Source organism: Mastacembelus armatus, chromosome 10 (genome assembly GCF_900324485.2).
Source record: "Mastacembelus armatus chromosome 10, fMasArm1.2, whole genome shotgun sequence".
NCBI classification, from domain to species: domain Eukaryota; kingdom Metazoa; phylum Chordata; class Actinopteri; order Synbranchiformes; family Mastacembelidae; genus Mastacembelus; species Mastacembelus armatus.
The window spans coordinates 15,595,004-15,725,900 of NC_046642.1; the positions used below are offsets into that span (position 1 = coordinate 15,595,004).

The 130,897-nt window shown below is 39.1% G+C and overlaps 1 protein-coding gene across 1 annotated transcript; it reads left to right on the top strand.

Annotated features, from left to right (window-relative positions):
* Positions 1-45,085: 45,085 nt before the first annotated feature.
* LOC113144465 (glutamate receptor 3) lies at positions 45,086-120,060 on the top strand. The gene is made up of 16 exons (XM_026330539.1): positions 45,086-45,299; positions 45,749-45,907; positions 67,493-67,732; positions 83,929-84,116; positions 94,695-94,748; positions 96,226-96,387; positions 97,219-97,386; positions 97,765-97,869; positions 99,813-99,917; positions 101,730-101,936; positions 104,073-104,446; positions 104,968-105,166; positions 112,744-112,991; positions 113,761-113,875; positions 118,055-118,302; positions 119,204-120,060. The coding sequence occupies exons 1-15, from the start codon at positions 45,221-45,223 to the stop codon at positions 118,298-118,300; spliced, it is 2,649 nt and encodes an 882-aa protein (XP_026186324.1). The 5' UTR covers positions 45,086-45,220; the 3' UTR covers positions 118,301-118,302; positions 119,204-120,060.
* The last annotated feature ends 10,837 nt before the right edge of the window (positions 120,061-130,897 follow it).

Genomic DNA, 130,897 nt, shown 5'->3' on the forward strand with positions numbered 1-130,897 from the left:
ACAGATGTGTGCTACATATATTTATGTTCTGTGTTACTGGGATTTTCACAAGCTGCACATCTCCAGGCAGGGATGAAGTTAAATCCCTGGTTCTTTCAAACACAGAGAATCAGTTGAAGATGTTGTTAGAAAAGATAATAGATGTGATCTACATCCAATGAGACCAGACGGTGAATATATATAACCTTTCAGAGTCCCCGAGTTCAAAGGTGCAATGACTGAGAAGAAGAGGCAACAGCTGATATTACACATCACAGATTTAGAATAAATTACAAAAGCTAAATCACATTTCAAAGTTTGATGCTTATGCCCTGGGTGAAGGAGGTGGTTGTTGTGATGTAGAAGCCAAGTCTTTCAAAGAGAATCCTTCATTCACCAAACTTCAATTTCTTCAAATAAACCCTCTTAGCCAATGTCCAGAGAGAGACTTTCATCTGCTGCCTTCGTGTTTTTGATTATTGTATTGCACTTCTTTCAACACCTACCCATTTCCACACACATACACTCTTTCAGCGAGATTGTAGCCTGTTGATTCACAAGATACGATGCAATTTCCGGCACCATGCCTCAACGTGTTTCTAAGATACAGCTGAAAAAACCCACCTAACCAGTTCCGCAACTTCATGAGTAGTGCCAAAATGACTCTGTGCCCTGGCATGTTAGTCCGACCTGGCATGTTCCTACAACTGTATAATAACTGCAATAATCAAAAAAGTCAAACCATTTTAAATTATCCTAAAATGTACAGTGTATAGATCACACAGTAACCTTCGATTTATTCTGATTTGTAAAACATTTTCATTTCAGTAAGTTATGAAAACAAGTAATTCAAATCCACAAAGGCTCCTGCAAGAGGAGCTGATAAATATGCTTTACTTTAATGTCTGCTAATCCTAAAACATATAACTGGCCACTTTTTCTTGGTTTATTTTTGTAAAAGAAGACTGATACCACTGGGCGGCACACAAGGGCTTGTAGCTGAACACCCCCCCACCCCCACCCACCCCCCGCACGCACGCACGCACACACACACACACACACAAACACTGCCAGTCCACCCACCCTATGGCTCAATATTCATTCTTACAAGAACACTGCGGCTCTTAGTGCCCAACCAGCCAGGCCGGGGTGGGGGTGCACTGCAGCACAGGAGGCTCACGTCAACCCATAGTGTCTCAGATTTCCCTGTATTATCTTAGAAGGATGGTGATTTTGTTTCTTTGACACTTGATAGTGAATGAAACTCTAAGACACCGAGCATATTAAACACTATTGTAATTTGGCAGCTAACTTAAACCCACATAATAAATGTTACTTGTGTTACAACATACATATTTCTTCCCCACCTGTGGTATCACTCACATGCTCAATGACGCATGTTGCTGTGCTTGTTTGTGGTCGTCTAGATTTACGCATGTCTGTCTGTCTCTGCTGTCAAAACAAAATCATATTGCCTCACCTTCCAGACATAAAGTTGCCCATGCAGTTTGCAACGGAAAGAGGTCTTCCAACTTGGAGGTTAATCTGGGATTTGTGCGGCTGTATGAATCAGCATTAAGCCCCTGACATTGACATAATAGTGAGGTTGCGTTCTCAGACACAGTTTAACACAGTAATGGAGATTTCATTGCTGATGTCCATGGCGCTTGTCTGGAGGAGGCCAGATTGCTGCAGTATTCAGTCTGCTGTCCTCATCAGTCCTGCTATCAGCTGAGCTGACCCCCATCTGATATCATCCCCAGACCCACCGAGACCAGGAGAGGAGCGGAGCTTATTTCTCTTTAAAAGTAAAAATAGAAATTTATATAGGAGCCATTTTAGGTTTTGACATGAATACCGTATTTTCTCATAAAGACATTTATAAATAGTGTAGAGATAAAAATTACAATTATAGCAAAGAAATTGCAAAGTGATTTACTTAGCAATAAATGGTGCCCAAACAGACATCCCATCATTGTGCCCCAGTACATACACGTTGTTCTTTCTTTTTTTTAATTTACCATCACTACTGCTCCTATGATAAGACAATCATGTAGCAAGAGAAATATGAGTTTGATCAGTGTAAATCATATCACAATATACACAGTTCTAGGTATTAGGAAGAAAGTCCACTTAAAATGATGAACTGATGTGACTGAAGGTCCTTCTGTTTTGGGAGACCTCAAATTCAGAATTAATGCTGAGGTGGTTCAGCAGGGTGGCGCTATGTGGGAGGTGCAGTGATTTTCATTTCCAGAATCAAGTCAACCAGCACGTTACAGAGATCGTGAACTTCTGGACAATTATCCTGCTGATGACAAGAAGAGTCCAATCATGGCTTGGTAATGGTGTTTCATTTTCATACTCTGTGAAAAGCTTCAAAATAAAAGCCATAATCACTCTCATATAATTACAACCCAGTACCTCGTTTTCCTAGATGGTCATCTGAATTTGCCAGAGAGGTTAAACTGGACATTGCACCTCTTATTATTTTTGTCATGACTATGCAATCATTTGGGAAAGGACCGTGCATATATTACATACTGTATATATTTTAATAAAAACACTAAAGGATTAACAGATTTTAATTGAATAACATCTAGAAAGACTGAAGTTACTGTATATACTGTCAGAAAACTCTGATTGAAGCTACTGAAAATATGCTCATCTGAAGTGTGTGTGTGTGTGCGTGTGTGTGTGTTTGTGTATGTGTGTGTATAGGGACTTTCTCTATTAAGCACTTTCTCGATTAAGGAAATTTTATGCCATTTTATTAAGTATAAATGTGTACTTAAAGGATAAATTATTACTGGCAATGTTTTATGTTAAATTTCTAAATTACAATTCCTTCTCTCTAAAACACAGGATATGTAAATGCTTTAAAGTGTTTTGGGTAGTAAGCCAGGAGCTAGCATTTCTACAATTCAGATTATTATGACATAAATAGTTCATTTGCTGATCATTTTGTGATGCAGTTATGTACCAAGTTAGCTAAGAAAAATAGTTATCACTGATAGTGCTGTATTTTAACTGTGTAGCCAAAATGGACCTGTTGCTACAGATTCATTTGTATGCTGCACACTGTGGATTTATCTGCTTTGGCACCAACTGTTGCTTTCAGTATATTTGTACACTTTTATAGTAATTGTGATGTATACTTTGTTTTAGTTACACGTTGGCATTTTACTTTTCAATTTGTAAACATACGGACAGCTGTGGTAAATGGATCATACATGCAATTTTCAAACATGCATGTACAAAGCCCACGCATGAATTGAATTTGTATATAAGGTGCCACAATTCAGGGACTGGAATGAACAAAACAATTAAATAATGTGATTGGAAAAAAGAAAAAAGAAAAAAAAAAAAAAAAACACCCACCACTGACTATATAGTGTTTCCTTTCAGTTTTATAATAAATAAGTCATCTAAAACCAACCATAAAAATTTAACTACATTATTCCGTTGACATTTGTTGAAGCTGCCAGATTACCTTGACTAAGTGTTACCATGAAAGGTCAGCCAGTATGAATTAATCATATTTTGTAAATAAAACTAAAAAGTAATTTAAAAAAGTCATTTTGTAGACCGGTGGACGTCAGCTATAAACTTTGTAAGTTCTGATAGCCAATGCCCCTAGCATTAATTAGTTCACAACACTGGGCATGAACATTACACCAATTATCTTTCTTCAAGCATCCACTGGGAGGAAATGCTACCCATGGCAGGTTCTCTACAGGGGCTGCTCTGGCAGCTGCACATCTAATTACACCTATGGGGAGAATCAGAATGGTCCAATTTATGCTCATACTGGGCAATTAACAGCCACAGCAATGACTGAGCATTTGGCTTTATTAAAAAATACTCAATATACTGTCATGCTTAAAAAGGTATTCTGTGGTGACTTACATTTCCTTTAGGAAGATTTCTGTGGACACATGTGACTGATGGATATGAGGCATAACCTCCTCACAAACAATAAAGTATATTTACATAAATGTTTGTACAAGACACTCCATTTTATGCAGAGCTCAGATACTGGAAGACTCATAAGAGATATATATATATATATATATATATATATATATATATATATATAAATAAACAAAATATTATATACATACTTGATTCTGGGTGAATGGGTGGGGAAGTATCTGTAGACTGCCTTCTTTGGGTCTCTCCACAAATCTTTCATGGTGTTTTAAGCAAGGTATTAATTGCACCACTCAAGAAGAGTCAAAAACTGGTCCTGGAGCCACTCCATTGTTGTCTTGGCTGTTTGTTTAAGGTCATAGTTAGTGAAAGGTCATGTGCAGCAGGTTATTTTCCCTGCAGTTACAGTAAGTCCCCGTATGGTATGGTGCTGCTGCCACCATGCTCCTCTGCAGAGATGGTATTAGCCAGGTGATGAGCAGTGCCTGATGTTCAGCAGACGTGCTTGGAATTCTGCCCATAGAGTTCAATTTTGATCACATCAGAACAGAGAATCTATTCCTCATACTTTCAGAGTCCTTTAAATGCTGTTTGGCAAACTCCAAGCAGGCTGTCATCTGGCTTTTGCTCAAAGTGGCTTTTGTCCAGCCACTCTACCATAAAGGCCTGATTCAAGGAGAGCTGCTGAGTTGGTCATCCTTCCGGTGGTCTTTCCCTCTCTGCAGAGAACTTCTAAATATCTCTTAGAGTGACCGCTGGGTTCTTGATCACCTCCCTGACCAATGTGTACGCATTTCAACCTATACAATCAATTCAATTTATCACACTGATCAGGTTTTTGTCTCAGTAACATTTGAAGCAAATGGGACACAGCTGCTCTCATAAAGATTTTAGTTTTGATTGTAATAAAATTTCTCATTAATAAATACAATAAAGCATGCAAAAAGTGAAGGGGTCTGAATACCTTCTGAAACTATATTGTATGAAAGAGAGCCTGCACAAACAAAGACGCATACTCATGCATATATTGCCACTCAACAATACTGACTCTAAGGTGACTTATTTTTAAATTACATATTCGGTCAGACAACTTGGAAAATGAGAAACAGTATTTCACATATCCAAACACTACAAGATGTGAGTTAAAATGTGAGCAGCAGATTAGACCTATACACTGCTTTGAATATTCTGCAGTTCAAAGTAATCACAGATTAAATTTTCAAAAGGTCAGCTGGAATAACACAGCCTGCGGCAAACCTGAGACACACCGTTTCAGGAGGGTCACACCGTTTCAGGAGGGTCTATGTTCAATAATGTATGAATGCATGCCGTTTCATTAAAATATATCCCAGGTCAGAGACGTCTTTGATGAATATCCCATTATTGGGAAAAACCTTTTATTAAAATAAATAAATAAATAAAATGTCAGTGTTTTGACTTTCTTTTTGTTTCCTTTGGCAGAATTCAGAGGGAAAATAATGCAGTGTCCATTTTTCAGACAGGCAGCATTGAGACTGATCGTGACCTACAGTCTATCCACTCCCAGTAAAATGGGATGGTACTCTGGAGCTGTTTCAGCATTACTTATTGTTATTCTGTCGTCGCTCTGTGCACTTTCATGCAAGATTGGAACAGTCACTAATTCCTGATAAAGCTTATACAGCTGTCTCTTTTTGATGTAACAGATGACAGTCTTACTACAACTACTGCAAGACAGCATGACCGTGGCTGAAGGTGTTGATACACTACCCCCTACTCATAAGCTAATCCAACATGAAACATTTTACTTCAAACCATACATCTGAAAATGGTATGTCGTACGAGCAAAATACTAGGATCCTTAGCCTTATGTTTTCTAGCATATTTTCTCTATGCAATTGCTGATTAATGTGCTTTTGTAGCTCCAAGTGAGACTGCTACTCCTAAGAGCAAACGGATCCAATTCTCTCAGGTTTGAGGAGTGCCTTCTCCAAACTGCAGGTTTCAGCTGTTTCTATAGATGTTCCATTAGATTACGGTCAGGACTCACAGCAGTCCACTTCAGCTTGGTTCAGTGTTTTTGTCTCATCCAGTCTGGTGTGATTTTAAATGTTTTGGGTCATAATCCTATAGAGTAAGGCATGACCTGTGAGTGTGACAGAGCTCTTTGATACTGGGAAGTATATTTTACTCAAAATACTTTGCATTAAAAGCTTTTCTTCTGTAAAAACCCCACAGCGGAGGTGGCCTACTAAAAAGTGTTTCACCGGTGCAAAGGAAAATTTTCAAGAAGCATTGTGGCTTATCAGAATGCATTTTAGCAAACTTTAAGCGTGATTTTTTATATTTCACTTTCAAAAGTAAGCTCCTGAGTCTCCATCCATAGAGCACGCTTTTATTCAGAAAGCATTTAGTGCAAATAGCCATGCAAATGTACGTTGATTTTGGAGTTCAACGTATATCTGTTTTGCAGTTTATCTTGTTTTCTTTGAACATTCTTCTGTTCACTCTGGGGTCAAGTTTCCTCTTGTGGCTTCATCCAGAGAGGTTGACTTCGGTCCCATGGCCCTTAAACATATACCTGTCAGAACTCCCAAGAGTCTCCGGTATTTCAGACTTGTATTTTTTTTTGTCACTCTGCCCCCCTTCCATTTTCTTATTTCTTCCAGGAAACTCCCATAATTTGTATGGCCCAAACCTCATTATATGAATATTAATACAGTATTACAAGGTTGTCCATTTGACAGATCTTGTATGAACACATATGAATTTCAACCAATTTGTGATCTCAACTTGGAAACTTGCAACCCAGTTAAACTGTTGAAATCTGAGGAGGTAGTAGACAGGGGAAGACACGGTGGGAAAAATTACTCAAAAAAATGCACATTTGCACAATTGTGAACATCAAGCTGCTTGGAGATGGTCTTGTAGCCTGTAGCTGTAGCCTTCAGATGTTTTTTCTGCTTGCTTTATATATACAGGTATCCATGAGAAAGGGGCTCATAGTTCAACATGTTTTACCAGAGTTTGAGCCGTGTCTGAATATAGAAATAATCTCTATGGATTTTAAGTGCTTAAGCATAAAGTAGTGTTTATGAAGGTATATTGCTTACCTTCTAGAGTGCAATGTGATCTGCTCCTGAGTATATTTATGTTTACCATTTCTTCAAGAAAATATTTTTGCTTTAGATCGAATGGTATGTCACTTTACCCCTATGAATAAGCCTCATTTTTATTTAGCCTTTCAGCTGCCATGCTTGGATGAATGGAAAGAAAAGCCTGTGGGAACTCCAGGAATACAAATGAGACTGAAAATTCTTTGACACATGCCTTGTCAGAAATGATAAGTTTTAATATTTTACCATTCCACCTTTCTTCCAAGATTCAGATTACTGACAGGCCACTTCATATTTCCAGATTTTCAGTGAGAGCAAGGATATGGGCCTCACCTATCGCAGATGACCACAGGTGATATCCTTTTGATAGAGAGGGTCATGGTCTCGCCAGTTTCCCCCTGCCACTTGGCAGTCTGCTTTTTACAGGAGCATACTGTCACTTTTCTACATTCTGTCTCATGCGCATGACAGCTGGCACTGAGGCCTCTGGCCTTTACCTGTTTGTTTTTAAAGCAGTTGCCACAGTTAAATGAACTTTAAACTGTGAACAAACAGAGGATTTTAACAGAAAGTGTACAGTACCGTAGGTGTTATCATAAATTGAAACATGCTGATATACTTCATATTTTTGTATAAATATTGTCAATTATAGAATGTTATCACATTTAACATATCAGAATTAATCCCAAGTTCATCTGGGTTATTTCAGTTGGTCAACAATAAATTGAAAATGCAAACTATACAATACCTGATTGCTTAGTGCTGATTTCCAGAGGATTTAATGGAGAATTAAGACATGTTAGGAAATGTCCAACATCCGTTACCATTACTAACTTTGGGGTTTGTGTGAGAGCCTGTGTGTAAATACAAGAAGGAAATAATAAGCTCCCTAGTCTTGATAATTGCAGTCAATTTAGCTGTGAGTAGATGTGAGGGTGAATGGAGCTGGTGTTATCTACATGGGACCAGCCTGTGATACTAACGCAGAGTCCCAGGGTCCTGGGAGACTAATAACACAGTAGGATTACTGAGCGCTCACTCTGCTTGCACCAAGGACATTTGCCAATAACAACTTTATCTGCCTCCTCCATGCGCCTAGGGTTCTGGCATTTGTAACTGCTGGAAATTAAGAATCGCTTTGTTTTGTCTCCAAGCTGGGGATTGCTGACTGTGGCTATAATCAGAATAAAAAAAAAAAAAAAAAAAAAAAAAAGATTCTTTCAAAAAGCGTTTTGATAAAACCTGAGAACAATTTCATGATGTCACTGTCATTTTGCCATGTCCTTATCAGTCGATTAATCAGGGAGAGTTGTCAGTTGAAGGGGACCATTGATGGTTTCCAAGAACCCTTTTCTGTGTTTTATGATGACTGCAGTCCTCATCCGTCACAAGGATGTCACCTGCTCAACTTATTCATGGGGGCTGACAAAGGCTTAAAGAGTTTGGCTAGCACAGGACAGCATTCTCATCCTTGTAACCTTTCAACATTTCTTAAGAATCTCTCAACATAAAGTAAGGTATGCCAACTTTAGTCTTCGCTATTTTCAGTTATATTTATCAATTAGTCAAGAAAATAACTGACAGGTAAATCAGTAATGGAAACAGCTGTAAGTTGCATCCATAAACAATTCAGCACCCTGATGATTATTTCCATATACTCACCCCGGGTGAAATTTTCTGTGAAATACACAATCGTGTCAATTACTTGCACTTGTGTGCTTTTCACCTTCTGCTCCTCATCCCTGTTGCATTTTGGTGCCTAACAACTAGTGCTATTGCCGCCACCCTATGCATGAGGTTAAAAATTTAATTAAAAAAAATAAAAAAATAAAAAAATACAGTCTCCCCCACCCCTTTAATTTGTGCCACACTGCATGTTTAGAAAAATACTGTCCCCTCGCCAGATGTTCCTGACATTGCTGCACCATAGGGAACACCTGACATTAACACAGAGCTCTTCAGGGCTGTGTTTAATATGTATAGGAGCCCTTTTCTCTTTTAGCAGACAGACCCCTCATTGGTGTGCCTCACCATCTCACTAGCTGGGAGAGAGGAATTCAAACAGTGACCCCCATCCAGCAGCTAGTATGCACATGCCTGAGGTGGTGAAGTAAAGCGCAGACAGAAATGTTTTGAAATGCTGTCAGTTAGGTTTAAATTTGTTGTAACACACTCGTCTCTTACATGTCAATTGTTGGAGTAGAGTTCAAACCATGTACTCAGCCTTGTTCCTCCCAGGCTAAGCTAAGTTTACAATTTAATTGGTGCCTAGAGCTCATCTTCTCCAGCTAAGACATATCAAAGGGGATCCCAATGGACAAGTCTCAGATTTTTCTTTTTTTTTTTTGTGGTTTCCATAGAAACGACAGGCCATACAGGTACTATTGCATCCCATTTTTTTTCTGGGAACTAAACAGTCTTATTCTAATCTACAGTCCAACTTAAACATTTACCTGCTTGTAATACAAAACCATGCAAATCAGGCTGGCCTAAGTTGTTTTTGGTAGCTTTATTTGGTTTGTCTCACTGAATGCATCCAAATGAGCTAAGGTGTGCTACTATGTAACCTCTAAATAGTCAAATTGCTTTAGACACCACCTGTGCACCTGTGATAACAGTGGTAATACATTGTTTCTATACATTTGTCTTTAAGGTTACAATAATTAGAATACAATTCAATTACAGCATGATCTTCAAAGTTTTCCCAAAAGGCCCCATGCCATATAAATAAAGTGCTGCAGGTTGACAGAGTAATGCATAAGCCATTGTTTGTTCTACATTGATAAAAAAGAAAAAAAAAAAAAGAGCTTTTTGTCATGTGTGATGTGACAGTAGTGTGCAGAGATTTCATAGGAAGGGCATATATTATACTACAAACCAATTCCAGCAATGCATCAACAGGTAGAATGCAACAATTAAAAGAAGGCATTTATACACTACATGATGATATGAAGGTACTAAAGAGAAGTACACACCAGATTCAGAGATGCCCCATCTCCTCATTCCCATGAAAGCTGCATACACTGAAACGAATGGATCAGATTCTGCAAAGTATCACTTTGCAGGGTTTGTGATGCTCAGAAAACTACATCCTGCATTTTACAGCACCCCTATTTCCAATACTTTTTATGCTAGTGCATGTCATGAAGAACACAAGGTGTTTCGTTAGTGTGGGGCCACTATATCAAAGCTGCTTCACAGCCCAGCTGCGTTCCTGAGGGTTTGGTTTGTACCTGTTTCAAAATGAAACCTGTCACATGATGACAGTGTGGTCTACTTATAGGCCCAGAATGTATTCATCTTTCCATCCTGCTAAGACATCAGCAATTAAAGCAGACAGCATGTGGGTTTAGAATAGCATAAGTATCATTATTAAAGGAATGGAGATGGATTTTAGACAGGAAGAAGCTGCTGTAAAGTGAACAGCATTGTACAGATTTGTTACATAAACATAAAAAGGGCTGTATGAAAGAGGCATTGTATGATGGCATGCGATGAAAAAACACGGAGATGTGAGTCTCAACTGACCTGCCCAGTCTCAGAAGTGATGGGGAAGGGGGGCTGAATACTGCAGCTCGGTGGCTATTTCAGTGCTTGTTCCCATCGGGGATAGGTCTTAGCTACATGCCACAGGACATTATTTCATGCATCACTGAGCTGCCTTGTAACTAATGCACTCAGTTCTTGATTTTTTTTTTTTTTTTTTTTTTTTTTTGTGGCTTCTGCAGAGCAATATTTTTATAAAATATTATGATGTCGCTCAATCCATGCAACCTCAACGTATCCAAGTATAAACCTGTTTGCAAATTAAATACACTGACCTCAAACTTACACGAGTCTTTTTTTTTTTTTAAATCGAAACCCAATACAAGTTAGAAGCACACTAGTAGACAGTGAGATAGTTTGTACCTGCTGTACAATGAGGAAACAAAGTTGTTGTGAATTAACATGTCATTTTTTTTTTTTAAACAGTAAATGCCATTATAACTCTGAAACACAATGGGCTACCAGGAACAATGGTTTCAGCACATCAGCTACACACAAAACTATCCCGAGACCTATAATTTGTGCTTGTAATTGTATGCTGTCTTGTCCGGTCCCAATTACTCCATACAAGCCTGCCTATACCGTGATGCTGATCTATTTTTATTGTACATAATAATTACTAGTGTTACAAATTGTAGATATATAGTTATTTATTCTGTGAACTGTGTTCATTATGGTATTGTCACAATGTTCTTTATCTTGACCATACTCATTAGCTCCATCCTGATCCACAAAGACAGATTCAGTGTGTTGCAACCTTTTAATATGGTAGCAAAAAATAAACTGGAAATCCCAGTATGAGATCATAAGACGAATATACCACGCTAAATAATCATGAAGGGTTTAGTGGTTACAGTTTCCTACACTTAGGACCTATAATTGTGAGCTAAAATTGTACATAAACAATTTTACCCTAGATACACAAAATCCATCATAATGTCCTAATAATATTTTATACATACAGTAAGTGTAAATGAATTGGGAAACAAACTGATAGCTTGATTTTTGTATTACACTTAATAACATTATTTGAGCTGAATAAATAAATGAAAATCCACCTGCATTTAGACTGATAACTTGTCTAATTTGAGGGAGACCATAATGTACTTTAACGTTCTACTAAAAGTTTACAAATGAAATAAATAATAAATGAGTAGGTGTGTTTCAAAGACTTGCTCACACAGATGCATACACAAACATTCATCCATCACAAAAGAGATGGCAAATAACAGAAAACAAATACTGGCAACCCATTATGTTCTATTGTGATACAACTCTTGCTCTGACTATAGAAGATAGTTTCCTTCATATGTTAATCATTGGGCCAACATAATTAGCTGCTGGTCCAGTGTAACACCCCGTGTCAAATGAAGAGTGGGATTCTCCAGTTGAGAGTGACTGCACTTGAAAGTCTGGAAGATTACCACACATAAGCATAGCCTCAGACAAAATTTCCCGCTTGGCAAACTTGATATTTGCTATGCAATTGCCCTGAAGGTTTTGAAGATTTAACACTAAAAGTTGTGATTGTTGACTGTGTGAAACCCGACTAACATAGAGTACTGTAGGCTTACTTGAATTTATACTGAACATTCACTTCGTTGCTGTATGCCTTTCCACATTGATGAAGTTTTTAATCCTGATGCCTTTGGTTGCGTTGCCCCTTAAGAGTGGACACATCAGCAGATAATGTCATTAACATAAAATTTAACTGTACCCATTTATGTCAACATAATTATCTTAACCACAGACATTTGTCTCGTGAGACTTCAAATCTCTTGGGGCTTTGTTTGTTAAATTAATTGTTAATTGTTACGCCTGACAGCCAAACAGCTATAACCACTCGCAGTGTCTCCCTGTATTGATTTTTGAATATTGTTTTGAACACGACAGATTGTGCCTGTGACTGCGAAAACCAAACTGTCTCTTGAGTCATCTGGGAAACATTTACCAAATTCTGATTGTTTCAGCCTTGGTTCTTTCTGCACAACACATGCATTACTCTCTGGGGAAATCAAAGAGGGGTAGACAGGAATGATTAGTTGTACTTATTCAATAACTCTCTTTTGGTTGACCAGGATTAAGGATTAACGCAAACGTCTGTGATGTGATCCATAAGTTGCATTCACAGTCAGTTGACTGTAAGTAGCGCAGAACTTCGTGACCTGGGTATAAATGGATGGCTGGCATAAATATTGATAAAAGGGGCAGACATCCACAGGCTGACAGAGTTTAAAGGCAGGACAGGCCAGACCAAGAGAAGCGGACAGCTACGTGGATGAATATACAAGTGCTCCACGTACACACTACACCCAAGTCCGACGAGATAAAAAGCACTTAAATTAGTGCAGGAAATATTGATTGCCATGCTTTTCTTTATATACCCATTGTAAAACAGAACACATAGCGCACCAAGCAGATGCACAGGATATGGGTTGGGTATCTGTGCCATCTAAATTTCTAACTTGTCATTGATGCAAAGCTTGTATCCGACCGGTTTTCCCCAGATTCATTACAGGCAGAACATAATTTACTGCTCAGTTTTCTGTTAGTCTGGTTTTCAGGGGTGTCATTTTTATTCTGATTATTATAAAACTGTATGACTTACATTTATATTTCTATATTTAACTTGTATGATTTTTCCCTGTGATTAATACAATTATTAAGCTTTGTCATTTATGCTGACACATATGATATTTCCACACACTCATCGCTATTGTGTACATCAAACAATGGTAAATGTGCATATGGACAAGAAAGTGATCCTTCATGACTATTCATCTGTGAGGTAGGTTGATCTGTGTTGCTCATGTAGCCTATATTATCAGATAACTGTATCACAATTATGTCTTTTATGTTGTATCCAGAAATAAAAGTGCAAAATATGCATCAATTATGTGGAGCAAGAAAAGCATTTTAAAGGGAAACTTTGCAGATTTTTGGATTTATTCTCGTAGTTCTGTTTCCCTATATTTCGGTGTATCACTGCCGATAGCTGCAAAACGCCTCCTAATTACTGTACATCACTTGGAGTTTTGCAATCTGCTTAAGCCACAAGTTTTATTTTCTCTTCTTTTACAGACCTACTTCCAAGGATGGTCATAGGGAATCACCAAAACAATCCCTTTGTCATATTGGAACACAAGTGTCTGTCAGAGGTTAGTTACAACAACTACAGCTGAAAAAGATGTTGTGCATGCTGTGTGGCTCAGTTAGCTGCACCTGCTACTACATGTCTCAAGGTGTTTCCCAGTTCTCTTATTTTATTGTTCCTACGTCCACAGTCAATAACAGCAATAACTGAAGATACACAACTGTATCCTTCACAGAAATAAGTGTGCGATCGGACACGTCACGGAGAAAGCGACATCTCATGTCAGTTAAAGTCCTCAAGAAACAAGAGAAGGAAACATGGATGCAATTAGTGCAATTGAGATTCACCCTCCCCCTTACCTCACCCTCGTGTCATGTCTGTAAGGCAGAAGCAAACTCAGATGAAAATGATTTACTGTAACAACCTTCATTGGGCCCAGCTTCTGCTAGTACAAAAAAATCAAATAGCAACATATTTGGAAGAAAACTAGCTTCCTAGTATAGGAAGAGGATACAGCCACGACAGCTTGTGACAGCTGCATCTGAGAGTCACCCTGCAGCCAGGGTGTCTCACTCTGTAGCAACTGCTTTAGTCTGGTGGGATGTCTCTGAAACAGACACACACTGATGGAGATGTAATTGAACGTGCCACACTGCAACAAAGTTAAGCGGAGTATGTTTATTTATTTATTTTTAGGATGAAGTTAATGACTCCACTGACCACAACAGCGAGTTTTGGGCTTAGTATGAACATTTGAAATTGTATGGATGTATAAAAGAAAAATATTTAACCCAATGGGGCTAAATGGACAGATAGAGACACTGTAAGTGTAATAAATATAGAAGTTAAAATGGTTTAGACTAAAAAGATACTGTACTATAGTCAGTCAGGCTCTGTACTGTAATGCTCTGTTTTGCAAAAAGGAAGTATAGATATGTATAGATGTGTGTACATACTTGAAGTATGTAAAAGAAAAAAAACATGTACAGTAATTTTATGCAAAGTTAAAGATTCCTCCTGGAAAATTATGGAGGCATAAAAAAAAATACTCTGCTTTGATGGTTCCTTTAAAACTAGTTTAAAAGTAAAAAAGTCGTAAAATTACACCTACTCCTTCTCCCTCACTGAAAATTCAGACTCTATGAATATGTTAATATGTCTCCCACTTTACTGAAAAATCCAATCTCAGTGTGTGTGCACTGGAGGTTTCAAGTTTTCACATCACACTTGCTCACACAAGTTGCACACAGGACCACGACTGGCTTCCAAATTAGCTGTGATGTCACAAAATGGTATGTACACACCTAAAGCTCAGATTAAAGGTGAGCACAGTTCAACTTTTCCCCTTCAGCAGAGGAATTTTAAAATATCCAGTATCCAAGTAGCAGTAAGCAAAACACAGTTTAAAAATTCTATCTTCTGACAGTGACGGTGATGAACTAGTATAAAACTTTGTCAAATAAAGTTTCAATTACATCTGTGAACCATGAAACATGACTTTATTCTTAGCTTTTGAGTCCAGAGCAGGAAAGGGGAGAATTCTGATGCTATAAGCTGCATCCAAATGAAGGAATTCAAATTTAAATCACTGGTTCTTTCTTTGCTTATGTTTGCTCTCTCCGTATAACCTTTCCTGCCTCACTATAATAATGACCTGCTCTTATCATCCATCCATCCTTCATATCATTTATTTGTGAGCTCCTCTCTAGTTCTCTCTGTGCTTCCTTCACTCCTCTGCATTTGCTTCCTATTCACTTCTGCTGACTTATTGAGTGAAGTCATTCAAAGCCTGGGGATCTCTGGAAATCCAAACAGATTAGAGCATAAGAAGGACCTCAGAGATCCCAACTGTTTTTATGTTCTCTGAGGTGATAAATGTCAGCCTTGGTTTTAGCCACCACAGTGATATACTTTACAGTGGAGCATTTCATCAAACCTCTTTCATCCACTGAGATTCATTTGTCATTGTGACCGTATTTGAGATATTTATCACGGCTACTATGGGTTTTCAAAACGGATTACACATGACACAGGATTTCCTACAGAAAATGTTAACAAGTGCTATTATTTCCCTCGACTACAGTAACGGGTGTACAGGTGAGGATGGATGCCGAATGAGGGGCCACAGTGATGGGCTATGCTAAGGAGCTGCGTGGTGTAATGCTTTACCATTGCTCAGTGTCTGTATGAATGAGAGAGCATGCCATTAGCACCACAGGCTGTTCCATCCTGGTGTCTCCAATAATGGGCCAATCAATGTGAACACAGGATTCAGGGCTCACAGGAGCACAAAAGCAAGAAATTGTAAGCATTAATGATGTCTCTCCAAGGCTCTCTGACAATAAGTGAGTTGTGTATTTTCACACTGTATGCATGCTGTTATTTAAAATCTGTATCCATTAAATTAGAGCGTTTGGTAGTTTTGCTAGAAAAAAAAAATCTGCATTGCAGCACTCATATTTTTTGAAAAACAGTACTGTCTTCTATTGAAAGTAGCAAACATAAGCTGAAATCTAAAAAAGATGGGTCCATGCACTCCTTTCCCATTAGGAAGAGAAAGGGTTTTGGAGGACAGGCGTTCGAAACTCTCTACATTCAAGAACAGATTCCAATTATAGATCTGGGCTGCGCTCGTCTCAATCTGCTTTCCTTCAGATCATACTCTGGAGTGCATGCATTTTCTCCCTCAGCAAAACAAACACAAAACACATTCACATTCTAAACTGCTTGCGGTGAGGACAGCAGCAGTCGGTGAGAGCAACAGAAAAGGACTATTTAAAATCATGTCAGTATGTTCCAGATAGTTTTACCCACAGCTCCGCAGCATTAGAATTGAGAAGCCCACTGTGAAGATGCAGCTTCAGAGTGAATAAGTGTGTGAAACTACTAACTGTTTGCTCAGACATATGAATTCTGTGATTTAAGAAAGGCTTATTTTAAGAGCAGGATGTTTTGGCCTTTGATGTTGATAACATGCTTATAATGCATTAAATATTGCAGTAAATATAGATATTGTGCCTGAATGATTTATTCTCATGCAGCTCTTGTCTAGAAAATAAAAGAATGAGCAGAAAAACTATAATTATTTTGCTGATTTCTGTCATTGTATCTTTCCTGTAGAAAAGCCACAGGCCATCCTTGTTATACAGCACCGCTACTGTATATTGGTGCAGCGGGAGCTTATTTAATTTGAAATATAGGCTAGTGTATGCTGTTGAGATCTCTCTGGTGCAGTGAAGAAGCTGGTTTTGTCCTGTTTGGAACATCTCTATCCTATGCCTTTTTAACCGAGCAGTCGGTTCAATCAGTCAACTCTTTCCATTGGGAGCATGAACAGTGAACAAAAAGTATCATTGTGGATTTATCAACCACAGACCACACAGGAATAAAGATTCTACTGTAAAGTCACATGCACCATATACAGCATCGATTCATTATTTCCATTGTTGAGCTGTTCATCAAATAAAATGTTGATCATTTCTGGAAAAAAAAAAAAAAAACTAGTTAAAAATGACCAATGACCAAAATCAAAGAAATGGTAGGTAATCCTTACATTTCTGTGAGATCGGAAGCAGAAAATACTCTGCAGTTTAGCTTTTTAAATGAATTTCAGGATTGTTGTTTTCTGTCAGTCAATGAATCTATGAGTTCACCATGCTAAGCCATAAGCAGGGTTTGAGTTTATTGAACTATGAGCACCAACCAAAGCAACAGACAGTCAAACAGAACTTGAGACCAACCACAGCCACAACTTTGGTAACACACAGTCTCGCCCCTGTTTAAAGCACCACTGCTTTGTTACAGCCATCCACAGCACAGACAGCGACATTCAGGACAAGTCACACAAAGCAAACAGAAACATGACACACAGCAGAGTGGTATAAAAAATTAAGACTTACACTTAAGATGAGTGTTGCTGAGCTGAACCGTCTCAGGAAACACGAGGTGAGCTGCACGTAATTGGGCCTTTCCCTTCCGACGTGCACGTTCAGTGTCAACACGCGTCCGTCTGATATGCAACACCGTCCTCGACGATATAACTTATTTCTGTCTAGTCCCAACGTTGTGCACAACTGAGAGCTTTTTGCCTTTATATAAACGGGCTGCTTGTAAAATAGATTTGGTTGGAGCTGTGGGGGCCAGGCAGGTGCAGAGAAGAGTGGCTGACCTCGCTAAGAGACATTTCTGTCTCTGAACGTCAGGGACTTAATTTTCTCCATTTGTTGCACTCGACTGGCCAATAAACACTTTTCCTTATAAGCTGCGCCACATAAACTCCCTGCTATTGTAGAAATTTGGTCACAACAATTTTGAAGTCAATTTAATGCCTAATATTTACTTTTTTTTTTTCTTCTTTGGTTTAGTTTAGCAGCTCGGTGACTCCACTTCCTGTCATTAAATTAATACCTGAGAAAACATGGTCCCCCAATCAGAAGTTCCGCTATGGCTTCACCCATCCCCACCGTATTTTGTCCATTGTTTTAGTGTTTTATCATATTATAGAAATTGTGTTTGGATGTATTTATGTATGGATATTATACTTTATATTATACTTTTTATAATGTATGTATTATGTCTTAATGTACTTTAATTAATTTACATGCTTCTTTATATATTTTCAGTGTAATTGGTTGCCTAATTACCTTTGGGTCAGCATTTTCTGGGTGAGTGTCGTTTGAGAGCAGAAATGAGATTAGAACGCGCGTGCACACGATTGTACGCGCGCACACACACATCCATGGATCCATTATCTATACCCGCTTATTCCTCTATACGCGCAGCTTAACAGGGATCTGCTGGAGCCTATCCCAGCTCTCTTTGGGTGAAAGGCAGGGCTACACCCTGGAGAGGTCACCAGTCCATCACAGGGCCACATCAGAGACACTGAGTGGAAAAATGAAAGCTTTAACTTCAACATATCAGTAGTGGTTTTGCTGAGACCATACACCTGGGATCACTAAACACATTCAGAGGCAGCGGGGTGACCTTACCACAGGAGGCATTACTTGATTATAAAGGTCTTAATAACTTTACTTAGCTTCAATTAAACCTCAGGTTTATCCTTAAGGTAACAGACACTACTGATTCACTTAGTACTGCTTTTTTTTTTAATTATGGTAAATTGTCAGACAAACAATATTAAAAAAATGCAGCCCTTTATTTCAAGGGCTTAATAGAAGATCAAATGAACTTCACAGTGTGTCTCTGAATTAATAGGCATTACATTGTGGCTCTCCCCAGTGATGCCAGCAGCTCAGTGCTACTGCAACAGCTCTGCTATGGCTAATCATTCTCTCCTAGTGGCAACAGCCTTATGGCTTCGGGCATGCATTGGTAATTCATGGCAGGAAAATGACTAGATAAGACCACACACATAGTGTATACATATGGTATAATGTGCTAGTAGCAAAGATGCTTGTATTTGGCAAAGCATGGAATGAAGCCTCCTTTAAAACAACACAAATGCAGTTAATTTTCTCACAAAAATATTCTCTTTTGTTCTTGAACTGGTCATCAGATTGAAAGTCCTAGCACTTTTAATCTGGTCAGTGATTCAACGCCTTTTAAGGTACGAAGGGAAACAAACACATTTTCATTATTATGCAGAAATGAAACTGCTGTGATATACAGTGGTGTGATGTACAAAAAATAAATAAATAAAAAACTCTAAAGTGTGCAAGGAAAATGCTCATAACTCAAAATGTTGCTACCAGTAGTACAGAAAGAAGAGCAGCAGTGGATGGTGTGGAATAGGTGTGTCCATCCTGAGAATCTTCATTGATCACATTTTTTCACCGGTAGTGTTTACAACACAAAAGATATAAGGAAATTACTGTAATATTTTTTCACTTGCAAGACATACAGTATAGGCACTGTTGCACACCCAGTGAGCACAATTTCAGACAGCAGGCTACAAATTTCAGATGTATGGACCCGCAGTGGTGGAAGCAAGTTACAAAGTTGACATTACTTGTAATAAAAAAGGGGGAAAAAATGAAAACAACAGAGAACTGCAACAATAATGGTGAAGAGGAGGAAAACTCTGGGATGAAAACAGAAAGGCTGTGATTCAGACTGATGCTAGTTCGCACTGCTGCTGCCCCAAATAAAGGATTCGGCTGACCTGTGAAGCCAGCTAGAATAAAACTATTGTACTGCACCCCTGTGAGCCTTGTTATCCAAGTTGGGATGTATTAAGTGAAATGAGCCAACTCAGCCAAGTCTTTATGATGCCCATTAAGGTGGTGTGTGCTTCTGCACAGAGGAACGCAATGAACAAACACCTGGTTTATGGCAAGACATCCCTCTGTTATTGTGTGTTAATGTTTATTGTGTTAATGAGAAGCGCAACAAATACTTTAGCTCAATGATCAATGCTTTGCTAAATTGGCATCACTGAGTGTATTAGTATAATTCAGGGTTAATTGAGGTAGCAGACAGATTTAGATGGATGAGACAGCATTTTTTTTTTTAGGTCGGATCAGAGAAAGTCACCTACATATGGTGTATGAACGTGTTGCATGATCAAACTGAGCATTGATGCATACTGCTGAAGCTTTGCCTATAAAGAATGCATCTGTTAAATTAAGATACCATATGTGTTTTGCACAAGTGTCTTAATTTTCTGATTGTTTTGGAATAAATGTCATATATGATCATTTCAATAAAAATCCCTTCAATAGAAGGGAGGCGTGTTGGCTCACAGGTCTTTGTGGTCTGTGGCAGCGTCATTGCCCTCTGAGAAATGGGCACCGCAGAGATATGCAAAAGTAATTAGTGACTTTAGAAATGTACTATGTGCATGTTCTTTGCATATGTACTTATCTTATCCATATTCTGTGAAGGAAGACTAGTCACAATTCTACAAAGGCACAGCACTGAATAATTCCAATTTGTTGGTATCATAGGGTTTCACACCGTGGACAGACATTATCAGAGCTATATAGAATATATGGCAAAGTAGTTGAGTGTGCTAAGTATGGTCACAATTCAGATCTCACTAATTTGGCTTTGGAGCAAGGTATATTTTATTTAGACCTTTCTTTTTAGCTGTTTCTATTTCTGTTACAGCAGTCTTTTTGGTGTCAATTATACCTTTATTAAAACCACCTTAAAGGTCAAGGCTGACAACTATTGAAAGAACATGGTGTTCAGACTTTTGTGTCTGTTTAGTCTGTCTGTGACTAAATGACTCACACTGATGCAGACGGAGGAGCAGAGCCTATAGAGAGCCAACAAGATATCAGGATTGGAGACAATAAAGCCTCTTTTATTTATGTCTAAGTACTGAATGCAATGAAACTAATCATATAATAAAACACAACAATCACCTACAGTTATGCTGTTGTTATTTGGGGCAGGAATCTCACTACATCTCACTCCTACTATTGTAACTACAGTAGAAGACATTGATGTGTGCCAGCTGAAAAGCATTGTTTGCTGCTCCAGTCCCTCATCTCTAATTATAAAATGCCAAACTTAATCCTGTCTGGTTCTCTTTCTTGTATGTTGGCAGCTAGACTATTCATGCTTCATAGCACATCCCCCTCTCAAGCTATTTCCCCAATAGCCTAAACTAATATTGACTGGAATTGGAAATTCAAAGCTGCTGTAAACATTCAAATGTCTGACAAGCCCACTTTCAATTTCACAGATATAGGCCTGGGAGTTATTATGGCAAAACAAACTGCAATCTTGCTGTGCATTAAAGAGAAAAAGACAATACTGTTTTGCTTTCTTTGCAAGGTCTTCCAATTTTGTACACCAAAGAGACAATATTTTATGGCGAGAGCTATATCAAACTATCTTGTTGATTTGTGTTTTCTCAATAACACACAATTTTACAGGTTAATGCAGTGCCTCTGCAGGGAGTTTGTTGAAAATGATTGTAATAATTGGCATTTAACAAGCCAGTGTTTACCTTTAAGGCTTATCTCAGATAGGGTCAAACCCATACCTCACTTGAATGATTCTGCCCCTTCTGTACTTGCAGGCCTTGGAGGGGTCAAAAAACCATGTCAATGTGTCTCTCAGTTTAATTCTATTAAGCACAGGTTCAAGCTCCAAATTAAAATGCAAATTACCTCCATAATAAAAGCGAGGGAGAGTACAGGCAGAGATAAGGTACATCCTTCCCTTTTATTGCCAGCGCTTAGGAAGTACAAACCGCTCTTTAATGTAAAACTTAATTTAATTCTGAAGAACAAAGTGTCTCAAAACACTGTCTCACAACAGGTTCTGTCTAACCTGTGTCATGTAAGAAACAAAAAGGAATGATGGCTTCAAAACAGGTCGTGTGTCCGCTCTCATTTTCTAGCTGGAGATAGTTTATGAATTACATGGAAAGTCTCTTAAGAAATTATATGTCCAACTGCTTCTCTAGTTTAAACAACTGTGTTTCAGTCAACAGGATTTATGTAAAATTTAAAACAAAATATAACTTATTATAAGACCTGAGTCCACTCAGGGTAACCTAGGGAAACCTTCAGAATGACCAGAATAAAACATCTCTATTGGAGCAGCTTTGCTTTGCAGCTTTCTGACATGCCAGTGCCAGTAGGTGCAATGGTACTAATATTAAAATGGCTTAGTCACAAACCAAAATCTGTGTGTCTGTAGGTGGATATAGTTACTGTATTTATGACTGCATTTTATGTTCAATTTTCAGTGTGAGTAGTCTCCTTCACTGTGTTTTGCCTCCTTGGTTCCCTGCAGCTTTCTCAGTGAGAGCACTGTACCTTTTGGGCACATGTTACCAAGTATATGAGGTGAATGTCAGCATCTAGGCGATAACAGCTTGATGTCTCGCTGGTCTGTTATCACTGTGCAATGCTCCAGAGCAGCACAGCTGCAGGAGCAGAAGTCTTATCAATCCTAGAGTTAAGGTGAGAGAGCAGCAGAAGGATGAGACTCAAAAAGCAACTAGCATGAGCCCTTCAGGCTCCCCCCACTGATACCTTCTGACTCCCTGCACGCAGATAGTCCGACTAATATTCTGAAGGACTGACCTTTGCATTCCTATAAGGAAAAATAGAGGGAAAAAAATGTCACACAAGGTACTACACTACAAGGTAAACAAACTGCATACCTCAGTTATAAGTCACTTCAAAAGAAATAATTAAAAAAACAGCACAACATGTCCAGCATAAGCACAGAGGACCAGAGACATGCATCTGTGTCTTCAGTATTAGTAGGTTATCTTGAAGCATCTATTATCTTGCACCAAAAAAAAAAAAACATGACAACACTGCTTTTTGTTCAGTTACAGCGACTTGTTAAAAAATTCAGTAAAGGTGCACTGAATTCAATAGAGACATTTAAAGTGAATATATTTCGTTTCATAAATGAAGAGCTGGTAAATGCCCCCAGGCTATGCTTCACCTTTTTGTGTGGATACATTACTTCAGCTGAGGAGTAAACAAAACATAATAGATAACTCTTGTATTTTGAAGTGTTTTGGCCTACAGTATATCAAGGCCAGTGTACTCTTGCAATTGTTGAACATCACAAGTTATGTGGATGACAGTAAACCAAGCAATTATTTCTATATTTAGTTGCCACTGCGATGCCTCTTACTTTGCAGTTAAGGATGGGGTAATAGACACTATAGCAAGGTCCCTGAAAATACCAAATATCTTAGTTTCCTCACTGTCAAATGATCTTTTTCTCAGAAAGAGGATGATTCAGCAAGTGGAATCATTGATTTGGTGATGACAGAAATGACAGAAATTTGCCTATCATCGCAGATTTTGCATACAGTTTATAAAGCAAGTATCTTGATTTGTAAAGTACAGCATTTAAGTAAAAAATGCCTACTGGAGTGTTAGAAATATTAGGTCTCCACAGCTAATGAAAATAGTTCAATTCAGATTTTAAGTCCTAGGACTGAAACATTTTTCAGAAACAGCCACACTTCTGCCACCCAGTAGGCACATTTCAGTAAATGTGATAACTCAAGAATGATGGATAGTAGATGCTTTGTATACCACAAGTACAACATACAGAGTAGATGATCTGATTATGTTTTGGAGAACCTTGTTGCATACATTTGCATATTAAAGCGGGAACAAGATTTTTCCAGAAATTGCTGTAACTCAAGACTTCAGGCAAACAAATTCAAACTGATACCAGATATCTGGTATACAAAAACAAGCCATGTCATAGACATGCATATAAAAAGTTAAACTAATTAATGAGCTAATTGGCTGAATTAAGAGAAATCTGACTATTTACTCAAGAACAATACACAGTGGAAGTTTCATAATTATAGCTACCTATGAGTAGATGATCTGGTTAGATTCTGGTCACTTTGCTGCATAAATCTGCACATTAATGGGGTATAATTGATTCTTCTGTTAAGGAAATCTTGATTGGAAATAAGGCAATTTATGTGGAGTTAATCTAAGTGGTTAGACTATTTAATAACTGTGCCTTTCCTAAAATTAGCCTGATACCACTTATACTATGTTGTATATAACATGGCCAAATTCTAAAATACTGATTTTGTCCTTTAGATTTATTGTGTTCATTTTTAAAACAATTACGATTATGGTATAAACAGGTAATTTTTTTTCAATAAAATGAGTTTAAAATTTTAATTTTTTGTTTTAAATGCCAAGGTAGGAAAATCGTTTTCAATGACAACATTTTTTCCTTAATCTTTTAAACTTATTCCATTCTGGTTATGTTAAGAATGAAAATGTATAAAACAGACTGATCTAAATTACATACATCTAAGATTTTGTGAATGAAACTCAGCTCTGCTGTGGTGTTAACCTTAGCGCTGCATGACCTTCTGTTCATATTCTAACATTCATTAAGAAAGGCTAGGGGAAGTGCTTGCTCAGAGGGCTCTGGTATTACATAAGTGACTGTGCAGACATTGAGGGCGAGCCAAAAATTAATCGACACGATTAATTACAAGAGCCATATGGTCAGCAGCATCTCAGTGCCATTTCCAGTTAGACTGCTTGGGAGGTGCTGGGAGGCCTGCTGACATTTCCGGAATCTCTCTCTCACACACGCAGATATGCACAGTCACACAGGAACACACACATGCACTGTATAAGTCACATCCACTATATTTTCAAATGCATCACCAACATTACTGTATCCCAGTGTTGCTAATTTTCTGTAAGTATTCACCAGTCATTCATCATTCAGCCACTAAAGTGTGTGACACTGATGCAATGCTCTATTTTAGACATTGCTGAGTATCCAGGAAGAGACAAGTCATTAGATGCCGGATTTCATAAGAGGTCATGGGTTTTTTAATTCTCCTGTATCTAGCCACAGTGTTTGAGTATGTATAGGAAAAATGAAAATTGAAGTTAATAACATCAGAGAAGATTCAAGAGCTTACTTAATCAAAATGACAGGTGATCTTATGCTGTTAAAAATGAGAAAGCCGAGCATGGCACTGACAGACTCTTCAGAAATTAGATGGATATTGTTCTACCTGCCAAGGGCTGTATGAGTCACGGCAGACACGGGTTACATGGTGAGTATACTGTTGACACACAGGCGGTATTAATCATGCATACATTCCCATAGGGACTATATGACGTTTTCAGCTGAACTCTGTGTCTTCCTGCTGATAAACACTTTGCTTGGCCAGAGGTACAACATGTAGGAAGCTCAGAATAATCATAGAAGCTGTGCAGCTGTTCAAGTAGCACCATGCATGCATTTGCAAATACTTTTAAATGTGCTGTACTGTTGCAGGGTGGCACGGTAGGGCAGTGGTTAGTACTGTCACTTCACAGGGCCTTTCTGTGTGGAGTTTACATTATGTTTCTGTGTCTGCATGTTTTTCTCCAGGTAGTCCGGCTGCCTCCCTTCACAACACATGCAGGTTACCTTGATTGTGGACTTTAAATTTCCTGTAGATGTTACCGTACTCCACCTGTCACCTACTACTGTGGGACCGCACGCACCCCATTGTTTATTACTATGTATAATGTGTGTATTGATTCCTTAACAGAATCACATACATTTTTGATCAACACCAAAGAAAGATAATTTTTTTGACAAGAAAGAAAAACATACTTGTCATAATGATGATGATGATGATGGTGATGATTTAAACAAAATAATCTTCAGCATTTTTGACTTAGGCTCCAAACTCATAATGATACTAATATATTAACTCACTCTGTTAGTATTGTTAATGTTGTTGGTATTTATTTATTGATTATAAGTATATATTATTTATTTGTGTAAGACATTCCACCAAGCTCCCAATCAATGTGATGACATCTTTATTTCCAGTGTCAACACTGAATCTATATTTGTGTTTAACTCTGTGTTCTGTGATTTAAGTATTAATATGATATTGGATGAGTATTAAGTAAAAGATTTTTATTGATTAAATAATGTTCTTGATCATATTTTATAAATTGATTTATCACATTGCATTCAGTATCTTGGAACTCACAGTGTGTATTGGATTCATTATTGACTGTGGTTAGCTGATGTTAATGTAGTTTTATAAATGAAGCTTATTTGTTTTGGGGTTTTTTTTTTACAATGTCACTGCTGTATAAAGAGGTGACAGAGGCTGAAAGAAAGCACAGAGGGGGGAAGGAAAAGCTGGCATCAAATCAGCAGACACAGAGTGAAATATAAAATTCACCAAATTCAGAAACATACTGTATATACTGCATGATGTACCATTTTATAGATGTTGAGAATAAAATAATAAGAAGACACAGATGGTAAACTGAATAGGGAAAATAACTATTTTTTTTCCACACCGGTCATGAGAGGTCACTGGATGCTTTTTGATGAGATGAGGTGAAAATGGGGCAGCATGGTGGATAAGTGGTTAGCACTGTTGCCTCACAGCAAGGAGGTTCCTGGTTGGAAACCCATCAGGGGCCTGTCTGTGTGGAGTCTGCATGTTCTCCCTGTACTTGTGTGGGTTTTCTCCAGGTACTCTGGTTTCCTCCCACAGTCCAAAGACATGTATGTCAGGTTGATTGGTGACTCTAAATTGCCCATAGGAGTGAGTGTGAGTGTGTGTGGTTGTTTGTCTCTATGTGGCCCTGTGATGGACTGGTGGCCTGTCCAGGGTGTACCCCTGCCTTTCACCCAAAGAGAGCTGGGATAGGCTCCAGCAGATCCCTGTGACCCTGGTTAAGGAATAAGCAGGTATAGATGATGGATGGATGGATGAGGTGAAAATGATGTAAACCATATTCTGCAGCCTTCACAGTAACCAGATCTCAAACACCTTTTGGAGACTGGTTTTGGAGCAACATGTTAGACACTGCTCTCCACCAGCATCATCAAAAAAGTCAACACAAATCTGAGGTAGCATTTCAGTGTGTGTTGTATTGTGTTTATGTTTGAAGTAAGCAAGCAGTCAGTCACGTTTTCAGCCTGAGTTCAGTGATTTAAAATAAGGAACAATTGAACTTTCACTTTTTTATCAGTGTGTGTCTTTCTCACAATAGTGTTGAGATGAATGATTAATGTATTTCTTACTGCATGTACAAGCCAGCATTACACAAGCACAGTATACTTCTACAAAGTATAAGTACATACTGTGTACACAGTCCTACAGCTTGCAGTGTTAAGTAGAAATTGAAAGAATATCTAACTAAATCAATTCTCAGAGGAACTTGTGGTTTATTACCAAGTCAATTAAAAAAGTCACACAAAAAATTAATTAATAATCAGTTTTGAAATAAAAGAAGAAAAGGCAGTGAAGATAATCTGGTACTTTGGCAATCTCATTATAGCGCTGGTGTACAGTGCATCACTGATGTTGCACCGACGTGCACCACTTTAGTAACTACTGTATTTCCTGTTTCAGTCTAACTAGCTGTGGAAATAGTCAAACCAGATGAGGACTTGTCAGACCAGATCCAAATATGCCTGATTTTCCATGCTGTGATTGACAACAGCGCCTAATGCTCTAGGATATTTTGTCCTCCTAGCATTTCAGGAAGATAGGATTGAATGACGGCTTTTCTCTCTCTTCAACAGCATTTCACTTATTAATCACATTGAGAGTATGAACCGTGAAATGAAAGCCATCCTGCTAAACTACTCTGGCCTTGACTAAATAAATGGTCCTCCAAGGGAAATAACTTTTCACAGGATTGGTTTGGTGGCAATATTTCCAGACTATGCAAAATACCTCAAATATGCTGTAAATCAAATGCCGACATGAACCTAGTAGAGAATTAAAAAAGCTGCTCCTTTCCCATGGCTTACGCAAAAGTTTAGATTGGAGATCATTTTCAAAATAAACAAAAATCACCAAAATGAGCAGCAACTACTAACACACTTTTCATGTTGGAGATGGTTTCACCAATTATCAAATTTCTTCTTCTGGTCAAAATGAATTATTATTTTTTAAAAAAATGTATATTTCTTTTTACTTCTTACATGCTTACATTATACTCCTAAAATGTTTTTGACAAAATCTTGGTTTGTGTGTTGCAGCCAGAATTAAAAAAAAAACAGTCTGTTTTACATTCTGGTTTCTTTTACTTTTTAGGTTGGCACTTGAACAAATATGGATCAGTTTGTTTGGTGACTGCAAGAAAGTTAAGGGCCACCATTTTCATCTATTTTTTCTTTGTATTGTGAAAATTTGACAAATAATTTAATTTTTTTTTAAGACTACTTTAAGTGGGACTAAATGGTATTTCATAATTTACATCTATCCCAGCCTGGTTTCACTGGCTATTAGTCTATTAACAGGCAATGGCAATTGTTGTATTCATAATGCATTAAAGATAAAGTGCCCTGAGACAATTTATATGGAAATGATACATCAGATGTTATGTCTATGTCAACAACGCTGTACAACACAAATCTGTGCTTTATTACTGTTATGTAACTTTAAATAAGATTTTCATAAATGCATTGCAGTGCGTCTTTATTTTTGAAAAAAGTTTTGAGTTTTTGCAAATGTAAATATTGATTGAAATGAAGTATTAAAAAATAAAACTACAAATAGCATATTAGTAAATTTAACTATTTATTTATTTATTAAACTAATAAATTAGTTTTTCCATAATTCACAAAGTACATTCTTAAAGGCAGTCAGTCACTTCAGACTACTAAAAGGCAACTACAACTACTTTGAGTTGAGTTTATTTCAAGTTACAGTGTATGATGGTCACTACAAAATAACATCAAATAGAAGATGACATATATGCACAATGTGGGAATTATAATGTACTATTGATAGATAGATAGATAGATAGATAGATAGATAGATAGATAGATAGATAGATAGATAGATAGATAGATAGATAGATAGATAGATAGATAGATAGATAGATAGATAGATAGATAGACAGATAGATACTCTATTCATTCATTCAACTATGGATATCATGGTTACTTAAGACCATTGAATTTAGACTGCAAACCAGATCTAAATTTGAAGTCAAACACATAACAACTCCAAACACCCACAATTCCCTCAGAACTTATATTTTCCATAGCAATGTAAATACAGTCAGACCTAATACTAAGCTGTGCTTGGCATCAGCTTTGCTATACAATATGAAAATGAGTCAGTTGCATCTTTTGATTCATTTAAATGAGCTCAATGAACTGTGCAAAATGTTAATTTTCTTCATGGGGGCTTTTGTGTTCCACATCCCTAAGGAAATGGCAAGAATACATTCCAGAAGTTGGACCAGCTCAAACTTGGTTCAAATTCAAAAATGATGTCACTCTCTGGGCACAGTGAAAAAAGTCATTATTTTGGGTGAGATGTGCTTTGCTGATCTTACATGGAGCTTTGGGTCCAGAGTTAAGGTGTTGACTCTACTAATTAAACACATGCTGATACTCAGGGTCAGCAGAAACAAAATATGATGTCACTTAGTGCAGGCTGTAATATTAAACAAAGGCAGATCCTTTAGTTATTAAACAAAGGCAGATCCTTTAGTTAATACACTGAAAATGAATACTCCCTTTTGTGTTGGATTATTTGAAGTTAACACACATGTTTAAAAATAGTCCTAACAATATCATCATGTATATCACCATATGTCATGCATGCAGGCTGATGTACAGGTATGTGCACGTATGTTTATCTTACTACATATGCAACATGGTACATAGTTTCACTAAGATAATTTTCTGACACAAGAATGTCTTTCACTTTATCTCAGTCTGTTTGAAATCACAGCACCCTGTCAAAGCTATTATGTGCTTTTAAACAAATACAGTCACACCCTGCATACCCTGCATAAATTCTTTTCATAAGAACGGTAACCCTTAATAATTGTCATTGTTAGTTATTACTAACAATAATTTACTGTGTGTTAGAGTACATCACTGCATTATAAAACTAGGCTAATTTGCTTAAATACAGAAAAATATAAATAACTTCACTTAATTTATGATGAGTCTGAAAAGTCTCATACAGACACCAAATAAATCAGGGGAAAATAGAGGTAAAGCCCTACCATCTTACAGCCTAACCTCTAAAGACAACTCTAAAATTGGCCATAACCAAAGAGTATTTTTCTCCAAATCATCTAAAACCGAAGCATCAGTGCACACCAGTACTTTGATCACACCAAAACAGCTGGAAATACCTGTATGCCACATTACATTTTTGAGGGCGGTTATTCTCCGTTAATGGAAAAAAAGACAAATGACCTTTCCCATCTGTGAGAATATTAATGGAAATTTATACCTTTAGGTAACTTTGAGTCCAGCAGTCTTGATGAATGTGTGTCAGAAAGCTATTCAGGAAAGTGTTATAAAGGTCTCAGGTTTGTGCGCTTGCAGACTCCTGTCGCTGAACATGAGCGTGTGTTCATGTGGTGTGGTCGGTGACAAGGCAATGCATTGATGAGGGAAACAGCAGGGGCCACACATTCTACGTCCCATCTCCATGGTGCAACATATTAAACTCTCATTTACTGACAAAAGACATTCAGTCCTGCTGTTAGTCACACTATTGCTAGAACAAGTAGTGGCAGAATGAGAGATGGTCTCTGTTTGTCTTAATCGCTGTTCAAAATATTTGTTTCCTCCTTTAAGCTTTAGTTTCTTGAAACCTGAAAATTAAATGTAGATAGACACAAATCACACAGGTCTTACTGAAACACTTGCAATAACCAGCAGGAATATACAATATGCTGCAGAGCACTGTGATTGTTGGTTTATTTTTTTTTTTACATATCCATCCAGGATATGTAAATTTGTTGCACACATTTTGGTTCCTGTATTGATAGAGCTGCTATTTTCCATTTCAAATGGGAATTAGGGAGGGAATCCTTTTAGCGGAGCAGACTAAATTTCTACAGTACAGCAAGTGGTTTAAAAGCTGTGGACAGGGATAAAAAAGTGACTTTTTAATGGGTGGATTTTGACATGGAAACACCCTAATCTGCTGTTATAAACAAGTATTCAAGACAGCTTTGTCAAAGGAAGCAATGCCATTTTATGCTGCTGCCACCATAATTGGTATTGTCCCAAATGCATTTTCACAATATGCAATCTTTTTAATAGGAGATGGGGGGTGGGAGAGGTTGTTTTAGCAAAGGTGCAGCAGAGGTGAGACCATTGAGCAAGGCACCGAACCCCCGACTGCACCACGGGCGCTGCAGCAATGGTTGCCCACTGCTCCCGGGTGTGTGTTCACTGCTGTGTGTGTGTGTGCACTTTGGGTGGGTAATGCAATTTCCCCATTGTGGGACTAATAAGGGTAAATAACTTTTTAATTGGGAAACAAGAATCATAAATACTTTTGTCTTTACCACTCTAGCTTCATATTTAATAAACAGTATATGCTGAGTTGGTGGAAGACATTTTTTCTTTCTACTTTAATTAAGACTGCTGTAGCTTTGTTACAGCCAGGTCCATGAGGTCCTTTCCTGTACATCGTATATTACAGGGTAATTTACAGGATATATAGACAGTACTTCATATATAAAGGCTGAGGACCGTTTTAACACAATAAGGAAGCACTTTTTTTTATAGATTGGGTTTGGACATATGGACTTTTAGATTACAATTGCAGCATAAATGTGGCCATTTTTCAAAGAGACACAAAAAAATAAAACAAAAGAGACTATAGCAATAAAACTTTGGACTGATTACACTATACAGACCACAGGGGAGAAAGACCTTGGTTTACCTTGTCCTAATGCAGGCTGATGGCTGCAAGGTCTCTAATTCTGCAGAGTAGTGAAACAACCAACAGTTTAAGAAAGCCTTGACTCAACTGAGAGCAATGTTTTCTTCAAGAAGCCCAAACACTTTGAAGCAACCTTTCAGAAACAAATGTTTCTGCAAGATAAACAAGCACAATAGTCAAGTTCAACAATAACAGGCACCAGTTTCCTCACTATGCCAATTCACTACTTCTGCCTAATCAGGAAGCAAGCTTTAAGGCACGATAATAGAAAAAAAAGAATCAAAATGGTAGAAATCCAGACATACAAGGACAATGCTGCCAGAAAGAGAAGACAATTTGAACACAAATTTCTCAGCTAATGATAATGTAAAAGTTTGCCCTCAGGTCCTTCAAATATAACAAATCACTGAAAAAACAAAAAAGTCTGGTGTAAACAAACTGCCCTTTTCTCAGTATGTCACACTATGCTTCCATAACATAGCATATTATAGAAGGACGAGTAGTAGGAATAGTAACAAAAGACGATTGCAAAAAAATAAGTGTGATTTCAACATTTCCTTGACTCAAAGCCCAGTGTGATCTGTATTCCAGACTCCAGTGTTTCTGTGCTATTGCCTTGTCTTTACTCACTCACCTTCTTCACAGCAGCTTTGGGTGACAAACCCAAACAGAGCATAACACACGGAGGAGTGTTACAGGAAAAGAGATCAGTGCCCAGGGAATGAAAGCTGTTTGCTTCAGACACGCTCATGTCAATGAACTGTCTCTTAAAGGCACCAGGGGCCCGACTGGACACAGTTTCAACTGTGTGAAATCTCAGGGTGAAGCCAGGTCTTATGGCTGATGTGTTACATGTCGATCATGATTTCAAAGATTCCATCAAAACCATACACATGGATCTTATTCAGATTTCCTGTAAAGCAAACAAACATAGTTTAACTTTAAATTGTTGTGATTAAACCTAACCAAAGCTTAAAACTGATTTATTTTTCAACAGTTCTGGGGACAAAAATGACACATTTTGTCATTTATTTAGAAGACTTGTTTCAAACAATTCAACTTCATGGCCTTTGTTTCCATTATGCTGTGCTATTTCATATGAATATTTCATAGTAATCAACAGTTTTCTAGGTCATGTGTATATAGTTGTCATAGAGGAGAAAACTACTGTGTTTTTGAGACATTCTGATTATATTTTAACACGTCTGTTACTGTTGTGCAGTTTCCTGACTCATTCTCCCAGTGTTTGCAAGTTATAGCATATAGATAGAAATAAATTCTATTTCATCATGACAACATTGTCTCTTTTTAGGACAAAGCCCATAGCTTATTTTGCAGGCAACCATTTATTTTTTCTCCTCTCTCTGACAGAAATGTTTAGCATCGTGCCTAAAGATTGAATGGTCTTAAATCTGGTCATTTGGAGCCATATAACATTTCACTGCACAGCTGTGGGTAACTTGCACCAGTTTATATTAAGTGGAATAGCAAAGGTGTTGTTATTGGGGCTCATGTAGAAATAAATCATTTTATAGTGCACTGGTGTTTAGACTGCCTTCAGAGCTCAGTGAAATCACATTACCAATTATTATAGCTGCCTGACAAGGTACCACATGTGGGTAAAGCCTTTATTATAATCCAGGTTCATTTTAAAGACAAAACAATCTGGAGCAACAACTAGAGGCAGGGCCAACCGTTTATACAATTTATATTACTTATTAGTTTTGTAAAAGCAGGAACCAAATCAATGACAGAAACATTTAAACAACAAATATAAAAATATTTGTGATTATACTGGTGTTGGCTGGATTTAGTTTGGCACTGCCCTGATGCAGCTCGTCACCCACTGACTGCTCTGATGTTGCTTTTTGTGTAAAATAGGTTAATTAAAACAAACTCTAACATTTATTTTTGCTTCCTCTGTGTTATAAGTTTAGGATTTAAATAATCATAAGCTTGTGACTTCAAATAGTGCCTCAGTGATGCACAATGCATACAACATTTACTTTGTTATTGTGTATGGTTGACTGATGGATATAGCAGTTTTATTGTCAGCAGTGGTGAGAAGACTTTAAAAACTCTGTGACTGGGAGGAAATTGCCAGAACACTATATTCAGCTCTTCCTGTTTCAGATAGTGGCAAGCTGTGTATTTATAGCAGACATTAAAAAAGCTTAGTCAGGACTCAACAGCAAAAACAGACTAAAATATCCTCATGTTTAAGAGTTGTACAAGCTTGAAATGAATAGAAGGCTAGATACAAGACTTTATGTAGGGTGTACCTGATAACCATACTACAAAGAAAAGTCCTCAGAGACATAAGCCATTGTTTACATTGTTGACTGGTGTGGTGGACGATATGTGTGGTCAGACTGTCATGATGTTGAGATGGGCCTGCTACTGTGGGTCAGTAAGTTGAATGAAGGATTTAGAGTCCTTAGGTGTACTTTCTGAGCCTGTGATGGCGACACGGCGAGAGAACATCCAGCTTGCTGAGAAAATCCTTGTTGAACTTTTTCAGAAAAGTTACTAAAACACAAACATGAATGTCTTTACAGAGTACTGCTACCTGTCACTCAGTCTTCAGCCTTTCCAGTGTCTCTTGACAGCATCAGAAGGCTAGCTGAGCAAGAACTGTTTGCTTTCAATATCTGGACATTTTCTGCAGACAGGTGCCCACTCTGAAGTTTCAACAGCAGACTCAGTGGTGCTCTGGGCAAGTGCATGGGCAGGTTATGTAATTCCTTAATACTGTACAACAAGACAGATGAAGTCTCTCAGTGATGACTGTATACACTTTTAGATAAATGCTCCCTGATAACTAATAAACCTAGATACACAAGACATAACAAAAAGATTAAAAGAAGCAAGATACCAAAAGTATTAGTGTAGTGTGTCGGAGCACTGGTAAAAGCATTTGAGTCTTTGTTTCTACCAACAGTGTTCCAGTGTTTTGTTTGTAGCATCTCTGCCAACAGCAGTTTTCCCTTGAAACACACCCGTGCACTCACACAAACAACCACACATGCTCCAAATACTCAACCACCAGCAGTCTGCAAGATGACAAATGAGTGCTGTCACTTGGCTAAACACCAACTTGCACTTTTATTACAGTTATGTACTATAGTTCACTGTTTTGCTTTTTTCTATTTTGCTTTTTACGTGTGAAAGGCTCAAAATGACATACACTGAAAACAGATTTTTCTTTCTCATAAAATAACCCAACCTTCCGCAGAATCCTCATACACCAAACAAGAAAGATATAAATAAAAAATTGCCCTTAGCTACATGATGAATGGGTTTATTTTAAATAGTACTAGGAGCATGTTTTCCTGGTATATAAATGTAAACACTACAATAATAGAATGCATTTGACTTCGCAGGGAAGTGGTAGAATATACCTGTAAGTCTGTGTCCTTCATGCCACTCTGTTGTTTTATGCCTATCTGAGAGCCATTTGGGCAGTCATTGGGAGAGTAGGTGTCACTTTGCATTAGTCCACCGGTCTTGTCTGTCCATGCCATTCTGTCTGATAGGACACAGTCCTATATTATAGCTTGCTGAGTCAAACCTTAAATCACACAGACTGCACCGAGCATTATTGCCCCTACTCTGATCCTAATCACACTAATGCATTCTTTTATGCAAAGTGTAGGACATGCTGTCTGTGAAAATATCAAGACTGTGTTCAAACATGAGGATCCTTGTAAATCACTATATCTGCAGGTGGGCAGTGCTACTTGTGTTGACTAGCAGCACTCATAATTTATCTTAAATCAAGCAAAAAAAAAAAAAAAAGCACAGGTTGCCAAAGGTCTGGCTCTCTTCCCAACTGACCAAGAGAAATGCAACACGAAACTATACTGATCTAATGTAATAATCCTGCTTGTGGGGCAGTTGGAGGGGGCGAGTGGCCATAATTAACTGGGATTGTGTGTGTGTGTGTGTGTAGAGGACACAGGGGTGTATTGTTATATATGATGGGTTTTTCATTTTGCCAAGAACTAATGTCTAATATCTGAGGAATCAGCCAAACACACCTCTTGAATCTGTCACTTCACTGCATTGTGGGGGTGTTTTATCAGTTATGTGATTATTATGTAAGAATGAATTGCTCCAATTACTGCAGAGTTGTTGAAATTATATACAGTATCTTGGGGACAGAAACATGTTATTAGTACAGCTTTTTTAAAGACCATCTAGGTGAAATCAAGATCAGATAATTGTTGTACCCTTCAAACTTTCCTTTTATGTGCAGTTCATATAGATGAATCATAATGGTGGCAGACTTAGTCACTTTTTAAGTTTAAGTTATAGTTATGCTCTGTCATTCATACTTTTCCTGGGATGTTTTCGGCTATGTAATATAATGACTTTTTGCAAGGATTTCAGTGTCAAATTTTCTTGCTTGTATGCGCAGAAAAACATTTTGGAGAGGGTGGAATATGAAGCTACTACACATGGAGTGTCATTTTTCCTATTGCTCCATGTTCACTACTTCAACATGTATAGAAATCCAAAGCTGGACAGGCCTGCTGTGCCTAGTTATGGTAAATAAGCAATGATATGGCTGATCATGGACCTTTACATTCTAGTTATGATCAATTGCTGAGTGACATACTATGATTAGCATACACAAGATCAGTGTCATGGAATTGGATTTTTAATGAGTTTGATAGATACACATTTGGCTGATACTGCCTCTACTACAGAATCAACAATCTAATATGCTGTTTCTATACTGTGAAGTTCTGACTTACATCTCCACTGTGATTAGCAGATATTTTTTCTCTTTGAGAAGAAATTATTTAATTAGCTTGCCCTTTCCAGGGATCTTAACCTTTTAAAATGTCAGGTGGAGAGGTTTTAAAATAAGTGTGTCATATTCTGTGAAAATTCCTCTTTTTGTGGGGAGGGGCTCATCATGACCTATAGAATGGCAGCAAAAATGACAATCTGACACTGATATATTTTACAGCTCAGAGCAATTTGTTAGCGTTCACATATGTCCCTGAAAAACCATCTTAAGTCAGAACTCCTGCTGATCTAGACTGACCTGCCTGTGATCTTGGATAACAACCACCTGTCCAGACTATTTAAGATACTTGGGAAATTTGGCATATTAGGTTTGAGTTCAATACGGTGCTTTGTTTCTATATAACATCAAGCAAAAATTGTGGTTTGCTAGATGGTCAGTGAAGGATAAAGTATAACTATTCCTCTTTGTGACAGGGCCATTTATTTGCTCTGAGGCAGATCAATCCAGCTCTATCTTTTTGGAATTTCCTCTGCCTTTGCTGTCGCCACTCTAGCTGTCTATAGTAATCATCAGCTTTCATGTCAAATAAATGAGCTGTTTTATTGCCAGTGTTGTCACAGCTCCACCAGAAATGGAAATGATTATGGGTTATTTTGCAAGGAACATACATACATGTAGAGTAAACATGGCTGAGTGATAGAGGCTTCTATCCGGGTGAATTAGATCACATGGATGACACACCTAGAAGAAAAATAGGAAATATGTAAAAAATTAATGACGCTAAAAGGAATATGGTGTGTAGGAAAAGTGATGTGAGAAATGTGATAAACTGCAGCATGTCAAAGAAATGTCACAAGCACTGGATGTTATAAATAAAACAGTGTAAGTCCCAAAAATTCTTATTTTAGCATGAGCACATTAAATATTCTGAATTTGCTTCAGAGATTTTGAATAACAGCTCAATACTGCACATACATCTTTGAAAACACACAAACATGACTTGACATGACAGTTCTGTGTTTATCACTTGAATAGTAAGAGGGAGAAGTGCTGTCTTCACAGAGGTATACTATGTTGTAGGCATACAGTATAGCATGTCCACTTCTTCTGGCATCAGTAAATAATGCCCTCCTGTGTATTGCAGCCCAACTTAATACATAATTCAGACAATGGATGCAGCAAGGCAACTCTTTTGTCATTGACAGTACTTGGGAAAACTGCATAATCCTACCAGACTCTATTGTTACTGTCTTTCGCTTGGTTTGTCGTAACACTGTTTGTTTTGTGTTATCATCAGCTGAATCACTCACCTCTGTTACCCACTGTTGATTTATCTTTATATCCAATCTTAATACAAAGAATGAATTACTGCTAGAGTCAAACATTACCTAAAGTGCACATTATGAATCTTTTTCTATGGTAATTCTAGTATGTGCTGCATTTGATTTGGTTGTTACTATTTTTTTTCCCCACAGTTTATCTTGTATGAGTCACCATTGATGGAAATCTCTCAGAGATGCTCAGGCTCGGCTCCAGTACTGTACAGTCACATAGGCTTGCAAAGATTATTCTGGAGGCCTTGTGTTTTGCAGGTGGTGTTTAGAGGCTGGTGGTTGTGGTCCTGGCAATAGGTGTCTGTCAAATTAAACTGAAAACACTCTAAGCACCACTGCCACCCACTAAATGCAGGGACAGCACACTACATGAGAATATTCAAATATGTCAAAACTGTGAAAATTCAAACAAGACTTTGTTTTTCCAGAGGTAATTTGTATTTAAAAAGGGTCTTTTCTCATTCATGTGCAGAGAAACTGCCTGGCCTAAGCCTTGTTAAGGACACATCAGCATCATCCATGCTGGCTTCTGTTCAGTCAGGCAAAAAAGAAAAAGTGGCTTCATTTCAACTTGCATTGCTAAACTATTCTGTTGAGAGCATTGCATTAGCTTGATTACAGTTTTATCTGTCAAATGAATGCGTAGAAATAGCTGACATAACATTATGTTGCAAATCCAATTTTGTATTGATTGACAGCATGAGATTCACGAAGCCCAGGGTATGGCTTCTTGCACTATTAGAGCATATTGCAGTGTTATTTGCATTGGCGGGTGGAGGGGGGGCGAGGGACATTTGCCGGGAGTAATTAGTTAAGCTCCTCTGACTTTGGAAATTTAATTGCAGGTACAGAAGAACCGGCTAACAATGGGATAACTGAAGCGTTGCAGTTTGTGAGGGACTAACAAACAGCAGGAGCTTCTCTCCTGACAAACAAGCCTGGAACACACACAGACACCAGCACAGACACTCACCAGTGCACACACATACAAGCACACACATACAAGCACACACACACATGCACACACATTTTAAAAAAAAGCATACATCAGCTCCTGACCTCATCGCTCTTTGATTCATTAATGACATGCAATATAAATGGTTCCAACAGCTGAATGTTTTATTATAAATGCATAGAAACAGAGTGCATTATTAAGAAGTATGGCAGAGACTATCCAAGGCATGTTTATCATTTATCATGGGCTGTTGGTTTAGTGTGCTGCTCCTATACATTCATGCATCCCTGTATGTTGGAATTCAAAGCACAAGGGAGTACCATTGTGTTAATAGCATGTACTAAATATGCCAGAAAACCTGCATGTCTGTTATACAATGATGAATATTTCCTTGCTTTCACTATGTGCCTGTAGTCATCATTATTTGCCACAATTTTTGAACGTACAGTTAGCAGTGCTGATCATGTTTCCTGTTCAGCCTACACAAACCTTATGTAACAGAGGTGTTAAACTGTGATATTTACTCACAGAGAATATGTGAGACTGATTTCTCTTTAAGTTAACAGATTTATCTCACACTCATGAGAGCTGGTTCAGTCACAGAAACATGACATTGTAATTTAGTGGACATTGATAATTATTTAAAAGGATCCCTGACTATTAATTGTATTTTTCCTCATCTTTCTCTTTATCTGTAGCAACCAGGTTGTTTTCCTCTCAATTAGGCACACAGGCAATGAGCAACACCCATCTCCTGTTACAGGAATATGGCAACAGAGGCCATGGGGGGGAAGGGAAAATACCAGTCTGTTGTTGTTACTACTGCTACAGTTGAGGAATTATTTAGAGCATTTTCCTGTTACTTTATTCTCTCCAGCATAACATGCCTTTGGTATTAAAACTGTGTCACCTTTGGAAATCTAAAATGTCTGGGTCACTGAAACCTAACATGAGTCAGAGCTTCAATGTGCTGGTTGATGTGTTTTACCACTTTGCTACGCAGAGAACATTAAGCCCCAAAAAAAAAAAAAAAAAAGTCAGGAATATAATAAAGGCTTTATATTTGTAGACAAGTGAGGTCTGGCATTTTCCATTAGTTGCTGATATTAATTAATAGGTACTAGCAATTAGAGTTGCATAAGAATATGCATTTTCTTTTGTTATTGTTCAATCTATTGATTTTATTTGATATTTTTGTTAACATTAAATATTTATGTTTTTATTAAGCTCTTGATCTATAAAATGTCATGGCTAACAAAAAATCACCAAAATGCCTAAGATCTTCTCTGACAAACATTGATTTGTTTGTCCAACTAATGAATTTGAATTTTATGTAAAGAAGAGAAAGTTAAAAGTCCCCCAAATTTGAGGATCTTTTAAGAGGCTAAAACCAGTGATTTTAGATGCTAAAATTAACAATATGTGAAGATCATTTTTTGATTAAAAAAAATTGCATTTTAAAGCATTTTGTTGTAGCGGTATTGGGAGGAGGGAAGGTGGGAGGGGGTGCTCTAATGTGCACACGACCTCCTCCACATAGCTCAAAACTCATATGGTGAAGATGTCTTCCTGCCACGCTGCACTGACTGCTGCGGTCGCATGGTTCTGACTGTGCAATGCCCGAGGCAGGAGAGTGAAGTGTGTCAGCCTGTGCAGCTGATAACACTGCCTCTGTCACACTCGGGCCAAAGAGTGTTTGCTGGGACACAGCATGCAGTGGCATTCAAATAGTGAAACTAGGGTAGGCACCTTTTTCTCATCCCTTGAATTGTGTCACATCATTTATCTTATGCCACACGATGTGTTTTCATTTTTCTCATGGGGAGTTCACAGCGATTCTTCCCAAACATCTTTTCCATCAGAATGTTCTGCTACTTGACATACATTGAGTTTTATCCCAGTGGAGGCTTTATTTTTTATACTTTGTTAACCAAATGTTATTTCCTCATTGTAAAGTGTTTACACAAAATGTTTTATTCAGTTAGATTTTTTTTTTTTTTACATCTGTGTGACACTCTTCCACAATGGCAAGTGCTTCTCTATCTCCTTAGGCCATTGCTTTCGAGCAGTCTCTTTCATGGGACGTGGCACTGTCTGAATATAGAAGAGCTCCTTGGGAGCAGAGTCTCTTATCAGCCTCCAACATCTGGCCAAGACTGATGGGCTCTTGCCATAGCTCTTCAAATATCATTGAATTTGAGCTGCATAATGCTTGTTTAACCGCATCCTTCCTACAATGCTGATTCACCCCCATTTATTATGTGTCTTTCATCAGAGGAACCCATTTCTATGATTACTGAATTCAGTTCCTCAGCATGGTAGGACCAATGTGAGTCAGTGTGCTAAATGACAGGAAAAAGAGGGATTGAAAGGTGAGTCAACTCATATGCAAGCACAGGGACTGAAACATTATGTGACCAGTTATGATCACAAATTGCAAGTCAGAAAAATATTTTTTGCAAACTTTGACGTGAGAAGCAATTTTCAGTGATAGGAACACAGTTTCTGCAGAAAATTAGACTTGCTAAATTTGAATTATAATTGCTAATTTAAAACTTATGGCCTTGATGCATAGTAACTCATTATATTTAGAGCTCTAGGGTAATACACACCAGCTTTAAGAATTTATCCAAACACCTGGTTTGGAATCTGCAAGCCAATGAATGGCAAGACATACATGGAGGGGTGAACAGATGTGCCATACTGAGCCATTGTGGGATGAGCAGGATGGACCAACCACCTATGTTCATGTGTTTTCTCTTGATCACAGAAATATTCATTTTTAAAATAATGAGCAGAAATCTTTTCTTATATAAGGAACTTTTTGATCAGTTGCAGGTGCAGTCAGCTATACTAGTGTTTATTTGTATTCTTTATCAGTTACTCCTTTGTCCAGCCCACTACCCCACCCCCTCTCATTTTCTCCCATTCATAAAAGCCAAATCCTCATGTACACAGAACCCACTGTGCTAGCTCCCACTATTCACCTGGGGAGGGAGTAGACAGCCATGTGCTTCCTCCGATACACATGGAGTTAGCAGCTGCTTCTTTTCACCTGACAGTGAATAGCTTCACTTGGAAGGTGTAGCACACACATAAGCTCAAAGAATCTCCTGCAGATGCTAACCCAGCTCCACACAGACATCCTGACCAACCAGCAGGAGTTACCTACTGGAGCTACAAGGAGCTCAGCCAACTGGGCTTTATACAGCTGGAAACACTGGAGCCATGGATTAAACCTGAGCACAGCAGTGGTGGGCGAGCGTTTTAACTTTGTGCCACTTGTCGCCTACTAATGTTATATTTACGCAATATCAAGGACTCACGACACTGTGTTGTAAAGTGCTCTCAATATTTTATTTTATTTATTTATTTATTTTACTTCTGCTGTGACTTCTGATATTTTCTTCTTCACTGGATACAGATGCTATTTATGTGTCTTGCACAAAGATTAATGGGTAAATTGAGGTCCCAAGATTAATCTGAGAGGGTCACACAATGATTCAAGAAATTAAAAAACAAAAACAAAGAAAAGAAAAACAGGTGCACAAAATTATGTTTTACATTCAACACAGGAACTCAAATGGCAAAATGATCCCACCCACCTGGTGGCTATAGGTGATGATATACAGTGAATGAAGTGATCATTTAATGATCAAGTGATCACATTTGGTTTATTTCAGGAATATTTTGTTACATCACAAAAGAAAACAAAATGAAAAGTAAAAATAATTGCATCCTTGGTCCCTACATTCCCATGAAGCCAGATATATCCAATTTTAAATGCATGTTATAAAATCTAAATTATTTGTTCATATATTCATAAAAAGGGAAAGATGAAGATTTCAGCTTCTTGGTTAGGAGAAGGCTAGGAGCAAATGAATAATTCTTGCTGGTGAGGCTTGCACTCCTCGAGCTATAGCATGTGAATCATCATCATAAGATAAAAGGCAACATCTTTTCATCTATTTTTTAGTCTTTCCATTTTGTCTGCTCGAGTAACACTCCTGTAAGTGTTTTCGAATCTGAGAGGGCATATCATATAATTATTTGTTTTAGATAGAGATCATATCTGAGATTTTTTACACTTATGACAAAACTGCACAGGGTGTGCCCAGACAATAACACAGCATGACAAAACTGTCCTAATTGCAAATAATACAGCACAATTATCACCATTTAATATCAATTATATCAAGGACTATTTGAGCTCCCCTTGTAGCGAATAATGTTTTTCCTTTATGAGTTTTGTTTGAAATGATGCATGATTAGCTCACCTCACACAGAGACCCAGCATGCATTGCAAATGACCAATTAAATATCTCCTTTGGTATTCTTTTAATTAATTGTTTTATGCAAAATTTTTAGCAAACTAACATCACAGGCATCTCTTACATCCACTAAAATAACAATAAAGACCTAAAATTTCAGATATGATATAAATAAGAGTATGTGGTAATGGCTGCCCAGACTAGTCAGCAGGTCATAGTTTGACCTTGGTCATTATGACTTTATCCACTAAGGTCACTCGACCGACATCTTACCCCTTTGACACAAAGGCTGAGGAGACCGGTGATACCATTCCACTCATCCCCAGAGACCCAATGGGTTGTTGGGACAGATGTCACCACTGACGCCACTAGGAAAGGAAATCTCGTCCTCTGATGACTGGGTCATCCCTCGCCATTACTTCACCGACAGGAAAGAATAACAGCAAAATTCAAACTCATGATCCCAGCTGACATTGCATAGGTGAGGATTATAAACATGAAAAATGATCCTATTTATCATCATAAAACTTAGTATAGAAAGTAATTTTGAGCATTAAGCCTGAGTCTATTCACCCAGACACAAATACAGGCATATTGAGCTCTGTATTCCTATATTGCCTATTTGTTCATGAAGCTTGATCAGCTGCATCATAGCAGCGGAGCCTCAACCACTGGCTATTATACCACTCATAGTCATATTCCACTAAGATTAGGTTTCAGAATATTCCTGCTTGTCATCTAATGCTAAAACATTTAAAACGTGACACACAGTCTCTCCTATGTCAAAGGCAACTGGGTGCACAGCAGTATCAATAGGCAAAGCCTTAGCCGTTTGCAATGCAGTTAAAAACTCAATTTTTAAAGCGATTTGCTTAGGGTGATAAATGGGCCAGTAATCCCTTAATTGTCCTCTCTTAGGCCGAATCACAAGAATGATAGATGTTTCATTAGAGACAGAGTCTAACTTAAAGTAAATAAAAAGAAATGCAGATTATACTGAGATATATTAGTCGGTTTATTAGCTACTATCACCAAGCCTCCAAAGAGAGCTAAATGTGTTTTATATGTTGACAATTTCCAGAGAGGTAAATAGAAAATACAATGAGCCAATGCTTTGTTCATTCGCTCTCAGGCTTTTATGATCATTTCAGGACCACAGACAGTTCTGCTGGCTCTCTTTCCATCCGCCCTCTTCTGCGCGTGTGTGTGGCCTTGTTTTTCTATACTTGTGGGGACACAAAGCCGAAAGCTTTGTGGACTCTCCTGTCTCTTGGGGGCCGGCTCTTCCCCATAAAGTAAATTATTTAAATATTTCATCTTAGGATAAAGACTTAATTTAAAACTAGAATTAGGATTAGGTTAGGTTAAGACTTTAAAAAAATAAATGTAAGTCAACGTATCCTCCCCTCCCCCCACCAAGTGATAAATGTAAGAATGTGCTTGCGTACGTGTTTATGGCATTATGAGCTTTAACTTTAATCATATGGATTTGTTTAAGACTTAAAAATGCGTTATTTTATTAATTAATGTCAACATTTTCCCCGTTAATGACACAGACACTCGTAAACAAACTTTTCAGACATGGAAAATAACCGCAGTTGACATGTTCGCCTCTTATTGTGGGAGCGCAGCCCCTGAGCTTATCCTTGAGATGCGCAGCACCCTCAGCTGGACGCGGTCAGGCTGCTCGGAATCACTGGACACCTGAGACTGCAGTATTTCTACTGGTTCGGCCAACAGTAGGCTAACACTGACAAGTGCGGCGTTTATCCCAAGCTGTCGTAATCTAGCAGGCTGAGGCTTTTTAATTTAACGTCAGATCAAGTTTGACCAACATTGGCCCGCGCCAAGACGGGTCCAATCGGAGTTCAGATCAGCCCCCTCTCTTCACCACACCGAGCCACCCCTCCTCTCTCTCCCTCTCTCTCTTTCTCTCTCTCTCCCTCTCTCTCTCTCTCTTAGTTGCAAAAAATGCTCTGCAGCTGGGCTGCACCTCAATAAACCTAATTGGTGCACTGTGAGCGACCATCATCTATCCAGTGGATTTCCATCGCGCCCGGCTTTCATCCAGAACATATGAATCTGCTTAGACAGATCCTTTTAAGGAGTTGAAAAGATAGGTCGGAGAAAATGGCACAACGCGTGGTTTTGTTTCTACTGTGGCTCCTTGACAGATCATTCGCAGGATTTCCTAATCAGATTAATATCGGTAAGTGTTCTGTTGTGTTAAAAGGTCGCAGATTGTGCTTTGTTTGGCCACTTCAAATGCAAGATTGCAATTGTGTTTCGGTGTGATGTGTAGGCTACGGAGCTCTGCGCAGTCACTAACTTGATTTTAAATATGCCGCAAGCTCAAAGCCGCTGATTCTTGGAAACTAGATTAAAGCTAGAGCTGGTGTCACTGTAATCACTGACTGAAGATAAGTGGGGTGTTTAATTAGGAAAACGGGAGGTGGTCAAGCTCGGTCTGAAGAGTTACAGACCGGCGCACTGGTCAAAAATGCATGATATTCCTCAAAAATAACGATTAACCACTTTTATCTCGTCATGGGACGAGCAGAGTTTCCCTTCACTGTGTATGAACTGTAGTCGAAAGCTGACACCAGTCTAGATGCGAGTGTGAAAGCGCTCTCTGGTCTTGGGTTTCATCTTTTCCAGGGGGACTGTTCATGCGTTCCACGGTGCAGGAGCACAGCGCGTTCAGGTTCGCTGTCCAACTCTACAACACCAACCAAAACACCACTGAAAAGCCTTTCCACCTCAACTACAATGTCGACAACCTGGAGTCGTCCAACAGCTTTTCAGTCACCCATGCGTGTAAGTGTGCTTCTATTTTAGTCATGTTCAAATCCTCACCACTTATGTCCACGCAGAAAGAGCAGAAACATTGATGTCAATCTCACACACATCTTATGAGGCAGTGGGATGTTGTTCATCTCCCTTCACTTTGGTTCATTACGTCACAATTGGATAGAGGCACTAAAACGCATTTTTTTCTAATGTTACAGAGCCCTACCTGCACTTTATCATACACAGTGTTAAAAAATATATAAATCCTATGTCACATTTCTATTGATGACAGATAATAACATTTTTACAGACAGCAGTTAGAAACCACACTTCTGGTGCCACGATTACAGATTTTTTGTGTTTCAGATGTCACGTTTTACAAATACACAAATTCCACATTATATTTACATTGTAGGTTCCTTTGGTATCATGCTATATAGTGTGCATGTCAGCCTTGACAAGAAAATGGAGCCAGTCAGAATATGTTTGTACTGGAGGAGTTCCTATACTGTATGGCATGAAATTGGATGGAAGCAGAGGATTTTAAACCCATGTGGTAAATAGTTTCAAATTTCATCACATAAATGACTTACAATTCGGAAGAAGATAGGATAAAACTTAATATGATACGGTATCTTGATTTTATTCCATGCTTACAGTGGTAATGTTGATCCCATGGTGCAGCTGGTGCACAGAGCCACTTTGATTTGTGACCATGCCAACAAATAGCTTTCTTTCACTATACCAGTGCTCCCTTTGGCTGCAGTCTCTTGAAATTAGCAGAAAAAGTGTGGACAAAAGGAGAAAGAAATACAGTGCCATTCTGTAATATTCTTCACTGTCATTTTAAACGATGGGTTCAGTTTGCTGAATGGTTGACTTCGGAGACACACAGCATTGCTATGTGACTGGTGTGGTTCAGTCAGTCTAGCCCCTGTGTGGCACAGTCATAATGGCCCCTCTGACTCTCCATGTGCCAGAGCGTCTCCGCCTGGTCTGTCCTCTGACTCCTCCTGTGTTACAGAGCATCTCCCCCAGCATTGCAGAGTCAGCTCATTAGCACCCAGCCCTCATAGCATCTCACCATGCTGTCATTGGGTGAAAGGGGAAAAAAATCCATAGCTCCCCAACAAACACCAGCAAATGAGTTGAGCTCAGACCTGCAGAGGAGGTGGGTCTGAGCAGTGAGGGAGATGAAACAGAGTGTCATATCAGAGGCAGCAGAGCTGCAGGTGCCCTAACGAAGGCATCCATAAGAAACAATAAACAAATGAGAATGAATAAATAATAGATAGTGCTGTGCAATTTCACGCATGTTGAAGAGGAAGGGAAGCATAGGACAAAAAAAGCTTGATATCAGAATCTAACTAAATTCACGGCCAGACAGAGCTTTAGCAAGAGGAAAGGGTTCCTGTGGGAGCCGTGGCCCCATTTCTTGCTGCCACGTCTTAGCATCTCCATCAAGAGCACTGTCTCATGACTGCCTTTAACCTCAGATACAAGAAAACTTTAATGATGCGAAGGAGCAAGTGTAACAATGTGCAGTTTAAATATACAGTAAATTGGAGGGTGATTGTCAAATGTCATAATGTTTGATGAGGACTCACTTTTGCTACGAAGCTTATTCATCATTTTCTCAGCTTGAAATTTCTGCTCTTGTCCTGATGTCTATCCTGCTACATTTTTTAGAAAGAGGTTTTATGCTTGACACATTCAAAGTCCTGTACTTAAATGCAAAATAATCAATAACATTTCAGTGAAGACTGGGCTTGAGCAAAGGCTGATATAAGAGTCTGAGATCCAGTATCCTTTTGATTCGGATTTATTTAATGTATGATCTGAGACTATTTTTCAAGATAGTGCCCTGAGACTGTTGTCAGGCTGAGCTCACAAAATGCAAACAGCTCGTGCTGAGTTCACAACAGTCCACAAGCACCTCAGATTGTCTCTACTAATGCAGTGAGCAAAATAGAGATGACAGTTATTAAATATCACTTATCTGCTGACTCTTAGGCCTGTGAGGCTTTGCCTCTAGTGAGTGAAGACCTCCTGTGTTCTGAGTTTTACATTTGTCAGCGCTGTTGTTTGTTCTGCAAGCTGTCACAATTATTTAGTGGACATTGAAATTTCCTTTGTCATCAATACCCCCCTGTGTATGACTCAGACCTTTGTCAGCAATAGTACACATCTACTTTATGGACGGACAATCTGAAACAAGAATTTATAAAAGTGGCATTTATGCAGGTTTGGGGAATAAATCTATTTTGAGGCAAGCTTCATTGCTTTGATCAAGATGAGATTTGGCTGCCTTAGGCCTTGCAGCACTGGTGAAATGACAGCATTTCCCCATTTTGTTTAGTTTGGACTCCAGTGTGTATTTTCTCTTTACTCTCCAAGAGATTTTACTAAAGCCCTCTCCTCTGACTCATCAGTCAGACCCCCCCCCCCTTCATTTGCTTTACATCCTTAAATATAATAGAGGCAGGGAAACATGAGGACATGCACACAGAAATTAAAATTATACTTGCTAGATTTTATTTTGCCTTTTAAGAAACAAAATATGGAAATCCTTAGGTATAATGAAGGCACAGTCTTGTGACAGAATTGTTTCTTTCAAGTCAGTTTAAAGTCTTATGCTATTAATTGAATTAGCGATTGGCAGCAAAACAGTGTTTTGCTTCAGTAATTCCTAAGGCTTGGCATTGTATTGCAGGGGCATGGCATGTGCTTTGGTGTTTGAAGTGACATCAGAAATTGTGAAATGTGTAATTACCATTGCAGGGTCCATAATAGCTGTGAAAGCTAGGTGTCTAGGTATGCTCACAGAGGAGACAGGAGTAGTTCAAAGCAAAGCGTAGCAGCAGAGCAGACAGCATTAATGTTCCTGATGGTCACGGGTAGCCAGCTTAATGACACTGCCATCCTTTTCTCTCCTGTTTACCCTTCCTCTTTTTCTTCTTTTACCTGAGGCAGAAAAAAAAAACATCAATCCCCACTTCTCCTCTCCTTGCCATGCTATTTATTAGATTACCTGCCTTGATTCCTGTTAAAGGCAAATTTTGCAATGCTTGGCTTTTGAATTTCATCTCTCTATTCCTCATTTCTCATTCTGTCATTAAGCTAATGGTGTGTGTCCCCTCTGCCAGCCTTTTTACATGTGCCTACCCCTCTTTTATTGCATCCTCCAGGTCCTTAAACCCTGGTAATAGCAGATGCTTCTTTGGCTGCACATTCAGCCACCTTCTCCCATTGCTGTTGGCTACTGCAGACAAAACTGTCTTGCTGCAAGGTATGGGAAAGAATGCAGGATAACACAAGTCACGGTGGATTCATTTGTCTGTTTGAAAGACAAGAAACAGAAGAGGGGCATGAGTCTGTGATGTGCGATGCATCTTTTTGTGAACGCAGAATGGATGATGAATAGTTCAGATTTTTTGAGAAATATGTTTGTTAGCTTTCTTGTTGAGAGTTAGGTGAGAAGATGGATATCACTGCCATGACTATATTAAAAATATGATCTCACATCCAATTAGCTTAGCCTAGCACAAAGGCAGGCTCTGTTGGCTTACATGATAAGCTATTAGAAGTTCATATTGCAGTATTACCATTATCTGTCTGAAGCAATGTGCACAAAAATGAACGATCGCACATAATTTGTGTGCTGCGTTCTGCCTGGATGTTGAATCGCACACAATGCAGGATGATATATGGTGATAATATGGGAGCAGTGTCGTCGTGGGTACAGCATCAGGACCAGAATGTGTGTGGATGCAATTAAGACATTGGTATTTAGAGGAAAACTGCAGCAGATGCTTTTTACATGACTGTGGGCTATCAATATCATCGATCAGGATTATGATAAACACTCACAGTCTAATTTTTGTCTAGACACAACATGTGCTAAATAGTGTCTTCTTCCCTGACCTTTACGCCAACCTAGAGAGTGCCAGCTCTGCACATGTTGCCCAGAAAAACCAACAGTCCCGTTACACCGACGGCCTATGCAATGACTGAGCACATGTGGCAAATGGCATATGGTGTGAAGTGTGGACAGAAGGGTCCTTACCAAATCTTTGCATGCATTGTCTTGTGAAGCTTTTGGGGCAGTAGTTGGTGTGTGAATGGATGGTAAACTACAGACAATGTGACATGTTTTTGCAGTGCATGGCTTGACAGAGACGGACTATGGTTGGGAGAGACTCCTTAGGTGATTGTAGAAGTGCCACACTTATTGTCCTTGCAGGCTGTAACTCAGCTTGAAAGGTGTGACCAGGGAAACATGGCAGGGGGAGCTGGGAATAAGAGTGGGAACTGAGTGGTGTGAGAATAGAAATGGAGACTACAATAGGAGAAAGCAAAATGAGATAAAATATGACTAAAAAACATTTTTCAGTTTGCTTATCTGTGTGTGCTATGTACGTGTGTGTGTGTGTAGGGGTGGAGGTGTGTATGTGTGTGAGGGTGGGGATTTTTTCAGCTATGGGGGTAGTTCAGGGACATGATGCCACACTCCAGCTGCATTAAAGGCACAGACGGAGGTTTGTTTATGAACACACAGGCATGTCCATATGCATGCATGTGTTTGTACATATGCACAGCCACACACACAGACATTGTAGACATATGCACTCACAGAGCCATAGACAGCCACATCTTGTCTCTCTCCTCGCATTTGTCACTGAGAAAATCTCACTGTTTTGTACTAAACTCCTATGACAGTCGTCATTGTTCATCAACAGTAAAGGTCATGGAAATATTGCCAATTGTGTCTTTTTGTGCTAACACAATTTTGGAAAATAAATGCAAGGTAGGATTTATGGGGAAAAGAAAGGTTGCGAAAATAAACACATATTGGGTTTATTTGATAAGCACTATTACTGTGCAAAACCCTCGTGAGAGAACCATGAGCCACAGCACAGTAACATAATGGTGTGATTTTGAGTCCAGCAGGCCAGGAGGTCCCAGAGGCCTGTTATGGTGGCTGGATGTGGGCCTCAGTCAGATGAGTGGTACAGTAATGCCTCTGGATGAGGTTACATGCTCTGGGAACTGCAGGGCTCTCAGAGGAGAGCAGGACAACAGTTCAGACAACAAAGGATGCGGCAGAGAAAGGGTGGAGTTTTTTTTTTTGTGTTTTTTTTTTGTTACATGTTTAGATTTGGCTTTAAAATGTCTGGCAGCATCATTATCATTTTGTTTTAGAAGTGCTTCTACTTAATAGTCAAATTTGCTTGAAACTACCACTACATTACCTTGTTTATAGCAACACACTTGCTGAAATTTAGTACTGATGACATACTAATAACCTATCCTAAATTTTATACAGTTTTATTGAACTCTTGCTGGCATGATTACAATCAGCAGTATTGTTTGTTGTGGTTTCAGGATGCTAAAGCCTGTTCATACAGCAAACACATAAAAAGCTGGAAAAACTCCAAAGGCCAAACCTCTTCAGGGAACATTCTTCTGACCTAATTTTCTGGCCATGAGATAGCCTCAGCTATATTTGTATTTATTTGTTTATTTTTTAAGTCAGGCACATTGCTGAAACTGTAATGAGATTCAGAATAGAAAACATAGAACACCCTCCAAGGCAGATTCAACTCAATGAATTTTTAATCAGAATATCAAAAGATCTTCTTAAACCAAACCTGAGGAGAAGTGTTGCTGCTGGACCCTTGTTTGCCTTGGAATCAATGGCGCTGGCAGATGTTGTTTGATAAAACAACAGCTTTCCTCCCTCATTGCTGTGGTGACTTCAAATCTCCATGAGTCTTTCACAAGCACTGGGAATTTGAGAATTTCTGCAGCTGTGGAATATAAAAAAGCACACAGTGCAGTGAGAGATTTAGCAATTAGAAAACTAATCAATACTATCATATATTAACATTGGTACTCTTAAATATTTGTCTTGTACTGACAGTTATCAATTTTTGTGGTGTGTTCACACTTACTGTGTGGGTACTGGAGGGGAGAGTCTTTGACTTTCCTATTGATTTCCTTTATTTATTTGTTCAATTTTCCAGGGAAAATGTGATAAATTGTCAGTGAAATCATTATGGATGGACTGTCATGGTAGCCTGAAGGTATCAATACAACCAAATGGCAGAGGCAGCATGGAGCCACTGCATGCAGTATTGTATTAAAACAATAGCTGACTTCTTATAGAACGCTTACAAAAGCAATGCTGGGACTGCGAAAGGGCTTTATATATATCAGTGAACATATGAGATTGCACGAAAAGCTTTACCACTTTGAAAGATTTTGTTGACAATAAAATTTCCACATCTATAAAATCAATTTACACCACAGTTGAGTAATAAAAACCCTGATGTTACCATTAACCATGAACTATAAGTTTAAGAACAAGTTCTGCAACACTGACCCATATGGGAGTTTTATGGTGAAGTCATAAATGCAAGGCATAGATCAAGCCTGCTTTCTCATCAGCAGACGTGATGCAACATGACAGCCCATCTATGCTCCAAACATCTGTTCGCCACTGTTCAAATAAAAGGGTGGTTCCTCAACTATAAGTCAACAATGACAGGCTAAGTCTGTGTTCCTTTATTGAAGATGATATCTGTGCTGCGTTGTGATGAACAAGAGGAGCGGGCTGACCATATAAAAAGCAGCGATAAACCCTATGAGGGACCACACAGGAGGAGACACACAAACCCTCAGTGGTGCATTAACCACATTCACTGCTGTACTGCATGCAACTGTTTGTGATAAGAAAAAAGCCTGCACATGTGGTGCATTTTAAATAAACTGAACACAGGACAAGCTGCTATTGCAAACTATTCATCTCAGGTGCATCAGGGATATATCTGCCAGGAGCCCAACTCCAGGTGATGGCTGATTTCCATTTTGTTTTCTCATTGAGAAAAAGCTCTTAGGGAGAGTGGGGTGTGGCAGAGATTATTTTTCTTTTCAAAAAGTCTTTTAGCCTTATGCACCGGTTGTGAAATAACAGGGATGGAGTAGGTACAGAAGAAAGGAAGAGCATTTTCAAATCTTGTCACTTGTAAAGATCTCATTGTAATCAGCATTTTTTATTTCTACTCCCCCTCTCTGTCTTTTTGATTTCTATCTCTCTCTTTATATATATTTAATGTCTCCCACAAAGCCCATTACAGCTATGTTCCTGCAGTCATTTCAGCTACACTCAGCTAGCTATTGGCCATTCACTAGACTCCACTACAATAGCCATAATCACTGAATCAGTAATCCCTTACTTGAGCTGGAAAAGCACATCTGCCCCATTCCTCATTGGAAGCTGCTGCACTGGTCTAGCCCCTGGGTCCAAAAGAAAAAAAAAGGGAGCTCTGTAGGCTTCCTCAATAGGAGCTGCTGACTGCATTGTCCTAGCCAAGGTCAGACAGCTTATGAAAGAAAACACTTCTGAGCTTTTTATTATTTCTGGAGAACCCATAGAAAAGCACTAATTGGCACCTGTGTGCTGTTTAATTTTGCCGGTCCACTTGGACTGCAATATCAGCTGTTTATTGTTTTGGTTTCCCTCTGTGGAGTATAATATCTGTGCTAAAGACAGTCAAAAATGAAGAGGACATCAGGGCAGTGTTGTGATGAATACAAAACACCAACAGGGAGTGTCATGATGTACTCTCCCAACAAGTAAATATTGGATCACAGTGCGCCAAGGCTTCCAGCTTTCCAGCTCTCCGTCTGCCGACTGAGCAGATTGATCCGCACGTTTCTGGCCTGTTTCAGAAGAGGCAGTCGCTAGCAGAGCCCTGCCAGAGCTGCATGTCTGCGCAGAAACAAGGGCTCCATCATATCTGATTGCTTGTGACAGTTCACAGTCGCCGGGCCACTGAAGCATCATAACCTTGTGAAACTAGTGTATGGGCACTCTAGCATACAAACTGAAGGAGAGGAGGAGGAAGAAAAAGATATTAGCATATTCCTCGCAGTGATGCAGAGATGCAAATAAGACATGCTGTGCCACAAACAGCCCTCTGTGGTTAATATTAAACACATATTATGTAATGACACAACGCAGGCCAACACCTCTAGAAACAGGGTAAATTTATAGACCATTACTGCATCTGTGATTGCACGAATAGATTGAAGACCCCAGCAATGTCAGAGCAGTGTTGATATGTTAGAATAATCTGCTAATGACACTGAAACAGAAATACCGCCTTGTAGGCCCGACGAAGAAAACTCAAGCCACTTTAACCACTTTAGATGTGTTTTCACCATAACAAGAGCCAATATAGTTGTGATTGGTCTCTGAATCATATTCAGTGTATGAGTTTAATCAAATCTGCATCAATGCTGTAAATCGTGGAATGATAGTCAAGCAGCCATGAGTAATATGCTGAGAATTGTTTGGTAGTAGGTGACAGTGTTTTGATTCCCCTTCAGCTCAGTCATCAAGGAGGCTTTTGCCATTACTGTCCGTCAGTTCATCCAACCTATGTTAACATGTTTTAATAGGTGTGGTCCTACTTTACATGCTTCTTCCCACAGCTCTGTCCTTAGCGCTCACTATTCCCATGAGTGAAAATTAAGTGAACATGATGTGCTCGCTCAACCGTGTGCCTCCTCTGTTTCTCTCTCCAATGTGGCTATTGCCATTTCACACATGGCTACGTAAAACCTGTGGGCGGTTGCTCCCAGGCCACTATTCAGGTTTGTGTGTCCATGCATGACTGTGTGATGAAATATTGAAGTGTCCTATCATCAACCACTGGGTAGCCACTGGCACAATTTCTGTCCCTTAAATTTATTTTTCCTGTCTTCTTTATCATGGTAGCGTTACTTTACTTTCCGCAGTGTGGCGTGCAGATCAGGAAGGCAAACCTCATCTGGACCCATGACAGAGCTAATCCATCGCAGCTGCAGAATGAAAAGGGAGTTTGGAGTGAATCCATTCCAAAGGCCTCAATGGAAAGCTTCTCTCAGATGCCGGTGCCCTTTGCAGCCCTGACAGTGCTAGAATATGATGAAAAAGGACTTGCGAGAGCTTAGTGGCTTAGCTATGTTTATAAGAGATGGGAAAAGTGCAGGAGAGAATCTTAGTACTGGAGATGGAGAGATGAAGTGACCAACCACTGTGCTTGTGTGTGCCTATGTGCGCATGTGTTTATGAAGCGAAGTGGATTTGTTAGTCGATGCAGTAACATAGTCGTCCCTATTATATCTTTCCTGTTTTGTTGACTGAGCAAAGTGATTGCCAAGAATATGTGGTCAGTTGATGTGTGAGGTTGTAAAGAGTTTTGCTGATGAGCTGCACAGATTCAGATGCCGTGCACAGTAGCCAAAAGTAACACAATGTAGGCTACACTTTAGCTTACTGTATTTTAAAGGTATGAAAGATTGAAGTGAAATCACACTTTGCTCTGCTAGTGTAAACGACTGAATGGCATACCTTTCTTAAATATGTCAGGGGGCAAAGAGAAGTCTCAGCAGACTCGCTTTATGTTCTCTTGCTTTCTTCTGAAGAATTTGTGTGATGTATTTTCCTCTTGCCTATTGTAATGCTGCTCCTGCTACTGTACAAGTCCCATCCCTAAGCTGTAAATGGATAGAGCTTGGGCCTTTTATGTATAAAGAAGCTTATGTTTGGAAATTGCTCTCAAGTGGCCAAAGTTTGTGAAAAGTCGGTGAACATTTCACTCCCAATTTCAGGGGTTTGTCTCAGAGTAAAGGTTTTTAGCTTGAGGACATCCCACAACCAAATGAAATATTTAGAAGTAATGAAGACAGAGGAGTGTCTTGTTGTAAACATTGTGTGGAAGCGCTGGTTTTCACAATCCACTAAAATCTGCAGATATAATTTAACACACAGTTAAGATCTTGATATGCTAGTTTACTCACTGTAGCAGTGCATATTTTATTTGCACATGTATTGAGATATCTATTAAAATTTTCTGCTTTTACCATAATACAGTGCAGGTGAATGGGATGCCCCAGGAAACATGCTGTTAAAGGCAAATGTAGTTTATTACATCTTTAAAATGTTCTCAGCTGTCAGTTGTATTTGTTTTAACAATCTGTACTCACCAAGGGGATAGCTGAGATCTTGGAACAGAACTTCACTAAAAATAGGTCCAACGGGGCAGCAACTCCGAGTGGTCAGTCAATCATACAAAAAAAAAAACTTAGGCTGGTCTATTTTATTGTAAAGAAAAAACAAAGGTGAACAGTAAAATTCCATGATGCTGTGTTATGGATCTCAACAATTACTTTCAACTAAAGGCCAAAGCCACTTAATCATTTTTATGGGAGTATTTCTTTGGTAGAAAGACTGTTTACAGCAGTGAGGTCCAGGATTATACTGGGTCTCTAAGATGTTTCTAGAAAGAATTTAGGTATTTAGTCCTTTGAATACCACAAATGAAATCTCACTCACTTCCATTGTACTGGGTGTGGTATCAGATATATCAAACGACTGACAAACCATGTGAACTGACCTTTTAAATATATAATTTTTATGGAAACATTATTCATTTAGTTTATAAGTTACGCTGAGTGTTTTGTTTTTTTGATGATCAGTCAATCACATAGACCCCATCTATTTCAGACAGACCGGAATAATAGGCATCACAGGTATTACACAGATTTTTTTTTTTTTCATTGCGGTTAGTGCGTGGCATATATCCAGACAATGAAAGGTCCACTGAGAATAAAATGGAGCACATCTTTTCATCTAATGCAAGAAAACTTCTTGCTCTTTTCTATTCAAGTGGATATATGAAGTGGCTCTTAAAGCGAAGCCTTTCACTGAGAATCTTTATTGGTTTTTGTGTGGAAATTTGCTTTAGAAAAATAAGGTGAGTAAGGCATGTTTTAAGGGTCTCTGTGCCAGGGACCTGGAATATATAGAAATACAGCTTGTTCACTGTCATAGCCCTCTGTTTTCCATCTCTCTCTGTGCTACCACCAGCATTATTATCATTCAGGGATGAAACACAGGCTCAGCAAGGGCACTAATAAGAAGAAAAGTGGCGCTGGATTCTACATACTTAACCAGGCCTGGATTGAGGATGAGAATGAAAGTGAAATCTTTAAGTGATGTCTTCAAGGTTAAACAACTAGTCCCATCTTTTATCCTCAATGGCTTATTCTATTCTTCACAGAAAGGCAAAGAGCTGGGAGAGACTGGTCACAGGTTCTGTTTTAAAATTCATCCCTTTAATCAAGAAAAGCCCTCAGTAGCTTGATTTGGTTTATTTTATTGCCATAGAATAAGAGTTTTGATGTGTAATTTGTGAGAGTAGCATCATCTCCTCTGGGTGACCCTATGTGGCAGATCTCTCGGTTTTCAATGTGCATATACGACATGCATGACAGAGATCTGAAATATCCCTAAAGGACAGAAACAACCAGTCAGGAAGCATTAAATTCAGATTTTTTTTTTTTTTTTGCACTGTAACTAGAATAGGGAAATTTCAAGGCGTCTTGCTGTCCTCTCTCACAGGAAAAGTGAAAATGCAAACTATTTTAGAAAACATTGAAGAATGGATAGAACTGATGCACACCTACAAGATAGCAGAGAAAAAAAACAGTTCAGTGTTTTGACATTGATGGAAAATATATATGTGTCTGCCAGACACCCATAAAGCTTACTTTGCTTGTTTTGTTTTCAATCATCCAAATAGGAACAAGAACAAGAGAGATTTTCAGCTGCCAGGTATTTCCCCTGCTGTGTAGAATTGGATTCAAAACAAGTCAGTCAGGTGCTGCTGAAATATCAGCACAAATCTTTACCCTGGCGATCCCAGTTCTTCTGTCGACATGTCAAATACTTTAGAGGCATCTTCTTAAATTAACTACAATTTCTTTGATGGGGCTGAGAGTTTTCTCCTTGTCTTCTTTGCTCAAAGGCATCTGTCATGGAGTCCTAAAGTGAACTGTTTCCTTCTTAGCAAAGTTAATCTGCCGTATTTGTTGTGAAGGCAGAGCTACAGACCATTTCTAACAATAGTTTCAGTGTTTGCTGTTGCAGTCTGACATATCAAACTCTATATCTCCTTCATTTCTTTGAGCAGCTGTTCTGGACACCCTACCTCCTCTATCTTGTCTTACTCCCAGCCCAGAGAGAGTGATTAGACCATGTGTTAGGACACACTGACATGCCTTCAGTGGTTGTCCGTGCTTATGCAGCCACAGCACAGTCTACACCCTTCTACTTCTGTATTTCCCATGTTCTTCCCCACTTCATGCTTGATTCTCTTCCTCTATATTCCTCTGAAAAGAAGAGCATGCTTTGGGCATGCAGTGCTGATTGGGAGGATTAGTGGTGTGTGAGGGACTTTGTCACCAGCTTTCTGGGAAATCCAATTACAGAATATTATAAGCCTTACATGTTTCATATTCTGCTGAATCCCCCTTAAAAATGCATACAGCCATACTTAAAAGGTCAGAGTTTAGCGACTGTCCTCATTATGTGCTGTCCTGACATCTTCCACTAGGTGAGGGAATCTTTGAAAGGGTCGGTCCTGTAGCACTCCTCTCACCTCTGCATTGCAGCAAATGGTGGACTGCATGAGGCTGCAGAAGAAAGGGTTGTTATTTGTTCAATGTGATGGATCTCAGAGCACGGCTCTAGAGGTGAAGCGAGGGCTAAGGGTTTAGGTCTCTTATCCGCTTGCATAGATAGTCCTTAATTGCATGTGTCAAGGAAATGACATGCGGCGGATGGGCGATGCAAAGTGAGAGTTCTGTACGTATTGGTTGAAATCTGTCAAAATGATTTTCCTCAGTTATTCAGCAAACCGTCCAATCTCACAACTGCCATTGTAACATTGTTTGAAACGGACATCTGAATAGCTTTCACGTTCAAACATCCTGCTCTTTAGCTGTGCATAATGATTTTGGTTGGCCAAACGGACACCGCTGCCATGATAACGAAGACATCAGCGCACGTGCAGGTGCTGTGCGACTCATGGGTCTGGTTGACCTGTGCAGTGTGCAGTGAGCCCTGTCTGTTGCTCTGTGCTCAAACAAAAACAGGGTGGTAAGACCTTGAAGGTGAAAATATCTGTCAGGAGGAGATGGAGCCGAGAGTCATCAACTCCCTTGGGTATTGCTCACCAACCACTTTCACTAGTACAGGGCTATATCATCAAGGTGGCAGGTGGAGAGGAGAAGTGCTGCAGAGAAAAACAAGAGAGAAAAAGAGAATAGATAATAAACAGTGAAAGGAAAGTACATGCTTGTGGGCCACATCTGTCCTCAGTAACTCCGGTGTTCTGGTCAGTGTCTCATCTTCAGTGCACCATATAGTTACTCATGTACAGTGGTCAGAATTTGGAGAAAATTGATCTGAATTATTACACTCAATCCCCTATTTTGTCCTGAAATATGGCTTTATAGAGTCAGGAGTAATGAAACTAGTTCAAAATTCCACTTGGTGGCCTGCCGAGATAAGTTTCCTCAGCAGAAGTTGTTACCCTTTTTTGAAAATTAACTGTAAATAAGGAGGTAGTAAAGAATCTAAATGAGTTAGGGAGTGAAATATGATATGAAATATGACTACTGCTACATATTACTAATGTAATAGTATTACAATAGTAAAACATAACAACACAAGTCAGACTAACAAAATAAATAGACAGTGCAGCACCTGTAGGAGTGATCAGTGAAAAACCAAACTGATCATTTAAAGGTTATGTGGAATGCAAAAATGGCTACACAAATTGATGGTCACATGACAGCTGCTGGTAAAAGCAACAAGTTTTAATAAAAGCAGTTTTCAATTCTGGCACTGAGTTAGAAGTAGTGAAGGCAAATTCTACTTTTTCATGTATTGAGTGTGGGAGACAGGTCGCAAGTTGGCAAATGGAACCATTATCCAAAAAGAAAACATCTTTTCACTCAAGGGAATTCTGTCACTCATAAATATTGTGCATGCCAATCTGGTCAGATGCTTTCATAGAATCACACTTTATTTAAAGCCAATTTTTGAAACTTGAAAACTTGATGCTGGATGCAGATGGGGGATGCTGACCTTCCAGGGATTAAAATGAGACCAAGAAGATATATGTATTTTTAATGGTTTCATAAAATATGCAAAAACAAATAGAGGCTTTGTCCTTGGGTTAGATAAAAGATAGGGCAGAGCTATTGTAAGTGTGTCCAAATCACACACCCAGCTCATGAATATGGGTTCATAACTTACTGTTCAACCAATGTTACCACACTTCTTAAAATTCAGATGTGATAGTAGTAATTAGACTTGTGCCTGTTGCTCTTCGGTTACAGGTTGTTGTCACAAAATGGTTTTGGGGTCACGTACTGTAAAAGCATTGTCCTGCTAAGATACACACTGGAATCTGTAGTGTGTATTGGAAGCTTGATAAACAAGATTTGCCTTTGCAGAGTGATTTGCATTTGCATTTATAGAGTGAGTATGTAATTTTCTCTTAGTCCTTTGTGCTGTCTCTGTGTTTGTTCCTATACAGGCTCCAGGATGGCAAATGTATATAGAAGGAAAACACTGTAATGCAGCAATTGTAATTCACTCACATCTCAAAATTGTTCTAAAACATTTATTTTAATCTTAATATCAGTTTTTAAAAAAGCAGAGTTCTACTTTTCATCAGTAATCCTGACTCAGCTTACTTGGGTTTACCTTCTAAGATCTAACAAACACAATCATATTAAATCATTCTCAGCTTTTAATTATGTCTTCCCTACTAAGAGAGCAAAGGTTGAGTCACATCTTATTAGCACTGACTGGAATTTTAGATGAGCCTTCCCTAGACTACTACACAGTTAGGTGTGGGATAAGTGGTTTTCTTATGGATGCTTTTTTTAGGTCCAGTTCTTTAAGCTGCTTCAAAGAGAATGTAAATCATCCTAAGAAGAGTTTGAATTTTATGCTTTCACTCAGTTGATTTTCCTACAGTTCGTTCACTGAGCTCAAAAGACATTTCCCCCTACTGAACTTTAGTAAACTTAATTTCATTTAATCACAGTGTGGTGTTTTGCCAGTTAACTGCAAACTATATAGCTGTGTGAACATGTTTCCATGTTTTCAATATACCACCATTTTAGCACAAACCAATATTAATTTTACTAACTTGAATTTAATTAAAGCGTAATCACTGTGCATGATAATATAGCCCATGCAGCTTTGCATAATACATATACAGTACATATTCAATACAGTACACATTCAATACATATTGCATAATACACCAGTTTGCTCATTTTCACAAATGACTCCTGTCATGTTTTAAAGTTCTGCGCTATGTAGTGCGCTTTGTGTTATACAAAAAAAAAACAAAAAAAAAAACATGAACAGCAGGGGTGTCAAAAACATGTTTAGATGTTAAAAGCATTTCTGTATATTTTTAGAAAAATACATTTGTGTTAATTCTCACATTACATTTAAAACTTTAACTTTGCTTTTTCTACTTGAAAAATCTCACACAATTGTCATGTTGCAACTGAATGTGTCTTCTATTGTGTGACATGTTCTCCACTTATCCAAGCACTGAAGAAACAGAGTTGTGTTTCTTCTTTGTGTAGTATTACAGACAGTCATTCAACCCCTTCTGTGATAAACACTAATTTGAACCATTAAAGTTATAGAGCAATAACCTTGTTGGTTGTGACTTTTACTTGTGTATCTAGCAGAGAATGAAACGTATTGTACATTCACAGTCTGCGATTGTATACACTAAACATACAATAGAACTTATACATTCATAGTGTGTTATTAAACAGAAAATTCATGGCTTTACATGGCTACAATATAATATTTGAGTCTATATATAAAGATTAAAGAATAATGCATTTGCATAGAAGACCCGAGGTTAAACCTGTATCCATCATGCTGAGCTCTTGGTGGGTGAGCTCCAGGCTAATAAGAGTTGGTGACAGAGCATCCTCAGCCTAGCCTCTTTATCTCCTATCCATCACACATGCTAGCAGTCATACACACATGTTCATGCAAGAAGACATATACACAGGTGCACCCTTGAACACACCAGTGGATCATGTGTACTTGTGTTTATTCAAACTCAAACAGAAGTACTGTATGGCAGTGAATCCCACTCTGGCAGGTTAAACCTGGAGTAAGAGAGAAATTTGTTCTTCGTAGGACAGAGCAACTCTTTTAAAAAGTCCATTTCAGAACTTAATACCTGTAAAACACTGACTCTTGAATTCTGCTTTCCTCGGTTTGATATTTTAATTATTTATTTATTAGCAGTCTGCTGCCACTGAGGAAGCTGTTTTGTGTCATCACCTATGAGAGCCATGAACGGGGCTATATGACTGAAATTAACAGATAATTTTGTGAGGTTTAAATTACAGATGGAAACATTAAATGAAACAATGTTTTATCAATGTGATCATTAATAAACTGTAGTGAATTAGTTATGATTCCGCAGTTTTTTTTTTTTATTGTATTCTAGTTGTTCATGCAGGACGACTAGTAACAGCTTCCTTTTAATGTTTCATGGCACCATCGCAGTTGAGTCATTCTTGAATCTGGGTCTGCCATTTGAGTTAACAGTTAGAAGCACTTCACATCTTTATATGACAAGAGCTGATGCAAATCCCCCAGGGCACTTACGAGCTATCTCCCCATGACAGCATCCCTTCTTCAGAGCAGGACAGGATGGTCCTGATGGAGGCTGGTGAAAACGGAGGGATGTTACAAAGGGATGAAGGGAGGACGACGGGTACCAACATAAGGAGTGACGAGAGGGTGAAGGAGACCGAGACACAGGCAGAAAATGGAGGACACGTGGAGAAACAAGAGCCAAAGAATGAATGCGAGAATATGGGTTTTGTGAAAAAGACAAGGAAAACAGCTAAAGAGATGCAATCATCACTGACATTTATTGTTCATGGCCCCCTTCCCAAGACTGTGCAAGACTCTGGATTATGGGCCACGAAAGAACATGAAAGTCCAAATACTGCGAGTGCATGAAAAGGACTTTTTTTTTATGAATTAGCTTCGCATGCTTAGAGGATGCCACATATCCCTCTGAACTGGCATTCCAGGCCAGCCATCTCTAGTGATGCATCAGAAATGTAACATCCCTGTAGCACTGCTGAGTGTCCTGATTATAGAAGGGAATGAGGGCGGTACACTGTGTGTGTTTGACCAGTGAACTGGAGATGGGATGCATGGTTCCCTGCAGCAGGGAGGAGGAGGAGGAGCAGACATGATTAGCTGCAGAGGAAGGAAAAATAAGCAAAAGTGAGATTAGAGAATGAAGATGAGAGAATTATCTTTGTGTTGTTTATCTCTCAGTCCTCATGCAAGTCCGTTAATGACTCTGCGTACACGAACGTGGTTGTTTAAGGACTTGTGATTAAATTCTCATTATTGAAATTCAAAATGACACTCTCAGACTCACCAAATTATGTTAATTGATTTGTTATTTCTTCAGAATTAGAGACAGGTTCTGCCACCTTATTTCCACCTACAAGGCGATTGCTGTTTTCATTTTTATTTAATTAGTGAAAGAGATGAAGTCAGTGCTGGGGCTTTTCTCCTCAGCAGCTCACTCTCCTGACTGTGAACTAAAGTCCAACAACAATCTCTGCTTCACTGATGGAGCAGGGTGATATTATGGAGGAAACAATCTGAGAGGGGGAAAAAGAGAAGCACTCAAGTGAAGAGAGATACTGCCATGCTTGAAGAGGATGTATGCTTTGGGGGATGACCAGATGGCTGAGGTAAAAGACAGGCAACAAAAGGAGAGGTCAAATAAGAGTGGTGAAGATAGAGGAGAGGAGAGTGGAGCGAGCCTGTGAGGTGCTGAAGGAGGAGGGGCATCAGCATTGCATGGAGAGACATCTCTGCAACAAAAAGCACATATACTGCATGACCCTGGTCAGATATTTTTCAGAAACAGAGTCACTGCGAGTATTCAGTATCACAAACAGGATAGAAGTTGCTACATAAAGATTAAGAAACGATGATCCATTTAAGACTTTAAGCTGGAAATGTTGAAACTTTACATTTGTCAGTTTGGGTTGGTCAATATGTTTTTGCTGATTGCTATTTTTGTTAAACTTGCCTGTTTATGTGCTCTGCTCTAATTAGTTCTACTATCTTGCTATTTACTCTCGACTGAAAACACAGGAATTTATTAAATTTGATTCACCCTTGACTGAAAGAATAAGAATTTATTAAATTTTGAAAGGTTAAGAAATTTACATGAACAGCAAATTAGAGCATTAGGAACTTGCTACAGCTAGTAACAAAACATTAGATTAATTAGAAACTTACAGTGCTATCCATAAATGTGCAAAGAATTTTCAAAAACCACTTGCTCTTTCCTCACAGGTGATCCTGGCTGTGGGTGATAAGAGCCATGCTTTCAAATTTCTGCTATTTTCTCCCAGCAGTTTGTAAAAGTGAGGGTTGTAGATTCCTGATTACACATTTAACAACATTACATGTTTTTTTTGCTGTGTTAACACGCAATAAACACTGTTACTGCAGCCCCACCTAAAAGCTCCCTGAGCTTACAAAAGCAATCGGCTCCAGGTTACAGTATATAAGTCTTAGGAATCCACAGATTCCCAATATGCGGCATGGCTTGTTAGCATCTGACCCTGGAAATGGGCCAGCAGTGATTAAGAATGAGAAAACAAGAGTTTTCTGCACAGCACAGCGTATGGCACTCCACTGAAAATCAATAACATTGCTTTCATTAATTGCATGTAGTGTTACAATAACTGTGGTTGGGTCTAGTTATGGCAATGCCTGAATGTGGTTGTGAATGCCATTCCTCTTAAGCCTTACAACCTGTCACAAATGATGCCCATGAGGGTAGATCTGTAAAAGGAGGTAGGAAAGCAGCTGTTGTTGAGGTGAAAGAATCCAGCATGACTTATGTCTGAGGGGCAGAGCTGCAGGATGCTGGCTGATCTGGTGCAGTCACAGTGGCCCCCAAAACAGAACAGGGTTATTTGTTGCCTAGAACATCCTCATAAACCTCACCACCATGGGAGAACCTACCTGGAGCTCATATTGCTCGAGATGGCATTGCTTATGGGTTCACTGCAGCACACAAACTTCTCCACTACAATAAGGTGGCAAGCCTGAAAAGAGTGCAACACAAAGACAAAGCATCACTTACAGGAGCAAGATGAGAGAGTATTTTATCATGGGTACAAGAGGGGATATGTGTGGACATATTTGTTATTGAAGTATGTGCTTTCTCAGAGCTCAACCTTATAAGCAAAGGACAGCTGAGCAGAAAGAAAGAGGCTGCCGTATCTGTTCCCCTAGGAGAGGTTCTGTGTCAGTCCTGGCCCAAATTAAGAGGGAGTACAGAGAAAACTGGGCCTAGACGAGATCTGGAACTCCTACTGGCTCTCTTTCAGTGAGGAAGATTGCACCACTCACCCTGCAGCACTTACCCACAATACTGCTGTCCATCTGTTGATTCACTTATCAAGAAGCTGTGCTGCATGTGTATGTGTGTGTGTGTGTGTGTGTGTGTGTGTGTGTGTGTGCATGCTTGTGTGTCTGCATCCGTGCACTTGTGTTTGTTTGCCTGCGTGTGAGTGTGTTGATGAGAATGAATGCTTATACCTTGGGAGCGGTGTCTGTACCAGGACAGATAGGGAGGGAATAGAATTAAAAGGGATGAGGCAAATCCCACCAGCGACTAGATCTCTCATTCACATAGCAATTGTGCTTAAGAGCCGAATACGTGAGCGCTGTCATGTTGTCCTCTGAGCATCAGAAAGGTTTGCACATATTGTAGCAGCGTTCTTCACAAAGACGAATACTCACGGGCAGGGAGGAAAAACAAGATTATTGCATGTGTGGAGGTGTGTGCGATTGCATCTCGTGCTTGATTAGGATGGAGGCACAAAATACAAACTCTCATGATGGTGATGAATTATTTCCAGGCCAGTGAATGCTAAGACGCCTTATTTAGAGCAGTATTTAAACAGTTGCCCAAGCTATGTGTGATGCATCCCTTGAATTGAATGAGTATTAGCAAATAAGGAACTAAATATTTAACATAGCTATTGCGTAAAATTCCCTCCTGTCATCCAACCATTGTACTGGAATATTCAATGTGTTTATGGATGTTAAGAATGCTTGATTACCCAGCAGGGACACTTGAGAGTCAATCAGAATAAGTGAACATCCAGTTATCATAGGGTAGGAAAGCAAAACACACCTGTAGCTGTGAATATTAGTTTACACATTAATGGCTTCTAACTGAATGGAAGTTGCTCCTGCCTGATGATTTACACTGTCACTGGAGTGCATGATGACTACACAAACAAATGGGTTTTTTTTTTTTTTAGCCTCTCAAGAAATGTCATCAGATCCAGACACTGATAAAAAGGATCTGCTTGTATTACTGAGATGTTCATTCCCCGAAGTGGTTGTTATAGATTTGTTACAGTGAAAAATATTAAAATGATTATGTGACTGTTTATTTTCTTTTACCGTCTCTGATAGTCATGTCGTTTTTGTGTGTTTTGGGGTTGTTTTTCTCTCTCTCTCTCTCTCTCTTTCTCTCTCTCTCTCTCTCTCTCTCTCTCTCTCTCTCTAAAACTGGGCCTTCTGGGTTAATCTTGTATTAAAATGTGACATTTCTAGCTTAAACATTTTTTTGTTTTCATTGTGTTTTCTTTGTGATTCATTTTTTATCCAAACACACCAGGCATGTAGCTATAACTGACACTGTGGCATCAGCTAAAACACTGTGGGCAAATGGAGGGTCGCTGAAAGTGAAGCCGTGTTCACTTTTCATTCGAGGCAGAAAGAGTTGTCTTTTTCAGTTCTTTCGTGGGAAGTAACAGAAGCGGTGACAGGCACCAATACTGCTCACAGCTGCTGTGACTGCTGCAGTGAGTTGTTCACTGTGGATGAGGGAACTGAGCAATAAGTGGTGGGAACTCCTGGTGGGAGCTGGAGACCTTCAATGAATGGTGTGACGTTTCTATCTGTTGGCTGCCACTTTTCAAACACACACACACATTATAATGCTTGCTGACATCCTGTCACAATGTGAGGCAGACTTTCACCAGATTTTCACTTTCTGATGATGTGCATGCTTTCTCTTTGTGTATTTTATATAACTTTTTTTGTTGCTTCAGTTATTTTAGTTATTGATTACTCAATTACTGTCAATGATTTTTTTCAAGAGTACTACAATGATTTGATATTTTACTCCATAACAGGCAGATTTTAAAGAGAAAATTGAAGCACCAGAGGCCAAACATCCTGACTTTTAGTCTTTAGTTCAAGACTGGATCCTACACTTCCCATAATGCAACCTGACAGTGTCTTTCATTTCTTCATCTACTTCATGCTTAGTGAATGCTTAGTTTGTAACACAGGATTTATGTTACAATTTTAGTTAAATTTAATTTCCAAGCCCACTTATTTATTCATTATAAATTTTTCTAAATTTTCTTCCACGCATTATGCTGTCAATGCTTTTCTGCTACATTGGGGATCGCATCACTAGTTAATTGGCTATTAGTGGTGGTTTAAAAAAGCCAGTCAGTCTCTTACTTCCTAAACTGATGAAAGTGTGTGTGTGTGTGTGTGTGTTTGCGCGTGTGTGTGTGTGTGTGTGTAGTTTGCTCACTAATGTCTTAACCCTTTCTTGGTCTCTGCTGTCTTTGCAGTTTGCTCCCAATTCTCCCGTGGGGTGTATGCCATCTTCGGATTCTATGACAAGAAGTCCATGAACACCTTGACCTCGTTCTGCGGTGCTCTGCACACCTCCTTTGTCACCCCCAGTTACCCCACCGATAACGAGGTGCAGTTTGTCATCCAGATGCGCCCCGCCCTCCGGGGGGCTGTTCTCAGCCTGCTCTCTCACTACAAGTGGCAGAAGTTTGTCTATCTCTATGACACCGACCGAGGTAGGTGACAGCATGAGCCTTCAGTCAGTGCATAAAGCTTGAATTACAGTGTGGAACTGCAGGAAATGTTTCAGTGAGTCGAAATAGCAGCTGCACACCAGGGTTAGCAGAGGATATATTTACCCCGTAATGCTTTATGAAAGTCTTGTACATGCTTGAACTGTTAACCCTGCACAATTTTATACAGTAGTTTGGTATTATGCAAATGTGAAATCTATTCACCAGCAGCTCATAACACTTGTAATAACATATTATGCTTTAAGAAACTGCATTTCGTATGAGCTCTAACCTTTGCATCGCGTGGTGGTGTCTGTTAATATTCTGTTTAATCATGTTGTTGATATTGGCTCATATTTCATCTGAAATGAGATGTGTCACAGTTGCTGCTAACTGAAATCAAACTCTCTGCCTGCTTGTAGGGGTTGCTTATTGTCTTGCATCAATGAAGGTTGTTTGTGTAGTTCCAAGATTGCATTGCCTAGTTGACAATAGACATTGGTTCAATGCAGCAGCAAGCTGTGTATGACAGCCTGTCAACATGGCAAAGTCTTCATTTCTGGGATTTCTAACGTCAAATGGGAAATGAGCTCATTATCTCGCAACAGAATAATGACACCCTCTCCCACAGAAACTTCAATTTGCTCAAACAGCACCTGGGCAGAAGGGAATGATATGTTCGTGTGACAAAGGCACAATATGTCTTTTTGTGAGGGCACAAAAAAAGGTGGTTACATATTGTAGATAGCAGTTTGGATTTTTCTTTTTTATTTGCTCGTTTGTGAAAGGTTTAGATCTGCAGATATACTTCAAGGAACCGATCATCTCTGCAGTAAGCTCTCTGCTCTTTTTTTAATAATGTATTTTGTAGTCCAGCCTAACGCCCCCACCACTCACTGTATCTTGCTTTGAGGCAGAATATGAAGTGTGCTTTAGCACAGAGTCATCAGTCTTTGGGTCTTCAGGCCTGTAGTGTCCAGAGCTGAGGGCCCTAATCCTCCACACAGCCTGCAGATAATATGTGGTTAATTAGGGTCACTCTGACTAGAACACTATTTGGATCTTCCCTGCGGACGCTAGCAACCCACATGTCCTTCAACAATACCAACACTGCCCAGCTGATGGTCCCAATCCCTCTGCTTTTTCTTCTTCTGTCTGGCAACTGAAACTGTCTGGGGCAGAGGTGGATACTGTAGGCCAACATAGCGGAGGTGGGAAAAGAGCTTGAAATGCAAAAACAGAAGAAGAGGTGTTAAAGAGAGAAAGAGTGATGACAAATAGACATGTTTTAAAGACAGAAAAGAGTGACAGAAGGGAAAAGAGGGAGAGAAATGAGATGGGGGAGGAAACAAAACACCAATTCAGTCCAGCAATTAAGGCAACAGCAGGCGTATGTGATTTACAGCCTGTTACCTGTGTACAGACAATTCCCTGCATGCTGTACAGTACATCCCAATGCTGAAGCCCATGCCAAGTCACTTCTACTTCTCTCCTTACTGCCAGTGGTGTAAGACGATCCCTTATTAGTGGGAGGACATTGGCCCCAGGAGGGGATTAAAGCCGTTTATTGATGCACTCCATCCAGCACTCAGGGGGGCTTTGACACTTGGCTCGTCAAGCAGACAGATGTGTCAGAGAGCCTCTACCTCTGCTTATCAGGTAGTGCAGCTCCCCTGACAATATGGACACTGACTGCTGGCTAAACCATGAGGAGTGACAAGGGAAAATAGCCCTGAAGGGTGAATGGTTTTTTTTACCCTCTGGCTCAGAATCAAAAGGAAAATTGACAGGTAACCATTTTGGTTGTATTATTTTGAGTTACTCATTTTAGTAGTTCCTTGACTTATCAGATAAGATAAGTAGGCTTTCATCAGACCCATCTGCCATGTTTCAAATATGTTCATTTTCAAATTATGTTAAAGTGAATATTAAAAATAATACATAAAAGAGGATATACTTAAAATTGAATCGTCAGTCCTATCAATTACTTTTGCATAAATATTTCAACTGTAGAGAATGTAACTCTAAATAAATTACTTACTCGACTATAAGTAGTACTTTTTGTAGTACTCTGGCTTGTGCTGCAGCTTATATAGCAAAGCAACTTATTAAGGTTGTTAATTTGCCATGTCATTGTCATTCTGTCATTAGCAGTAAAATGCAATCTTGGCACAACTGAAATTATTACTGTACCGCAGAAAAAGTAAAAATATTTATGTTCATGCTAACACATAAATGCTGGGGTAACACAAGTGAAAATACTGTGAAAGAAAGTGCTATACTGCAGACTTCAAAGTGCAGGTAAGGTAACAAAATCTGCAGATGAAACAAAGGTTGGAGAGAGTGCCAGCATTCAGGCAGCTTGAGAGGAGGCCGACACGCCGCTTCACCTTCTCGCCAATGTTGGCGCAGTTGTTTAACAGTACTTGACATGGATGAATGAATTTGGTAATGCACTTCTCCTTGTTGTTATTCCTAACCAATGTTCTTCATAGGCTAATTTAGACTATAATTAATATAATTAGAAATGTGACTTATACACCAAAGTGACTAATATTCCGGTGTGACTTTCAGTCCAGAAAATACGGCAATTTAATCAAATTTTTTTTTAACTTTAAGTTAAATTAAGTTAAAGTTTCTTGGAGACTCTGCTTAATCAGTGGATCATTGTCGTGGCATTGATCCTGTTGAAGCGCTTGAGCTTTTTTGTTTTTTTTTTTACACAAAATTCAAAAATATGTAACAATGCAACACCAAATGCAGGTGGCTGTGACAGAGTTCTGATATTGCACAGTGAATAAATAAATAAATAAATAAACCCAGTGACAAATGACGCTCTACTCATAATGTGCGACCCAAATCACCTGTTGCAACATATTTGAGTCTGTGAATTTGTGTTTGATAAAAGCATTGATCGTTCTCAATATTGGAAGCAACTTTGCAATTATTCTCCAAACTCTCCTATTATGGAGGGAAAACAGGGCATTACTGAAAAAGGCACTCACTACTTGAATTCCACCAAGAGGTTTTTATTGAGTCAATATAAAAGATTAATTACAACCACACTATTCATTTGACTCTGTTATTGGGCTGGCGAAAATGCTTTTAGTCCTTAGCGTGGTGCTTTCAGTCAAAGAGTGATGGTCCATATGTTTCAGGCTCAGCTGTACCAGAGGGAAATAGAGGTAAATTTGTACCCTAATGCCAATATCAGACAGCAGTTTGAAAGCAGACATGATGATGAAGGAGTTGCATCGGAAGCAGTGTTATACCAGCTCAGTGAGTGGCCACTCTCCTTTAATATGAGATAATTTATTGACAGGGTACCTCATGTGTCTGTGTGTGTTAATAGATGCATGGGTATAGAGAGATGAAAGATCCAAACAGATACCACCACTCTTTCTCTTCATTCACCTCCAAACTAACCAGGAAAAACTGACAATCACTGCGACACTCCTTCATCCAAATCCTTCATTTTTCCTCTCCAAGAGTGAATATTGCTTTTTTTCCCCCTGTCCTTTCAGTTTGCATCAGCAGACAAAGTTCCCTTTAAAATACTGGAACTGTATAGGACGAAGGTAGATGGATCTTGCCCTTTCTGTTCTGGCGGTCAGGTATGGGCAGATAATTGCCAGGTCTGTGCAGCAGAGACAGATGATTACAGGCTTTATTGTCTCTCCCAGGCACAATCAACCCTGATTCAGCAATCTCACCTCTACTTGATTTATGAGTCGCTCTTTCTCGCTCTCTCTCTCTTTCTGCCTTTCTCACATCCTCTATACCTCTTCTTTATATGTTTGTAGCTTTCTGTTATGTCCCTCCGTCCTGACAGACTGCCTGAACCCACTGTGACTGTAGCCATAGAGCTGTCACAAGCCCTTCTATCCCTAAATACAGCAAAGTACTCAGGGAAAGATGATTTGGGAAACAAAACTATCAGCCAGTCTGAATTAGAACATCAGTGCTACAAGTGCATGCAGCACTACAAAAACAGTTACTGTACAGGTATCAGTTATAGATACCTACATGTATCAAATACTACCATGAGTCAGTTGAAAACCCTGTGTGTGGCTTTTTAATATCCATCTGGGTGTTTTAAAACGACAGCATTGTAAAAAAGGGTCATAAATATGCACTTGAGGGCTACATGCATGTATATGATGATGACCTAAAAGGGTGAGGCTGAAACTGTATATCTTAGGGAGGAAGTCAATATTTCCACCCCACAGTTGATCATCTGAGTAGAAGACATTTAAAGAAGCAATATCAATTTTGTACGGTAATGAAGAACTAGTTAGTAATTGTTTCGCTGCTTTGCATTTTCAAGGAGTATGTTTTAAAGGGCGCCAACACTTAAACACTGTGCAACAACACAGCAGCAACACCAAACAATAAAATGTGAATGGAGATGTAAACAGGGCTGACTGAATCTTCTAACCACGTATATTCTCCACTGAGCACTGCCAATGATATTTTGTGTTAAGCCCCCAAGCTGCCACCTCTTTAAATCCATGATAGTGCTGTGTGATACAGGAGTTTAGTCTGTTTCACAACAGCCCTTACCACGCAGAGGCATTGATGACATATTAAGAACAATGCGAAACATCCTGTCATCTCTTTCCATCATTTCCTCCCCCGATCAATATTTCGAATGTGATACAGTTAGGAGGAAAGCGATACAAGTGGTAGCTGCTGCACAGAAAACTTCAAGCTATTTACTTTTATCATTTAACTTCTGATAGGTGAAACTGCAGTTGAAATTGTGTTCAATGTCATGGTGTCATTATAGCACTAACAAGTCAGATATGCTTTGAACAAAAATCTGCCTGTACTCCAGCATTTAGTCCAAAATATCTCCAGTTCTTCTCTCTGTTAAAATCTGCAATGACCACAATGGCAGCTGGGTCAATTCAGCAAATTTATATGGAACAATAAAAGCATATTTACAGTATTGATCATTACAAACTATTGAAATATGGGAACAGTTTATTCTATTTCTGCAAATTCTAACCTTCTATATGGTCCCCAAGGTGCATTTATGCAGTATTTATTTTGCTCGGTTTTTGTCACATAATTAAAAAAAAAAAAACTTCTTATTGGATTAAATGTAGCAGAAAAACTAGAAAACTCTTTTGTTATTTAACACAAGAAGAAGTTAAACTACACAAAAGCTTTCCCCCACGAGAAATATATTTACTTTCTAAAAAAGAAATTGCTTCATTATCACGAGGCAGCTGTCTCCCAGACAAGTCTGAACCCAAAGCAAACATGCCAATTTGCATTTTCTGTAATGAAAGCAATGATACCTTTCTGATGCTGATAAAGAGAACTTCATAAAAACAAATGGTAGGAAGCAAATATCTGGTTTCATTCCTTTTATAGTCAGACATATGGTTGAAGTAGTTAAAGCTATGTTTTTCTGTTTGTTTCCGCTTAATGTGCTCCACAGCAACTCAACTCTAGTGCTGAAGTATTAAAATCAAAACACAGATTTAATTGAAATCACTGGCCCGAGCACCTGCAGTGGGTACATAAAATAATATTTTAGTGACAGCATTAAAACTACAAGTTGCTGATGAGCCGGATAACAAAGTGAGACCAATAGTAAAAAGCAATAATTAACTGAGTGACTGTGCAAATGAAAGTCAGAATGGTTAATGTAGCCAATTATAGCAGTTGTTAATCAAAAAAGTCTGACGATCTAATCACCTGTTTTTCTAAATATCATTTATGACAGTGAGATATCTAGAAACACATAAGGCATCTTAAATAAATAGAATTCGAGTTTCAGATTAGTACGGTACTTATCTTGCAGTTGCTCTTCTTTCAGAATAAGACTTAAATCCTAACCTGTTGTTGTGATTTACACGTTTGTTTGCATTTATAACTGAAAGTCACTAAGTAAGTTATTTTTTTTCTTTTTTAATCAAAGGAAACATTAAACATTAATGGTGGTTTGCATGCTTCAGTGAATTTGGTGGCTGTTGACTCAGTCACAAGATCTTGACTGGATGTGACAAAACTGACTGAGTGGAACCAGGGTGACACTGACAGAGGACATGCTCATGCTGGTGACATGCTGATGTGTGATGTGTAGAACCTGAGTCACAAGGACCAGTGTAGTCCACGTCTCTCACACATAATACAGAAATTCAACATTTCATTGGGTTCACAGAGACATTTTCTTACTATTTTTACTGGCTTATGTGTGACTAATGTGAATCATTCGCTCATAATCAGGAGCTAGAAAGAAAACATTTTAATATCCAGACTTTCAATTTAATTCAGTTTCATTTTATAAGCCATTCAAAGGTCAAATTGCCCATATGAGCCATATGTTATATCAATTTAATTTTTACTGGCTAAAGTATTTTAATTTGGTCAGTGATTACATGTCCAGCCATAGTTATGCTAAATAAGCATTGGTTATGCCAACATATAAGCAGTGCACAGAGAAGAAAGGTTGAAAGGTTTTAATACTCATACTAAATACTCATATGAAAGCTCTGAACGTTGGGACATGTACGTGATATGTATGACTTTCTCTTAAGTTGTATGTAATTGGGTGATCATTCTGAACAAGTGATTATTTCTGTCAAGGCTGTTAATGTTGGTGATTGAGTAGTAATATTATTTCCAAGCATGGCAAAATGTGAAAACATCATCAGATTAATAATACTCTGGCTGCATCAATCAAAGCCCACTTGGCTTTATATTAAAACCTCATAACTCACCACAGACACTGTTGATCAGCTTTTAAACAGGCAGACAAGCTATCTCCAGCCTGGCACAATTGGCAGGGTGATGTGCCAGCAGGGCCAGGAGGCTTGCGAATGGGAGGACTGGATGACCGCAGATACTGTAGTTAGCCTCATCTCTTCTAGTTCCTGCCAAGCTACAGTAGACAGAACAATAGAAAGTCAGATATGAGGGCCGGCTTGGGGAGCCAGTCAGACAGAGTCAACTGCACTGTAACGAAGGCAAACCTTGCTCCTTGTTGTTCAACAATTCCTCTAATTGGCTATCTAGAGACAGTCGCCTTTGTTGCTTAAAAGAATGAGACAATGAATGCTTCCTGCTGCTCTCCTGGATGCCTTTGATGGCAAACCAAATCAAGTCTGTCTGTTAATTTGATTGTAGTGCTTTAGCATTGTTCTCACTGTTGTAAACAACATAACAAATCAACTGGTGTGATGCAATACCAAATGCACAAATATAGTCTGGACTCCTTTAATTAGACACATAAATACAGAAACGAAATGGCTTTACTTTTTTTCTCTTCCACATAGCCAGTTAAGAAGATTGCGGCATCTGTTTGCAGATGTTTAGTCAGCCGAAGCAGTGCTTTTCCACGTGTTACTATACAACATCAGCTGCTTTTTTTTTTTTTTTTTTTTTTTTTTTTTTTTGCTTTCACTTGGTTATACAACTAATCTTTATGCCATTCTGACACATTTCACACAAATAATGTCAAGTCAAGTGCAATATTGTCACAATTGTTGATTTATACTCTCTGCTCAAAATGTGAAATAATAAGTGTGAATTCTAGCTCGCTACTGCAGTCATGTCTATATCATAGACAGCAGCTTGTTTTCTGGGCTTTGTGGTCTCATCACAGCCACTATAATGGCACATCAGCTGCACCCAGCTGAGACGTTATGCACGCACACATATGCCTCTTGTGCTTTCGTGGGCCTCTCCTTCACGCCAGCTTCATAGCAACTAAATTATGCATGCATCAGAAGAATAAATCAGCTTGGACATGCTGACAAGAAAGGGCACAACAGAGAAGTCATAAAATGCACAAGAAAAATAATATTAAAGAATTATGGATGAAGCTATGCATCACTGGAATTTTCTCTGCCTTTTTTCTTTTTTTTATTTTACACACATAAACCGGTATCACTGCCAAAGTGACATCCCAATATACAGATAGTCCAATCTGCAGAGGCAACCTCTGTAATTCAGTAACCCCTTGAAAAACTATAAGTCAGGCACCTGTGCCTTTAAAAAAAAAAAAGTGATATGTGAGCCATCGTCTGTCACAATAAGCACACAATAAACCTCTTTGCTCTCTCTGTGTCCTCTTTTAACTGAACCTGGAATAAAGCCATTTCACCACCTACCCACTGCTAGCTTCAGCAGCCATGAAATTACTGCTGGGAGCTTCTTTTTTTTTTCATTATAACAAAATGTCCTGGCCTTTGCTTCAAGCAGCCATAGTAGAGGTTGATTGCTTTGATGTCTGTGTCACAGGGCCTATTTGTTTGTTTGAAACAACACATAAAATATATTTGCCGGTCTCAAGGGTGAACACAAGAGTAGAATAATATTTGGGCTTTTTTTTATATAAAAGGTAAGTATTTTATTTCAGTTTCAGCTGATTAGCCTAAGCTGCCCAGAGACTTTTGTGCAGCACGTCAAACACACACAGACACAATCCTGTGTGTGTGTTAGCGCACACGTCCGTCTGGGTATATATGCTGATATGTCACTGTATGTCGTGTGAGTGAGAGAGAGGGACCAGGGACAAAGACAGACGAGAAGAAATGGAGAAGCTCTGAGAAGTCTGTGGGTGGATTTTCACAGCGGAAAAAAGCACTCCTCTCCTCCCTCCTGAATGTATGCACTTCTAACGATACAGACAGCCTGCTGCTCCTGTTTGATTTAACATGCGCTGTCTTTTTGATTAGGACAGCTTGGCAGTGAAAGTGTTTTGGTGATAGGCCTACTGTAAACAGCACATCAAAGCCTTGGCTACACACTTTTGGGCTACTTTGGCATTCACTTCGTGGTGAATGCTATGTCTCTACCATCAGGGCAAGCATCTAAAGCTTCCCTCTCCTGTGGGCAGCTCTAGACGATTTCACATAAACACCTTTCCCTTTAAGTTACATAAATCAAATGGATCCATTTCTGTCAGGTGTTCTTCTCAGTTGCCATGTCTTTACATCTCTTAGAAATTGCTTCTACAGACAGCCATCACATGTTGATTTGACTGTCTGTCGTTGTTGTATATAGTTTGATGTAGAACACCAGACTACAGGTCACATAATGTCAGGAAACCACAGCGTGTTTTATGTGAATTGTGGGCCTACGCCAGATGACTAATGAGAGGAAATAGAAAACCTTCTTCCTTTCCCAGCTCAAGATTTTGATCTCCACTGCACTGGCAGGATCCTCAGAGCCCAGTGAGCATACTTAGCCCAGAGGCAAACACTCACCAGGCTCTAAATACTGTAAGTATTTATTCTGGCTTCCTCGTAAGCAATGAAGACAAATCATTGCTGGGAATTTGCATGAATATGTACATATAGTTAATGAAGATTGAGGTTTTGACAGCCTGAGAATTTTAAATAGACATTTGTGATGTCCTTGCAGTGACGGCAGCTCTTAACTGTTTCATGGACTCCTCGCTTGTTCCGAGGCTGTTTCGTCTGCTAGGACATGATTTAGTTAAAGTCAGATTTTTGTGAGTCAAACCAGTGTGCTTACAAGTCCAGGATGAACCGCCTTAAGGTGCTGTCATAAATAATGAAAATACATGTACTGGTATTCAAGGACACAAAGAAATAATACCATATTTGTGCTTTAATGCTAAAATGTACTTTGCAATGTTAATGGGTTGAATTACCACAATTAAAACAGTGGTATTTAGCCATGCAAAGAGGTTTGTCTGTGTTTGCCAATATCCTTCTATGAAATCTTTTGCCTCCACATCCAAACTGACCCCTGTATTGTGACAACTGTGCCAGATCTTACTGTGCAGATGTGAAGTCCTAGACAGTGTGTAAAGCCAAACCAACAATTATGAGTCTGAGTTATTATCTTTGTGGCTTCAATTCAGTTGTTCCTCAGGCCCTCTGAGGGTCTAGACACTGCTCAGCCGTCCGTTTCAGCCCTCCAGAGACCCTCATTTGCCCAGGAATTGACGAGTTAGAGGGAATAGCAGCTATATAGCTGTTGGCTCAACAACCACTGCCTGTTTTTCATGTGTATGCTTTAGATTTTGATCCCCCTGAAATGAGTTCAGATTGTCTTCTTTGTGCAATACATTCTTCACTACTTAACCTTAGCCTGGTATAGCTGCAATTGCTTGCAGTTCCTTTCATTTACTGTGTACTGGAGTGAGATCATCATTGACTTATTTACTTATATTTCATTATTTGATCAGATTGGTTTATTATATTTTAGATTGGTGTGACACCAACAATGATATAGTGTAATGATGTTATATGGACAAGCAGTGTAGCTGTGTCTTTAGAGCTGACAGCCAGTTGCGGCGAATACCGAGCTATGCTTAAAGAAATTTGCAATATGGTTTCCCTGATTTGCCTAGTTAGCCTGGATCAGCTGTGTGATGTGAGAGAAGATTGTGAGAGAGAGAGAAATGGTGGCCTGTGACACTCTGCACCAAACCCTAATGAGAAGCAGGGAACCAAAGGAGCTGGGCAATGAGATTAGATGCAACTCAATTCAATTACTGCTGAGCCGCCACGGGTGACGCTTCAAAAATCATCCTGTTAAGATCCGGTTCACAGACGAAGAAGAGGACTGCAGCTCTCACTCAGCTTCTGTACGCTACACTGCCACAACATCTCATTCGCAACAGCTCTGATTTATAAGCACACGGGGCTTCATTAGGCTCCCTTGGGATTTGATGGCAGACTCTGCAATGTTCCGATATAAATTTAAAGGGAAATGCAGAAATAATTGAGTTTTCACCCACTGTGGGAGTTTATACACTGTTCCACAAAGTACACAGTTGTTTCAAGTGTGTATTTGAGATTAAAAAGCGGCTTAAAACCCAGTTTTAGCTTCAACACTCCCCTCTCTTATTCAAAACCTGAATGCAGACCCGAATACAGAACACCATCCTCCTGCCCTTACACTTACTTCATGAACACTGACACTCCTGCTCACCCTCTCAGCTCTCTAAGACAGTTTGTCCAGTATACCATCAGCATTCACTGCCTATTAACTCTGCGTTCTGTTTACTTCAATTAATCCTGAACGCCTGAGGCCAGAATTATGTTTCTGTGAAAACACAAATTCAACCATGTGTTTTCCTTTTCCATGCAGTATAGTTGGCTCTGAGAAAAGTCTGAGTTCATGTTTATTTAATCTTGATCTTCATCTTGGCATTGTTGGTCAATCAAAACAGGACACTGAGAAATTTTTATTTTTGTGAGCATTATCGCACCACCTGACTAAAAATTGTACCATTACTCTTATACACTAATTAGGATCTGTGTGGGTAGGGGTCAGTGTGACGTTGCCCTGTACTTGGGGGTGTGGAGTGCAATGAAGGAGATTTTAAACAGGATTAGTATCCATTTCAAATGATGGCCCCCTACAATCACAAGATTATAATTTATACCTGACCATGTCTTTGTGCTATTTACCACTTATTACTGTAAAATACTCTGTAGCATTTTATTTTTCACATACACACACAATATGCGCAGGGAAATGTATAGTCATACTTTAAAACTAGTGGTGTTTTGAATAAATATATTAATTAATTCAATATTTTTGTCCTTATTTTACTCAGTGGCTACTAAGTACTGTGATTTCAAGTTATAAGAATTTGAACACACCTATACTATGAATATCAGGTCCTGCACATGTTGAGATTATATTCCAATATATAGCAAATGTGTACAAATATATACGCTGTGGTATTGCATGGTGTGACTTGCAGTAGGAAGCATTACAGTTGTTAAAACGCTCTCTGTTTCCATGGGATGATTAGTACTGAGGGGCATGATCAGCACAAGCTGCTGCATTCTGCTGCTGCAGGGATTTATAGGTGGTGATAAGGAAATCTTGTTGTTGTCTTCCATTATTTATGTAGGTGATTGTATTATATTTTTAGATGAAACTCAGCTATGGGGCTCCTGAAGGCGAAGAGATGAGTGAGATTTATAGCTTTTATCCATGTTGTAAATAAATATCACTTACCAAAGCATTTGTAAAGGCCTCTAGTGCTGTTTAGCAGGTTGAGTTCATTGATTGGTTAAAGCTGAAATGGACTGTGGTCTGAGAAAGTTGACTGGCAGACATAAATCTACAGTAGGCCTATGCAAAGGTGCATATAATAACAATGAGATGGAGGAAGAACAGGCTTGTTGCTTCTGTCAGATTTGGTTGGGCTCAAAAGATTTTTCTCCATTTTCCATTTTGAAGTCAAAATCACAAAACATAAAGTTTTCCGCTGACATTAGAAAATAATAAGAGCAAATGTAATCCATTTCTGGACAGACTATTTACCACTACCAGATTCCATCTCTTAATTTCCATACAAATGTAAAACTAGGCAGGCATGGAATCTTCTGTGAATCTTAAATTAATCCAATTGTTCCCGCAGTTCAGGGTTTGCTTGAGGCGGGGGGAGACGAACGCTGCAAAAATCAGCAATTTCAAAATAAAAGCCTTCTGTGATTCTAATCTGATTGACAGAACACTGTTTCCTTCTTTCACATAAAAGTTAGCATGACTCGTGCCCTGACAGAACGCTACAGATAAAAGTGGCAAGAAAAAGTTGAAATATTTGTAAATATAATATATTTGTAAATGTATGCATTAGCTGTTTAAAAAGATAATCAGATCATCAACTCACAGGTACAGACAAACACAATTTGCTTAAGTTAATAACACATGAACAATGATAACCCTTGGTGTGTTTATTGAACACACCCAATAAAAACTCCAAGTGCAGGTGGAAAAAGTACAGTAAATGAACCCATGGATTTAATAACTGGTTGAACCTCCTTTGACAGCAGTAACATCAAACAAGTGCTTCAGCATTTGCAGATCAGGCCTAGACAAGGTTTTAGAGGAACTGTAGAGCATCCTTGCAGAAATACTTCAGCTCACCCATATTAATAAGATTAATGGCGTGGTTGAGGGCATTGCACAGGGTTAAGCTCTGAGCTCTGAATTGGGCCACTCCAAAAGAGGAATTTTCTTTGTTTAAAACCTTTATGTTATTGATTTCGACTGACGTTTTGGGTCGTTGTCCTGCTATATCAGTTAAATTTACTGAACTGCAGCTGGCAGACAGCCAGCCTGACATCATCCTCTAGGATACCTTGACAAATTTAGGAATTCATTTTCACCTCAGTGATACCAAACTGTGAAGAACCAGAGGCAGCATGGACCACTGTGCTTCACAGTTGGGATGCTGTTTTCATGTTGGTATGCGGTGTGTTTTTTTATGCCATACATAGTGCTGTATTCTAGAAGGCACTAGAGGTCTTCATAATTCCCTAACAATTCATCCTTAGCTTCATCAGTTCACACAACATACACAACATTTTCCCACTAGTTAAATGGAGTGTGTCAAGGTGTGACATTTGCTTTAGGAGACAGTTTCCTCTTTGGTGACACTATGCACCATGTAACATGTGTAGGGTGGACTAATGAACAGAGATCTTAACCAGCTCTGGTATACCTTTAAGCCTTTAGCTGTTGCTCTGTCCTTCTTCTTCACCTCACTAAGCAATCTGCATTGTGCCTTTGGAGTCATCTTAGCCGGGCTTCCATTTGCAGGAAGAGCAGCTACAGTACAAAATAATCTCTTTTTTTAGGCAAATTGGTCTAACTGCTGACTGATGAATAACTTAGTGATTACTTTGAAACCTTTTCCAGTTTAATGCAAGTCAACTATTCTTTGTCATAAATCAACTGGGGTCTCTTTTTTATAAGCTACTTTTCACAACACTGGATGCTACTTGTGCGCAGCACTCTCAAAATGTTTGAGTGTGTGTGCTTTTTAATATATAAATTAAAACAGCTCTATCTGGCACCGCCAATCTTATTATATTGACTGTAATCCAGGTTTGCTGTGTCCAGACTACAGATAGCTTGTGCTGAGGAGTTTATATTCTTTTCTCAGCCTACACTCTGAATGTTTGCATAATGTATTTAATATGGATAAGAATAAATGTGTGTTTGTTTGTTGATAATTTCAGGTAAATCCAAAAGGTTCACTTAATTTCTTCTTGCCACTGTACAAATATAAAATCCAAATCCCTAGAGCATTTGTAATTTCTTTTGCCATTTAAATTCTTATATTATTGTGTCTTTCACGCAGCACTGGAATGACTGATTGCACCCCAGTAAACAAAGAGATATTTGAATCCCTGAAACAAATATTCACCCTGTCATTTTATGCCATATGCAGGGCATATTGTACACCCAATGGGATTACTGTGTTTTAAATGGCTCATTTAAATGGCATTTTCACAATTACCAGTCAGTATTTTTGACAGTTTCCAAACCAGCAGAGCTCATTTTGACCCAGTTAATCTGCATGACATCTCTTATTGTGAGAAACATTCATTGCTGGGAAGACTGCTATTCCATCCAGCTGGCTTGTGCTAGCTTAAGTTCTGAGTATATGCCTCAGGAAAATGAATAATGCATCCATGTTATTCAAACTTTTATTCTGTAACTTTTGCTTTAGGTATAGCAGATGACAGGAGGTATGGTACATGAGAGATTTATGCAAAAATGAAGATACTTCAGAAAATCTTCAGATGTTTCCACTTTTATATTTTTTTCAGAGGAAATTGTGGCTTTTGTCCATGTAACAATTTCCACTTTTTTATGCCTCCAGACAGCACTGCCTTCACATTCTTATTGTTTAAATTCAGATGTACTCTTCCTGTGTACGAGTTGCTACTTTTAAACAGTTCTGCAGCCCAGGCACCACAAAGGATACCAAATGTGTAGCCACACATGCCCTCCATATCGTCTGTACTCAGTGTTGTGCTGCACGTTACCTCCATAAACTATAGGCTGAACAGGAGCTGTGACCTGATAACCAGATTGCCAGATAACCTTGAGGTCTTGCATGCTGATGTCTCCAGGCAGTAAGCCATTGCTTCTCTGAACAGATGACACGCCGGTCTCCGCTACTTGCTGTTTTGCTCTCCAAAAGGTCGTCCAGTGGAGATGTGACTGCTTACTGCAGTAGCGGCGTCACAGGGGGAGTCTGGACCCACATGGAGCAACAGTCTCAGAGCATTTACAAGTTGAGAAAAAAAAGGCTCCTTGACCATTCAGTTGGAACAGAAAAAAAGGAAATGCAAAAGCCCAGAAATGAAGAGAATCACAAAGTGGTTTTCATGTTATAGCTGTTGTTGTTTCTGTGCTCGCTATGGTGGCTTTGTTGGCTGTCTGCAGCCGGCACATAGAGATAAGGTTGCATGAAGAAATTGCTCACAGTGAAAAATATATGACAAATATTTACTTAACCCACTGCTCTTCAGACTGTGTCAGACAATTTGCATAATACCCAATCACATGCATCAATATTAATTACCATATAAAATCTGCACATGTCTGAATGTGTGCCAGAACTTGCCATTGTTCCAAGTGTGTTTCTTCCATTTTCTATATTAGTTGTAATAAAATAATGGAAAAAAGTAGATATGGAAATGGCTTTAATAAGGCTTATTAAATACCAGCAGCTTCATATTCTTTCATAAATTTCATGTTCATTCTCACCTGTTGTACACTGGTAAAGATTTAAGCCATTTTTATTTCAGCTTGTTCTATGTGCAATTTATCCCTCCAGAAATAGAACTACATTATTCATTCTGTGGTCTGTGATTTGACCATAGTGTTTCTGAGTGTTCTGTTAAATGAAAATATTTCACGTGTGAATTAATCATTAGAAGGGCTCATTCTCCATTCTTCTGGTAGCATAATGATCTTTTCTACCACTGGCCTGGATGAATCTTTCATTGTCTTTATCTTTAAATGACTTGGCACAAACCTCCATGGAGACATGGGCTGCAGTGTGTTTCACCGCACTGTCAAAGTTAACATGTGGCTGAGCTAAATGCTATAATTTAATTGATGCCAAGTGCAATAACATCACCCACTGATCTTTTAATAATATGGAGATACAATTCCTGTCCGATCACTTTGCCTTCTCAATCTGCAAATGTTAATTCACACAGCCTTACACACTAGCATTAAATCTGGGCTCCGGATAATATTGCACACTTTGGAATGCTATTTTCGATTGTAATGAGATGGCCTTTAACCTTTGGACTCGAGCAAAAACCTCTCCAGAATAAATTAGCGGCCACTCAGCTCTTACATAATTGTTACTGTGCGCCAGTCTGTTTTGTGTCTGATCCTCTGGGTCACTCTATCTTTTCTGTATCTCTCCCTCTCACTAGGTTTCTCGATACTGCAGGCCATCATGGAGGCAGCAGTAGCAAACAACTGGCAGGTGACCGCTCGCTCTGTTAGCAGCACGACAGACGCAGCAGAGTTCAAGCGCATCATTGAGGAGATGGACAGGAGGCAGGAGAAGCGTTATGTGATTGACTGCGAGGTGGACAGGATCAACACCATATTAGAACAGGTGAGCATCAGATCAACAGGTAACGTGTTAGGTTATATTAAAAAAAGCTCCCTACACTGTCCATATAGCCCTTTTTGTTTTAGTAACATAAAGGCCAAGCAGAGTTAATAACGTTCCCAATTTGCATACCAAAGTTGGTTTTGTAGTCATGGTTAATACCATTTAGCCAGTGAAAAAAGTTGTTCCACTGCAGCTTTAAAGGAGCTTCTTTGAGTTGAGCTGGAATACTAATTTATAACAAAACCTCATGCAGATGGATTATGAATGTCGCGATCTCTTACCATATAAAAAAAGTACTAAAGAAGAAACTGCTAAGGAAACAACTAAAGAATTTCAGGTCATGGTATTTCCTCAGCACCAGTTTTAACTACACCTGTTTAAAGCTGCTCTAATCAATATTTTTCAATGAACTGTCTCAAATCACTAGACAAGCACACTCAGTAACTCAAAAACTCAACTGTGCACACTCAGCTCACTGACAAAGTTAGCAACTTGGTGAATATAGCTATAAAGATATAGAAAGAGTCAGATTATTCCCTCAAGAGCTGGGGAAACCTGAAGCAGAGCTTTATGAAGAGTAAACATTGTATTTACATTGGACTGAAATGAATGCTAATTTTGAAGCTGTGGTTTCTCATTGTGTAAATGCCACTGTTTGCATATCAGCTTTTAAAGGTGATAATATTTCACTGTTTTTCCATTAATGGGAAAGTAAATTGCAGGAATGGCCCTTTGATTCATTTGGGGAATCTTTTGGTCCATAATTCAGTATCTCTAAATATATAAAATTCTCTGGGAAGCATAGTGGATTGGTGGTTAGCACTGTTGCCTCACAACAAGAAGGTTTCTGGTTCGAAAACCCATCAGGGGCCTTTCTGTGTGGAGTTTGCATGTTCTCCCTGTGCTTGTGTGGGTTTTCTCCAGGTACTCTGGTTTCCTCCCACAGTCCAAAAACATGTATGTCAGGTTGATTGGTGACTCTAAATTGCCCATAGGAGTGAGTGTGAGTGTGTGAGGTTGTTTGTCTTTATGTGGCCCTGTGATGGACTGGTGACCTGTCCAGGGTGGACCCCTGCCTTTCACCCAAAGAGAGCTGGGATAGGCTCCAGCAGATCCCTGGGACCCTGGTTAGGAATAAGTGGGTATAGATGATGAATGAATATAAAATTCTCACCACAAATGTTATTGTCCTGCACACCAAAATCCATTCAAAGGTACATCACTACATTTCTATACTTCTTCCTGTTTTATATGTCAGTTTTTACAAGTATGTCATATTTTATTTCTGAATGAAGTGATTTGTTTCTTCCTCATACAAGTTTAGTTTAGTTTGTATAACCTCCTTAAGGCTTGACAGTGTTTTAAATTGAGTGTGAGGTACAGCCGTAATCCTACCCTGTTTGAAGAGCTCAGGTTGGCGGTGTTTGGTTGCAAAGTTTGAGGCTTGCTTGTTTGAAAATCTGTGTGTGTTGGAGTAGCCCGAGAGCCTGAGGTTGAGAGGTCTGAGCGTGAGCAGCCATTTGTAGAGACCAGTGATGATGCAGCCTTTTTAATCCGCTTCTAACAACCTCAAGCCCCTCAGTTCCTCTATCACGTCCACTGCCTGAGGAGGAAATGAAAGGTCCACCAGTCCTTGTAGTAGTGGAAACACAATTACCATGAACAGATGAGTGGCTATTATGCCATGCATCTCCTCTGTTCGCGTGCTCCGCTCCACCCTACACCCCTCTGCTTGCTGCTGCCTGCTTATACAGCAATCAGCTCCCGAATTGGATTCTGCTCGTTAACATTCATTTAGATATTGGCTTCTCTCTGCCTCACAATATCCCCTCAATGTTACTTTCACTTGTTTTTTTTATGAATCTAATTTGATCCCAGAGTCATAGTTTAAAAGTAGAATTGCTTTTAGTATTAATTTACTGTGTCTAATTTAATTCTTGTGCTGCAAATTTCCTCCCTTTACAATCCAGGGACTATCCGTCCTTTTTGTGCTAGAAATATGTATCCACTTTTAAGAAAATCTTATGATATACATTATAATAAAATGTCTGTCATTTTTATGGTTGTTTTTTTTTTTAATTGCATTTCCCTGTACAAACAAAAATAATAATGCATGGTAATAAGCTGCTTGATGTTTCTGTCTTTGTTGCTATTAATGAATTACCCCTTTATCTTTTAGAGTGACGCCCCCCCCCCCCCCCCCCACACACACACACTCACATACACACACACACACCTCCAGCTATTACGCTCATGAAATTTCCTGTCTAAACTTAGTTTTTTCATAGAGAAGGGAAAGTAATGCTTTCTAACAGCTAACCTTCAAAGGACCAGTGTGCTCAATCCTGCCCTTTTTCAGTAACAACCTCAGCATGGGATTTTTTTTTTCTTTTTTTGGTGGAGCTAATTGAAGTAATCCGGTCAGCTCTGCCAATATGAATGAGTCAGTAGCATTCAGGGAAGCTGCTGGACTTCACTCTGCACCCACCCCCTATTGGGTCATACCATTATACATTGAAACTGGGATGGAACGTCCCCCATGAGGGCAATCACACCAAAAACGGCACTCGGTGGCAGCTATGTGGAAACCTGCTGTTTCAACCTGCTGTTGCAGTTCTATTAACCAATGATTGTCGACAGATAGAGTTTCATCTCTGGAGGACATGAGGGAGAGTTTGAATAGTACCCGTGTGCCATGTCTGTGTGTCGCAATGTCGATGTATCACTTCAATCCGTCAAGGTCACTGCCTGTTGAGGGAGGATTATGAGGGAGGGCAGATCCAGCTAGCTGATTGCTGGGGGAAATGGGAATCAGCTCAATGGCTTAGTTTTGTGATTTCAGTCGGAGTAATCCCACCACAGAAGGAAATACCAGGCAATGAAGTTCATGGAGTGTAGAGTTATCTTGAATAGGCAAGTGCCGAGGTTCCACAATTTGGTGCAGTTGTTGCACAGAAAGAAAACCCTCCGTTCTTCTCCTTATTAGCACTTTTGATCCAATAACCGCTAATGCTTTGGTCCTGCTGGGCCTTTGTTCCTCTGCTGGTTCATTGCACTGTTAAAGGGGTTTTCAGTGTTTCAGTAATCTTCCTAAATGACTGGAGGGATATTCAGTGGTAGTTATATTTATTTGGATCAATTGAGCACAACTTGGAAGTATTTCCCTTTTATGCTAACTCTGAATTTTAGAGTTACTCTGACTCTGTACAGCAAAAGTAAAACACCCTCTTCTGTAGAGTAACATTTTCATTCAAAACGAACTGAGACAAACAACAACAAATATATAAATCTATTGAAATTATCGGCCAGCTTTTATAATGCTGCTGACAAGTTATTGCAGTAATACACATCTTGAAACAGGTCATTTGGCATGAGTGCTTCCAGTTTCAATAGTATCCTTTCATTATCTACCACTTACCGTGGAACATCTAGGGTCTCAGGGGTGGTGGAGCCAATCCCAGGGGCTGGGTGCCTCTCCCCCAATGCCAGCCAATGCCAATGTTAGTTAACTTAACCCAAACCTGCCTGTCTTTGGACTGTGGGAGGAAGTAGGAGTACACACAGAAAACCCACACAGACATGGGGAGAAGATGCAAACTCAGAAAGGCCCCGGGTCCAAAGGGGATTCAAACCAGTAATCTTCTTGCAATAGTGCTAACCACTGTATCACCATGCCAACCCTTTCAGATACTAGCTATAGCTAGATACTACATACTTGTCACAATATAGTTGGGGATCTGAGGGTTTTCACCACCACTGGATTGGCATTAACAATTTGTCTGTTCATTATATTAACACAGATTTTGTATACTACCCTTCGATAACAAGGCAGGTTAAAGTGTTGCATGTAAGCCATAAAAAGGCATTAAAATGGTGTAAAATGTGAAAGGTTTAACAGCATTTAGTGGTCAGATTGCAGAATGCAAACTTCTGATGATGCCAGAAACTGCAGGGGCTGGTATTTTGTAGCGGTTACACACTGACAACATGTTTATGAATACTTTATTCTCTTACTACTAATAGATCACTCTAAATTTTAAACATTGCAAATGTTTAAGACAAATTATAAAATAAACACATCAACACAATATTACAATAATACAATAACACAATAAGGGGAAGAAACAGAAATGCAGCAAATGCTTACACACCTTTTCTAAATTAAATTAAAGTATTAAAAGAACATTTAAATGTTTCAAATGGTTGCTGATTCATTTCAACTAATCAACTCATTGGATAATTGTTTTACCTCTAATCTCAACTCCCAAGGGATGAAGGGTTCATACATAAAAGAATGTGCAATGTGCATGTCCTTCTTCAGGCATAAGCTCACCCAGCTGAATGCCACTTTTATTTGCTTCATTTATCACTTAACATGATGTCGAAACACAGTAAGAGAAGTATTTGCATACTGCTGCATCAAGCATGGTTTTGTTTGCTCATGTAAGTGCAGAGTGATTTTCTCAACAAATTTGTTTTGGGATGCTGAGGAGAATGCTACACCCGGGCCATTATCATTTTATGCTGTAACAACCACTCAGGATTTATCGCCCATAGGACTTTTCCATCAATACACTGCACTGCAGATAAATTAACCCAGTGGCAATCCTCCCCTCATGACAAAAACAGGAAAGCCTCTTCTCTCTGAATCATATCCGAGGAATACATTTCATTCAGCCATCTTTATTTATTATATTATATGTTGAGAAAAAATGTTTGTGGCATTAAAGAAGTGCTGTATAAACAAAAACTATTGACTGAGTATAAATTAGTCAGATCTGTATTGCTACCACTCACAATAAGGATGATATTTCAGACCACATTTGTGATCATGCCTGATCCAGCTATGAGATTGCACATATACTCTTATATCTGCCTTTATGCTCCTTCCTGGCTCTCTTCCCTCCTGGGATTTTTTATGCTGGACTCTGCTCAGAGGCAACAACCTGCTCGTCACTAGTGCAAAGAGAGGCAGGCAAAAAAAAAAAGAAAGAAAAGAAAGAAAGAAAAAGCGAAAGAACTCCATCTGGGACAGGCCCAGGGCACACAGCTGTTCAAAGACAGGCAGGGAATGAGTGCTTTGCCAGCTGCAAAAGCTGCATTTTCATGCAGGAAAAAAAAAAAAACAATAAGAAGTGAAAAGGATTCAGCGAAGAAAAATGAGAGGTGTATCACGGGATTTGTTAAAACAAATATGCCCCCATGGAGAACTGGAGATCCATCATATCCTTTTTTCTGCTCCTGAATGGATAACTTGGAGCAAACCCACAGTTGGATGGATTATAGAATCAGAAATCTTTGTGTTATATCAAATTCAAGAAAAAGAAAAAAATCTGACCACGCCCGATAAGAACTGCTGAGAGACAGAGAGAGGAGACAATACATTGCCAGCAGCTGAAAAATGTCAACGATAAAAAGGTTCTCAATCAATGTTGTGGAATACACAGTGAAAAAAGGGAGCAAGAGCAGCTTTTCATTAACCAGAGGATGACATTTTATAACATACTGGCAAGCAGAGAAACCAACAGTATTACAATAAAATCTAAATCTGGCATGATTTTATTTCCAAAAGTTGTAACATAAAGTTTGCCAAATAAAACCCTCTCAGGCATTCAAAGTTCCTTGACTACTTTTCTTGTAGTACCACCTGTCATGTCTCTTGTTTTAAAAGACAGAGGAAGAGAGTGGGGATAAAGTAGGCTGATGTCTGTAGTGATATGAAAGGTGCTCCTGATCTCAACATTTATTGCTTACTGTCCCCAGGCCATTGAGAGGAGGGGCTGACAGTCATACAGCTGAAAACTCCCTGCTCGATGTGAAAGCGGGTGTATGCAGTTATTTCAAATCCCTGGCACCAACCTTAGCTATTGGAGGCCATTTACTAACAGCGATTATAGAATTAAATGGGATTAAAGTGTTATCATTGTGGAGAATGTAACCTCCCAATTCTATGAATGAAAGGCTGAGACCGGTGCACCACAACTGTGGCAAACTGCACTTCTAGCTGTGACAATGAGAAGAATAGACCTTTAATACACCAACCTATAAACCCGATTTTTTTTAACAATCATTATTGTTATTATCATTATTATCATTATCAAGCAAAATGACCCCAATAATTTTCAGTGAAAACAGAATAGGCTATCTTAGTGTTTCAGCATTTCTGGCACACCAACATTAGTTCTTTTCATCCCAAGGTATCAGGTGTCAAATTATTTCCATGTCTCAGTGCAGTGATAGACATAATCATCTGAATATGAGGCAGGTGTTTCTAAAATGTCCTGCATTTGGGTGAAGGCCAGAACTTACGCTATCTTCAGGGGCATATATCGCTTCTGCCAAGAAAAGCATCAGTGCCGCATCCACTACTGGATGTTAATTAGAGAGTGCTCCACCAAGAGCACTTCTACCAAGAGCCTTGAAACAGAAACAGAGATTGAAGAAGAGGAAAGTCCTTCTGTATCAAAGCATATAGAGCTCAAATTCACCCTTCTGTCCCATCCAGTGTGAAGTGGAGCACTTTGGTATCTATTCAGTCACTAAATTTTGTGTAGAACTTAATACGCCTTATAATTAACATTGATTAATAATACAGTTATGATTTTTATGTTGAAGCAGATTACACCATCAGAAGAATGACCCTCTTAAAAGATCAAATGTACTGACAACTAACCTTTAACCTGTGCCCTGTTTTTTCATTCTGAAATTATATCATGAACTAAATAACTAACAGCCAAAGGAAGAGCAGACTGGGATCAATCTTAGCTAAAGCACTGATTTATAGATGAAATAATTACTGTTGAAATGATTAGTTTAAAGTTGTTTGGCTATTATTACCATCGACAATTTTGATAAGAAACAAATAAATGTTTTCACATAAGTAATTTATCAAACAGAAATGGCAAATGAATGTTGTTTTTTTTTTTTTTTTTTGCTTAAAAGTGAAGGTTTGCGATTGAAGAATAAATTAAATGTCTTCAGGGCTTGGAATATTGGACAGAATAAGCTCTTTGACATTATCTCAGATTTTTATATTTAGCTATTAATCACTTCAGAAATAAAAGTGTATTCATACATTTATCTGTATTAACTGCCTACTCAACCTATTTTGTTTGTGGCTTTTTATAGTTCAGGTGGAGACTAAAAATAGTTGCATTATTTGTTTATCTTTTGTAGGCCTTGTGATATTTACAAACTCCTGGGAACCCATCATTTTCAGTTTGCCTCTTCCTTTGCTGTGGCAGATTCCACAATGGAAAGGTCAAACTCGAAGGAAAATGGTTCTGTGTTTATTGAAAATGTGTAGCTGTAGTTTTACATTTAGGACTCTCTGTCTGGCGGGGCTGAAGAACACCAAGTCTGGATGTGGGTGAAGTCAAGGTCATCCTGGCAGTCTGTCCCCATCAGGCTTTCAAGAAAACTCCAGTTTGCAAAATGCATGCTCTCCTTCAGCGACAGAACAAAAGGTTACGGAGCAGGCTACCGGATCGATGTGAAAGAGGGCGCACTGTATGGAAAAGAGGAATCAAATTATTGAAGGGGTAGACACACAGTTCTTCTCTTCAGTGTCACTGGGAATAGAAATAATTGGTTAGTGTTGGTTAGACTTGTGCGTGTATGTATGGCCTATGGTTATTAATAGCAGTAAAAATTCAAGATGGATGGCATGAAGAATAAACACAAATGAAATGTGTATGAATAAGATGGGGTGATTAGAGAAACAACTGCAGTAACATTAAATGAATAGTTTAACATTTTGGAACTGGAACAGTATTTAACACGATAACTAATCTGATCAATCCACCGCAAAACAATGTTCGGGGTGATGTTAATGGATTTTTTTTTTTTAAGTTGCCAGCTGCTTACTATGCATTCAGTCTTTCTGCTAAACTAAGCTGATGAAATTTTAATTAAGGGGAACTGGATACAACATTGCAAGATGGCGCCCATTTCAGTCTTATGAAACTTTCTCAGTTGTGCATACACTGCTTCTGTTTTTTGGGGGGCCATGTGCACTAGTGCCATGCTGCTGGCTCCCTGCACACATGGGATAAAATAATTCCACATTTCTTTTAGTCTTTCCAAATGATACTGGACCCAAATTCTGGTAATTAAAGAGTCATTAGCGATGCTCAGAAAAATGTAGTCACCATTTTAAAGCCACTCCTTTTCCAGTAATTTCTTTATTGTAAAAATGCTTTTTGAGCCAGTGTGCATCATGTGATTATGATGGAAGCTGTCTGGCAGTCAGGCTGTGTTTGTGTCTGCTGCAATTTAATTTTCTCCCAATTTATACATATTTAAATAAAATCATTGCTACTTTATCCTATAAAGTGAATAAATAAACAAATTAATTAATAAATAAATGGTAGGTATGCTTTTGGAACATGAATATAATGAAGCCAGCTGTCATCCCCTGTTTTTAGTTTTTATGACCATGTCCTGGCTCTAGCTCCAGTTCAGTTGTTCTCTGCTCACTCTCAAAAATAAACAACTGTGTTTTCCAAAATGACGGCTTCATAAGTGTGCAGTAAGCTAGAGTTTATTTTCCTCAATAAATATTGTTTGTGAGAATATTGTGTTCTTGCTCAAATAATATTGGATTGAAAAGGAAATACAAGTGGATCATATCTTATCAACACTAATAAAAGATAGTTATCACCATCTGCAGTATATGAGGGTTTTAGGGAGAGAGCAGTCAGCGGTGCATCACAACCACTAACAATGAAATCTGTCCATCTCAACTGGAGTCGGGTCTTGCCGTCTGGCTAATTAAAGAGTCTGAGGGGAAAGGTTGATGCGTTCTGACTGGAAGTTCTGAGTATCTTTGTGTCATCAGCGTCTTGCTGTGCTTCATCCCAAGGTTGCTGCTTGTAGCCGTTGCCAGGCTGGCTGCGAGCTGCAAGCAGGGGATAAGGCCTTTCTGTGCTCAGCTCCAGGGCATGTGGGAGGAGGAGGCTTACGGACAAATCAAGGTTAGCACACAGTGAAGGAGCGTGGAGCTGTGGGGTTTGTGCAAGACAATGCAGTAGGGCTAAAAGTATGAAAGTCAGATTTGTGAACAATTACAGAGGAGGTAGCTGTGATCTGTCTAGCTCTTATATCACAGCAGTAGAAATGATGCAGAAATTTCTTTTCATCGAGATTTCTGTCACTTAGTCATTAGACGCAGATTGATGGATTCTAAAAGCCAGCTCCTGCTATTTCTGCATTATAATCAGCTCATTTCCTCTTTGTTTCTATTGCACTTTCTTAATTTGTTCCTCTCTGTCTGACATTGTGCAGTGTTGGAAGTTTAAAGCCTTAATGACGGGGAAGCTGTCAGAAAATGCTGACCCACCCAAGCAGCTTGATTGTATGTGTGAAAGGCTTTGTGCTCCCTTGTGCACTATTCTTTGTGAAAAACACCAACTTCTCTTTGCTTTGTGGGCAATATTCAGATGTTCATAAAAGAGGGAAATAAGTGGATTATTTAATTTGGAAGGATGCTCACATATAGTATGGGCGATCGTTTTATTTTGTGCTACTGCATGTCAGTATACTCTAGTCAGTTAAAGTTCATCACAGCTAAATGAAATATTGTAATTGTAGGTGGAGTGGAACAGAAAACATCACAGTTTTTTTAGAGACTTTTTTATAACCTGAGAAAGTAAGTACGGAAATTTGCTTTTCATCACTTGCTCCTACTCAGTGGAAATGTAATAAATGATCCACTGTAACAAATATTCAATGTCCAAGCCCCAACATGCAGACACAAACAGATGATAAACTGATGGTTTGTTTTTGTGACAGAGCGAGAGCCAGAACATGTGCAAACATGCTGATTTTGCTGTAAACTCCTGTTGTTGTGTTTGTGGAACGCAGATGATAACATGGTTGACAAGTTTCGGTGTGGCAGCCACTCCAAAGTGCATCTGCATCAGACTGCGAAAGTCATAAATAACAGTCTTCACAAGGGCCCGGCCATCATGTCATGTACAAAAAAAAAAAAAATGCCACAGTAATTTAGAGTTACACTATTTGATTTATCTGCATGCCAAGAACAAAAGGAAGTAGAAAATCTTAAATAAAGGCAGCATATGGTTAGTACCACCGTTATGGAATGGCTCAGAACTCCACTTACTATTTTCAGACAGGCTGTGTGGGTTGAAACATGCTGTTATACTCAAAAGGTGTGATATTTTCAAAGAGGAGCGAGATCTAAATCCTACACTCTCACTGTAAATTTCCTTTGAAATGTTTTTTTAAATTATTTTTACCTTCTGTCCAACAGTTGCTGAGGACTCACATCTCTGCACTGTGACTGACTTCAAAGTGAGCAGAATATTCAGGGGTGTTCCACGTTGCTCCTGTTTCTCTCTCATTATCAGCTCCTCCTTAACGAACACTTCCCCTAACCGCTCCCTCTCTCCCGCGTTATTCCATCGGCAACTTCTCTTTGTTTCAAATTCAGTGGAATCCTGCGTGCTCACAGGATGTTACAGCATTTACAGACATTGTTGTGGATCCTTATACGAGCCGTGGCTCTTAGCTCTCATCACATGGGTGGTTTACTGTATTGATGTTTTTCTCCCATAGGTTGTGACCCTGGAGAAGAACAGCCGTGGTTACCACTACATTCTGGCCAATCTTGTGAGTAATGACCGAGCCACTCCCTCGGGAAGGTGGGGAACCTGCTTTCTGCTGGGTGTTATGGGACTTTGTCTCAGCCATGACAAAAACTGTGCATCCACAATAAGTGGATTATAGGCTTTTGTAGGAAATCAGAAAAAAAAAAATGGACCCAGATATGATTCTTTTTTTTTTTTACTTTCTCTATATATGGCTTGTTATGGTTGCTGCTTATGCCTTATCAATCACAATCTGGCAGTCAAGCTATTTTGCATATTTATTAAAATGTATATATGTAGATTTCAGTATAAATGAATGTCCTGGGCAACAAATAAACAGCATTTAACCTTTTTAAGCATCTTTGGCAAGTGGCCATCTATTCCCTATTCTCTGCAGATGGAAATTTTCATTTAGCCTTGATATTAGCATTAGAGTTTTAAAGCAGAAGCCGGCCCTTCTCTCGCTTGCTGATCCCCTGCCGCCGTTTCCCTGACTTTAGAAGATGTGATTATGCAGCACTCAGACACGTGTCCTTGCACACCATGACACAATGCTGCACTTAAAAAAACAGCAATTTAACCATTTAAGAAGTAACTCTATGTCATGGCTCTAGGGCAAAGAAGGAAATTTAAACTCAGCTGGAAAAGCAAAAGTTTTGGAAATGCATTAGACATGGCAAAGCTCTCTGAATGAAAGCAGACCAGCTGGTTCAAATAAAATATTAGATCGTGCAGAAGACAAAATATTTTGTCTATAATGTGCAAGGTGCATTTTATTATGAACTCTGCGCAGTGTGAGAAAGCAACATGTGCTTGCCATTACATTGAGGCAAATGTTTCTCTTCACACTTTGTGGTGTAAGCTGAATTCATTTACGGAGCACTGCAAGTAGATACTTTAGACTCTAAAGATACTTTAGACTCTAAAGTATCTACTTGCAGTGTTCAGTAAAATATTTTGTCTTCTGCACGATCTGGCACCAACTCTAAGGTTTGTGCAAATGTTTCTCTTCACAGTTTGTGGTGTAAGCTGAATTCATTTACGGAACACTGCAAGTAGATACTTTACTCTAAAGTACCTACTTGCAGTGTTCCGTAAATGAATTCAGTAAAATATTTTGTCTTCTGCACGATCTGGCACAAACTTTAGAGTTTGTGCAAATGTTTCCCTTCACACTTTGTGGTGTAAGTTGAATTCATTTATGGAACACTGCAAGTAGGTACTTTAGAAGATACTTTAGAAGTATCTACTTGCAGTGTTCCGTAAATGAATTCAGCTTACACCACAAAGTGTGAAGAGAAACATTTGTCAAATGTAATGGCAAGCACATGTTGCTTTCTCACACTGCGCAGAGTTCATAATAAAATGCACCTTGCACATTGCCATCATAGCTGTAAATATTTTGTGGTGCTTTGCCCTGGGTAACATTTAACAGCCCTCAAAGAAAAACAGTTTACATGATTCCCCTCCCCCCTCTTGTTGCTTTTGTCTCATCTCAGGGATTTTCTAACGTGAGCTTGGACAAAGTATTCGCCGGTGGCGCCAACATTTCAGGGTTTCAGATAGTCAACCCTGAGAACCCGATTGTGCAGCAGTTCATACAGCGCTGGGAGCGGCTAGATGAAAGAGAATTCCCAGAAGCCCGAAACACTCCTCTGAAGGTACTTTGCAAGACCTTTCACTCTGCATGCAGACTACAATGAAATTCCGCTTTGAAGCGGACTTTATCAGTTCTCCTCCTTGTCTCTGTCTTGTGGTTTCCTTTATCGTTATGTTTTCCACTCACCCCTCTCTTTCTCCTCTTTGCTTTACATTCCTCCCAGCAATCAATATATTGATAGGCAGTGCAAGGCAAGGTTATATTGCAGCTTCAATTTACATCTAATTAAACAATGATCAAGAAAAAATGGATTTTGTTTTGCATTTAATTAGATTTTGTCATGGTGCAGTAGTCAACAAACAAGTGGCTCTACCCTCAGTGGTGAAAAGGTCAGGTGAAGTTAAAGCAAAAGTGTGTGGGAGATAAAAATCACACTTTAATGCTCTAGTCTCTCCCCCAACTCTGCACTGAAAGTTTTTAAATGAGGTCTTGACCCTCAGACATGTCCTGTCTTTTCTAATCAAATCTGTCTCATCACACTATTATAATTCTATTATAATGAGTGAGGGCGGGGGTGGGGGGTCAGAGCTTGCACCCACCCAAATCACGCTGATCCAAAATGAGGGCTCTTCCCCATTTTAATTTGGGTTTTCTCACTTTACTGCAAACAAAAACTTATGCAAACAGAATCATGTGAAAATCCTGTGTTTATATATACTGTATGTTCTACCCATAGTGCTTATAAACTACTTATACCAAATATATTACATGGTTGCTGCACATTTTGAATTTATATATAAATCAAGTTTTATTACAAAAACAGTAATGTTGTCTTTTACATATTTTGCTGTCTCACTGTGTTCCACTTTTTTTATTTTTAAACTCTGTACAGTACACTTCAGCTCTGACCCATGACGCCATCCTGGTAATAGCAGAGGCCTTCAGGTACCTACGTCGCCAGCGTGTAGATGTCTCTCGCCGGGGCAGCGCTGGAGACTGTCTAGCCAATCCAGCTGTACCTTGGAGCCAAGGCATCGACATCGAGAGAGCTCTCAAAACGGTAGGGGGTGGCAGGAAAAGAGAGGGGGGGGAGGGGGAGAGTGGCAAGCTGATAAGTAAAGAAAAGGCTCGAAGAAGTGAAGCAGAGATAGCAAGTGAGAGTGTGATAAAGATGGAAAGTGACAGAGAGAAGGAGAGAGTGCGCACAGAGCTGTTCTCCTCCCTTTGCCTCCAGATATATCTGCAAAGAGCTCCCTGAAATCCAGGCCCTCATTACCATAAAACTACATCTTTTATTAAAGCGTATCCAGTTCATCATTTGATTAACAGACTGTGCCCACTCCAGTAGCTCCATGGACACAAGCACCTCAGTACCAGCTCTATATGCAAAATGATGGATATTACGCATTCCCCTGAGTTTGTCCATCTCTCATGACAGGTCCAAGTGCAGGGTATGACTGGGAACATCCAGTTTGACAACTATGGCCGCAGAACCAACTACACCATAGATGTGTATGAGATGAAAACAGGTGGGCCAAGGAAGGTAAGATGGAGTGGTAGCCTCGATCAGCTCTCATCCATCAAATGTCAAATCCAAAAAGATCCTGGTCTGTATCAACACAACTAACAGCTGGCACACATCAAGGTTTGGTTCATTATTTGTCAACATGTAATTTTGGATGATTTACTGATGCTGTGCACCAAAGAACAAAACTCCATGACTGTTGGCCACATGTTTAGGCGAGCTGAAACCTTGCTGTGATTTCTATTCTGAGAGAAATGCGTGGTCCTGTGAAAGCAGAAAACATTTTCAAACAAGCCCCTACCACCATTTATCAAAGCACAGAGGCTTTTTTTCAGTTGTATGTGGGACCAGCCGGGCTGAGAGGACAGAGCAGCGTAGTGTTGATTACCTTTCTCTACCCCTGTTAGGCAGCAGCACTGATGAGCTATGTCCAGTATCACAAGCCCCACAAATCACACAGTCAGCATTCTGATAGCTAAAACTGTCCTATCAAAAGAATGGTATAAGACTCCTCTCCTTGCTGTGGGATAGTGTAGATATGATTTTTGGTCCTCTCCTGACAGTAATTACCATTCAAATAACCAATTACTGCAAATGGGATCCAAGAATTCCTCTGGCTCCTCTTCAAAACGGTAATTCCCAGCGATACATTCACATTATAACCGGTACCATATGATGACCTCTGGTTTTATTTCATAACCTCACAGAGTTCCAAGAGACAGCTGTGAATTTCTCGTTAGCCAGAAAGTGTGGGCTCAGTCTGATAGGACGCGTGATTATGCCGCCTGCCTCCCAGGCCTCTAAAGCCCACACTTCAGTTAGCATCACACAGCCCTTACAGCCATCCCCACATGCAGCCAAACAGAGGAGGAGAGAACAGGAAGAGGGATGGAGAGAGTGGGAGAAACGAGGTCAGGGAGAGAGAGTAAGAATGTAAGGGAAGATGAGACAGGCCAGGCAGCAGTTTGTCAGGACCTGGAGACCCAGTCACCCCAGTGATAGTTAGAGGATGAAGGTTCCTAGCTGTGACTGTCACAGATGATGTATGGGCTGATATCTGTCCCAGCTGCTCAGGGTGAGATCAGGACTTTCCCTCTGAAGTGGCGCTCTGTGACACAGCTCCTCAACAGTCTTGTCCCCCGAGCAGTGCTTCTCAAATATCAGTGTCGGACAAGAGCAGGGAATAAACACTCAGAGCTTTGTGACAAGTGCACTAACTACTTCCACAACTGTAACCACAGCTTAAACCCCTAAATGTGAGGCATTTGCTGCTTTCTAGCGCCTCCGTTTGGTGCTCAAAAACTCTGCACTGTTTATACACCTGTCTAGCCCAAACAATTAAAGATCTGAGGCAAAAAATGTGGACCAGATGTGAAGGGGAAAATTCAAGCCAGCAACAGTTAGGCTATTGGCAGCACCATATGCAACACGTTTCATCATGAGCCAGAGCAGCCATTATTTCAGATGGGCAAACAAACACTTGACATTGGTTTGACTTAAGCATCTGTACAGCAGAATACAGAGTAACTGCAATGGCAGGTCTGTGCAGATGAAACTGTGGAACCACTGAAATATTATGCTAAATTATTAAACGTGTATGCAGTTCACAGGCTTGAATATCAATTATTTACCATAAAACCTGGGAAGCTGAAGGTGGGACGGACTGAAGTTGTCTGCCGTATGCTCATGTAATTCAGTTTCTGGCACATTTGACTATTTAAACTGGTGTGGAAACCGATATATTACATTTGATCGTGGATTACTGTCCTGGTGCTCTGCTTATTTTGTGCTAGTTTGGACAAACTTTAGAGCAGAGGTAGCAGGCCTCTGAGAAGTACAGAGGTAATAATCCCCGAATCGTGGCAGTTCCCAGTAATGCTTGAAAGTGTTTCTGCTATGTGTTCACTTACATGTCATCAGTGGGTTGGAATGCACCACTAACCACTGTTTTCTCTTTGCAGATTGGGTACTGGAACGAGTACACACGATTTGTAAATATTATGGACCCGCAGGTCTCCAACGACTCCTCAGTGGAAAACCGAACGATTGTGGTCACTACTATTATGGTACACTTTCCCTGCAGTTTTAAATGTTTCACGTATTCTGCCACTCAAGGTCATGGTGTTGATTCCAATGAGTGATACATTCTGTCCTGGGCGGGTAGAACCACATGTTTTTTGTGTTGCTTTCCATCCACTCACTACATGTTGAAACAGTCGGTCCGAAATGGGGGAGTGTTTCAACTGTATCCGTGTGGGTGCCAAAGCATTTTGATTTTCCATACTTCAGTGGCCTGTTGTAGCAGTGACATCACAATAATGGTATAAATGATAATGGTTTTAAATCCATCACTTACAAAACGCATACAAACGCATACGTAAGTAGACCTGTCTGTCCTCACCAAGTAAATGTTCAATGACACTGGGGATAGACTGGCCGGAGAATGACTATAGGATGATGCTGCAATGGTTTCCCGAGCTAGGCAAAGCAAAATAAACAGTATTGGAGGAGGGATAAGAAGGGGTGCTATTTTCTCTTGTTATGTCTCTCCAATATATTTTGTATTGCTCCCCCATGTGTTTCGTGCTGAAGTATAACTTCAAGTCAGTGCTTTAGATGCGGTGATTTCCTGGGCATTATCCAAGACCAAACAAACAAAATACTTTAGATTTATTACTCTTTAGCTGTGCTTATTCAACTAAATGCTTCAAGGTTACTGGATATCTTCCATCGCAAATGTATTTGCTGATTGTATAATGGCATTATAATTACCTGATGCAGTGCCTCATTCTCTGCAAACAAACACTGCAAAACGATGAAGAAAAATGTTTGGACAGCGATAAGGATCTGTGGTATTTAGCTCTATTTCGTTTGTATTCCAAAGCATGAGTGTCACTCAATAGCAAGAGGAACTGTTTAACATCTCTAGATTTGAAATACAGTCAGGAAAACACGTGTTAACATGAGGGAAACTCTCAGTGGATCCAAGGTGAGGGGATACGTTCAGCACAGAACAAACAAACCATTGCTCTCCTACTTGCACTCTAATTGTGTGTGGCTGTAATGACAATGCCTGCTCTCCTGAGCAGTCCTATTGTTTGATAATGATGATGTGCTCAGTAAGAGAAAGACAAGCTACAGCAGCATTTTGAAAAGGAGAGGAAAACTAGCACGTTCCTGCTCTCCTGATCTAATTTTGTTATTTAGAGATTTGTTTTCATTTTTCTGAATAGCAAATAATGGCTTATTTTGTTTTATGTTTTATTTATTTATTTTTTAAATTTTCTTTTGTTCTTTTTTTGGAATGAAACAGTCTAACTGCGCATTGGTGCAACGTGCTTGAATATGTTGAAATACTACGGGCACTCTCTGATCCCTTTCTTGTCACTGGCATTTACTTATGAAAGCCATCCTCATTCCCATCCACACCCACCCCTGCTGTGCTGACCCACACCTTGCCTACCAATGAATCCCAGTCCTACTAAAACTCATTCAGGTCTTGTATTTTCTCCAACATAAATAATAATCTTCGTTCTCTCTTCCACTAACCTTTTCTTGTGGCAGAATTGCACCTTTGGGCTCAAAATGGGTTGGGCTTGGTGTCTGTTGGCTGCCATCGCTTGATGAAAGCAATGTGACCACATGATCATGTTGCTGTTACCAGTCCATTTTTGTGCATTCACAGGGTATCATCTGTGTATGCATGACTGCATGATGTTGTTAGAGCAGCTTACAATATGTTTATTCTGTGTGTGCGTGTGTGTGTTTGCGTGCGTGTGTGTGTGTGGGCATATGAGTGCATGTATGCATATTTCTGTATAATTGAATGTGTGCTAGGGCATGGGAGTGAATAAACCAGCGTGTGTTTAAATCAACAGGAAGCTCCTTATGTGATGTACAAGAAAAATCATATGCATCTGGAGGGGAATGACAGATATGAAGGCTACTGCGTGGATTTAGCATCTGAGATTGCCAAACATGTTGGAATTAAGTACAAACTGTCTATAGTAATGGATGGAAAGTACGGAGCCCGAGACCCCGAGACCAAGACGTGGAACGGTATGGTGGGTGAACTGGTCTATGGGGTGAGTACTTGGAGCCTCGATTTCACTGATTACATGACAGTTTGCAAGGAACTTCAACATGAGAGGAGATCTCATTTTTCTGTCTTAAGGTGACCACCAACCCGTTGTAAACTCATCAGCTCTTGCCCAGTTCAAAGTCTACCGCTGTTTCAGGATGCTCAGCGGTGAATGATTTTGTCAAATGCAGCCAAAAGCACTGGGGAGTTGGTGATCATCTTGAGATGGAGAAAATGAAATCATTTCTCAGTGCTGTTCATTGCAATTAATCCTTCTTGCATAGCCTAGAAAACTCTCTCTCTCTTACAGTTGAAACAGAGGTAGGTACATGAAAACAATCCATATGGCAAACACACTGTAATCACTTTGATGAATGAAAGATTGTATGCCTTTGAAGTGATTGTGTAATTATGTTCAATGTTTGATGTCTATGATGAATATGCCACATTGTAAATTCACAGCTGAGAAAATCTGCTTTCGAATCAACAGCTAAATGGTGGTTTGTGGTTTGAAACAACAAGATCCATATGTGTTGTGCTCTATAAAGGTTGAACCTCTCACATTAGCAAAGGGTCATGCCATGTTTTACATCTGACAGAGTGCTCGGGCTCTTGCAACACCTCAGGCATTCCAAAATTACCCTCCTCCCCTTTCTCGCCTTTCTCCAAGGCCACAATAGTTGAACAGAGGCCAAATACAAAATGCATGAGGGTTAGGCTTCCTCATCTGTTCAATTTCCCAACTATCAGCCTGAGAGATTGCCTGGTTTGATGTGCTATCGCCACCAAATTATCTTTCAAATGGGAAAAGTCCACTCCCTGGAGATGGAAAGTGAAAAAATATCCCAATCGCGTTGCTGTCAAGTCTTTCCAGGCCTGTAATTTTACAGCAGGTGGGCTGGGACTAATAGTTTTGTACATTTTGACCTTTTGACCAGTAAATTAATTTGATTTTAGTTGTCTTTTAAAGGTTAGGCCTGAGGCTAGTCTTTATTGCTTTGTTTCTCTCACCATTGATTGAGTGCTGCTTACGCCTGCACAAGGATTAAATGGTTATAGCACTTCACAGTGCTGTGTTGACAGCATAAAGAAAACAGTCATGTTTATTGGGTCTATTTGTGTTGCTCCTCGTTTCACCTTGTAAGAAACGTTCTCTGCCTCATGCTGCTTCAATCCAATGTTTTCTCAATTTCGACATAAAAAGACAATACAGAACAATACACAGAGCTGTCCTTCATGGAGCGGCTGCTTTGAAGAGGAGCAGCTATTTAATTAATCACATGCACACTAGCTGCAGTAAGACAGTCTAACATGGTTAATTATTTTCTTCTGTTTTACAAAGAAACCCATTGTGATTTTGAAAAAAGGCAGCATCACCTCCATAGATGTGTTTTGATAACATACTGTGTTTGAAACAGCAAAACAAAGGAGGGAGATAAAGAGGAGTCTTGAAAAATTAAAAATAAATATGAAAAAATAAATTAAAAAAATAAATAAATCCTAATGCCAGAATAGACTCTGTGGGAAATTCAGTGTGCTGAACAGCATGTAATGACCTTTACATTCTGAAATTTAAATTAGGGCCATTTATTGAAAAAGTTTACACCTTTTCTAAGGAGGTGTCAGCTCTCTGCTTTGCCAATTTGAAAATCTTGAGGCAGCTACAATTTCACCAAAACATTTAGTTTGCAGTTGGTTATTTGTGGAATTATACAACTCAAACACTTATCTCACTGGGTCCTGATTTAAGGAAGCAGTTGGTCAAACATGACTTCAACTCCCATCTGCCTTAGTGGATTTTTTCCAAGCTACTGCTCTGAAAGTCTTACAATGCCCCTATGAGCCTATCCTCCTTCTTATGTCCCAATGTGACAGTATTACAGGAAAAACTTAATTTTACTGCATGAATCTCAGGTGTATTAGCTGTCATCCTAGGTCATGACATTGTGCAAATGCTACTCTGCCTTTACTGAATGTGTGTGTGTGTGTCTTATATGTTATATGTAAAATGTGTGATAATGTTTGTTTTATGCTTCCTCTCCAGCGCCAGTCATTTACACATACATTTAAAATGTCCTGTTTTTTTTTTTTTTTTTAAGCAGGTCTATCTAATCCTTGCTGTGCATGTTCCTGTTTCCAGAGAGCAGATATAGCTGTTGCACCTCTCACCATTACTCTGGTTCGAGAGGAGGTGATAGACTTTTCCAAGCCCTTTATGAGCTTGGGCATCTCCATTATGATAAAGAAGCCGCAAAAGTCCAAGCCCGGTGTTTTCTCCTTCCTGGACCCACTGGCCTATGAGATCTGGATGTGTATAGTCTTTGCCTATATTGGGGTGAGCGTGGTCCTGTTCCTGGTCAGTCGGTTCAGTCCTTATGAGTGGAACCTAGAGGAACAGGACGAGACAAAAGACCCCCAGACTCCCCCCGATCCACCCAATGACTTTGGCATCTTCAATTCCCTCTGGTTCTCACTGGGCGCCTTCATGCAGCAGGGCTGTGACATCTCCCCCAGGTGGGTCAGCGCTAATAGACACCAGGGGTGGACAGCAGAGCAAAACAGAAAAGGAATTAATTAGTAATAAGAAATTTTAATAGCAAGTGATGAGATGTGTTCTTAGGATCACAGAATCACTCAAGCATTTTCACTTCCTTCATCTTCTCCCTATGTTTTTTTTTTTAACTAAGCCAAATTTGTGTTATGTGTGTTATGAGGTGGTATGTTGAAATTATTAACAACAAAATGGTTTCATCAGTATGTAATAAAGATTCTGAAATGAACTTTATTCAGACTGTCTTTCAGTGACGTAAAGTCTGGATTAAAGTCGACTGTATTTTAAATAACGTATTTTACTTTCCCTAGAAATGTGCTGTCACAGTAGCAGGTTGTTTAAAAGTTTACAAGGAAATTCTGATGACCAATGGAGTTAGACACATTAAACACGCGTGGTAGATCTTAGTGCTTTGATAGGCACCACATGTCACTGTGTAATTACATTCTGTGTTTTCCCTGTCATCAACCTCTCTCTCTCGCAGGTCCCTGTCAGGCCGTATCGTCGGTGGTGTGTGGTGGTTCTTCACCCTCATCATCATCTCCTCCTACACAGCCAACCTGGCTGCCTTCTTGACAGTGGAGAGGATGGTCTCTCCTATAGAAAGTGCTGAAGATCTGGCAAAGCAGACAGAGATAGCATATGGCACTCTGGATTCAGGATCCACAAAAGAGTTTTTTAGGGTGAGTCGCGTCAGCAAACTATTTGGTTTTCCACACGCACAGCACCTGACTAATTGGCCAACAGTTCCTTTGTTGGTGAAGTGGCAAATAATGCAAATCCTAAACATTTTGCAATGAGGCGTGTTGAATCAAAAAGACTACTTTGTGTAATGTCCTTGATAAACTCCTACAGCTCTTGCAGCTTTTATATTATGCACCTTTACCACAGCACTTTTGACCCGTGCAAGATAGCACCAAATGAGCCATGTTGACAGAGAAGCTCTTATGACATGAACGTGAAATTTATGCGGCACTGCTGTGGTGTGCAACCTTGAGGCAGTGGGGCTGTCAGCAGAAAGTGCGATAACAACATGGAAGACTCAGAGGTGATAAAAACAGGAGGCTAATCAAAGCATCCACATCAGGCTCAAACTCAGACGGGTCAGCTCATGAAACATAATTAGCTAGCTGGCCCTGGCTGGCAAATTGGGCCTGATGAAGTAGAGCCCTGTAGGTCAAACAGCAGCCTGAAAGACGGCTCAGGTGGAATAAGCAATATGACCGCCGGCATGAGGGAGTAGCTTGGCAATTAAGTGATAAATTAACTAAAATTGCAAGTAAAGGTATATTAGTCTCTGAATGGCAAGCAAATGCAGGAGTTTAAGAGCACTGCATGTTTTTGAGCTTTATCAACGATTTTTCTGTGTAATCCATACATGGCTTACCTTGTACCCTGGCAGTCCAAACCTTCACATTTTCACAGCAATATGTTGAAAAAAACAAATAAATAATTAAACAGCACTCCGCGATGACGAAAAAAGCATCATGACAGTCTTTTATCTCACGCTCCCTCATTACTCATCAGCAGGAAAGAAACAATTCATATGTTTCACAGCTGCAGCCTGTTGGCAGAAAGCGCAATTCATTTGTATTACCCCTGTGTTGAATTTCTGAGAACAACAAAATGCAAAATCAAATCCATGCTTTTTCAGACAAAGGAAAGACAAGATAGTGTCTTCAAAGCTTCATTTTTAAATTCCTTCTGTTAAGTCTAAAAACTCTCGGGAGCTGGTTGTGAGAGACTGTATACTGAGAATATAATATATCCTGGAAAACATGAGTGACAGCAACACTTAATTCTCAAACGTAACACCTCACAAATCCTCCCATCACGTTTCCTTTCATCGGAGATGCTTCACAGGTGTGTATACAGTATCCAAGTGCGTTTGTCACAGACATGATGGATGCCAATTACAGATTATGTTTTCAGCCTGACAACGGACAACAATCTAGAGGTGGTCAGGGAGTGGCAGTATTCCTGTATTCTGTATAACTAGTGCCCTGGTTACATCCCAAGTCTTCAAATAGGAAATGACATGTGTGAACCGCTATTCCAAGGGACTTTTAATTAAAGCTGTAGCGGGCTGACATGGGTGGGGGGGAGGGGACACACTGATTAATAGGAGTGCTAGTTCTATTTCAGACCTGTTTTTCAGGAAATACATTCAGGATTAATTAGACCCATACGGCATCAGCCAGCTGGAAATTTTAAATCAAGTCCAATGTTTCAAACAAGACATATGTCATCATCTCTGACCTCCTTTAATTTTTGATGATTTCACCTGGTTTATTTTACAAAGCAACCTGACAAGAAGCACAAGCTCAGTAGTGCTGTAGTGGTGTACATGTGCTAAATATTTTTTCCCTTTCTAAGCCACAAAACATAAGATACAGTATGAGGAATATAACTTGTAATTATGAACAGCAAACCCGACGTTTTGGTGGTTTTCAAATAAGTTATATCTCGTTGTCTTTTGTTGTTTTAACTGCTAAGAAAAACTGACAGTTTGGGTATGTGCTTTAATGCCGTGACAGTACTCAACATCACCATATGTGTCTTCTTTTGGTGATGGGAATCAGAAGCTGTGGAGGAATTTTCAAAGAGAGTGGTGTTTGAGCAGATCCCTCAGAAAGCCCCTTCTCACAACCAACTAGGACAGCTGGCCTGGGAGCTCGTTGACGTGCCCGGCGGAAGCCTGAATGGCTTTAGGCGCTTGGCACTGCTGTTCTGCCCACTCTTGGCTCCTCTTCCCCGAACTACCCTGCTTTTTGGGCACCCTCTTCTCCTCTGTCTCCAGCTTGTCTGTTGCTTTACCTTGAAGACAATGTGGGATAGCTTCAAGCTTTGTGTTGCTCTTCCTCAACATAGCAGCTGTCATGCGCCATTGCGCCACTGTGGTTTGTTTCATCATTTTAATTCCTGTCATGGATCTTTTCATGCAGTCAGTTGAATATTTGTGTTTTTGATGATTAGAAAATGATGAGTTGTACCAGCGAGGCCATGTTTATCCTCTTGATGAGGTTTTATTCCATCAAAAGGCTTGGCTCAGTTACATTTTGAAATGTACATTGAAGGAGAAGCTGGGTTGTAATAATGGCTGAGATGATAAAATGGGCTGATGTGGCTGTTTAATTACGTGTAAAGACTGGGGTGAGACCATCAAAGACAACCACACTGCTGTCCCTTCTTGCACCTCATTTAACATCGTAACAATGAAAGAATGATAATTGCGCAGAGAAATGAGACCACAGCATTGTTTTCTGTTCGCCTCAAAAGATTACACATTACCCAAAGCCTTAACAGCAAACATCATTCATCTTACTGATCTGCAGGTGTGGTGGAGATGGGAACAACAGCTCAAGTGCAGTCACCAATGCATTTTACTAACCATGAAAATCAATTTCACATCTCAGCTATTGTGGCACAGATGCTATAGCTTCTGCATGGTCCAGCACAATGTTTAATAAATAGATTTTTTTTGCAGAACAGACCTATATAAGGTAAGGGATGTGTGAAGAAGAGCTGGCAAGGAGATTAATACAAGAAATCTGCAGATTGTCCTGCAACCATGTGCAGCACAACGTTAACTCCCTGAGCTCTTGTCACTTTCTGTTTCAATACTGTGCTGACTGAAAGGGAGGCTCCAACAAAGATTAGAGCCTGTTTGCAAAAAAGAGAAAGCTGACAAAAGGGATGATAGACTAGTGCGAGATGGGCATAACCTCTGAGAGAAGGCGCCGTCCTCGCAGGGCTTTGTCGATCTTTAGATGAGCAGCAACACCAGGCACGACTGGAGCTACTGGAGTCCAGCAACACATCAAAGATGAGCAATTGGTATTCAGGGTGTACCATGTGGCACTTCAATGACAAAGTACACCAGCACAGCTTCAACTTTCATATCTGCATACTTGAGATACAGGTAGTCCTGGCATACAGGATATTGGGGGAAAGTGGTGATGTCCACAAACAAAATGGAAGTGAAGTAAAGCAGACGGAAATGTAGTGGTGGGTGTTTGGAGATGGCATTTTGATACACAAGCAGTGCCGCATATGTGGGTGAGGCCATAATGAAAGCAGCCTGAGACGCCAAAGGAAGAATAAAAAACAGGCTGCAGTTCGAAGGGCAGTGGACAGAGGTCTGGAAATGCTGCGTAACTCTGAATCAATACAGATTAAGTGGTTATTTAGAATGGAGAGGGCAATTTCTTTGACTTTGGACTTTAATCACTTGTCCCTTCTCAGACATTTTAATGATGTTGCTGGAGATTTCTGGAATAACAAAATCTCCAAACGATTGATTTACTAATGATCTTTGCAATTACTGAAAAGCAAATCCCTCTTGTCTGTCTCCTTCTGTCCACTTTAGGGTATCATGAAATAATTATTTATGGTGAATAAGCATTTCAACTTTACATTATATAGTAATTGCCTGTTTGCCAGAGGTTGCATGTATTCCCTTAAGGAAACAGCAACCAAACAGTGGGCAATTGGCCAAATGTGGCCCCCTAGCAAAAACTGTTTGCCCCTCGTCTAAAGTTAAATATTTCTCTTGTTCAGTTTACATCAAAACACTGCTGTTTAAGTAAATCTATTGTAGATAACTATATCACGGTGGATAAATAATATTATCCTCAAAACATAGAAACCTGTATATTCATTCTTAGTATATGGATTTATTGTATTCAGGACAGGTAAGGCTAAAAGAAATTACAAGTTGAGAGTTTGTGTTTGTTTGTGGTTTGGTATGTATTTTAAGGCAACAACCATTAGCATATTAGTAACTGGCAACTGACATCTCCCCTGACTCATAATGTTGTTTTCAACCACAGGTAGCTGTTTTCAGCAAGAATCAGAGCCACAGAATCAAATGGCAGTGACAAAATTAGCAGCTAGGTAGTGAACATAATGGCACATTTTCTGTAGCAACTAAAAATACATATATTTTCCTCACGAGTTAGTGACAAACTCAGACAGATTTGCTTTTGTATGTCACTATGCAGCTCGTTGTTGACAAGTTTGCTGGGTCATCTTGAAGATGTGTGCTCATAGCCTATTCAAGCTGCTCCAGATTATCTATTATTCACTTATCTCAGGTTTAAACACATTGAAGTAAAATGTAAATGACAATTTTAAAAGAACGTATTAAAAATATACGGTGTGGTTGTCTGTCTCTATGTGTCATATCTGTGACAGACTGGCCAGGGTGTAGTCCACCTCTCTTCTGAGTCAGCTGGAATTGGCTCCAGCCCCCGTGCAACCTTTGATAGCAATAAGCGGTATAGAGAATGGGAAACATATATAATGGAAAACACATAGGCTAGTGCATACAGCAGGGCGCTCGCTGCTTCAGACAGTTTGCAGGTACACCTACACAGATGATGTAACCAAGTTGCCTAAGTAGGAGGGTTGGCTGGCAATTGACTATTTAGGTGCTTTACATTACAAATAGAACAGCATTATGATTGCTTTAGTAGACTATAATTTGAAGATATTTAGAAGAGGAAGGTTATGGCATTTGCAAGTTACCCAACATAGAGTTGTGTGTCTTTTTACTTTATACAATAGCTATCAAATATAGCACCTCCTTGTTAATTAGTTGGAAGCTCATTTTGAATACAATGGTCTGTTGTAAGAGGGCTATTATACAGTGTGAAGGAGAGCCACATGTATAATGCTGTATTTATGGCAGTGTATAATTGCTCAACAAATTGGCTGTTCATTGATGATGGACTTTTGCAGTCAATTTTCCCTAATTAAATTTAAATGACCACCAGAGACCAGAATGTGAATGATTACATTTTAAAGGAGATGAGAGTAGACTTTCACTACGTTACAGTGTGTTCAATGTGTGTGTGCGTGTGTGTGTGTGTCCTTGGTTCTGTGAGTATGCAGGTTTGTGTTCCAGCAATCAGTAATCAAATATATATATTTTTTTATTTTCCTGCTGGGCTTTCTCACTGTTTCTTGTTTGTTATTCCTTCACTCTATTAGAATATGTTATAAGCATCTTGCTGATGACTTTAGCTGCAGTGGAATCGGTTATCACACTTCGTCCCATGCTCTGTTATTGATGAATTGACTTCATAAAGCACTGAGAGAGCACACTCTGTCGTCAGTAATCAATGCCCAGATCCATTCTTTTCTCTTCATTTGAGGTGGTGTCTGGAGCTTTCCTACTGCTGAGCAGATGAGCCCTAGGCCTTTGGGGAAATTGTCCTCCAAACTAGTGTCCTGTCCATGAAGTCTGACACATGCAAATTGAACACATTTAAGAAGATTGTCAACGAAAAACATCACATCTATTTCCAACTGTTGACCCTCCCATACCATTTGCATTAAAATAGAACAGCCATCATCCCAACTTCAAGGGTTTTCATCTGAGCAGGGAACATTTATCATACAGGCTTTTTAATTTGTGTTATGTTGCTGTCTCATTTTATCCTCACCCTTTGCCTGATGCTGTATGACAGATGCCTACCAACAAATTGTATATGATTACATAAAGCCAGTAAAGCACTTTCATTAGGTCAAGGTTAATGCTTTAGTTTATTAATAGAAATGCATTAGAGATGGATAGGCTTTTACCAGTTCAGGCCAGTGATGAGTCTGTATACTGATGTTGGAACACTCAAAGCCACGTATCTCAGTCTGTGCTGGTCTGTACTTTGTGTACTTTGTCTTTGACTTTAAATTATAGTGCTGCACTATACATGAGGTTTTTTTTTTTTTTACTTTACTCCTAATTGACTCTATGACCTGTAACTCCAGCTAATATTTACATTATACATTATTTACATTTACATTACATCCATTCACCATTTTTTTAGTCTGCCACATTTTGTCTTATAAAATGTCTGATTGCTTCAATTTGCTGTTACATTTCTAAAACATATGAACCACAGATCCCAAATGCTTGGGTCAGGTTTTTATTTTGTTCAGTACTTTGCTTTATGAAATAATACTTGTCAAATAAATGGCACCCTAAGATGGTAAATTCTACCTGCAACACATGCTTATGTTAGCAGTTAGCTCAAAGCACAGCTATGGTACTCAGAAAGATATAGATTCTTGGTTAAATAATAAATAAATCACTTAAACACGTATTTGAATGATCAAAAGTTCAACACCAACATCAAAGATGTTTCTAATGAACCAATAATCTCAGCACTATTACTGCATGACTTGTGAGGTTAAAAAAAACACCACAGTGAAGTATCGCTGACAGATGTTGGTATATCAACAGATTGTCCATATTCCATACACAAGCCCTTTGGTTGATAGTGAATCTTTTGATTCAGCCAGTTTTTGAAAACCATCCACCCCCCCTTCATCCTTCCCTGGCCTTTACTAAAAGAAAATATGTTTTTTATGTGGAATCCAGTCTTCAGTACACACACAGTGCCACTCGGGAACTGGCTCATCACTGCTTGGACCAAGATCTGTTCAAAGTGTGAAATGCCTACGCCAAAATAAATCCAGCGGCATTGAATAATTTAATTGATGCTTATTATAGATAGCGCTCAACTCCCACAGATTTTACAGGCTTGCTAAGCCTGACCCTAGGCGCTGGGAAAATGCTCATCTGTGTCACTTTCTGATGAGTTGCCTTGTGTGTCTGTGTAACCCGCTTGTTCCCTCCTCTTGCTTCTTCTGCATATCCCCTCTGAGTCACAGTTGAGATACATTAAGGACAATGTAGTTGAAAAGACTGACTGGAATAAGTTGTACAAGTTAAATTAGGACTATAAACTAAAGCTTAAATCCACAGAGACTTGATTTTCAAAAGATTTATCCAAATGTTTTGCAAGTTTTCTCATAAGTCATCATTACCTGGAATTCACTGTCATAAAAGTTTAATTACTGAACCAATTTTTGTGTAATCAAGCCCACAAATATCAGTATTTCCACAGAAACTCTATTTTGCATGACATTACTTAGTGTACCGCTGATGTGTGATCCTCATTCACAGTGAATTTGAGCCTTAAACTGCAACATAATATTTGATGATTGCTTTTATGCTGATGAAAAAATGGATTTTGTATGTTCTTGTGCTTCATGATTGTGTGAAAGCCCATACACTACATTTTGTAGAAGTATTTAAAGATATCATACTGCCGCTTTCCACGATGTCTATAAATACTTCAAAATGCCAGTTTAAATTTAAGTGATCATTAAGCACAACAATCCTACAAAATCCATTACACTAATATGATGTTTGGGTTTCTAAACTACTTCTCTCCTTTTCTCCTCTGCACAGCGATCCAAAATAGCAGTGTATGAGAAGATGTGGTCATACATGAAATCTGCTGAACCCTCAGTGTTTGTTAAGACCACACCCGATGGCGTAGCCCGGGTACGAAAGTCGAAGGGCAAGTTTGCCTTTCTCCTGGAGTCCACCATGAACGAGTACATCGAGCAGCGGAAGCCATGTGACACCATGAAAGTGGGCGGGAACCTCGACTCGAAAGGCTACGGTGTGGCGACGCCCAAAGGCTCAGCATTAAGGTGGGTGGAATAATATAACAATATCTTCCATGTTGTTATAGTATTCCACCTACCCTGATGTCCCCCTGTTGTCATTCTTTTCTTCCTCTTGTTTTTTTTTTTTCTTTTTTTTTATGGAAACAGAGGTAACGGTAGTATGCTTTTCAATGAAAAGGTTTTAAATTGATAATGTTGTTTCAATATTTTTATATGTGTTAAAAGTGATGCTATTTTATAATAGAAGGTAATATCCAGATAATAAGGCTTAAGCTAACAACCATTTCATATTTATGTCTTTCTTACTGTTGCTTTTCTCTCTCCTTCGATCTCTCCTTCTGTCCTGTGTGCTGTCCTACCTGACTGTTGTGTTGTCACTTTTAATTTAACACTTCAATGGTTTTTCAATTTAGCTTTTAAAAGCTGCGCTGTCACTTGTGACGAATGTTAATTGCATGATGTTTGTTGTTGTTACTTTTCTTCTCAATGACAAGTGTCCCCATCCCGCACACTTCAGTTCTATACTACGTAACCCTTCTTGCCACCTTTTCCAAGATTTAACACTTTCTTTACCTTATATGAGTCTTACTTATCTCCCTATATTCCTTAAATTCTTAAACAATTTGTCCTTTCTTAGACCATTTTGATAAACAGATAGTATTCTGTGCATAAGCCCCTTCTCTGGTAGTCTCTCTACCATTACCTATCATTATGATGCTTGGTACAATTATTTTGCATTAGATTTCTCACAGACCTGTGCATTTTCTTACAAGTTATGTTTTATCGTTTCAAGAAATGCTGTTAACCTGGCAGTTTTAAAACTGAATGAGCAAGGCCTCTTGGACAAATTGAAAAACAAATGGTGGTACGACAAGGGAGAGTGCGGCAGCGGGGGAGGTGACTCCAAGGTCAGCCTCGATGTCACCACAATCGGGTACCATAGTGCAGAGTAATCGGCAAGGCTGTTAGACCAACCCAACCATATCCAAAGCAACTGTTTGCCCCAGTCAACATGCTGCTGCCCCACAGCAGATTACCAACTTAGCTGATTGTCTGACCAGTGGCTTTAACAGCTCAGATCAAACCAAGGAGCCCTTGCTTACCCCACAGAAAAATATTACCTCTGATAACTGTTCTTAGACATACAATCTGTGCCAGTAAAAATTAAGATAGTTTTCTTTGTCACCGTGTTAAGCTGTCCTGCAGTTGTGAAAGGCTAAGCTTTATTTACCCCTCCTTACACGTCTGTGAATTAAAACACTTGTAACATAGAATTCAACAAAGTTTGCCAGAGACTGTTTCTGCATTGAAAAGGCCATAACCTCCAGCCTTCCCTTATGAAGGTGAAATTTGCTAATCCTGTACAAGATGGCTTTGCAGTACCTAACCACACAGCTGCTTCACAGCTGACACAGGCCCAGAGCCCATGAGCTCTAGAGCCAACGTGATAATTTCTCCTTAACTACAAAAACCTCAACATTGCTGCTCAGCCGAGGCCGACAGGGAAGCCACACCACCGTCTTGTGGGGACTAAGCACTGCAGGCAAACATGAGAATTCTAATTAAACTAAAGAACACCCGTGCTTTGATTCCACTACACACAGTTCCTACCTTAACTCATTAATGATGAATGATTTTTCCATTATGGGCACTAATGGTGCAATGTGTGAAACCCCACTCACCTGTGACGACTTAGTGCAGCTCTACTTAGATTATGTGCCATGAAGCATTGAGCTATTTTCACTAAATTATATATAAGGGAGTAGCATTATATTGTTTTCAGTGCAGGTCAATTCACTGACAAATGACACCATTAACACACATGTGATGATATTGGTCAGGTAATTGGCTAGAGTCCTATGGACTGCAAATTGTGTCATTACACCCTTAAAGTAATTTGTCACGGTTTGGACTGGACAACAATGAACATCACCACAATAGACTGCAGGAGCCACAGATAAAATTATGTACTGTATTACTCACTGCCTGTGGTCCATTTCAGAAAAGGATTTTTATGTCACCTTTTCCAATGTTTGAATTGATAGCATTGCTATGTTCTACAGTCAGTGAGCTCAGGAAGCCTCTCGGTACAACTGAGAGCACACTCAGGAGCCATTTGAAAGCATCTGTCTCTTGCATTGTCATTGATTTTTTTATTATGCAAAGGTGTGTACTGCCTGTGATTTTCCTGGCTTGTTTTGGCTCTCCAGGACTCAGTGAAAAGGCCTGATTAGAATAAAACAGCCTGGAGCACTCTGTTCCAAATAGTGCTTGACCCTGTCCCGCTCACAGCTCCATGTTCCAACAGACATCAGGTGCTGCACATAATCATGCACAGAGCTGCAAGCACACCCACTCACACACAGTTAACACATATCTTTCCTGCCTTCAGGGACAACATACTGCAACCCAGATTGAGTTTCAGACACAGAGCATGTTACAGGGTAATTGCATTGTTAATCAATGTCTCTCCAAACCAAGACAACGGTCTGGTCCTCACACCCTGTTTCTCCAGGTTGCTATGAGGGATATAGAGTGGTGTAATCTTCTCTCAGTGCATTATGCATCGCATGGATCCCCTTGAGTGACATTATTCCCAGGGAGTTGTCAGGTCACTCATTTATTGATGCACTATTTTTCTTTCCTTCCAATTTGTTTTCACTTTTACAGAGAGATACACATGAAGCACTGATGATCCACTATGATACACTGAGAACAAAATGTATCCATTTTTCCAAGTTTTTGTTTTCTAAAAGTAATTTCATGCCATAGAATATGATGTTAGTTCATGCTGACATGCAGTATTTTGACATCACATTGTAAGTCCTAGAGATATCAAACAGTAAGAAACAGCTTTGTCAAACATTAGATTATACAGCAACAGGCGAGTATGATTATGAATTATTCCACTAATATCTTAGAGCTTAGTGCTGCAGCCCTGTGCAGTTTGGTTAGGACACATTCATCTGAAACTAATCTGGCGTAATTGGGAGATAAGGTTTCCTTAGTGATATGTCGGGATAGAATACACAAGAATTTATTAAGCTTTCACTTTTGGGACATAGTTTCTTGAGTCTTAAATTGGTTGAAATACCTCCAGAACTGGTGTCACTGTAGTGACTGAAGCATTGGCCATCACATGATTTAGATGATAGGCAAAAACAGTGTCTATCACTTTTCTGTTTGCTATTTGACTGAAGTTGTTAAACACTGATCAGAAAGCCCAAATAATCCAGTACCAACCCCCAAACTGGTTTACATGTAACCTGGTGCTTTTTGATACTCATAGACTTGCAGATTGTACTTTTAGTACCTGCTTGTCGCCCTGCTAACAGCATCTGCCGATTACTCAAAGCGATATTGGTAGGTCCTGGCTTTAGACTAGGGGTTATTAAGGTAATAGGTAGACTGCCTGCTCTCTGTGATGTCAACATAGCCAGGAGCCCTGCTTTATCGCTTTGTAAAGTATGTAGTAGTTTAAAAGTTGAATAACATAAAATAACATAATATAATGTTATTTATGTTATTTCCCACGTGAAGAACTCCTGTAAACCTTGCAGTATTGAAACTCAGTGAACAAGGCATCTTAGACAAGCTGAAAAACAAATGGTGGTACGATAAGGGTGAATGTGGAACCAAGGACTCTGGAAGTAAGGTCAGTCGCTGCAGGTCTTTTGTACTGATTCCAAATTGCATTTTGACGTACTGTTCATATGCAAGACAAAACCTCTCTGACATATTTAGTGCACATTTTGTTTATTTGCTACACATAATTTTTTTTAGTGTTTCAGTTTTTGGGCCACAAACTGTAACACAGTTCAGATGTGGTTTTAACACAAGGCACTGCTTCCCCAATGTTTTTTCTTTTCTTTTATGACAGAAATTAGACTTTTTGATGCAGTAAATGAAATGTAGACACTCTCTCTTTTACTGAAAACTGTAATGATAATGATGTGGGGAAAGCGCCTTTCAGATACACTATTTCAATTGAATCATAGCAGTTCTAACAGTTGTTGTTAAAATGCTATTTTTGCTCATTTTCACTCTTGACATTCATGATACTTTGACCATTATGCTGCTTTTTCTATTTACCAAACTGTTAATGAAAATTTGATTTATTTGTGTTATTACTAGTTTGCATTAAGATGTGTCTATTAGATTCTCTGGCCCCCTGTGGTGTGATGAACAACCAAAGCCTTTTCTTGTGATGCGTTACTGAAATTTTAACTTCTCTGTGCAGTAAGAGCACCATAGGGTGTCCTCTAAATCTTGCGTCTGCTCAGAGTTGTGTTTAAAGGCCCTGTTTACACATCACAAGAAGTTGGAGAATGTAATAAACCCACTATTTAACCCTCTGAGATATACGTAAAGCCTCAGTTTAGGGTTGCTAGGTAGCTTTATAATAGCACCACACTCATAGGGTTAAACTGCAAATAGTAAAACTCTGATGAACAAATTTTTAATGACTGTGTTTGGTACGTAAACAGCAGCAAAATGGTTTGAGATTTTGGTGTTGTTTTTTTTTTCTTAATTTTAATGGAGCTATCATTCATCTACTATGAATTTGACTGTACTGTATGAGAGTGTTGCCATAAGAGTTATACCTACATGTCACCAAGAGGATTAAAAAAGTCAGGGATTTTCAGGGCTGTTGACCTATGCGATACTGACCAGCTTCCTAACATGGTCAAGAGCAGAAGCCTTTTACACATATGAAGTGTTACGAAAGGGAAAGCTCTGCATTCACCAGCAGTTAGCACATTAAGAGTTGGCTTCTTTCTCCTTACTGGAGAATGGTTTGACTATGACAGTCTGAAGTTCCTTCTAACCATAGGAAAATCAGTTTAGTCAAAAATATAGCCGTTAGCAGCTTATTACAACTTCAATTTCTGTAGTTTGTAGCAGTTAGTGTTCACAACCTGCTATCGATAGCATCAGTAAGATAGACTGTGATGATTTACTAAAGCAGTTTTACTCTTGAAAGTCAAGGTTATGTATAGGCTCAGTTAAGGAATACAGGATGCATTTTGCTCTGCTGCCCTTGCTCCACTGCAGAGCTCTTAACTATGTTATTCACTTTCCCCCAGGACAAGACAAGTGCTCTCAGCCTAAGCAATGTGGCTGGTGTCTTCTATATTCTGGTTGGAGGGCTGGGGCTGGCCATGATGGTGGCTTTGATAGAGTTCTGTTATAAATCACGACAAGAAACCAAACGGCTGAAATTGGCCAAGAATGCCCAGAATTTTAAGCCGGCTCCCCCGACCAACACCCAGAACTTTGCCACATATAGAGAAGGCTACAACGTATATGGAACTGAGAGTGTTAAAATCTAGAGGTACGTCATTTTTCTTTATTGAACATATGATCCGTACATTGCTCTGTAGCTGCTGCTTGTGAATTTTTTTTAATTTTGTTATGCTGGATGCAGAACTTTGCAAACACAAAATTATGAGACATATACAGTAGGTTCATGGGCAGGCTACATGAAGGCTAACACTGAAACCTCTAACCTGACCCTTAAAGGGTCTCCCAAATTAAAAAAAAAAAAAACATGTTTTCTCACTTTGCTCTAATATTTGTAACATACAGTTTGTTTTGATTTTACTATTTACTGTGAGATATCAACCCCGTAGATTTCAGTTTCTGTCTCAATATGGAAATTCAACAAAAAGCTCTCCTTAGATCAAGTCATTGCACTGACAAAGGGATCATACCCTAAAAAGTACAATGTAAATAAGTTGTCATGTGCTTAATTGGATTGACAACACATGTACTGTGTGTGCTTGTTAAACACAAGATTGACAAGTTTGTGTACAGAAATACAATTGTACAACAGAGAAACAGAACTTCAAGTCCTTGAAAACATGTTTTCTTAATTAACTTTTCACTTTCTTACTGACACACAATTTTCTGCCAAAGTATTTTTTTTTTCTTCTTTTTTCTCTGCTTGTCTCACTGGTTTGAAGGAAGGGGATGTGATGTACGTCACATTGTCTAGTCTGATGACACAAAAATGCAATAGAGTTTTAAAAACACTTTATTCAGATGGATGACCAGCAGTCCTTCAACTTAAGTCAAACAAAATTATCACAGTCACTGATTCTTATTCATTTTTAAGTTTATTTATTAAACGTACAGTCCCAGATTTACAGTATTCCCATCATGAGTCATATGAAGATGTAAATTTTCCAGGCAATCATATAAATCTACATTTGATTCTGCTCTGTATGACACAGGATAGGAAACATTGTCCCTTACAACTGTGACTAAACATCAATGAAAGGACAGGATCATGGGGATTGAGCTTCAAGCCAAATCCTCTTGGGCGGACACTGCAACGATAATCTGCAATGACGACACGACTGGTCATGGGAAGAGCCGATACGGTTCCCTCCTCTCAGTGCCTTATGGAACTCTGAGTCCAATCAATGCAACTCACTCACAACAATATTGCTTTTTGCTTGAATCTCATACAAACCAGAAGAATGGTGCGGTGTTAAAAAGTATATATATGATACATTTTACATGCCACAATGAATGAGAGAACTAAAGCCATCATTTGCAACCCTAAGCACATTTTGAAGTGCCAGACAGACAACAGATCTTATATGATGAGTGACTAATTAGTTTCTTGTTAACAGTATGGTCAGATTGCTCTTCATCCTTCTGCTGCCAGATTTTCACTGGTTATATGTGTTTAAATTAGTTTAATAGATCAATTCAGTGCACTGTAAGCCACTGGTTATTAGACAATAGCTTTTATACTGCTATAAGTCACTTATAGTGGCTTTATAATTGTTTTAAAATTGATCTTAATGGAGTAAAATGCCATTTAGCCCTAAACAACGATGAGTGTGATGTTTGTACTCTAAACTCTGGTGCTGCTGCCACTGTCTTCTGAACGTTTGAAGGGACTCATGAAGATGAGAAGATGATTGTTTTGCTTTTACACACTACAGAACCAGGTCATAATTCGCATTTCCAATACTGCCACGAGTGTGTTTTGTATGACAAAAAGTGTGTAAAACAAAGTATTCATGCTTAATTAAAAAAAAAAAAATCTGTTTGTGATTTACAGTTTGTAAAAATATCAAAGGAGCATTAACTCACTAAAGTTTGCAGCTCCGAACATTTGTTTTCCTTGAAGTCTAGAGTCATTCAAGTCTTCTATACATGAAAGTAAAACCAAATAAAAAGGGTAATTTAATTGTAGATGAACTGCAATCCAATTAAAGGATAACAGTAATGGCTTTTAAACTGTAGTATTTTGGATTACCTTACCATTTTCTTTAACAATTGCACATTTTACAAAGAGCTGTGGTGAGCTTTTTATTTGATTTCCTTTAATGAACATTACAGTGTTTGGTGACTTCACTTAGTAAATAAAAATGAAAAATACATGAATACAACTGAAAATAGATTTATACAAGGTTATACCGGGAAGAGTCCTGAAGCTTAGCACATTTCCATATTGCTGTGATAATTTCTTTCCTTTCAAAAAGACTGTGATTCCATAGGATTTAGGAAGATACTTATCTAATCACCTGAAACTATGGGCAGATAGTTTTATATAAAAACAAAACTGACAATGTAAAGAAAAAGAAAGAACACAGTGAGAAAGATGTGTACATTTAGATAAAGGAATATTTATATTATACAATGAATGATTGGTTTCTGCTCTTCCCCCCATTTATTATTTTTTTGTAAGAAACTGCATGTGAAATCAGTGTTGCTAGTTGAGCTCTGCTACTCACAAACTGTCCTTAGGTTAACATTAGAAATCCAACCCAGGTTTTTCTTTTGTAAATCAGCTTTACCTGTTTTTTTTTTTTTCTTTTTTGTACATCACACCTTCTGCAAAAACAAAAAGCGCCAGGCATAGTAGTGGGTATAAAAGAGCAAGTGATGCATGCATAATTTGCTGAACCTCACTAGTGAGGCGCTGTACAGAGAATTTTAATACATTTTGTAAATAAAATGTACAGAAAGGTTTGTGTGTCTGTGTTAATGTCATTTCACATCACTGTATGAACCTGTGTGTTGAATAAAATGCTGAGTGATTTTTTTTTTTTTTTTTTTAATATAACCTGTAGGGATATATTGCAGTACCACACCTCAGCTCAGGTGAAACAAACTGGTTGCTTTAACCCCAGTGTGGTGCTGGTGGAGCCTGATCAGCCCCCTGCAGACAAATGCACAAAGAGAGGAGTTTTTCCTGTATTTGTCTGATATTGAGCCATTAGTCAGTGGAAGTGAAGGTGCATGTTTTGGATCAATAGTAAGCACCACCTGCTTCATTCTCGCTTTCCTGCCTTGCATCCCATTGAGGGCTCGATTGACAGCTTCATCTGGCATGTGATCTTTCTCCCTCTCTGTATTTATAAGATGTGCTGTGATGCAATCAATAATGTATTATTATACCCACCAACTTCTTACAAAGCATACCGCACATCCATGCTGTTTTGCTTATAATTCCGGCACACATTTTAAGCACGGAACAAAATTTTAGGGAGGTAATTTCATCAGGATTGGCTTAAGTAAAAGCAGCACAGGGACAGTTAATCATTTAAAGCCTGCTTATTCCCACAGTGTAAATTCTTACATACAGAAAATCAGCACAATGCTCAACAGGGCCAAGACATTTTACTGGTCTCCGGGTCTGCATTGTTTGGTAAAATGAAATCCCTCCACCCAGAGATCCAAACACAAAAATATGGGTTATTTTTTCCTCTCTCGTGTTTGGATTCAGACACTGTGATTTTGGATTTATTCACTGCATCAGTTCTGTGGAACAGACTGTCTGTATGAAATGCTACTGTACAATCCAAACAATTCTTTTCTGACAAAGCTTGAAAGGATATTGCTTTTTTGTTTTTCCTTTGCTTTTTTAGTAGCATATATGTGTGTGTTTGTTATGCCTGCACTACTTTCAAATAGGAACAGGACAATGTGGGGGAGCAGTGATGATGCTCATGACATGATGCTCCACTATTCACTAGAATTAGTTTCCTCGCCTATCAAAGAGGGTGACACAGTGGCAGTGTTTGTCCTGTAGGAATAGAAAAACAAGAGGCAACAAGCAATTAGGATGAGGCCTCTAATACAGAACATGACACAGGGAAAGGAACTGTTAATCTGATCACAGGAGCAGGAGAGCACATTTCCTTCCACCAGAGGACAGCTAATCATCCCCCGCTGTGTCTCTGCACACTTCCTGCACGTGTCAAACAGTGCGACTATAGGCTGGCTTCTTGTGCTCGCTGCCTTTTCAGCCCTGTGGCTGTGAAAGTTAATCTGATATAACATGGGCTCTGTCACTAAGAAGAAGAATAGCTATTTGTGTGTATGCGTATGTGGGAAGAAGAGAATGTGTGCGAGCGAGAAAGAAAGATAGAACGAGAGGAAATTCAAAAAGACTGAAGAAGGACATGTCATCGGGAGGATACTTTGATTACTGCCACACAAAAAACCCCAAACTTTCTGGTCCACTAGCTCCCTCATTTTGCAGCCTGCTGCAGTCTTTCACTCTATCTCTTTCTGCAAGGACACAATGAATAAGCTGTTCAATTCCCCTCTTTTCTCCACTGTTGCTCTTCAGCTATCTACAAGAGAGAGAAATGCACTTTATATCCAAGTTCAATTGACTTTGATCAGCTTCCTAAACATGTATGTATTGAAAAAAAAATACAGCATTTTTTTTATGGATTTTTGAAATTCTTTTGTTAGTGTTTCACATTTATAGCAATATAATCTTTTTCAGCATTTAGATTAGTTTTTTTCTTTTGAAGTTTTTATGTTTTCACATTCTAATGACTGCAAAGAGGTGAAGAGAAACAATACATGGAGGCTCATATGTGAAGCCTTTAGGGCACAACACAGAGATATGAAAAAAAAAAAATTAGCATAGAAGCACCATTAGTATTCTGCATTGAACAAGATTTACATAAACTGTAACCCACCATTCTTTAACATTATAAGAGTGACATGAAATATTTACAATATGGTATGTTTGGTAGACATGTCTCTCAGACTGTGAATAATGCTGGTGTGATTCAGATTGCAAGATGAGATCCTGTTACTGTTTGACTAAAACTGAATGGGCAAAAATGTGATGCTGTGACACCTAACACAGTGTGATCACTGGCGATACATGTGACAGTTCCAGCATCTGCAGAGACAGCTGTCCCCATGGGAGTTTTGTGCACTATACACACTTGGGGATAAAGTTAATAGAATGAATGCTGTGATATGCAAAACACATCCAGTTAACTGCAGTCCTGACAGCGGGGAAACCTCAGAGAGAGAGGTCAGATGAGAACACCAAGGGTCGCTCAAGCTGATAGACAGACCACATGTATGCAAGCATCAGCTCAGAATATAAAAAGGCATTGTAGTGTATAAATAAATCCTGCCTTCTGCTTGATAAAACATTAAAACTTACAGTAGCATGCACCTGTGTATTCTTGAACCGTACCAAAAACAGTTTTGTTTTTTTGTTTTTTTACCAGGGGGACTTGTCATTTCCTGTCTGTGTTTGTCAGATGGACAGTCTACTTCAAAAAGAGCTAGTGTGCCTCAGAATGTTCACAAATCTATCAGTGAATTGAGAAACTGCCTTTCTCTCTAACTTACCATCAGGGATGTTTTCACCTTCCTTCAACCTGCCTCAGAGATGCCCCAGGTTATGATTCCCTACATTTCTCTCATTCCATCCAAAAAGTGCAAGTTGTGCTCAGGGGTGGGCTTACTGAAGACGTTGAACCCCTTGCTCAAAATACAAAATATCTTGTGGCTATATTACATTATTGATATTTAAGGCTCTGTGAATACATTGGTAATCTTCCTTTACAGCAATGATTTCTCCTCAGTATTAGTATTGGCACAAAGTGAAATGGTAAGAAGCTGTTGTTTAATAATAATATAATGTTTAATATAATAATAATAAAATAATAGTAAAGACAGTCAAATCTGATGGTTATCGGCTTAAACATTATTGTACTTGTGAGCTAGATTTCATTCAGTTCATCATTTTCATATAAGCAGTACAAACACCATTACACACTACATTAATATTACATGCCAGAATAGCTGAATTCCCATGTAAGCTGAAAGTTTAAGGTGTTTATTAATGTGTTTGTGAACAAAGTTTCCTACACAGCATCTGTAACTGGAGTGTAAACAGATGATGGATGATTGACAAAGCAGCATAACACAAGTCTAATCATCTTTGATTGTATGTGATTACACACATTACATATGTTAGAAATTACTTATCACTTCACTAGAAGAAAACTGTTTTCGTGATTATATCTGATTTAAAACTGTATTGTAAAAATTCCTAACGTAAGGTCCTTTTTCTAGATTTCTAATGGCCTTCACAAGCAGATGGAGTTGATTCAGCTGTCCCCTCTCCATGAATAGGTAATTAATAAATACAATTATAATACACACCTCATTAATGAACCACAGGTGATGTTATTCTCTTTATGCTACAAGTCAGCATGGACACATGTCCCTGTGCAGCATGTCAGCATCTTTCATTTCAGCAAGGAAGGAAAAGGAAGTTCTACTAGGTACCTCAGACATATTGAGCTGTTGAGTATAATCTGTGGATTTGTGTTAGCTTTGATTGTCCTTGTATGTAGTTGTAAATCACTAGATGTACAGGACAAAAGATGGCAAAGGAAGAAGACAGTGCTGCAGTGAAAGGAATAAACAAAAAGTTGCAGGGATTGAGGTCCTGCAGAGCTTAATTAATACGCCCCATTAGAGCTGACAAGTAGCTCCATGTGACTTCACATCTGGACATTGCACTTCTTCATTATAGCTCAGGGCAGCAAGCTGTTATACAGTAATAGATTTGACATTCAGTCAAGTGTAAGAATATCCACTTTGAAATAGAATTCATGTTGACCCAAATATATTGCACAGTTCAGTTAACTTTTAGCAAGTTGATCATTAGTCAACAGCTGCCACCATGAACCGTGTTGTTTTCTTTCTCACAAAAGGAAATAGCTTTGGTAACTAACTGTTTAGGTTGTGCTGGTCACATTGTGATTTTACAGTCTAAAAGATCATAATATTTTTTCAACCATGTTATCATTTCTTGCCACAATGACAAAAGAGAATATTAGTCAAACGTTAGTCATCTCTCTACAAACCACTAGATGGGTTTTGCTGAAGGTTTAACTGTATTTTGTTGCTCAACTGCACCATTCTCTAAAGCACACTGTTTGTCCCATAGGTGGCATTACGTGATGGATTTATACTAAACTGTGGGGAATGATTATAATAATCAAACATTTTCACAAATACACAAATCAGCCCACAGAAAGGTCACTACATAATTTGTTGACTCATGATTGAGTTACATGGAAAAATAAAATGATATGGAGCATGTTTCCCAAAAGAATCTTCAAGCTTAGTCGGTTGTTGCACACACTGTATAACTAAGATTATCTTACCCTTGATGAAATACTTTGGCATTTCTGAGGATATGCTTTTGAGTTTTATTGCCAAATAATTTTTAGACTAATGATTCACAGTGCTTACAAAAGCATTAAATGCAGCAACACACAAGGAAAAAAATGTATTTTAGTCATTCCAAGGTCATTTTACCCTGTAACCTACTGTAATTGTTGACATCTGGCAGTAGTTGTACGTTCACCTCCAAAAAGTATTGGGACATCAAAAGGCATTTCATTTGTGTTTGCTGTACACTGAAGACATTTGGGTTTAAGATCAAAAGATGGACAAGAGGCAAAAGTTCAGAATTGCAGTGTTAATTTTGTGGTAGTTACATTTGGTTTCATATTTCTTGTTTGTAATATCTGCATCAAGCCCGAATCTAATGATTGGTTCTTTGATGAGGCTTCCACTGCAGCCTCCTTCAGTTGGGGTTCATTTTGGGAAGTTTCTCCCTTCAGTCTTTTCTTTTCAGCAGGTGAAATGCATGTTCCAATGAATGCATGTTCCTAAATATGGTCATGCTTAGGGTTAGATTTATTTCACAGACAGTTTAGTCATGGCCTCTGTCCTCTCTGTTCAGTTTTGCACATTTTGTTTTAATAAGCTGCGCTGACATCATCAGAAGTAGATGTCACCTGATATGACAGATTGGAAGAAAGGACTCATGTCACTTAAAACATGGATTTTTCCACATGCAACACAAAAGAAGCAAGGGCAGTGGAGTGCAGGAAATATGTCTTTTCCTTCAATCCTTAATGCAGCATCCAATCAAAAAACAATTTCCAATAAAGGGGCCTGTCAGTCAGTAAGGATGCAGTCATGTATCCTTCATTACAGCTCCTCCAGGCAGCCTCCCCACTCCTCAGAGCAGAAATAAAAGCTTTGGGTTGTTCTCCATCCTGGTGGACCAGAAAAGCTGAGTCAACCAAGGACTGAGGAACAATTTCATGAGAGAATTGAGAAATAGCTCCTCAGCTTTTGTATCTTTGTTTTGCAGGACTAAAACACCAGTGAGATTCAAACATGGATGCCATTAGTGGAAGTGTTTTGGATCATTGTCTTCCTGCATTATGAACCTCTTCCCAATTAGTTTTGATGTATTTTTTATGATCTAGTAATCTGTGGACTTTAAAATTTAAAAGAAAAACAAGAAAGAAATGGTGGAAAAAGGCAAAACATTTCCAAAGTAATGTCTGTAATGCTTTGTGCAATTCATTCTGCTGCTTCCATCATAATTTATATTATCAACAAAGATGAGTGAACCTGTTCCTAAAGTCATGACACTTTGGCTATCTTCACTGTGCTTCACAGATGGTATATTGTAGATCCTGAGCAAATCTGTGTCCTTTCCACTTCAGTAGAGCTTAATCTTGGGCTCATCAGTTCATAACACTTTTTCATACCTTGCTCTCCCTGCTCTGTGGAGTTTTTTGTTGATGTCACTGACTGCTATATGAGGTTTTTCTTCACAGCTTTCACAGCGCTTCAGTCATCAGGTGGGGCTATTTTCTTTGGCCGACCTGTGACTGTTGCTCAGTGCCCCAGTGGTTTTCCATGTCCAGTGTTTGTGCAATGTCTCTGGTTCTACCTCTTTTCACAAGGGGCAAAATGGCTTGTTTTCTCCCAGTTTATTCATCCTTTTTGCATCATCATCTAATGCAGTCTTCACAGGTTAAAGTCTTAGCCCAAAAATATTAATTTCATTGGATTTATTGTGAAGTGCAGTGTTTAGCGTAGTTGCCTCACAGCAAGATGGTCCTGGGTTTGAGTCCCGTTCAAAACTTTGGTGTTTCTGTGTAGAGTTTTACTTTTCTGTTTAGATTATTACATTAAAGTACATTGCATTTAAGTGATTTCAGCTGGATTCTCTACAGCAAAATTCATCATAAGGCCTTTTTGTAAATTTATCAATTTGGTTGTGTCAATATAGTATATATTTTTACAAGAGACCAAAGCACATTTTCACACACTTAGTTAACACTGACTCTTGTTATTAGCATTAGGGCTGTGCCAGTCCATTAGAAGCTCCGTGTATCAAAAGCAAAAAGTTCTGTTAGTAGCTGACAGCGCATGAGTTCCCATCGTGTTTTAAAATACCAGGCTTCCACTACCACTCCTTCTACAATGTTGAACACAATACAGGCCAAGACACTGCTGAAATAATAAGGCTGAGTGGAGTCAGAGTAATAATTTCATCCATTCACAGAAGTGTCAGAAGATAAAAACACAATGTATTTGTGTGTCTGTTAGTGAGCGTGAGAGGTGAAGGTAAAGATGTGGCAATACTCTGGTTGTTTTATGTTTCTATTCATAATTGACAGCAGTTACAAGATAATAGCAGTGCTTTTTAAATTTGACAAGCCCTTCAGCAAAATAATAATAATAATATAAAAATAACATGTACCTTCTGAATAAGAGATAGTAAAAAACAAAACCTGCATGAGGTAAACAGAACGGATGTGCCCAGCTCGTTACTGCAAGAAACAAAAGTGTGTGTACAGTAGATGAGCAAAACAGTCCACAGGAAGTGATGTTCTTGTCACAGTGGCTCCTCTAATTAGAGCTCTACAGGCAAAGCTGCTTTCATGTCCTCTAGGTATGTAGTGAAGATATACACCTTTAAGCAATCATTAAAAGTTAAATCAAAGATTCACTTTAAATTGCTTCTCCACACTCCCTTTAATGACACACATTGGGTTACAGTGGTTGGGACATAAAGTGCAAATGCCATCTGTGCTGTGTGTTTTGCATACAAAGCAGTTGCTAATGGATCACACTGCAAACACACATGATAACAGAATGTATTACAAAAAGCGTCTTCAAATGTGTGTTTAACAAATCTGCTTTGCCCTCATTATACAAATATTCTAGGACATTGTGAGGATTCCATGGTCTTTTAATGAAATGTTTCAATCGTTGCTAAAATGTATGGTTTTCAATGGAAAAGTATTGCTGTTTAACTCTTAAAATGGACAAAGGTTAAATGGCGATAAGACAGGGTACTGTCACAGTGTATGCCATGAAATGTGAGTTTTTCTTCATTTTGCTCACACTGGGACATTATGTTGTTCTTCTATAAAATCGTAACATCAAAATGTTTATGTATTCTCATGTTATGCCAAGAACCCACTGGAATAAACATGAAAAAAAAATGAAATCCAGTCTCATTTCAAATCATCTCCAAGGTGAAATCCCTGCATCACTAAAATGCCTATAAAAGAGTCATTGATGTTGGTGATGGAAACACAGGCTCTTCTAAATTCAGAGGAATTGCTGTTTCGAGAGGAGTCATCAGCATATTTTCAAATCCACTGTCATTTCCTTCATTGACCATAACAGCAAAAACACTTCATCTGCTCCGCCACTTGACGGGCGCTATTCAACAGGGACAGGATGAATAGAAGCACCAAGCCTGCAAGAAGGCCTCAACCGATCACAGGGCACATACAGGCATAGCAGCCCGCTCGACCGAGACACAGAGAGAGAGGGCCCGAGCCGAAGGGAAGATATCATGGTCTAGAATTGCACTGCAAGAATTTGTGATATAACAACAGTAATAGATCTGATATATTTTTTCTAAACATTTGAGAGACATTTTTGGTTATATGATGCAAAGTTGAGAGGGTAAGGACTTTTAACATGTATACAAGAACAATCATTAACCTTATACACTTCCTTAAAATTCACAGGGTAATAGAGAGAAGAAAAAATGTCTAAGAAAAAATCCTTTAGGAAAAATGTTTTACAGTGCCAAATTCATGGGAATTTTCAATCGTCTGTGCGTAACACCCATGTCTTATGTGGAAGGCTATATTTGAGCCATCTCCCTCAGCAATATCTCAATTTAATAGAAGAGTAACGGGATACTAGCCTAGAACACTGTTCAATTTGATTACGTAGTTCATAGGGACTGCAGACTTTGATAAAGGATTGATTTATTTTGCAGGGAACTTGAAATAATAATCCACTGCTAAACCTTCATGGCCCTCAGGCTCAAACTTTTAATAACGTTATGAGAGAGATGAGAACAGTGCATCACTCCAGGCCTGGTGCGGCTCTGCTCAGCCGTCCTGTACAATAGGCTCTTCCCATAGATGTTGGTGCCTCTGCATGATGGGTTGTTTATTTTTGTTTGTTGGTAGGCTTCTCTAAGCCATCCAGGAATTTACCCTTGGGTTAATCTTAAAAGACTTACATGCACTCAAATAACCCATGGCATGAACCACAGTGGTGCTAAGTGTTTACAAAGACAGATCTTCTTTTTAAAGACCACAGAATCCTTATAATAGTGATGAAACTTGTTATTAAAAACCAGAAGTGAGAATAAAGGTTATAGGCTTCACAGGCTGTAACCAAATTCAAAATTAAGAAAAGCTAGGATGAGGGGACATAAGGGAGATTGTGAACAGACTGAATCTGACACTGGAGGCTCATAAAAACTGAATGGAGACTGTGCTTTGTGTGAATTATTTAAATCTAGAGTTCAAAGACCATACAGGTGCTGCATTCTCAATGAATACGTGAGGGTATGGACATCATTGCTGATATGACAAGCAACCAGTGATGACAGAAATGATCCATGCAAAGTCAAAACTATCAGGTTTTATTTATATAGCTCTTACCTCCATAAAACTGAAACTTTTTGGATTCTGTAAAAATCTAATATCATCAACAAACATCACTCAATCACTTTAGCCTGGCTTTTGGCCTCAGTGTCTACTATCTATCTATTGTTTAATGACTTAGATCAAGGGTGTAATGAGTAATGTATTTTGTTCACTTTTTTTTCTCTACAGGGTAGAACACAACATTTATATTATCACATTTAAAGCTGAAATGCCGATCTAACCGTCAAGCAGCTATGGAGCAACATCAGCATTTATTCATTTGTAAGAAAGTCCAATTTTCACTCTCTTTTAGCTCCGTTTCTGATCTCTACCAGCTCCTGGGGGAAATATCTGGAATCCAAGCTGCTAAATGCTCCATTATGTTAATGTGCTAGTTGCTAACTGTGTTTGTCTGCTGTTGAGCATGCAGTGTGCAGTGGGTTTTTCGAAATTTGTTGCTGAAAACAGCTGCCTTTGTGGCCGAAAACAATACTAGCAGAACAACGAGAGTGATCCAAAACAGTAAAGTCATGATTGGAAAGTGAAACAATGGACTGAAACTAGCACTAAAGCTCAGTTAAACCAAGGGGAGCTGCAGAATTCCCTGCGGGTTTGTCACTACGAGTGACCTGTCTTTACATCAAGCTGTAGCGTTGACATATAAACACACTGATTATAACTGTATTAAACCCACAGTAACTGAGTTTATATACATCTTTGCGGCAGCAGAAACAAGCTATTAACATGACATTGCCACATTTTTGTGTTGTCACAAACGTTTTAGCAAACGCTTGCTTATTTTCAGTGCTCAGAAGCGAAGCAACATTAACATTCAGTTTCTCAGCCAAAGAGCTG

Bases quoted from the DNA above. Each gene is read 5' to 3' on its own strand.
- LOC113144465 (XM_026330539.1), top strand. From the start codon at position 45,221: ATGGCACAACGCGTGGTTTTGTTTCTACTGTGGCTCCTTGACAGATCA. The intron at 45,300-45,748 runs GTAAGTGTTCTG...CATCTTTTCCAG, and splicing joins TCCTAATCAGATTAATATCG to GGGGACTGTTCATGCGTTCC. The intron at 105,167-112,743 runs GTGAGTCGCGTC...TCCTCTGCACAG, and splicing joins CCACAAAAGAGTTTTTTAGG to CGATCCAAAATAGCAGTGTA.